The 118,918-nt window shown below is 36.3% G+C and overlaps 3 protein-coding genes across 9 annotated transcripts in view; 2 read left to right on the top strand and 1 right to left on the bottom strand.

Moving 5' to 3' along the window:
- Positions 1 to 9,358: 9,358 nt before the first annotated feature.
- Positions 9,359 to 78,510, top strand: LOC110026799 (zinc finger CCHC domain-containing protein 8-like). Of its 4 annotated transcripts, none has more exons than XM_020727939.1 (10): positions 9,359 to 9,578; positions 10,149 to 10,234; positions 18,327 to 18,758; positions 19,019 to 19,091; positions 33,156 to 33,231; positions 44,279 to 44,362; positions 63,285 to 63,421; positions 72,528 to 72,774; positions 77,625 to 77,688; positions 77,832 to 78,510. In XM_020727939.1, the coding sequence occupies exons 3-10, from the start codon at positions 18,350 to 18,352 to the stop codon at positions 78,455 to 78,457; spliced, it is 1,716 nt and encodes a 571-aa protein (XP_020583598.1). In that variant the 5' UTR covers positions 9,359 to 9,578; positions 10,149 to 10,234; positions 18,327 to 18,349; the 3' UTR covers positions 78,458 to 78,510. The 4 variants fall into 4 exon arrangements, with proteins under 4 accessions (XP_020583598.1, XP_020583597.1, XP_020583595.1 ...); XM_020727938.1 differs by having other exon boundaries at positions 19,010 to 19,091; XM_020727936.1 differs by having other exon boundaries at positions 19,004 to 19,091.
- Positions 78,511 to 92,219: 13,709 nt separating this feature from the next.
- On the bottom strand, positions 92,220 to 93,720 carry LOC110026858. Of its 2 annotated transcripts, none has more exons than XM_020728042.1 (4): positions 93,234 to 93,720; positions 92,892 to 93,010; positions 92,566 to 92,691; positions 92,220 to 92,477 (listed from the first exon to the last, which is right to left on the bottom strand). In XM_020728042.1, the coding sequence occupies exons 1-4, from the start codon at positions 93,447 to 93,449 to the stop codon at positions 92,399 to 92,401; spliced, it is 540 nt and encodes a 179-aa protein (XP_020583701.1). In that variant the 5' UTR covers positions 93,450 to 93,720; the 3' UTR covers positions 92,220 to 92,398. The 2 variants fall into 2 exon arrangements, with proteins under 2 accessions (XP_020583701.1, XP_020583700.1); XM_020728041.1 differs by having other exon boundaries at positions 92,220 to 92,480; positions 93,234 to 93,717.
- An 11,957-nt stretch (positions 93,721 to 105,677) lies between these two features.
- The window catches only part of LOC110026828 (mitogen-activated protein kinase 9-like), a 74,560-nt gene continuing 61,319 nt past the window's right edge, over positions 105,678 to 118,918 (top strand). For all 3 annotated transcript variants that reach the window (XR_002294251.1, XR_002294250.1, XM_020727986.1), the window contains exons 1-4: positions 105,678 to 106,115; positions 106,424 to 106,832; positions 106,949 to 107,076; positions 107,336 to 107,395. Coding sequence is in view for 1 of the 3 variants with exons in the window: in XM_020727986.1 (XP_020583645.1) it covers positions 105,876 to 106,115; positions 106,424 to 106,832; positions 106,949 to 107,076; positions 107,336 to 107,395 (837 nt within the window). In the remaining 2 variants the exon portion in view is untranslated. The remainder of the gene's footprint in view (positions 106,116 to 106,423; positions 106,833 to 106,948; positions 107,077 to 107,335; positions 107,396 to 118,918) is intronic.

The following is a 118,918-nucleotide window of genomic DNA, read 5'->3' as shown; positions in this document are numbered from 1 at the left end:
GTAAAACTCAACATATTTTAACAAATCAATTGGCCAGATTGAAAGTAAATTAAGATCGAAATGAAAAGATCACAATTTCTTAAACATTTTCATGACTTCACCAATTCAAATCATCATTTCACAAATCTCAAGACAAGGAGAAAGAGAAAACTACTCAGATCTCATGAGGAAAACGCAACAAAACTCAGAATTCATATATAAAATCAAAGTCAAACAAAAAACAACAAGTAAATAACTTATCTGTAATTTTTCCCCAAGAATACTCCTCGAAGTTCCTCTGAATTTCTTCCTTTCTTTACAACACACAGAATTCTTCTTCGAAACAGTAAGGAGGAAAAAATCTCTCACTTTTCCTCCACTCTTACAATCTATCGAAGAATTCCTCACAATTTTTACACACTATTGAGACATTTCTAACCTCCAGGAACTCTCTTCAGGACTTCTTCTTTTTCTTCAATTTTTGGCCAAAACATTCTTTTAAAGTTGTGGATGAGCTTTCCCAATAGTTGCCTATGCATCCCTTCAAAATTTGGCCTTATCGAGGGCGCCGTTGGCGGACCTTTTTAATAAATTAACTATGGAGTCTCGGGAAAATCTCGCCGTCGGCAGGGTTGATGGCGCCGTCGATGCCCTATTTCAATTCTACATATTTTGGTCATTTTTGCTCCAAATTCGCTCATTTTTTCATCTTTTTGCTCCAATGACCATAATTCATCATTCTTACAACAAAACATCAAAAATACATTTCTTTAAAGTGCGATATCATCAAAAACAGTATAAAATAGGTATGAAAATCTCAACATATTTTCCTCTGGTCAGTAGTGAACTATACTTAATCAAAATTTTGTCTAGTGAGGTTTTAGAAAATAACTTAAAATTAATTTAAAATGTTTCAAAACACTACAAGCCCATCTTTAAAATAAAATTAATTAAATTCCTTAATTAAGTCAAGTTGCCCCCAAAAGGTCTTTATCTATATAATCTTTAAGTGAGATATCAAGTGATAATTACCTCACTTAAGAGATAATCAAAATATCATAATTCATTGACCATAAGGGTATTAACTGGATGAACTATATAGCAAACACAATAAGATCAAAACGAACTTAAGATAATTCCATGATAATTCTAGGGACCATGAAATGGCTAGGGTATTACCCGAGACTTCTTCATAATCATTTGGAAATCTTGAAGGGCATATGGACTTATTATGATTTGCTCAATGGAATCATCCTCAAAATTTGGATCCACTAGGTTATGACATACGATCTGGTAGACACACCTTAAATTTATATTTTCTACTTTCCTTATAAACATGCTTTAATTCCTGCAAGATTATATATATATATACTTTACAAGTACTGAATATATATATATATATATATATATGTCTTGCAAAAATACTAAAATTTCAGGTGGAGGAACGAGAAGGCTCGCTAGGTACAATTTTACAGTTTACAGTGTTTTATTTTCTCGTACTTTCCATGTTGTACTTTTATGCTTATAAACTTGCATGCTAAACAACGATGTCACCCTGCATGAAAACTAAAATTGTTAGGATAGCCACAAAACTGAAACCAAAACCAAAATTAAAATTGACCAAGATAAAACTCACCGCCACAACATTCAAAATATAAAACAACTCAAAATTTACTCACAAGCATTACAAAACAACAACTGCAACTAAATTAAGACATCTCTATCGGATGATCGGGAATCCCTCAGAGGAGGGAACCTACGGTTGCTAACGAGATTTCCCACTGTCTAAATGAAAAGTATGGAATTCATTAAATTGAGTTGGGTAAATTCATTTGGACTAAGTTCATTTGGACTAATGGACTAAGTGAATCCGAAAGAAAATATTGGTACCAGAATGAGGAAACCGTAGGATCCTAACCGGTGTTGCTCTAATCAACTTTAATATACCCCAATAATATTTAAGGAACATAACCATAGGGATATTTGATTTGACATCATAATTTAACATATTAGAAAACTTAAACTTGTCATGATCAGGAGCTTGGAGCTAGCACTGTGGGCAGCACGACCATCTTCAACAGCAAGAGGATCCACAACACATATCTTTCCTTATAATCAAATAACAATTCATAGGAATTCGAGGTTGTTTCGAGGTTGTTTGCTTACATTGTTTGCTTACACAACATAAATCCTCAATTTATCTTTAGGCATTTGTATAGCTCTACTATATAATTTAAGCCCTAACTTGCTTTAGGATTATGAGGTTATCGTCTATCACGACCTAATTCCTCACATCTTCTAGGCTATTTTTGTGATTGTTTCACACAAATATAAGCACTAATTAATAAAATTGGCAGGATGAAACACTTGAATATTTTTTTTCAAAATTGAAGTCAAGCCATAGGGTAGACTGGGAAGTCACCGAGGATCTCCTCTAGATCTGTGACATCCCCTAGTTCTCTATGATATCCCTCCGGATCTATGATATCCCTTAATTCTTCCTCCTTTGGACTCTACAACAAAATGTTCCAAATTTAAGGCTTTCCATTTTCTCGTCTCTTGTCTGATCTCGTTGAAAAGTCCTATCCTTTTGACATATTTGAAGATAATATTTCCTGATTTTTATCGACAGTTTTCTTAAGTGACTTTGGTTATGTAGAATGTAATTAACTATAGGGGTTTGCCCTTATAGGAAGCATTTCAGAATCCAACTTAATATAAATCTTATTTATTTATTCGTATTAAATAGGGGAAATTGTCGGCCAACATAAAATGATTTTCGCAGACCAACCGGATGTCATATATTTTTTAGATTTTTTTATCGAGCCTCACCCTCAAGTCTTGTGTTTAACTTATATATAAATTAAAACGTCCTTCCGAAGCAGACGACATGATTATGATTTCGGCGACCGACAACTTCCAAAGAGCAACTCCTTAACCAAAATAGTGCCGACAATTGATCGGATTGAAAAGTAAATGAAGATCAGAGTTCAAATCATCACAAATTTTTGACATTTAAAAACATATAAAAAATCAATTATTCACAAAACCATATCTCAAAGTAGGGAGAATAATAAAAAAGACTACTCAGAATTCGTGAGAAGAATACGACAAAACACGGATTTCATATGTAAAAACAAGTTTACAAAATAAAAAAATAAAAGACACAACTTATCTCACAATCCTTCCCAAACAAATCCCTAGATGTTCCCTTCAAGCACTTTTCATCTTTACAAACACTCTCAATTCCCTCTTGGAAGTATAATGAAGAAGAAATCTCTCACTTCCTCTCTCCTCTTACAACCCTTGAAGAAAATCTCTAAGTCATTTACTTTCTCTCTCTAACTTTCTCTCACTCTCACGCCACCACCGAATTTCTTCTCTACCGAAAATCTTTCTTTCAAACCCTTCAAACCCCCTCTTTCTTGCCCTAGACTTCATTCTCTTTTATTAGAGGCTGCCTCCCTAAAAAAAGAATTCAAGATTCCCTCTAAATTTCAATCCAAAAGTTAACCATTTTGAATTCCAAAATACATGTCTATTGATTTAAGAGACATATCCCTTCATCAAAGAACCTTTCAAAGTGTCTAAATGCATTGAATCACTCGATGGAGTGTTTGAAACACGTGGACCCCTTAAAATTTGAGCAAAATTTGTCCCGAACCGACTTAATTCATAAAAAGTCATCTCTAGTGCCTCAGGTGCTGGTTCTAGCGCTTCAGGTGCCAAGTTGCTTAAGTTCACACTGTTTTGGGTTATGGCGCTTCAAGCGCCAACTCTCTGTAAAATGACACTTTAGAAGCCAAATCTGGTGCTTTAGTTGCCGACTTTCTGTAGAGTATCGCTTCAGACACCAATGTGGTGCTTCAGGAGCCAGATTCACAAAATTCATTGTTTTGGCTCCAAATTTCGTTCTTTTTGCTACTTTTGTTCCAAATACATAAAATTGATATATTTGTAACAAAAACATGAAAATAAATTTCTTTAAGTGCAATATAATAAAAAATAAGCATAAAATGCATACTTAAAATAGCGCATTATTTTGGTGTATCACCTGGGTGCCGGGCTCTCAGGAAAAATGGTAAAAAATGGTCTGTTTTGGATGCCTAAGCGCCCGGTTTGGACGCCGGTGCGCCCAAGAAAATGTCTAAGTGCCAAAATGGTGTGTTAGACCTCCGAGGGCTCATATCAGATGGTCCGGAAAGGTATTTTGGGTTGCTGGGCCCCCGAGATGGCCCTGGGGCACCGGACTAGCCCGAAGCCCCGATTTTTTCGAGAATGCCCGACGAAGCCTCCTTTCGATCTAAAAGCTATGGGAAACTCTATTTTAGTCAATTGTGGTCCAATAAATTTAAAATGAAGCAATTAGGTTAGACATTCACCAAAGAAATCAGTGTCAACACCCGTCCTGAGCTGCGACGCAGGTACCGTGTCCTCAACTCTAATTTTTCAGTAGCGCGCGTAGGTGGACTCTGTGACTTCCTGAGGCCGTGGGAGGTCCCAGATGGACATGTTGTGACTTCTAATCATCGAATCAGGTACCAAAAATGTCTCACATCCTGGATGGGCCTCCCAGAAAGAAATTTCCCGGGCAAGGCAAAATTGTCACCAAACCTAGCCACGTGCTCCAAACAAGCGATAGATGAACCTGAGTGGGTGTCTAAACTACCAAATGTTACGAATGGGTCGTAGACCACCCCAAGTCATGTTGGTGAACACCCTACACTCGCGAAATCAAAAAATTGATGCCAATAGAGGATATTCATAGGGTCCAATTTTTTATTAAGAAACTTTTCTACTAAGAAAAAGTTAGAATATCAGAAATGTAAAGCCATAAAAGACTAAGAAAAATAAGAAAGAAACCAATGCATAGTCGTCCAAACTCCGAAGCAGATTACAATTTTTTAGAACATGTATAGTCATTTAGAGAATCAAAATTTGTTGATCCAACACCAGCTTTCATAACCATCACAAGTTCCCTTGAGATGAGATCTAAAAAGAGCATGCCGATGTTTCCTCCGTAGCCATCTTGTTTAGATCGACATCCAAATAACAGTTGAAGTTGCAGTGCTCCCCACATGACAACTTATCAACCCTTTCATTTCAGTAGGTTTTGAGTTCTCTACATAGCCATCATTTCTTTTGGAACCATATGAATCCTTATAACGTCCACCCCACCTCTCTTCAGCCTCCATTGAATAATCACAAGTAACTTCTCCTATGGGACATCCATCTCCTCATTGGAAATATTTCCCATTGTAACAAGGTAAAAGTGATGAAGAATTCTCAAGATCAAAGGGAAGGAGTGCAAAAACAAAGTTTTTAACTCACAGTGTTCCGCAAGGACAAACATGATGTGACTCTTAAATATTATATATATATATTTATATATATAAGAGTTTTTCATATTAAGACAAAATTCATTGATATAAAAGAGATGATACAAATGTTTTAACAAGTGGTTAAAAAGGACATACTCACAGGGATTACAACTGCACTTAATCCCCAAAAATATAGCAAAAAGAAAATAACTCCTAATCATGGTGGGTGTAGTCGGTGGATATACTACCTCCCCTTCCCCTTAATCTAGCGAGGGAATCCAACAACATACTGATATGTGGGCTTCCGCCAAAACTATGAGACATTCATCCTGAGAATTTCTGAGATCCATCATTTATTTTTTCTTCTTCCTAGATTTGTAACTTGCCAATCATCTGCCAAAGGTAGTCCCGTTTTAACAATAGGTGGATCTTCGATGGAGGTAAATTATTGATCTGGCTCAGCCTGCAGCACACAATGATCTTGACACTCCTCCAGAACTTGAGTACCCTCTTCTCTCACAATTGGTGGTTCCAAGATAATTTGGCTAGCATCCGCTACAACAAAATTCGTAGTATTTGTGATATGAGGAAGAGCTGTCTCGACAATAGTAGGTGGAAGCTGTTGATATGGTTGGTGAGGAGTAGCCTTATGATTCTCATTCAACATTTCTAGAAGATTAAAAATGTCTGCTATATTTTCCTCCACATGGATGATGTTGTTCGGACTTGTTGATCTCAAATGTGGGTGAAGCCTGAAGCATTTGACAAAGGTGTGCCCAAACAGTTTGCAATGATTGCAGTAGTAGGGTCTTTGTTCTGCAAGAATTGGTTGTCAATACCCATTGTGGGCAGTACCAAACCATATTTCGTCCACATTAAGGAGGGAGATATCCCTTTCAACAAGAATTCTTACAACCGAAGACCTAGTTAGATTGAAGGTGGGTGTGTCCAATTTCAAATGTCTCCCTAATGCAGCTCCAATAGAATAGAGGACTTGGTGATTAAAGTAATACAACTTTAGGCTAGGTAGTTTAAACCAGATTGGAATTATAGGCGGTTCTTGGCTAGGGTCAAATTCAGGAGACCACTTAAGTAGTTTCATATAAATTTCCATCTATTGTCATAAATTTTTTAGAAAATATTTTGGCACAGTCTTTCACTTTAGATAATTGTATCATCACATGTCTACCATCAAAGAAGTCAACCTTCCAAAGTCCCAATAGTTTGAGACCTTTAAAAACCTTTTGAACGATTTCCATTTTAGGATGTCTTGATTGGAACTTCCCAATGAGAGTGAGTTTGCACTTGTTAAACAGGTTGGAAACTTCAACATCAGAGAAGAATAGAGCTAGTTTGTCACTCTTCCAACACGTCTTCTTGATAAGATTGCAGCCCTCCTGACCTGTGAATGATTCATGGTAAACTTTAGGGAAAACCTGATCTGATCCCATAGAGCCAACCATATCAATAAAAGAAGTTTTCCCAAGGTTTAAAACTGAAGCAGTCGGTGATTGAGAAGGAGCAGTAGCCATGTAATAGGGAGTTGAACAACAACAAGCTACAGGGATTGAGTCTGGACTGCGAGCAGCTCACGTACGTGCTAGGAGGACGGGTGTGAGTGCAACAAAAGATGGAGCAGCATGAGACGGAGTCGCGGAATCATGACCGCAGAGACGCAACTGACAACGGAAGACGAAACAGAGGAACAAACGATGCGCGAACAGACGGTTCCATAAACATTATACAAAGAAGCCATAAACATCAGACTAAAAAGCCAACGCTGCACGACGCAGACAAAGCACGACGAAAAGGAGGATACACGACGAAGAGCAAATCGAAAAAGAGATACCAGGTTTCGCCATAATGGAGAAACCCTATCAAAGCGAAATCGGAACAAACTACACCATAAATAAATAAATAAATAAATAAATAAATATTATTTCAATTAACTTTAGCTTTGAATAACTTATCTTATCAATCCCTAAAACACTCACAAGTATCTTCATTCCCTTTGCGAGATCTACTTCTTCCTTGCTTGATCGACAACGTATGAGCTGGCTTTAATTCCTTTAACCCAACACCTCCCCTACGCGATGATCCTTTTAGGGCACGACCGAAGTCTTTTGCATGCAAGAAAGCTCCTTTGTTTTCTTCTTCGACTCGACTTGACACAGAAGTGCAAAATTGTTTTGCTCTTCTTCCCCGAGCATGAGGCTCGTTGCATCGTTTCTTCAGGTAACAAAGCCCGCAACACCCCTTCCCCTGCTCTCTGACTGCAATAATGAGAGATACCACCTCTCACATCAATTTATAGGGTGAGCCCCTTATTTGCTCTCCCTATATGTTTGGTTTCTATCTCCTCGTTTCTTCTCCCCTTCTACGATTGCCTGACTCGTCGCTTCTTCTCTCACTCTGTTCATCACTTTCAATTTCTCTCACGAGTAATAAAACATGACATTACAATTTTCCCTACTTATAAAATTTCATCCTTGAAATTTATGGATGGGCCTCAACTCAGTCAACATTAGCTATCATTGAAACTAAGAAAATTCATTAAGATGAAAATTAATCACAATAAAGGTAAAGATTTGATATAAGACGACTCAACTATACTTCAGATAACAATACAAAGTTACTGGAGCAAGGAGGTATGCTTGCAAATATGTCAAGCTCATCATACCTCATCATCTTTAACAGAAGTAGGTTCTTCAGACTCACTATGAGTAAGGGAATAAACTCGAGGTTTAACAAAGGTAGGAGCTGAAGCTATAAACTCTATTATTTTCTGTCCATCTGCAGTCTTCTGTGAAGAAGCTCCACCTGATTTCTAGTCTTCAGTGCCCTTCTTGTTAAGAGATGGAATTCATCTTGCTATATGACCGGACTGACGACACCAATATCAAGTGTTAGAGCCCATCAAGCATTCACTTTTACGTTTTCCATATTTGACACAAGCAACTACAATAGCTTGAGTCAAACCTCTGCTAACTCCGCCCAAATTACTCTTCAACTTCTTACCATTGGACCCCTCTGGTTGATCCACATGTTCTTTTTCTTCAACGTTCTTCCTTCTGTTCATCTCCTTACGTTTATGAATAAGTCGATAACCGATCTCCGCTGCTAATTCCATTAATATTAAATATTCATCAATCCCTAAAGGCAACAACGACTGTTTGATCAAAACCTTAAATCTAAAAGAAATTTGCAACACTTTTTATCTGTAGTAGTGATCAATTGTGGTGTATATATATACAGTGCAATGAATTATGCTTTGTATTACATAACTGTTTTCTCTTCTTGTGTCAACTTGATAAAACTGTTGCGTTCGGCTTCTCCATCCAACGCAAACGTCGTTAATGACACTCTTCTTTCATCCGGACATGCCATGCTATTCAATATCTTCTTTTTCTTCATTAGCCAATTCTTCGCTTCAATCATTCAATTCTCCTTAACAATGGTGGACACAAATATTGAAATATATTCAGGTACTTATCTACAGTGATCGTATCGCTTTCGATAAGCTGTGATCTGAATTTTTGTTTCAGCTGAGTCATCGTTGCCATCATAATAGGCTACACTTCTTCATTTTCTTTCAGGCCTTCTTATTCTATAATTGTAAGTGCATCACTATGCCCGAATTGATATTATTGTTAATTTGAGTTAACTTAATTTTTTTTATTATTAAATTTTTCTTATGATTATCTTATTGATTCTTCCATCAAGATTATTTAAATTAACTCTAAACATTTGATAACACTCTTATAACGACTCGCCCTGAGATGTAACACCAAACTTTTAAGGAATTAAATAAAGTTAGACACAATTGAAAAACACCCCAAAATTATAATCTCTCAGAATTTCTTCGAATTAAATTTATTGAATTGTATGTATGAAATAGTTCAAATAGATATAAAGAACTATATATAAATTGTAAATGGAATGAGAGTTATAAAATATTGAAAGTATTAATTTTATTAAATTAATAAATACTTAATAATTCCTAAGCCTTCTCCCTAATCCCAACACTAACCTAGTTGCGCCATTTTATTTCCTTTCGATCGGTCGAATAGGGCACCGAACTTCGCAATTTCCTGAGTCCTAATTTTTCTGCGTCTTTCTTTCTCCTATCTCTCTACCAGTTCATCTCACGCGCGGCAGAAGCAGAAGGAGACGCGACCCTTCGTATAGTGCAAGGGCGCGGGTAGTCGCGGCTTGCAGGGTAGCCGAGCGGCCACCTGAGTGCCGCAGCTCGCAATTCGAAGCTCCGGAGCGATTTCGGTAAGCACGAATCCCTCTCTTTCGTTGTTTTAGGCTTTCATTTCCTTACTCACCTTTCCTTTCTGACTTGTCTCAATTTTCACCCTTTTCTCTTCTCGGGTAGCCTTTCGAGGCACCGATTTTGTCCGGAAGTATCGTAATCATTTTGCAAGGTTTTAGCATGAGTTTAGCGAAGGAGAAGTTAAGTTGGGTTTCAAGCCTAATCTTTATGAACAGTTTATATTACATTTGGGGCAGTATGAAGACCCACTATGAAAGAATATGAAAATAGTTGCACTATATACTTAAACAAGTGACATTATTATGATATAACCTCTGTAAAATGAATGAACATGTTTATACTTATAATTTTATGTTTGTGATCTGTATGATACACTACAATTGATTTTTATATTATTTGTACCCCACTTTTTTATGTTATCTATTATGCCAGCATATTATGATTGTATGTCAACATGATTAATTTCATTTGAACATGCACGTCACTTTCTTTTCATGTTTAAAATTCTATTTTTATTCCTGATTATTTTGCTGAGTTAGTTTTGCTCACTTTACGTTGTCGTCTTCTAGGTAGGGGCAACGGGCACTGAGGAGAGTAGCCAGGTGACTTGTATAGTTTTTTGCTCCATAATTGGGTGCCTGTACAGTCTTTCTGGGTATGCATTTTTATTATTATGTATTTTACAACTCTGTATAATTTTCATGTTTTAGATGATTAATTTTCGTGGTTTCGAATATGTAATTGAAATGCAATGTATCACATGTGTTGCGGCGATCAAGTTAGACTAATTCATTACCCACTAATTTCAGATTATAAAAGTCACGATGAGTGTTGATGAAAAGTTAGATTAAAAAATAACAAGCATAACAAGCCAATGAATACTTATACTTCCAAACTACAATAATGCATGCCAATTAAACTTTTTAATAAATCAATATGAACTTTTAACATACTAATAAATGATTCTTACAGTATCAATAACATACCAATAACGTTTTATATATTATAACAGTCACAAGAGCACCGTCTAAAATTTATGTCAACTAAGATACATCAATATCAAAATTTTTTTCCATATACATGCACGGATAACGTTCTCCTGCTGGTACTATAAAGATGTGACTTCATTATATTCAGTCATGCATATACAATCAATTTATGCAGATCATATTATTCATAATTATATATCACTCAAGATGTAATATTATAATGCATTAAATATTTTATAATATAAAATTATAAACATTCACTTCAAAATGATCGATAAAATTTAATAATAAAAAAATAATTAGATTAATCAAATATAAATAACAATACATAAAATTATTTTAGAAGAGATGCCAAAATGATACTATAATTTAAGAATGGTACTCATCTTGGTGATGATTAATTTGTGTTTGAATTTGGATTAAAAATCTAATATAAATATGATATTTAATTACTTTATTATTTTAATAAATGATTAACTTTTATTAGTTAAGTATTAGTTTTGCTTTATATAATCCTTCTTAATATCTCTTTAATATATATATTTATATATATTGAAAGCTCAAAAAGACTAATATATTAACTAGAAAGAAAGATACATATATAATGTGTGGGAGGGCCTAAACATGGTACCCTGCCCACACAAAAAAACCATAAATGATTGTAAAACTAGAAACTACAGAAAGTACATTAGAAACTTAAAAAAAAAACCTAAGTGTCGAAATACAAAATATCAGGTGGCTAAAGAGCGATCCAATTTGATCTCGCCTCTTCCTCTAGTTATAGGGAAGGAGCAAGCTAATAAGTTGGTAAGATGATTGCCAATGCCAGTAATAACCAATGTATCATCCAATATGTTACCGAGCTAGAGTCGGCCTCCATTCTTCTTCTTCCTCCTGGAGTAGACCTGTCGTTTCTCATCCGAAGATTGACTCACCTGATCTTGGTCTAAAGTGTGCTGGAGATGTGCAGATTGTTGAATATTAGAAGCAATTACATGTTGTGCCGGCTGATCTGTTATTGAATCAAAGGAGCACTCTCGTGTGTCTGGACATGTAAGCGAGTATTCTTCAATAACAGTGGGTGATATAAACACAACTGAATCTATAACTGTAGTATGGTGTTCTTTGTCAGGAACTGCGGTGTTGGAAAGAGGATCGGGTTGCATCTTCTCAACAAGGATGATAGGTGACTGATCTTTAACGATATCCGGCTTTAGATGGGGATGCAAACGATAACAAATAGTAGAGTTGTGGCCAAACATACTGCAATGAGAGTAAAAAAGGTGGGTGTGGCTCTATTTCAACCTTTTGCCAATACCCGTTGCGAGTAGTTCCAATCCATATATCATCCGGAGCTGGTTGAATGATATCCCTCTCAACTAACACACAAGTCACAGAGGGTCTGGTGACAACAAACGTAGGATAGGACTATCAACCTTAGGACTATCAACCTTGAGAGACTTACCGTAAACAATTGCTAAGGAGTAGAGAATTTCCAAGTTGAACAGATGTAATTTTAACCCCGAAAACTTTTTTCAAACTGGAATGATAGGAGACTCCACTTTTGGATCAAAACCAATAGTCCACCTCAGAATTTTCATAAAAACGGTTGCCGATCTTGATAACTTCCGAGAAAAATGCGAGTGTAATCGACATCGTGAGACAACTGAACCAGTATGTGTCGACCGTCAAGTAAACCAATATTCCAACTTTCCAATAGCTTCATAGCATCAAATCTTTTTCGAATGATCTTAAGTTTTGGGTGACCATAAACAAAATTTTTCACTAGAGCAAAACACCAAGAGGATGCAAGAGTACTGATTTCAACCTCTGTTGAGAATAAGAGTATACTTTCCATTTTTTTTTTCCAGTTTTTTAATAAAGGTGTGATCGTCCCCACTTTCAAGAGCCTCGTGAAATGATTGCAGGACATTGCGGGATTTACCTATACAAAAATCAGTTTCTGAATCTAAAAGAGAAGCACGAGTAGGAATAAGAAAGTCGTCGGCAAGTGCAGTGGTATAAGAACGGAATGTCGATGCCATCTCCATTGCAGCTAGGCGAGCCGCTGGAGATAGACGAGCAAACTTCGGAGGCAGTACCGCTGCGAGCCGTTGAATGCGGGTGAGAGACGCGAGCGTCAAAAGCGTTTAATTGCGGGTGAGAGATGCGAGCCATCGACTGCGGGGTCGTCGAGTACGAGAGCTGTGAGCGTGGTCGAGGGCAGGTGAGACGTCGTCGAGTACAGAGACGAGCGTCATCAACATGAGGACGTTTGCGAGAGCGTGAAAGCGTTGTCTAGGGAGGCGACAAAGAGAAAGTGAGAAATCGAGGAATCACCGCCGGGACTTGCCATCGTGCGAAACCTTAGCGAAGCCCACTGCGGCTGTCGACGACGCCATTTATATATATATATATATATTATTTAAGTTTAGCTTTAAATAACTTACCTCGTCGATCCTTAAACCATACACAAACTTTTTCCTCCCTTTTGCAAGATACACGCCGTCCTCGCCTGTTCGACATTGTACGAGTTGGCTTTGACTCTCTCAACCCGACGCCTCCTCCTCCTTAGCGTGATGCTCCTTTTAGGGCACGATTGAAGCCTTACACATACAAGGAAGCTCCTCCATCTTCCTTTTTTGACTCGACACAACAACACAAAGCTGTGATCCTCTTCTTCCCTCAAGCACGAGGTCTGCTGCGTCGTCTCCTCGGGTAAGAAAGCATGCAAAACTCCTTCCACTGCTCTCTGACTTCACAAACTAGGGATCCTGCTTCTCACATCAATTTATACAACAAAATCGTCCGTCGACTTCTGATTCCCTCGTTTCCTATCCCTTTATGTTTGGTTTTTGTCTTCTCATTTCTTCTCCCCCTCTACGAGTGTTCGAGTCGTTACTTTATCTCCAACTATGTTCGACACTTTCAATTCTTCTCTCAGGTAATAAAACAAGACGTTACATCTATTCTCTTTTAAAAGTTGTATTTTGTTTTTATGTTGGTTTGTTGTATTCGTTATCTTGTTGTGAGTGATTAGTTTTCATTATTTATGTGTATCCAATTTTGGGTAGGGGTTAGAGCTATTATAAATGGAATTAATTGTAATTGAGAGAGAGTTTTTGATGAATGAAATTCTACTTGGGTTCTCTGTAATTTGGAGTAAATTTGGAGTATATTTTTTGTTGTTATAATGGAGCTTTCTACATTTTCAAGATTGATTCCGACTCATTGCTATTGTGGAGTTTTCTAACTTTTCCAAAATTAACTTTCCAAGTGTCTATTTGTGATAACTTTCTGCCTATTTTGTGTTTCAAGCCGCCATCACAGTTCTGTTCGGGGAACTTTTTACTTCTTGTTTATCAAAATTTTCTGCGGTGGGAAGCTCTTTTTTCAACTTGATCGGTTAAGTGTAGTGATTGTAAGGAGCCCTAGGCAAATTTATTGAAGAGAAAATAGTACATATGACAAATTTATTGAAGAGAAAATAGTACATATGACAAATTTATTGAAGAGAAAATAGTACATATGACAAATTTATTGAAGAGAAAATAGTACATATGACAAATTTATTGAAGAGAAAATAGTACAGATAGGTTGTATGAGTGGACCTAAATAGACACCCAACCCATACGGTACAACACACACAAAAGAAAAGAAAAGAAACTTAAAACCCAAAAGTAGATGGTGCATGTAAGATCAACCATGTCGACCCACTTTAGTTCTGCCTCTGCCTCTAATTCTCGGAAAGGAACCAACTAACAGATTGGTGAGATGTGTACCATTGCCCAAAGTAACCAGAGTATCATCCATAGATTCCTTAGCTCAAGTAGATCTCCATTCTTCTTCTTCCTCCTGGAAGTGTAGACTTGCCATTCCTCATCCGAAGATTGTTTTTCATTCGGATGAGGTGGTAGTGCTGCAGTAGAAAAATTGCCAACAGTTGTGCCCACAAGTGTATGTGAGTTAAGAGTTGTCGTCTCTACCCCTGATACTTCCTGAAGATGGAGAACTGCAAGGTTCTTCTGATTATCAGTCCGTGTAGGTAGGGGCCCTTCATTATTATTTTCAATAGGGTTTGAAAGTGTAGATTACTCCTCAGGCCATCCAACTTCTTATCGATCGCATAAACATTATTTTCAGGGGGAGGGCCACAAGAGCAATAGAATCAGACACCAAATCTTGTCCTGTTATAGTTTTCTCTCCAGGTGGAACAAATATATACTTAGATTCATCTTTATTCTTTTGATCTTTAGATTTCAAATTAGAATAAAACTTATGACATTTATCAAGGTTATACCCGAATATCTTACAATGAAAACAATAAGGAGGTCAATGCTCCATGATGATTTGTTGCTAATATTTATTATGCGTTGTGTCCAACTAGACTTCAATAACATCAGACAAAGTAATATCTCTTTCCAGAAGTGTTCTGGCCACAGAAGGTCTGGTAAGATTGAAGGTGGGTAGATCTAGCTTCATAGGGTCCCCAAGTATGACGCTAATAGAGTAAAGAACCTGATGATGAAAAAAGTGCAGTTTGGGACCAGGTATACTAAATCATGTCAGTACAGTAGGAGATTCATGATTGGGGTCAAAACCAAAAGACCACTTGAGTAGCTTCATTGGTTTGCCAGCAATGTTAAGATATTTTTTGGAGAAAATCCGAGTGTAGTCTTCAGGCACGGTTAACTGGATCAAAAGATGTCTCCATTCATGAACCCCACTTTCTACTTCCTGTTAGTTTGAGATCATCAAAATTTTTCTTGATAACTTCCATAGGTGGGTATCCCCACTGAAATTTCTCAATAAGAGCAAACTTGAATTTGTTAGTCAGGGTTGAAATTTTTGACTCAGAGAATAAAAATGCCGCCTTCTCACTTTTCCTATTTGTATTCTTAATAAAGGGGCAGACACCTGTACCGTCATGATTCTTCTTATAACTTGAGGGAAAAACAACGCAGTCTCCCCCTGAAGATTACCCACCACATTGACAAATGAGGTTTTATCGGATTCAACCGAAGAAGAAGGAAATTCCATCACAGCAAGGAGAAGCCCTGCAAGTCGGGCAAAGGGCCAAAAAGATAAGCCGAAGAGGTCGGAGCGAAGCTACACAAAAGACATGAAACCGCAATGGCCAATGTGCAGAGATGAAGTCGCAACTCGACAAACAAACCGTAGCTTGACGAGGCAGAGGCGAAACCGCAACAGGAAGACAAAACCACAACAATCCTATTAACCACAGCTCGACAGACACGAAACCGCAGCAGGAAGACACCAAAACCCTTCGTTGTTGGGCGCGAAAGAGAAGAGGACGATTCTGAAGGAGATTGACGAGCGCAAAGTCCTTCGTAGTTGTCGTCGAATACGAGAATTTCGTTGTCGAGCACGAGAGGGTGGATTGAAGACCGGGTGGGATTGAAGCCCGAATCAAACCAGGGTTTCGCCATCGGGCGAAACCCTAACAGAGCAGATCGCCACCAACGCCATATATATATATTTCCTTCTTTTCTTTTATTCTCTTTGTAGGGTTTAATTTTGTGGTGAGGTCATCCTCATATATATATATATATATATATATATATTATAACTGCTATCACAGATTTCTAAGAAGTTGTTTAGTCGACCACAGCTTTAGAACCATCTTTATGAAAAACTGCAGCTACCACAAAGAGACCCTAAGCTCATTTTTTATAATTTTAGATATATTTATTTTTGGTTAACCGCTGTGTCACTTGATATAGCTTAAATCCTGCCAAAGCTTTTATTTTGATGCATCTATCTCCTTTTGGATCTTTAATTGGGATATATTATGACTTCTCACGTGGGAATCATATTTAATTAGTCGTAGCTTTTTTATTTTCCTCTCTCTTCGTATGTAGATGTTTGCAGTGGATGAAGTAGTTATAAATTCTTGGAAAGGTTATTCACTAGTGGCTGCCATGGTGGCTTTTTCTGCTTGATGGAGGGTCTCATAAGTGTTAGTGTCATCAATAGAGGGATGGTTAGAGGAACTGTTGATGACTTGCTCTAAGGAGGGGTGGTTGGTGATTTTATAGAAAAATCCTGAGTGTAAAATTTCCCCTTGCTATAAATTCATATTTATATAACGTTTTCAGCTTGGTAGCGTGTTCAACTTCTATTCAACTAAGGCTTGAATAAGGAATATTGTTTGATGATGTGCCAATGCACCATAGCCTTCAAATGATCTCAAATTCTTTCCAAGGATCATAGTAAATCTTGGTTAACCTGGAGGGCTATAACGTTTGGTCAAGGATAGCATCTTATTAGAATGCCTTCTCAACAACTAAATTATTATAACATCCCAAGTTTGGTAATTTACATATTTTAATGTTGTCTCGATTGGTCAAGCATGTAGGCTAAGGAACTAAAATTTGTTTTCTTTCATTTGATCTGGAAGTCTTGGTGATTTATTGCCTTCAATGCTTGTTAAATAGTGCACTTCATCAAAAGCCAAATCCAGACAACTTAATTAATCAAACAGCCTTCCTATAGGGCGAGATCTCATGATCTACTGTTGGGCCAATTTCAATTGTATTGTTGTAAGTCCCATATGCGGGCATAATGAAAGTAAAGATTGTAAATCCTCCATAATTATTTTCTGTCGATAGAAAGCCAATAAACCTGTTAAGCCAAATCTTGAGCATTCTAATGGATGTAAGTCTCAACTAAAACATAGGTCAACTTATTTAGTGAAAAATGTACTGATTTAAATCAAAACCACCAATTAAAACCACAATCACAAATCAAATCCCTCATGTGTCGTGGGCATACTTTGACTTAAACCAAAACTTGTGCACAATTGATGCGCATTTCATGCCTCTCTTCTCCTGTCGATAATGTACAATACCTCTGAGCCACAAGAGGCCATATTTTCTGCCTTTGAGCTTTTTTGTGAAACTAGTATGACCAATGTTTTACCATTAAACATTAATATCGATCTCGAAAGCATATTTCACTACAAAATTCTCTGGTTCAACTTAGGATATGTGAGATGCGACGAAGAAACCCATGGTTGCTAATTTTTTATACTTTACAACCCTCTAATATTGTACATTGGTATATCCTAGATGATCGTACTATTGGATCTTGATCGGGTTTTTCTCTATTCTTGTAACCATTTCCCTTGAATTAAGTTCAAAATTAAAATTAAAATTTTAAATTTAACTCTATAAGTAGGCAATCCTATGAATTATTTTTAATTGAGAGCGCTCTTTTTCTTTTGAGAGGGGTGATTAACTATGGGGATGTGTGCCCATAGATAGTTCTGACTCTATACCTAAACAAACTCTGACACAACAATAGGGAAACTTTGTTTAAAATAAACTATTTTTCTATTAAGAAAATTACTCTGGAGCGCCGTTTACACTTTGAGGTGGTTCACAGAAAACGGGTTAACTTTATCAAGCAATCAGGTTTCTTCTCACAAAAATTAATGCAATTAATTGTTTACCCATTGCAAACTTTACATCCTTATAAAGTTTGTATGTCTTGAATTCTTCATAGTAAAATATTCTTTTCTATATATATATATATTAATTTATCAATCTGCCCCATGTATGGAAAGCATGAGTTGTTACACTAAATATATTTCATACTTATTTTTTAAACAGCCGTCTACCAATTATCATCTTCCTGGTAGATTTTACCAGCCTCTGTGTCATTTAGAGTCAATTACATACCAGAAACCTTTGAAATGCATTTGGTTACCTTACTCGATGTTTGAATTGGTTGCAGTTTTTATTGTTTCTATCTTCCAAATGGGGTCCGACGATTTTATTAAACTGGATTCACCTAGTAATTCTGACGATCAAGCTCATGGGAATGGTTGCCACGAACCAGAGACACAAGAAAGCAGTTTTTCTATTTTTAAGGAGAAGGTTGATGATGTTAATCATATTGAGACAGAAGGTTTTACTGATGGTAGCAATATTGAGGCACATATTATGAATGTTGAAGAGGAAGGCTGTCAGCTTGTACTCGACATGGACCTTGAAGACGATGATGTTTTGTCGAAGCGAGCAATTCTACAAGAAAATGTTCAGTTTAGTGATTCTTTTAGCACATTGGAAAGGGTGGATGTATCTGAATCTAAATTTTCTACTAATATTATTTCCACAAGTTCAGTCAGCCATACCACAATGACCAAGTTGGTGGTTGATGAAAGCCGTATCCTATTCTCACGAGTTTTTCAAATTTTATTCATTTGGAGTTATTCTTGAATAACTTCATTTACTTAACTTTATTCTTGCCAGGCTTGCTTTCAGGTGTGTAATGCCTGACCTGCAAACAGGTGGATGGAAGAAAGTAGTACACATGTTTTATTATATCGCATTCTTCGCCAATCATCTTGTTATGCTCATAGTCGTGGTGCTCTAACTAGCAATACTTTTCTGTTCTTCCATAATCCAGAGTGATAGCTGTAGCAGGTTTTAAAAGAGCCCGGACAACTTGTGATGATCAACATCCATCTGTACGTGTAGTTTATAACTGCTTGACAAGGTTGGGCTTAAAAAACAACCTTCTCTTTAAATAATTTACATTCGTAATATATCCTTATTCTCATTTATTGTAGGTTTTATGCATAAAGTCTCTGTAAACGTGTATTATTTGGCATGAATCTGTTAATTTCCATGCATGTTTATGCTGCATACTAAAATTTTTGTCTCACATGCTTGTGTATGTGCATACTGCGTATGGAAGTTCTTGATTGAGTTTATGTATTTGCTTGTATAACGTGCATATGTATTTGTCTGTATCTTGATATATTTATGGGTGCATGTCACGGAAATGAGAAATCTTTATCAGTGTAAATTTTGAATCCTCCATGTGGGAACTCTGAAATTTGGATGCATCCAGTGAATTATGTAATTAGCTTTCCAGCCTAGCAATATTTGGAATGCATGACTATATGTTTTTTTTCATTTTTTGGTAGCTGCAAATCTGGAATATCGAGATTTGATTAGGATTAATTGAAGGATTGAAGTCTTCCTTCTATTGCTTCATCCATGTGATACCAGATTATTGTAGTTGACCATAATTCAAGATATTATAGAGATGAAAAGTCCTTTTTCCTTCACATGTTATCAGAGTAGGCTTGGAACTACATTCAGGAACGATTCTCTCTTGCTGTTGATTATAGAGAGAACATTTATTCCTCCTGCTGTTTTCCACTTTATTTTCTTTTGATTCTGATCATCAAACTTAATCACCGGTGTTTTATAACTTTTTTTTCTGACTTCAGTTCAAAAGTTTTTTCTCATTTGCTGATCCTGATTTCTGCTTTCATTTTTTATCCTTATTCCAAAATTTTTCTTTGTCATGCTCTTAGGGCCTGTTTGGGACAATTGCAACTTTATGAAGAAGTAACTGTGAACCTGCTGAAAAATAAGTTGTTGTTCAAAAAGCTACGGTGGCTATTACCATTTTTTTTTTTTGAAAAAGTCAAACCATAACTTTTTAGTAGCCACCGCAGATAGTTAGGTCTTGTGGAAAATCAGAGCTTTTAGTTACAACTTTTTGAGAACACGGGTAAAATACAATTTTGCCAAACAGGAAAAATTGCGGTGCGATACAACACTGCCACTCCAAACGCCTCCTTAAGGGCCACGTGTCCAACCTTTGCTAAAATTTATCCTTTGTTTCTTGCTTTTCTCATCCATTACAATGTTGCTTGCATCTGAAAATCAGTTGGATAGTTATGGACTCACCAGAGAGCTTGTTTAGAATCCATAAACTGAGGAACTCAATAATCTTATTCCTCCTTATAGACCACAATGCTGACAATTTATGAACACGTTTCTATAAAGGAGAGGGAAGCAAAGGGTATGTTTAGGATTTATTTTTTTGTTTTAATTTTTAGAAACCGGTGAAACAATATATTAAAATAATTTTAGTAAGTTGTTTTTGTTTTTGAAAATAACTTGAGTTGTAAAAAATTAGAGAACACATTTAAGGTGTTTTGTATTTTTTCAAAATGGGTTGTTGGAATATAGGAAACATGTTTTGAACTAGGGCCAATTTTGAAACAAATAAAGTATTTGACACTAGAACGAATGATGAATAACAAAATTTTGAGGCAATGAATTTATACATTCTAAGGCAAATAAAAAGGAATATTATCTTAGGAATCAATTTTTTATTTCAATAATTTCATTCGAAGTATTGTAGTCATCCACTTATATGAATAATCATAATAATAAAATATATTAAATATAATGCATATAACATTATCAGATTTATTAAAACCAATAATTGCCATTATATATGTATATATATAATATTTTTGATGTGTAAAAATTGTAATAATAAATAACTAGTCAAGATTGAAACCAAACTTCAAAATTATTTATGATGAATAACGCATTTTTTTATTTTTATATATTTTTTTAGATTTTGAAAATCTTAAGTACATGATGGAATTCATTCCTTTTTTTTGATCTTAAGTAATAACATAAATAAAATGAAACAAATTGAAAGCAAATAAATTAAAATAAACATTAAAAATAGAAAATAAATGCTAGCTCAAATGAATCCTAAGTCATCTAATTAGAATTGGGTTAGGTTCATAAGATTCAAAATTCAATACTTAGATCAGGATAGCCTGGAAAATCAATATGCAAACTTATTCCGAGATGTAAGATGTTGCCTTGATCTATCAACAAACAAAGCAATGTATCCACTCTAGTATGATACTATTAATTTTGTGAATAGTTTATGATTTGAACTAGATCACTATCAAAATGTCATGATGAAGTGCAATGATGATGCTATGGTGCTTGAGAAGTTTTTAGAAAGGGCGAGAACCTTTGAAATCATAGTCAATCTCAATGCTGAATTTGATTTGAGTACAAGCATCAGGAAAGAGACACTATTGTCTCTTATGGAACTCTTACTTTAATTCATGTTGAGGAGCGGAGAAATGTGACGCTTGACTCTCAAATTGTAGAAGGCTCTATCAATTTCGACAAAACTAAAAGATGATGAAGGTAAAGAAAAAATTGATACAAAACATTAAACATATGAACACCAAATTACTAAAATGAGGCTTGTGTACTTAGTGCAAAAAGATACATCATATTAGGGAGAAATGCTTTAAATTTCATGATAAAGCTAATGCTAAGACCCACTAGGCGGATAACTTAAGTAGGCTGAAATTATTAAACTTAGAGAAATCATTAACTATTTTATCATATTTTTTGTGTCATGCTTATCAGTTAAAGTTGGCTTTCCTATCAGTTAAATTTGGTTAACCTATTATCTTATGCTTTTAGTACTTTAGATTCTTTCTTTAGCAACTTCCAAACCATAGATTTAGGAATTACTAATCTTATGATGCATGTTCCAATTAGATTTATATTTTATACCAATTCTTTGGTAATAGAAAAATCATAATTGTGGATGGTTCATCTATGGCTATTGCTAGCCAATGAACAAAAATTCTTCATCCATCTTTTCCTATAAAGAATTATTTATATTTATCAAATGCATCCTCTGATCCAAAATAGCCTTCTTTTTTACATATAGTTTCTTTAGGATAAGGTTGCGGTTATGGGTAGGATGATTGGATATGCTGAGGAGAAATACAGGCTTTGATTATTTTGTTTGACTTGTATTGTATCTAGTTTTCATGTTCAATTGGAATCTATTATAATCTGATGTAAAAAAATATCTTGTTGCATGAAGAATTAGAGGAAAAGGTGTTCATGGTACCCCCTCAGCGATTTAACAAAATTCTTAGTAGCTCTAAAATTTGTAGGTTGAAGAAAGCAATATACGGATTAAAGGGTCAGCAGCATTGGTAGGGCACTTCATTTAATTCCTCTGCATGTTAATGTTCTTCTTAACATTTTTGATTTGAAGCAACAGAAATGCAAAATAAAATTTTGAGGGTTTTGAAATACCCAAAAACCTGTATTTTTTTTTGCATTTAAAGATTGCTTGAATTCCACAATTTTAAACATCTACATTCCATCTGCTTATGATTCTTGACCGTAACTTTTTGCTTTCGCCCGCCCTCGCTTATTCTCGTTATCTACACCCTCTCTTATCATCGTCACTAGCCCTCATCCTTATTTAACTGCATTGAGATGTATTATAACAATGACAAAAAAAAAAATTCAATGTATTTGATCTGCATCTAACCAAACAGAAAGCCAATCTTGTTACTTCTCATTTTTAAAATAGCTGCATTCTAATTAGTTTTCATTTACGAAATCCATGCATTTTAAAAGCATTTTAACCATATAGCCGCTAAAGCAATCTTTTAGAGCATTATTTGGTAGATTCTTAGAAAATAATGTACCTATGGGCACAAGCAAGTCAAATTATCACTCTCTTTGTAGAGCATTTGTTGATAGAGGAATTGCTCTTATTAGTATACATGGATGAGTCATTTAATTACAAAGTTACATAATTGAGAAAGTATCTCTTAGGTGAAGTTTTGCTAATGGGTTTGAGATCAATGAAATTGGAAGGCTCGAGTATTTTAAATGGATGAAAGTGGATTGCTCTAAGGAATGTACATTTATTATCAACAAAAAAATTGTTGCAGTTCTTGAAAGAATTATGTATTGTTGGTAGCAGGGTAGTTGGAATGCCTGTTGAACTAGATCATAAATTGGATGAGAAAAATAATGATATGCAATAGAAAGAGGAATGTACCAACAATTGGTTGGAAAATTAATTTAGTCATCCCCGATAAGGTTCAATGAAGCCACAAAGAGATTGTAAAGTATCAATACTAATGTATTTCAATTCTCAAACGACAACCAAAAGATAAGAACAACCCTCAGTCCAAAGAAAATACGGTACATGAACAGCCGAAAGCAATATTCAGCACAAGAGTAGCAATAATTAAATTACACTTTTTTTGCAGATAATGTGTAATGATTCATCGTTCTCAGTTTCACTTCCAACACTAGTAGGTGGTGTTGGAGATGCTTTGATCCCATTTCTTGCCCGTGAAAATGTAGCCAGATCCCGTGGAATCCACTCGGTTACAGATGACAGCGATGGTAATTTGAAATTCAGGCAACGAATGTGCCTCCAGCACCTTGCAATCTAAGAAACAATAAGACAACAGTTAAATGCTCAAAGGAAGATTAATTAAAGAAGTTATGCACATTTAAAGAACAGAGAATCTGATGTGTGAATTAATTCTTGTATCAAGAATCAGGGTTTCTTTTGTGGCTGATTTCAAGTTGATTTAAGGCCATGTAGCCTGAATTAAATTGCCGCCAAAGTTCCCTGCATTGGACAGTGACAAGAAACTAGTTTCTTGTATAAACTGTAATGAGAATTTGGTCTCGTGGATATAATTGGCTATTGATCACGCTCTCTCTGTTATTCCCTGGTAATTTTCCACCTAAACTCAGCTACAGTCAGCCTGCAGCGTAACCTGAATATCTGGATTCAGTGGAGAACAGTCTCCTAGGAACCTGGCTTGTACAAATGGCCCTCATTTGAAGACAGGACTTCAATCATTGTCAACTACCATAGCCAGCTGGATGCAGATGTTGCCATGTAGGAAGTTTGGGGATCCTTCAAATCTATGGGTCCTAATGGATCTCCTGGCCTTGGTGGGATAACTTCATTATTTTTCAAGAACTTTTGGTCCTTTGTCGGGATGGATGTCTTTGCTGCTATTTAGGATTACTTTGTGAATGGTATTATGTCCCCAAGATTGAGGGAAGCCCTCATCCTCCTCCCAAAGAGCAAGATTGCTGATGCCCCTCTAAATATAGGTCTATTAGTATTTTTCAATCTATATATAAGATTGTGGCCAAAGTTATTGCCAATAGATTTGAAGGAATCCTCCCTTTGATTATATCCAAAGAGCAAGGAACCTTCATTCCAAGTCATTTAATCTCCTATCTTTGCCTTCTAACCGAAGAGATGATAAACAAGTTCTAACAATCCACAGTAACTTCCGGCCTCATGGCCCTCAAGATATGGAGCAGGCTTATGAGCTGAGTAACCCACCAAGGAGTTCTTAGCACATGAACTTCTCTGTCAGATCTTCTGACTGGGTTCTCCAAAGCATTATGCTGCCTAAGTTCTATCTTCTTCTCAAAAAACTAGCTGGTTTGAAGCTGAGTGTGGTTTCAGGCAAGGCTACCCACTTTCTCCTTATTTTTTTATTCTTAAGTCTGAACTCTTCTCCTTTGCTTTATAACAAAAGGAAAGTCACTTAGGTTTTAACATTGCTAAAGAAGGAAGAGGTCAATCCCATTTACTCTATGCTGATGATATCCTCTTCTCAAAAGCTTCCATGACCGCTGCCAAGGATTTCTCCAAGATTCTGGAAGAGTACTGCCTTTGGGCTGGCTAAAGTATCAACAAGGCTAAGTCCTCCATATTGTTTAGCTTTGCCTCTAAGGGTTGGAAGAACAATTGAATTACCTCTGCTTTGAAGTTCCACATGGTGGAGGAGTTTGAATACATTGGGTATTCAACTTGCCATGAGAAAACTTCTTAAGGATGATTTTGTTAGACTCATTCAAAGAGACACTAGCAAACTATATGCCTGGGGAAACCGACACTTGTTCTTGGCCTGGAGGGTGACATTGATCAATTCCTCCCTCGCTTTCCAGCTTACCTGCTAACCAACTGAATTTCCCTGCACTGGTTTTTGCTGGAGGTGGAAAGAAAATGTCGAGACTTTGGAACAAAGGCTTGAACCAAAAGGAGTTTCACTATGTGAGCTGGAATGATATTCGCCAACCGAGGCTGGGGGGCTCGGATTCCATAATTCCAGAAAAAAAAGAGGTCCTTTCAGAGCCAGGTTTGCATGGGACAACTTAAAGAACCAAAACTCATTGCTCAAATGTGCACCACAATCAGGTATGGCAACAAGCCGTGGAATAGAGCTGCTATGAGGGGAATCGGATCACCTGGAAGGTGCTTACTGATGGCGCGGCAAATCTCCAGCATATTATACAGTGGAGGATCTCCGATGGTAGATCAATTTCTGTCCTAAACCATGTCTGGATATATGATACTTATTATCTTGGTGGCCAATCTTTTGTGGACAGCAGCCTGCTTGAAGAGTTGACAGTTGTGGATCTGCACCATGATGGATACTGGGATTGGGAGCAGCGTGGAAGGTATGTTTGGAATGATGCACAGACTTATCGAAATTCTGAAATGATGATCTGGATGAAAACCAATCGGAATCGCCCCCTTGGAGTCACCCTCTTGGAATTCGGGAAGAACTGTCACTTCCCTATCTTATGAAGCCCACTTTGGTAAAGAAGAAGATACGAATAGCTGGCCATGCAAGCTGAAACTGCACCCTAAGAGGTTTCGGTGGAGATTCCTCAAGAATGTTTTGCCTACTAATGTTTGGCTTCACAAGAGAGGTCTTGTGGATTGCATGGACTGCCCATGGGGCTGTGCTCCACCTGAAAACACATCTCATATCAGTACCAATGGCAAAGTCCTAACTGAAGTCATTGGAATGTTCAGAAAATAGGTAATTTCCAACTCCTTGTGTGGTAATTGGGAAGAAGCGTACCAAAGGTTGTCTGCCAAACTTTGTCTTCAACATCTTCTACCAGATTTATTCAAATTCGTATCTATTGTAGTGCTGTTCACTTATGTTGGAGGGCCAAAATGCCAAAATTCATGATAGAGCATGTGGGACCCTGAAGGTTTTGGCGGCAACTGTTTTTGAAGCCTTCAAACAGACTCACCTTTTTCCAATGCAAGAGCACTGGGATACTAACTAGTCATTTGGCCTGTTTCACAGCCCTTCTTGGTGCCCCCTTCTTTGGGAGTGCTGATTGGGGATGAAACTGGTGCGTGTATTACTGAGGCTGGCAAGAAATTGGAACATTGAGACAGAGCCCCGATTGAGTTGGCTGCTATCCTTTCTATCAAAGACATTCTTGAGCCTTGGATGATAGAAATGAAGGGAATTGTTATTGAGAGTGAAGAACAAAATGACTGATTTCCTTATACAAAGCTTGTAAGAGGATGGATGGAGCATCCAACCACAAACCAGCCCAGATTTGGCATTTCTTACACAGTTCAAATTGGTTTTAATTTCATTTTGTACCTTGAATGATCAAGTGGTTTGCTCATTTTTGTGCACAACAGATCTTGCTTAGTAATTTTTTGATGGAACATATATGTGAATACTTGTTCTTTTTTCTCTTATAAGGAAGGATAGATCTCACATGGCGCATGCTTGATAGCACTAATTTGTATTTTTTTGGTAACCCTATTGTCTTATTAATGCAATATTAAATATTTTAAGGAACTTAACATTTCTGGGCAAACAATGGGCAATCAAGGATATTGAGAAACAAAAAGCCAATCTTGGAAAGGGCCTAGTCCCCCCTTATCTCTCGTTCCTCTCCCTTGCAATAATTTTAGGTGAAATCAACCCCCAAAAAGGGGAAAACCCTATCTTCTCAATTAGGTTCCTAAAAATAAATGTTCTCTAAAAAAGATCCATCCTAATGAAATAGAAGAAAAAAAGGCCTTCCAAGTATTTTTTTTTATAATAGACAACTCTCATATCACTAACTATGTTATTCTTTGTGGCTTGCGGGAGACTCGTCCTTGTTGTAGAATTTTGCATGAAATGATTACCCTACTAAAAAATTCTTATTCTAACAAAAGAGAATTTTAATTAATGAAATATTAGAATTTCAGATCCCCAAGGACTGACATCAGCAATAGGAAAAAAAATCATTGATTTGTTACGCCACATGATGTAATCCTGTCTGTCACATTTGTAGGATCACAAGAATTTCAAAATCTCGTGGATCTTGTGCAGACAGGATCACGAGATAGTTCCTGCTTTTGTTTCCTTCTCTTGTGTTCGAGTTTTAAGCATGTAGCAACATCTTGCATCATTCTCCCTTGTTAGGAAAGAATTCATTTCTTAAATGAAAACTTCTGGAGTTGATTTGTCACCACAATAACAAAATTATTGCTTTGCTTTATTTGAGGCCATCTCACAATAAAATTTATGCTCATGTTCATCCCAGACAATTCTAAAACGCACACCATTCTAAATTCTATTATGATAGAAAGAATTGCACATAGATGAGTATTATGACTAGGCAAGTTATAAGCTATTAAGTATGTGATTTGTTTCTCTCACTTGTACTCGACTGGTCACATCAGATAAAAAGTTTATTTGGAGGAACGAAACATTGTAATGAAATCTATGGCATGTTGGACCCCTTTTAGTAATACCCACCGAAGAGGTAAATTGTCAGTTGGTACGTACGCCAACTCCCTCGACAAAAGTTGTCACTTTTCTTGTATTAGCTCCACAGACTCACTACCTTATAGGACAATCAATGCTAGCCACGTTGGCATCTTTCTCATGGGCTCAGTTTGATGGATCTGTTTAATCACTGACATCTCTCTCGTTGGCTGGAAGCTGATACTCCTCTATGTCATCTTCATTCTCTCTTTTGCTTTCTTCAATTACTCTCAACTTATTTAAAGGGATCATTATTTTAATTGGACAATCGGACGTAGTGTGCCCAAAATCATGGCACTTGAAATACTTCCTGATTGGGATGAATTTTAGGGTGCTAGTGGTCTTTACATTTTCTCCACTTTAGATTGATTTTTCCTCGGAAGTGGCCGGCTTAGGTCCTCTAATGGGTGTACTCTTGCTGCTTGATCTCGTGGTTGAATCTTGTTTGATGGGTGATGTGGATCTGATACTGCCGTGTTATCTATCCGTCTTAAGAGTTGAGGTGTAGACATCATATAACATCTTGTAACTGTACCAAGTTGCCAGTGGACGGTCTCAATCCCTCCAAATATTTAGCTATGGTGTTCTCTCAGGGCTTCACTAGTTTACACTTCAACTTAAATTGCTCAAACTCAATAGTGTACTCCTTTTGTTATGATATCTTGCTACTGTAAGTGAAGTCTCAAGGATAAGTACTATTTGTAATGTGCCAGTAGGTATTTGCGCAACATCTCAATTTTCATCTTGGACCAGGTAATGATTTTGCTTTTTCTCTCACACTAGCATAGGCACTTCAAATTTTTTCACCATAGAGGCGCATTCTTTCTTAACTTAATGACTGCTAATTTTACCCTTCTGCTAGTACTCAATGATCGGTTCTATTGTCTGGAGTTACTTTATGAACTCATCCGAGTCCATGCAATCCCCAAAATCCAGTAAATTCATATTTACTCCAAAATTCTCTCTTCTCCTTTGATATTACATGTGGAATCATTGGTGTATTAGTTCTTTTTCATTTGAAACTTCATGGTGGAAGTAGTTCACTTTCTCCTCGATTTGGTGATTCATCATTGTGGCTATTAGTGGCATCTCTGGGTTGTCTCTCCTAAAGGCGATAAGCTTGTGTTACGGTTAAAGGATTTCCCCCAGCATATCGTCCATAGTGATACCTTGAATATCTCGCTGAGGGTTTCGTCTTGGTGGCTTTATGTCTTTTTTTGCTTGATCAACATTTCGATAGATGTTGGATTGCAAATGAATAGTTGGACGTGAGATTAAGTTTTGGTGGTAGGCGTCGGTGTAAATTTTTGTTAGAGATAGAAATGCTAATTTTTAAAAATTTAGGATTAGAGCTAGCAATTACGGTTGAAATGATTTAGAGTATGGTGGATTTTTTTTTTTGGTGATATTATGTTAGCTTATTTGAAATTCTGATTTGGGGCAACAAAGACAAATCCCTAGAAATTTAGGGTTTACCGGGCTCTAATACTAGATGACATCATTCTAGGGCTCCCAGAAGGTGTTTATGAAGTGGTTTTAGCGGGGGTAAGGGAAGGGAAATGTGGGTTGATAACATTTGGAAGAGGATAATTGATGTTCGGAGACTATCCTGACTGAAACAACAGAGGGAATCACGAAACGACAGTATATGGACGGAGAGGAGATTGACTACATGTTCCTACACAAGCTATAAACACACAACTTGCAAAAGAAAGATGATAAATCACTATTGAGAGTAGAAATCAGAGAGTATAATCTCCAAAAGGCACACAACAAATTTAAAGTCCAAAAAAAAAAAAAAAGAAATAACAAAATATAAATTGTGCGCTCTCAAAATAACTATTTTTAATTAAAGAAATATTATAAATTTAGGTCTCCAAAGTACGGGTAGCAACAATAAGAAAAAAAATCCCCAATTCGCCGCAGAACAAGACATAATCTCTTTTGTCACACTCGCAAGATTGCGGGAATTATAAAATACTACATATCCCTTTAGGCGGAATCGCGACAGCGCATGATCCCATGGGGGACAGTTCTAACATTCACTTCCTTCACCCGCGTTCTAGTTGCAAGCTCATCATAGTGCCCGTGTCATTTTTTTTCTATCATTAGAGTTAATTTGTAATATCGGATAACATCCAATATTATTGTAATTATACAACATTTGAAATAACATGACTCAATCCTCCTATGAATCAAGCAACGGTATGCTCTTTAGGTTCAATTATATCACATTTTAGCATTAATTGTTCAAATTCAGCTTTGTATTCTTCTATAGATAGATTTCTTCGCAAAAAGTTATGTAGTTTTATAAATATGTCTTATTTGAAATTAGATGGTAAGTCTATTCTTTATAATTCTTTCTTCATTTTATCCACGTGACGAGTTTTTTTGTTTTTCTAGAACTAGTTTTCTTTTGATTCTTCCATCAAATAGAAGTTGTTTTCTTCAATTTATTGATCACTAATTTGACTCGTATCTTTTTTAATTAAATTCATGCTCGAAGGTGTGAAGCCAATATCTATAATGTTATAGGGATTTAAGACTACCCTTAAATCCTGAATATCAATTTTAACCTCATAACAATGATGTCGTCTAATGGGTTCTCTCTTTTGATAAGAGTCGTTTTCATAGCATAATTCTTGAAAAGCTCAATGGAATGGGTTTTCCATTTCACGGTCTAAATGTTGATCAACCAAATGAATCAAACATAATTCCTTTTCCCGAGTTTTGTATGCCGCTAATCTAGTTTGTAATTGTTTGATTTTCCTACGTATTTCTTTCTTGGCTAGTTCTTGGTTTTGGTTTGGTTGGTTTTTTTTCAGAGGCATTCTATCTTAGGCTCTGATATCAGAGTGACACTGAAGTACCGTTTAAAAATTAAAAGTAACTGTACAGTTATACTTAATAGTACAAAAGAACAAATTTTCTAATAAACAAAGGATATGCAAGATATAAGACTTCTAAACCCAGACCAAAGAAAATATTAGACAATGAATTTCATCAATTAATCTGGTTTCAACTGGCCTCCACTTCCTAATGGTATTCTAGACCCTTTGTTTGGTTGTTGTAAAAATCCCTTTACCCAAGAAGCTGCAGTTTATCTTATATCCAGAGAGCTTCCAGGGGTTAACTTTATAGAAATCAGCTGAATGATCTTTCTAAATAGCTGGATAGCAGTGGAATGGCTGCTTCCCAAATCCCAACCACCTAATAGCGTGTATAGTTTTTGATGCAAGAATCTGAGAATCTTAGGTTTAGCGTTACCAATCTTTAGATTATTTAGAGATCCCAAAACCCACCCTCCTATGAAATGAGGTAGAAAAAAAAAAGGTAGATTACTGAATTCAAAATCACCAATTAAGATTAAATCAGAAACAGAGAACTTGACTTGGCTTGTTCCTGAACCACTAAATTTCGGATTGGCTGGTGCTAGGAAGGCAAAAGATGCCTTTACTGGGAAGGACTGGCCCTGGAGCAGTGGCGAATTCTACGTAGAGAGTCCCATCCAATCCACGTACTAACCAGAAGTCCACCAAGGGTTTTAATACCTTGGAACCTGTAGTGTATTCAAGTGAGCAGGACGTTAGATTACTGGAAATTCTTGGATTCACTAATGATCAAATGAATGATTGCTGCCTCAAATAGCATCAACTACAATTTGTTCGATCCAATTCTTGGGGCTTGGATGTCTAGAAGTCCACCATTGTCTATTTTTTGGAGGGATTCTTGAATTTGTTTCACTGTAGGAATCCAAGACCCTCGTTGCCATATGCTGGGATTCTGAACTAGATTTCTGGGTTTTAGGCAACACTTCCCCTGTCTGGGACGTTGAGAAGACACTGGATTGACAGATTACTGAATTTTGAACTTACTGGAAAACAGAAAACTGCGGGCAAGAACTGGGTTGATTCCAGATCCAGGAGGCTTGGATAGTGTTAGGTTTGAAGGAGAAGACCTAGGACTAGGTAAACCAATCTTGTCAAGGCTGGACCCCACTATGGCCTCCTTCACCTGACCTTCTCCTAAATTTAAGGAAAATCCACCTCAAGAAAGGGGAAAACCAATCCTCTCACAGGTCTAATCTGAAGACAAAAGATCACAAAATAAGTACGTTTAAGCATTTATTTTTTTTAATCGAAGTAACTCTCCTATCACTAACTATATCGTTAAATGTTAGCTATGTTAGAGTAAGTCAATTCATAAAAGATTCTAAGGAGAAGCACTAACAAGTTTATAAGATTTTTCACTACCTAAAGACCTCACTAAGAAGAGTGATCTTGTTCTAAGGAAATAAAAATGATTCAGTTTGAAAGTTTATACAGGTGCCAACTATGTTTGTTTATTTATGGATAAAAGTTCTACATTTGGTTACTGTACATTTCCTCTAGGCAGTCTTATACCATTGAAGAAGCGGCACTTAATGTTTGCAAGATCAAGTGTTGAAGTTAAGTCAAAAGCTGTGCCTAGAGATATCTATGAAATTCTATGATTTAAAATAATATTTGATGATCTGAAAATTAATTATGCTGGATTTATGAAGTTACAATACCAAACTTACAATTAACATTACCGGTACCACGTGACTAGATAGAACTCATTTAAGCTAACAAACACTACATAAAAAATGGGCAGCAGTTTATTCAGCAACCCTTATATTCCTTGAAGTGATTAACTGGCAGATGTCATAACCAGGGATTGACTACCTCAAAATTTGAAGGTTTTACTTGTAAGCTGTTAATTAAAGCCATCAATTCATTAGCTTGAGTGAGACTGGGAGAGTATTGAATTTAAAAATTTTCATATATTGAAAATTTGAAATCTGTACATGTTGAAAATCTGAAAGGTTCAAGCTGTGTGAGTAGAAACCTTCTATTCATCAGCTTAAGGGAGACTGGGAGAGTATTGAAATTGAAAGTTTCTAATGCTGGAAATTTGAAATCTCTACACGTGAAAAATCTGAAATCTCCAAATGCAAAAGAAATTTGAGATCTGTTTGTTTTCTAGAAGTGCGTAATCAACTTTCCTTTATTTTCTCTTTTCTTTGTTGGTGGCTACAAATTTGCTATATTTAGATTTGATTACGAGAAATTGACACTCTGGATCTTTCCTCCTATAGCTTCCCTTATGCATAAATACTAGGTAGTTGTGACTGTCAACAATACAAGAAATTATAGAGGTGAAGCATCGTGTTTCCTCCATATATAACATTTAAGCTTTTTGTGTTCATATATGTGTGCTTATATCTATTTTTTATTTTCCTTATATTTTTTCTTTATTTTCTTACTTCGTCTTTTACTTCTACAACAACTAACTTTAAATACATGTTGAACTTTTGCCAGAGAAAGCAAAAAAAAACTTATGGAACTTATGCAGCAGTGGTCCCAATGGCAGACAAAACACCAGTCATCCTGCAATGTACAATAACTACTTATTTTTGTGTTTGAATATGATTTTTTTTAGTTCTGCTTTTTTTTATTTAGGACTTTATTTTTTTTGCTGAATAGTTCATGTTTATAGCCATGATGCCATATTGTTATGTCAATGACTTTGCATATTCTGGACAGAAAAAAAGATTGTTTTATGGACAACATTTTGTTCAGTACTTGAATTTAAAATTTATTTTATAGACAACTTTTTTGTTCAAAACTAGAATGCAAACTAGCAGTTCATTCCCTGCTGAGTTAGTTCAAGAGAAAGTAGAAGGAATTCTTTGTTTTACTGGGAACAATTGAACTAGATGAACTAGTTGTAAGGTGCACATCTGACAATTTTTATAAAATTCTAGTAGTAGGATGAGATTGATTGGCATCAAACTAACCTCAGATTTTTAACATTTGGATATTTAATTTCTCAAGTGCTAGGTAAGTTTGTCATCTTATGATCTCGATATGTTTTGCTATTTTTATTGCTTTTTACTCGTTCTCCATAAGCAAATGTTTTACCTTGAGGTTTCTTTACTTTAATACAACACGTAATATGTTCTAATAATTCATAGATTGAAAGGCATTGGCAGTTGTTTAACTCATTGCCATTTTAGAGATTTTTGGGGATACTGTGTAACTTTGTCAAAAACTTAGGGTCTGTTTGGGGCAAATGCAGTTTATTATAAAGCTGCTGCTGTTGACCTCACTTTTGGCGGAGGTCTAGTCTCTCCTTTTTGATAGCCTAGGGTCTAGACGTAGCAAACTAGCAAAGGAGCCCTCCCCACCGCTTTTCTCGAACCCGTGGGCCTCAGCCCTAGCTCTGTTCGTTCGCTCGCCTGACCCGCGTCCTTCCTGTGCCGTTGGACCTTCACTCTCGCGCTCGCCTCTTGCACGCGAGACCATCTCGAGGACGACCCATCCCCTTATCATTGCCGTGGATCTTATCCCCTGCGAGGATCTCATCCTCACTCGGGCCGCTCGTATGGGGCGTCTGCTCTGCTCGTTTCCTCGAGCCGTTTACGATCTTTCGATCGCTCCGTCTCCTTCTCCCGTCTATATTAAGCTCTATTTAGAGCATTTCAGTGGGCAGAAAAATCTCTTAGGGGAGAGAAAATTCTGATATTTTCTTTTCTCACTTGCTTCTTTAACTTTTTTTGTACTTGGGTTGGCTTCCTCTTACTGTTGGAGGAAGGATTGAAGTTGAGGAGTGCTTTTAAAATTTCTGTGTTGCTTTTTGATGCAAAGAGGTACCTTCTTCCCCCCTCATGTGTCTTGCTTCTTTTCGTTTTTCCCTCTGCCGAGCCTTTGAGCTTGGTGTTGTGGATGGGATAGCATGCTAGGGGGATATTACACTTATTTTTGAAATATTTGTTACTCAAGCATATAGAAATGGAAATGTGAGCATGTTCTAGGAGTTGGAATTGATTACTTGCTTAAAGTGGTGAAGCTATGGCATGTTTCTATTTATTGTAGCATATTTCTATTGGAAACAATTAGCAGGGTTGAAACATGGCTTTGAGACAATGTTAACTTCTCTTGCAAGCATGTTAGGATATGTATCATGAAGCTTTTCATTTATTCGTATCTAGCATGAGACATTGGAAGATTTATTTGGTCTTTCACGCATGTGGAAGACTCGTTTTTAGCATCTTAAATTCCTTTTTGGCTTAAAAATGCATGCTATGAAGAAATTCATCTTGATTTGGGAAAGTTCTACAACTGTTCTTGTTCGAAACACGTGGTGGCCCTATGTTTTGATGTTTTGATGTTTTGAAGGCATGAGGATGTTTTCTAGCTTTTGTTGTGGCCGGGTTCTGAGCTTTACTGTGGCTCGATTTGGCTCCTTGTAGCTTTTCCTTACTTGAAATACATGTTGTGAGAAAATCTATTTCACTTGGAAATGTCTTATATCCTGCTTTGATAGTTTGGTTTGGCTCCTCGAAGGGGAAGGGAACATCTTTCATGCTTAGAACAATTATATTGATAGCTTAAAATATTTTTCATGCTACTGTTACAGTTTAAAACATATTTTGGCTCCATATTTTGACGTTTCAAGGGCATATGGGTATTCTTTAACTCTTGGATGGCATGGGTTTTGATCCTTTACTATGGTTGGGTTTTGACCTCTATTGGTGCTCAGTTTCATTATGAGGTGGCTTTGTTATTATGGTTTCTTTATGGTTTCATTTGTTGGCCTTCAAAGGTTGGGTTTGGTCTCTATTGGAGCTCGGTTTTCACTTTGGAAGGGTTGGAGGTTGAGCTTTGTTGAGACTTGGCTTTTGGTTTTGGTTAAGGCTTTGTTCTAATTGTTTGAACTTCATTTATGGACCTTGAGGGGTTTGTTTTGGCTTTGTTTGGGGGCTCAGTTTGCTGGTTTAGCTCCTACTCGAGAGCCTATGTTTAGGCTTTATACTTGTCCCTACTTGAAAGTCTTGGTGGCTGCCCTGTGCTTGCTTTTGTCTCTACCCGAGGGCTGGCTGGGGGCTCGGTTTGGCTTGTCTTAGGCCCTTACCCGAGGGTCTAACTTGTGTTTTTTTGTGTTGTTTCTATTTGTGAGCCTTGGTGGCTATCCTGAGCTGTTTCCTACTCTTACCCGTGAGACATATCGAGGGTTGTTTAATTTGATTTGGTTCTTCTTCTTGGGCTCGAATTACTTGGATGATTGTCAGCGGATCAAATTTGTCATTTCAAAATTATGATTATATTTTGTACTTTCTTATGTATATCAAAGAGCCTCATGGAATTGATTCGGGTTGTCTTGGCCGCGAGCCTTTCTTGTGCTTGGGCTGATTTTCCTTACTTTGGCCGTGAGCCTTGTTCAGTGGGCACTGGCCTTGTGGCCTTCGGTTTTGCCCTCTAACCGTGAGATCAATAGGCATAGGTCTGCTTCCTTTTTGTCCCCCACCCGTAGATTTGTGTTGTGTTGGGTTCCCGCTTGCCATCTGTGGCCGTGAGCTTCCTATATGAATTTGGTTTGGTTTGTTCTGGCTCCTATCCGTGAGCTAGTTTGGAACTCGGTTGTGCTTTTGTTGGCCTTACCCGTGACCCTCTACCCTCTTTTGGCCCTGTTTCTTGCCTTGACTGTGAGCCTTTCCTGTGCCTTGGGTTGCCTTGGCCGTGAGCCTCTTTTGACCCTGTTTCTTGCCTTAGCCGTGAGTGCCTTATTCAGTTGGTGGACTTAGTCGTGAGCCTTGGTGGCTGCTTCCTCTTCTCTATTGACCCTGGTCGTGAGCGTTTATGTGGCTTTATTGGAAGTCTCTATGTTTATTTGATATCTGAGGCTATTGATTAATTTGGGAGTTGGAAAATTTTAATTGTGGCATAAGTTTGGGAAGTGCAAGTGGTGGCTTTCCCTGGTTCACTTTTCTTTTGTTCGATTTGTGGAGTTTGGAAGATTTCCAAGTTTTTTTTTTATTATTTTGGGAGAGCATTTAGCTGATATGAATTGATTTCATAAGAAGATATTTTTGGGGTTTGGACACCGGCGTTAGGAGGTCATTTGTGGGTGACCGTCGTATTAGTTCGGGCTTGTTCCGATTTGTTCGAAACAAGAATTGGAAGGGACACCCTCCTCGGGTCGATCCAGTTCTAAAAGAACGAGCAAATGGTATCCTTTCGGGTTGATTCAAGGACCCTGGGCCCTACCTTTTCAGGTCTTTTCATTCCGAGTTTTGAGGGCTGATTCATTCTCCGTCTTTTCGGTGCTTTAGGTGGATCAGTGCCTCCTCTCTCTCACCCCATTTTTGTTTTTTTTCCTTGTTTCTTGATTTGATTTTTGGTGCTTATGTTCGATACCTATGTGCGATACCTAAGTGTCCATGTATAGCCTTTTGCTATACGTGAAACTATCAAACAAGATCGCAAGTAGGTCAGTTTTGTTTTGGGGCCTAGGGCGGTGATGACAAAGGCACAGAGGTGGTAGAGCGAAATGATATTCCATCCTACGACATCGGGACACCCCCACGGACCCGCTGAAACGTAGGATGTAATATCATTCACCGACATAAGACTAGCGGGAGTTGACCCGTATCTTCTTAGGTTGTTGGTAGTTCTATGCCCGACAGTGTGATCGACTCGTGGACAACTACACTTTTTCAAAACTAATAAAAACAAATTTGATAAGAACGGATACACCTTTTTCAAACAAATATATATATATTTTTTGCTACAAACAAAATTGATACAACCCACTTTTGTATGCTTGAAATCTATGTGCATACTAAAAATATAAATTTTAAATATATTTTAAATATTGGTTGTCCACCTGTTGATTACCTGTTTGGGCTAAGGAGTACCCTCCTAAGTTAAGTTCGATAGGACACCCTTCTAGTTGAGTGGCGGGTTTTATACATCCGGGTGACCGAGTAGCCTTCGACGACCCTCGAGTACAAACATATATTTGAGCCTAGCCCTGACCCGAATGCTTGCGATCCCATCTTTTCAGACTTTTTCATATGTTTTATTGAAATTTTTCGACAGAGCACTTGTGGTCTTTTCTCCGGGATTTTCCCGAGATTTTTTGATGATTTTATTTGAATTGTTACCCGTCGATTTTCTCGAGCTTTTCTTCATGGATTATTCGTTAATTTTTCCCGAGTTTTTCATCGTGGGTCGTTTACCGTCTTTTCTCAAGTTTTCTGGGTGACGTTTCTTTTCTTCCTTGCTCTCGTTTATATATTGCATTTCAGCTTGTTTCCTCAATTTTTTCAATTTTTTTCCTCAATTTTTGTTATTTGTACCTGTTGCATCAGCTACATCTAAGGAACAACGGATCCCCCATGTATGCAGGTTTGATTTATGTTTACAGCATGTTACTTTCTTGAAATCACTTTCCTGCTATACCATCAACTTTTTCTTTACACCGCATGATGTACTGTTCTCTTTACTGCATACTCTACTGCTTGTCTTGTGCTACATACTCTATTGCCATTTTATACACTGTACAATTTCAACATGTTCCCCTAGAATGTTTAAAGAACTATAACCATAGGGCCGCTTGATTTGACATCATAACCTGACACCCTAGAAAATTTGGAACTAGCGCGGTGGACAACACAACCATCTTCAACAGCAGAACATGTCTTCCCCAGCTAAATCATTCCATAGAATTAAACAACAATTCATAGGATTTCGAGGTTGTTTGTCTAGTGCAACATAAATCCTCAACTTTTCGTTATACATTTGTACAGTTCTACTGTGCAATCTAAGCCCTAACTCGTTTTAGGATTTCGAGGTTGTCGTTCGTCACGACCTAAATCCTTGTATCTTTCAGGCTGTTTGTGTGATTGTTTCATACGAATGTAAGCCCTAATTAAATAAATTTGGCAGAATGAAACACTTGAATAATTTCTCCTCAAAACTGAAGCCAAACCATAGGGTAGACTGGGAAGCACCGAGGTTCTCCTCCGGATCTGTGACATCTCTTAGTTCTTTCTCCTTTATATTCTACAATAAATGTTCCAAATTTGAACCATTCTCCTTGGCACACATCTTTATCCGATTTCGTTGAAAAGTCTTATTCTTTTGACCTTTTTGAAGATAATATTTTCTGATTTTTATTGAAAATATTCTCAGGTGACTACGATTGTTTAAGATGTAATTAACTATAAGAGCTTGCCCTTATAGGAAGCTTTTCCGAATTTCCGAACCCAGCCTAAAATAAACCCTATTTAATTTTTCATATTAAATAAGAGAATTTGTCGGCAAACAAAACAGTTTCGCAAACCAAACGGATGTCATATCCTTCTTAGTTTATTTGATCGAGCCTCACACTCAAGTCTTGTGTTTATCCTTCGGGATAGATACAGGATTTGAGGTAAAACGCTCTTTCATTTAAACTATGAAAAATATAAGGCCAGTTTGATTTTCATATTTTTCTAAATTTAAATCTATATGTAAATTAAACGTCATTCCGAAACGGGCGACGTGATTTCGATTCCGGTGACCGACAGCTTCCTACGGGCAACTCCCCCAACTTTCTTTTAGTGCCGGCAACTGCGCAGCAGTTGTGCCAAGAAACTGTTGCGTAGAAGTTGCTATGGAGAAGTTGGTTATCTATTTGTTGTTTTTGCAGTTTTGCTGCAGCTGTCCTGCAGTTATTTCTGAAAAAATGACCTTTATGCCCCTGTACTATTGTGTTGTTTATAAAAGAACCAATCCCTCTAGCACATTTCATACGTAAAAACAAATATCCAGTTTAAATGTTACAAAAATAAAATAGTAAGCAACACAACGATCAAAATAAAAAAAAAGACTTTTAAAATAACAATTAATAATAGGATAATATTATTTAAAAAATTGCAGTTGCTTAATGTCTCGAGATAATCTTTTCTCAGAAGAAACTCTGCACGTCTGATCACTATCGGCTGTGAAATCATTGAACCGATTTGACCACCTAAATAAGTTAAAGTTTTATGTCATTTTTCTTGGACATCTGTAAAATTATCTTCCATTGCCATGTAGCGGTCGCAAAGTAAGCATGAAATGTTGTAGTCTACAATAACAGTACAATACTATGGAGGTATCGGAAGTCCTCGAGCTTTAAGTAAATAAAAAATAACTGTGAGGTATAAGGTTCTTTTGGATAAGAAATTCGACCTTATGAAGACAATAAAACCACAAAGTACAAAACCTTAGCTGCAACATTAGTAATAAAGAATAGTAAAAATACTTAACTCAACTCAAGTTTTATGAAATTGTGAGGTTCCAAAGAATAGAGTATAAATCAACGAATCTGTCACTACAAGAAGACAATAAACCTTGAAAAATATGGGTTATTGGTTGCCTTTAAACCATATAATACCATGCTTGTATTTGTCAGATATTCATATCACCCAAAAAATTCATCCAAATGAACCTTATAGGGACTGAAAAGGAGAGGAACTTGGTTGCCTTAATTAGGATTTCACACGTGTCAAGAACCAATGACAACATATAGGCCATTTAAAAGAACTCATAAGGTCGAATTTCGTATCATAGATCTCCAAAACAAAAATAAAACATGCAATAAAAATTTACCATACATATTATACCAGTTGTCTCATCAGCTATCCAAGTGGGAAAAAATTCATGGAAAATAACTGAAAATAAAAGGTCCCTAAGATTGAGATTCAAAATGCACATTTCTTAAATAATCATTATGATTAACAAAAATTGTTTTCAAAACACATTGGAAATAAACTAATAATAAAGAAATAAACTAATAAAGAAACATACAACATTTTTTCAACCACTAACAATGACATCTGTGATTCGCTTTCTCATTTCTCTCATTTTCTCTGGACCCTCCCCATCCTTCGTACAAGACACAGGCAAATCACTTTTTGTTTATGATATAGCTTGTCCGAGGCGATATTTATATGTTTGAACAGGGACATGTGAATGATCTTCATCTGCCCTATTGAAGTCAATGTTACTGCTTGAAGGTTGCCGTCGAATATATTTGTAGAGAACCGTTGTATCGACCACAATCTGCACTTGTTTGCTAAATGGATGACAAAAGTGAAGCACATGTTAAAGTCACATACAACCACATCATTTCGTATTTGTGTATCACATCACCCGATGAATGCGATCATTATGCTATTCGACACACCTGCATTCACATGTGATTCATCAATCGCTTCAATGCAATTCTAAAGCACTTAACAAAAGCACTTGAATTGCTTTGCTCAATTAAGTTCACGTAAGTATGAAAATATTGATTTACCTTAAAATATGACGTAGAACATAACATGTCTTATGAGATTTGTATGGGGGTTCTTTTAAATGTTGGGTCCTCGGGTTTGATGATTTCTAATGATAAACTGACCTGAGCATTCAACCCAATTGAAAAATGTCTGTTGAACGTTTCAGATGAGTACTAAAATTGCTCCATGATTCCTCTCATAGATTCATTCCGTGATAAATTTTAGAGGTTTATTGCTAACACATCTCTGGAAGTAATCCTGGAGGAGTCATGAAGTTCATGATTTTGATACAGTTTTTCCAATAGATCGTTGAATACGGGCCGAGTCATTCAGACATTTTGCTAAATCTTGTTGGGTGATCTGCAAGTAACTCCCCAACTCACTTATCACCAATGTATTGAGATGTCGTGCAAGGAGAGCGAGCAATATATGAATTGTAGTACTCATACATTAAGCATAACACAACTGAAATTCTTCTTCTACATCTTTCTCTATTCATGCATTCATTGTTTATGCAGCTACCACGTATAAATAACTCCAAATTAGTTAGAGCATATTGAAGCAAAAATGTATCCAACAAATAAAATTAAAGCATATAACATGTCCCCTCCAGAAAAAAAATAAAGTGTTCAACAAATAAAATTAAATTCATGCATTTCGGTTGTCATGGAAATAACACAAGTAATTGAGCCTACTATCAGGGGTCATCGACATAAAGAACTCTCTCTTTATCGGGTCTTCAAGCAACTTCATAGAGAACAAGTAATAGGTCATGTTTTACTGAATTGAAGTTGCTTGTGATGTGTTAGGGCCATTGGTGCATGAAACAACTAACCCTCTCTCGCTTGGGGTCTATGCATGATTTCCCATGGCCATGACTCAACCATACATATGATCCAACTTTTCTTCAAGCTCAGGGTCAATGCCGTTAAATTTAATTTTTTTGACATTTGACACGACCACAAATTAATGAATAATTGATATGTTGATGTAACTGTAAGAAATATAAATGGTGATTGACATGATGTTTCATAAATTCTCATCTCCAATCTCTTAGCCCATCATTTCTTCGAAGCATCGATGATTCGCTTTATCGGATCTCAGCCCAAGTCCGTGGTTCCTCGCTTCTAACTCTTTCTATATTTTCCAGTTCTTTTTTAATTGATCTTACTTTTTTTTTCAATTGCATTCTATCATATTCCCTTCTTATGCTTTACTTGACTTTGTTATTATATTCTGCCAGCCCTCGTTGTTAAAATAGATGATTGGTCTATTTCCCAAATCCATTTCTTTAAGGTAGAGATCACAAAATATTAACTTAATCTCGTGACAGACGAACCAATTTCTTTTTTCTTAACCATCATGATACTAGCATGATTAGAGATAAGAAATATAAATTTGTGACATTCAGTAAATTTTTTTTTCATGAAACAGAGAAAGTAAAGTTTTAAAAACCCACATTTGAAAAGGTAACATAATAAAATAGATAATTCAACACCGCTCCAACACCACCAACAACACTATCACCACACTAACAATACACCACCGCCACCACTCTCATCTACACACGCACCACCACAACAACACTACCACAACCACCACAACCAACCCAACACGCTATCACCACTACTCCCATCTACACACATAACATCACCACCACAACCACCACCACAACCACCACAACCAACCCAACTCACCATCACCACCACACCATCTACACACTTCCACAACCACTACAACCAACCCAACACACTTCCACCACTCCCACTACACACACCACACCATCAACACACTTCCACCACTCCCATCTACACATACCACACCATCAACACAAAGCCACCCCTTCATCATCAACACCAACGCATCACCACCCCCACATCATTAACACCAAGCCACTTCCACCACACCATGAACACACCACCACCACTCCCATCTACACACACCAACACCACCACAACAACACTACTACAACCACTACAACCAACCCAACACACCACCATCACCTCTCACATCTACACACACCAACACCACCACAACAACACTACCACAACCCACCCAACACACCATCACCACCACCACCACCACCACCACAACCACAACCACAACCACAACCAACCTTCCCACAACAACCATAACCAACCCAAAACACCACCACACCACACCACACCAACAAGCCCCAACCACCACACCATCAACACTACCACAACCACCACTCCCATCTACATATTACCACAAGCACCACGCCAACAAACCAAACCACCACATAGCAACCCACATAGGCCACAAACCACTAATAGCAACCCATCAAAGAGAATGGCCGCAAAACACCAATAGTCACTCACATAGACATTGGCCGCCAAACACCAATAGCCACCCACATACTTCAATTCCTCCACAAAGTAAAGCCAAAAACAGCAGACATCATCACCAGAATAATGTAAACTTTAATTCCTCCATAGAGAAAAGCCATAAACCGCAAACATCATCACCAGAAAGTTGAATGCTTCAATTCCTTCATAGAGAAAAGCTACAAACCACAAACATATTCACAAACAATCAAAATTAAATAGAGCATTACCAAAACAACAAAGATCAAAGGGCCAAAATTTCAAAGAGCTAAGGGCCAAAACCAAAGGGCCAAAACAACAACGATCACAAAGAACCAAAATTCACAAAAAGGAAAAAATGCAACCGGACATTACCCCCATTTGAAAGCACATATTCATAATTTTCCATAGAGCATAACCACAACTTAAAAACAACTAGCTCGAAGTTACAAACTGCAAAAAACAATATGCATAATAACAAAAGAGATGGTAGAAGTTACCAGAGGGCAACAGAGAATTAGGGGAACCAACCAAGAAAGCAGTGAAGCCGTTTTCCCACCAGGAGAGAGGATGAGCAAGTACCCAGAGAAGAGGCATGAGAGAGGAGTAAGGAGAGCTACGCAGAGGAGATGAATTTCCCAGGGTAGAGGTGCGAGAGAGGAGAAAGGGGAGTAGGAGAGGAGTTACCTAGGGCCAGCGTCGCGATTTGGGTGAGGAGTTAGGGTAGAGACGCGAGAGAGGAGGAAAATACCACATAGTTTTGTAATAAGCCAACCGAAGAAACACGGGCCTCAGTCTGCGTTTCATGAAATTATTGAAATAAACTGCCGCACCGCGAGCGTTTTCAAAATGCGTTTTCGAAAAGCACTATATATCTGCTCCACAAACTAGTATCATTGCATTTTTTGTGAGTATAGCTTGTTTGCCACACCAGCGAGAAGGGAAACTTGAGTGCACTAAGGGAAACTTGAGTGCACTGGTCTTGTAATTGTATGTCTGATCTTCCATTTTGTTTTCTTAATAGGTGCCTGAAAATGTTGCATTGGAATCCGGAGAAGATACATACTATGCAGCATTGAATGTCGGTTCAGGGAGGACTAATGCAGTGGTAACTTTATTCCTGGAAACATGCACTTATTTTACTATCAATGCTTTTAACCTTGTAATTTGTTAATCATTTTTTTAAAATTTGCCAATTATATTGGGTTTTTAGATGCGAGCATAGGCCCTGATGTGAATTTTGCAAAAAATCGTGAATTGAATGCAAATTTTGAATTTTACTAGTCCCAAGTCTCCAAGTGATGGAGGACATCTTTGGTTCCCGTTTTTATGATGCATAAGAAAACACAAAAAAGTCAAAATTTGAAGTTCACCAACTCTTAGGTACGTAAAAGCTTTCTCTTTTAATGGAAATCAGAATATATATAAAACTCCTTCCAAATGATTATTTAATGATCTTACAAAATTAGAATTTTGCAAAAATCTGAGATCAAGCAAACAATGTGATGATTAAGATTCACACCACTTGAAAGAAACTTGATTATAACATACTTGACCAATTCTCATTCACATACTAATTCAATTACGAATTGGTTAGATGAAAAAGAACGAGTATAACAACCATCCATTTCTTTCTATGCTAAAGGCGAAAGCTTTTGTTCAAAAGTTATTATTAGATTTGTATTGCATTTTGAATACTTCACATCAAACTAGCACATGCAATTTTGAGAAAAAAATTGGAATTTTATTACCATTGAATGATTTTTATATGATTAGAGAAGATTCTTATTTATAATCAAAATTAGATCTGTAATTTGTTGTCCTAAAAAATCTCAAAATTTTAAGATAAGGAAATTTTGAATTTACAAGGAGTCACTAGCCCGATTTCCCACTATAGTTGCAAGTATATATTTCATCAATCAGTAGTTTTCTGAACCTCGTTACAATATACAAATCACATATGGAAGGAAGCCAACTTGCATCTGATACAGTATAGGGCGGACATATCGCAGCATATCTAACAACAACCTATAAGAAAAATAAAACACTGGAGAACCACAGGCAGTAAATCAGTACCAATAACAAAAGTGAAATTGTCACAATTTAAATGTTGTAAAACATCATATAAGTCGAAACCAATCAGCAAAGGATAAATATAAGACGCATTCAACAATTATGAAACAAGCAATCAATGACTATCTAGTAAGTGACCATTGGCTGTTAGCGGGGATTTGACTACAACATTTATGCCTGCTCACCAATTTTGTGACAACTGAGACATAGCCTAGAGGTAGTAACCTTCCAGATTACTGACTAGATTGAAGACCTTGATGTGCTCCATAGGGAATGATAAATAATCGAACAAGGAATGCAATTCAATGTATACTTCTAAATTTGCATCATTTTTTCAGTTTGTAAAAATTTGGCTTTAACAAATCAAGAAAATCATGGCTTAGTTGTGTTGTAAGTATGCCCATCATTGTAATGCACAATATACTTGAGTACCTCTAATAAGTCCTATCAACAATGAAAACATCTTTCTCTTTTAGAATTGCTTTCGGAACAAAATGAATGGATATTTTACTAAAGTGCTTGGTGTGAATTTATAACGAGGAAATAGAAAGAGATCAATCTAAATTATTTTTAAACAATTCATGAAATGAAGTCAAGTTAAATATATACAAGACTTGATTAATATCACAATTTGTCAAAATTTTTAATTTATAAGTATCTGAAGTCATTCCTGTCTTGCATTTAATCTCTTAAAAGCTACTTTAGGAAACCTCATGGGATTCAGATGTACCATTGTCTTTTCATTTGGTTTGCATTTCACGTATTTTGTTCGCATCAGTTGTAGACTTATTTTTATTGCAATCAACAATCAAATATTGTGAATATCTTTTGTTAATCATGTAGATCAAGCTAATGACTAGTATTATATGGGGTAAGATATGAAAATGATACTTTCTATGCATCAGAAGTGATGATGATTGAAATATATGATCAAGTCCAGAAAGCTGAGATGATAAAGAAAAATCAAAAGCAACCAAATGACGTAGATTTTCTATACTAATATAGATGGATAATCCTTTTCAAAATTCAACCAAAACGGTTTTAAAGTTAGTAGTGATGAATTATAAATTCTTATTTTCATCTGGATAGTTGCAGTTTTAAATTGTAGTTTTCTTTTAAATCATTAATTGTAAAAAAAACCATTGAACTATTGGCATAGTTTTACTCTCTTCCCATGGTTTTTGCATAATCAAGTCCAGAAAGGTGAGTTGATAAAGAAAATCAAGCAACCAAATGACGTAGATTTGCTATACTAATATAGATGGACAATCCTTTTCAAAATTCCACCAAAACGGCTTTAATGTTAGTAATGATGAATTATAAATTCTTATTTTCATCTGGATAGTTGCAGTTTTAAATTATAGTTTTCTTTTAAATCATTAATTGTAAAAAAAAACATTGAACTATGGGCATAGTTTTACTCTCTCCCCATGGTTTTTTTTATGAATATAAGTCAAGAAATCAAGAAATAAAATAAAACAGTTCCTTCACATGAAGTATCAAACTTCCTCTCATTATTATTATTATTATTATTATTTATTATGGTTAGAGGAGTTGGATAAGGGAAACTATGGGCAGCCCATTGGTTTGTATTCCATGTAAAAAAATAAATAAATATTTTCTATTCATGCATTTATGATAGCATTGCATGTAAATTCTTTCTTGAAAAAATTCCCGTCTTTTTTGCATTTCTAATTTTAGTTCATCTTATGCCTGGGTGAATTTTTGAACTGTTCTTGTCCATTTTAGACATTTTAAACCCATTGGCCTTGGTTGTTTTCTTTGGAAAATAGCTGGTAGTTGAGTACATTTTGTTACGGTTATGGTTTGTCAAATTGATTGTTTGTAATGTTCCATGTGCTATCCGTCATTGTTATTGTGTTTGATCAAGTTGAATGCCATTACTTTGTGGCACATTTGTGTTGGTCAATACTGTTTTTCTTAGAAAATGTCGTTTGTTATAGACTCAAAGTTCATTTAAAAAGTGCTCATGATCAAGAATAGAACATGTACTAGGTTAATAAGATCAATAAGGCTTTTTAGGATACATAGCATAGACATGCAAAATTCTTTTGTTAGTATTGTGGCTCATATAATTATTATATGCAAATTTTTTAATAGGAAGTTATGTATCTCATTTTTAAGTGAGATTGTTTTTCTAGCTGGATTTCCTTGCAAACTCAAGTATATTGCTTGAAGAGCTAAAATACTCTAGCTTAATATAGATGAAGTTTTATCGCAAAACACAATCGAACTTTCATGAATCGATATTGTCGCAGATGTGAGATTCACACTGTGAATTTGGCTGTTGTTTCCGCTCTTTCCATTAAATCCATTTGATCTTGCTGCATGCCTTTGATATCCTAGCTTGATTTGATCTTGAAGGATTTTGGCCTGGGTTATAATTAGGGGCTTTTGTGGCTTTGTAAAACAGATATGGGGGCTTCTTTTTTTAATTTTTATTTGTGTAGGTTGGTGGGTGTATTTTGTGGGTAAGTATTTAGAAATGGGGTTGGATTGATTTTTTTTTGTGTAAGATGGGAATATAATATGTAAGGATGATGAATTTGTGATAGGGTTTATTGATTTTGTCTTTGATATCAAATCATGTTGATTATAAATAATTAAAGTGTATTTTTTGGGAGGGAAAAATAATTATTCCTCTTCACTTTCTTAGAAAATGATTATAAGATAATTAGAGCAGGTTGACTCTAACATTAGGAAAGTAGTAAGATTAACCACAACTCAACATAGTAATAGAAGGAAACGAGAGTTATGACATACCCATAATTCTAACCTCTAAAACTAGAAAGTACTAATAATTTAAAATACTAAAACTAAAAACTTCCTAAAAATCCCGCCCCCCCTCCCCCTCGCCCTCACTCCGCTCAAATTGGAGCATAGATATCTATCATGCCCAACTTGCCTGTATAGTCCTTTGGTGGTGAAGGTATCTGCTATTTGTTGAGTAGTTGGGATAAATGTTATACAAATAGCTCTGCAATCAATTTTTCTTTTGTAAAGTCTCTACCAATCTTTACATGCTTTGCACGAGCATGCTGCACTGTTTATAATTGCTTTATTGTCACAATATAACTTCATTGACATTCTTATCGGGATCTGCAACACTTCACGATTTCATTTCAACCATAACATCTCACATACTTTATTAGCTATAGATTTATATTTTCGTCAGCACTACTCTTGCAACCACATTCTGTTTCTTCACCATGTAACTAAGTTTCTTCACACTTAGTTGCAATATCTAGAAGTTAATCTCCTGCCAATAACTGAGCTTGTCCAATCTACATCAGTATATGCCTCTATACTCTTTTATGTTTTCTTCAGAAAAAATTAATTTTTTGTTGGTGTACCTTTTAAATATCTAAAAATTCTATTAACTGCTTCAAGCTATTTTTCATAGGGTGAATACATAAATTGACTTATCAACCTCGCAACAAAGTAACATCTGCCCGTGTATGTATAAGTATATCAACTTTCTTACCAATTTTTGATACCTAACTGTATTCACTAGATCACCTTCCTTCCCATCTCCTATTTTTTATTTGAGATCAATTGGAGTGTTTGCAGGTCTATACCACTTGTCCCAATTTCCTTGATAAGATTAAGAACATATTTTGTTGGGAGAAATTAATTACTTTCTTTGATTGAGCAACCTTCATGCCAAGGAAATACCTCAAAGATCCTAAGTCCTTGGTTTGAAATGGTTTATCTCATATGCATCATTTCCATGAATTATGCTTTTGCGTTAAAAACAAAAAAGATACAAAACTATGCATGTATGCATCCATGATTTGCAAAAGTGACCCCTATCATTAACAGGTTTTGAGGAGTGTTCTCTTTCACTATCTACATGCAACAAAATAAACGAACCACTAAGAGCACGCTCTGCACAAAAATGAGCGGCCCTATAGTTTAACTTGATGTATGCAAAAATAAAACTTGTCTAAAGTTCAACCAAAAGGCTAAGTCTAGCATCTTGTGGTTGGTGTTTCCAAGACTTTGCATTGCTGAGCTCCAAAACTTGATGATCTTAGCGTATTCGCTTTCAATAATAATACCCTTATTTTTGAACATCAGTGGCTCACATAAATTCTGCAAAGCTTGGATAGCATGTAACTTCACATGGGAGCCATCCCAATCGTCGAACCAAGTACCAGCCGCACAAATCCCAATGCCCCACTCATCACCAAAAACCACACCCGTGTAGTAACCCCAAAGGAAAGGAGGGTCCTATCGACGTCGACTTTCAGTTGGGGGGGGGGGGGGGGGGGGGGCGGTAGAAAGCTGAATGAACTGACACAGAGGATCAGCCAGCAACACAGCGCTCCTGGAATGGAAAGGTACGGTATTGTGAGAGCTTCCAAAATGGCGGATGTGAGAATTGTAGGTGTACCATGTGCCGGACCATGAGTTTTGGCACTGTGGGCTCTCCAGCATTGGTGAACAATGTAGAAAACATCGTGCTTGCCCCAAATTCCGGGTATTGGTGGTGTGAAGGAACCACATGACAAGTTTGTACATTTTGGTATTGTGATACCACCCCATCCGCCCATGAGTTCTTTAATCCTGCAAAACATTAAGCAGTTAGTTGAAATATGATTTATGTCTTCAGTCTCCTGGCAGCCCCAGGGACACTCCATCTCATTGGTGATGCCCCTCCTAGCTAGCCAAGCCCGGGTCAGGATGGCATCGTGAGTTGGCCTCCACCAGAAAAAAGAAACACTCCCTTGGGTGCAAACCCAGCTTCCCAATTCACTCCAGCGTGCTTTCAGGTTGCGTGAAAGTAGCAGCATGAGCAAGCACGGTTATGGTTCTCCCAGAGAATCTCCGATTGAGCTCCATGGTGTCATCCGTATTTTCATTGTAAATTCTGGTTTGGAGGATTTTGTTCACCAAGTCTATATTGAAAACTTCACAAAGACCCTGATTGTTCCATTTGCCTTTCGTTATCTGTGCGGAGACTTTCATACCTTAAAGCTTATCAATGTAAACTGGGCATGGCCATTTATGGATGGGTGTATCTGTGATCCACGCATGGTTGCTAGCATCAATACTGGACCCATTCGCAAATTGCCATCTTTTAATTGGCCGGAGGAAATTGGTCTGCTCGCATAAAATCTTTCACATAATTGAGATACTCCATTTATATTCCATGATATCCAAGTGCTGCCCATACTTAATTTCCAGACATTTGTAGAGCAAGGAACCCTTGTCATGTAAATAAATCCAGGCCAGCCGTGCACAAAGTGGGCCACACCAAGATTTCCAATCCCCCGAGCTGCTGGGATAAGCAAAAGAGTGTTCCGTGCAATATAATGAATGCCTTGCTGATTTTGAATTTTTCTCCAAAGGAATTGCCTGCATTGCTTTTCAATTTCATTTAAGACACTGCTTGGCACTTCAGTATCTGTGTAGAGGTACATCGGCGTAGCTAATAAAAACGAGTTGATCCAAGTAGCCCTTCCTGCAAGGGAAAGATGTCTATTCCCCCAAGCGTTAATGGTAGCAGCTGTTTTTTGGAGAAGATGTGAGAAATTTGCTTTGTGAAGCTTCCTCAGAGCTAATTTGATACCGAGATATTCAATCTAATCTGCTTTATTAAATTTCAACCATCGCAAAATCTTCCGCTTTTTCCAAGCAGATGTGGCTTTACTAAAAGGAATAACCGACTTAGCCGTATTATTTTTTTTTTTTAACCGGTCGAATCGCGATATTCTCACAAAATATCCATAAGGTTCTTGGCATCACTCAAGTTATCCTCCGAGAATCATCAATGTACAGTAAATGAGAGACCAAGGGGGATCCACTAGTAAGGGAAATGCCAATATGATGTACCCTTTGAGATAGATAATGGGCATCCTTGCCTGAAACCGCATTTGGCATTGATCCAAGGAGTCAACCTCACATTGACAAGTAAAGAGAATTTCAGGTGTTCCACACAACACAAAGCCCATTTAGTGAAGATCTCCGGGCATCTCCAAGCCTCTAACAACCCAACGAGTGGTCCAGCTCATCTTTCCATAAGCCTGCTCCATATCAATTTTAATGGTCACAAGACCCATCTTGGCAGTTGAATGCATAACCAACAAACACATTTTTTGTCTCAGGATTCAAATTTTCCTTAATTTTTAATGCGAACAAAAACAAGACACCAAAATATCTTTAGTGTCAGAGAAGATGAGAGCCGTTACTTTGAAATAAATTTTTTGAAAAACATTAAAAAAAATTTCAAAATTTAAAACCTTATTAAGTATTCTATTTTTGAGAAATGTAACAGTACGAATGACTTCACCTCAAAGATATTTTGATACCTGATTGGTAAATATCAATGCTAGAGCTACATCCAATAAGTGTTTTTAATTTCAGTCGCGCTATTTTGTTGTGGTGTGTAGACAGTAGAGGTTTGATGAATTATTTCATTTACATGATAGATTTGACCCAAAGTATTTTTGAAATACTCTTGGCCATTGTCACTTTGTAATATTTGAATGCTTTTGTAAAATTGTGTGTACCATGGTGTAAATTTTTTTTAAAATTTTATTCATTTTAGATTTTTCTTTCATTAAATAAACTTAACTTCACATATTGTAATTATCAGTGAAAGTCAAACCATTTTTCCCTAGAATGTTCAAAGTTTTTACAAGGATCCCAAATATTGTTATGAATCAGAGTAAATTATGTAGTTACTTTGTCTATTTACGGAGAAAATTATGAACGATGTTATTTAACAAACTAACAATTTTCACATTGAAACAAAAATAGATTTTTATTCCAAAATAATTTGGGAAACAAGATTTTTGTTATCGAAAACTATTATGACTTAATCTACAACGTCATAGCAAAATTTTGTTGTCTTTAATAACATAAAAAAAACCCAATTTTTTACATAGTTAAATTAAGTTGATACCATTGTTAAAATAATATAGTTCATCTTTTTCTTTGCATTGCCAATCATACTCTTCATGGTCAATTCCTGAAATTTACAGCAAGAAGAATAAAAGTTAGCTTGACATTGATGATCAACAATAATTTTACTAATGAATAACAAGTTACACAATGTATTAAGAACATGGAGAACATCACAAAGGATTAAGCAGGAGAGTTTGACAGTTCCTACCTTGACAATTATTGAAAGAAACCATCAACAATTTTGAGCTTTTTTTGCCTGCACAATGTCTGATGAAAACTAATTTAGAGCAACTGGTCATGTGATCGGTAGAGCTAGATTCAGTTATTAATCATGTGAAAAGTTATGAATAACACCTAACAAAGCGACAACGACCAATGATTTTCAAGTTTATGGATTTCCGAAATTGAGTTTTCAAATCAAAAATTTGCGAAGGATTCTTCAAGTTTGAACAAAGATCTCGAAATGCCTCCCTTATATGTCGAGTAATGGAGTAGATGAGACTTTCCTATGGTAGGTTCCATGAATTTGATGAGCCATGCAATCATTAGAGAATTTTCAGACTGTCATTTTTTTAGATTCGGATCACTAGCTTCAGAGTTTGAAATTTCTTCAGTTAAATATCCAATATTGCCTCTCTCTTCGATAGCCAATTTTATAGATTGAGTCCACTCGAGGTAGTTGTGTCCATTAAGTTTTATAATTGTGAGAGTTTTTAGTAGGGGTGTAAACAAATCGAGCTCAAGCGAGCTTAGGCTCAGCTTGTGTTCGACTCGTTATAAAATATCACTGTTTGTGTTCGACTAATCTGTATATCGAGCCCAAAAAATTTGTTAATGTTCGACTCATTTGCTTAGCGAGCCGAACATGAGCTGTTTGCGAACTAGTTGTTGTGACAACCTTAGTCACGTAGTCGTATGATGTTAAGGGTAGGGGCGAGATTCAAATATTATTATTTAATAATAAAATATCCATTTAAATAAAGTTTAATATCTTTTATTCTATTTTTTTGAATAATAATTTTAATTGATTCTAAATCTTTTTTGTCTTGTTGTCAAATAAATTATTTAAAATAATAGTTATTATATATATATATATATATATATATATATTAAAAGCCCAATCTCTAATATATTAAAGAGAAAAAGATACAGATAGGTTGTATGAGTGGGCCCAAAAGAAAACACTCAACCCACACGGTATAACACACAAAATGCAAAAAAAAAGAAAAAGAAAAGATACATATATGATAAAAAAATCAAAACTATCAAAGCACGCAAAAAGCTAGGGACGACCCAATTTAGTTGTGCCTCTGCCTCTTTTTCTCGGAAGGGAGTCAGCTAACAAATTGGTGAAGTGCGTACCATTACTCGAAGTAAACAAAGTATTATCCATTAGATTCCGGAGCTCAAGTAGGTCTCCGTTCTTCTTCTTTCTCCTGGATGTGTAAAACTTTCATTCTTCATCCGAGTATTGACTCATCTGATTAGTGAATTGGTCCAAAGGTGGTCAGACAAGTGTAGGCTGTTGCACCGCTTGTGTCTGAGTAACGTTAAAATCTTGCTCGACGTGATGAGGCGGTAGAAAAACAATAGAAATATTGTCATCCATTACATTAGTGATAGGTTCTAGGGCAGGTGAAACTTCCGCCGAACCTACATCGTGAGCATTGTGTGAAGGTTGAATGATTGACATATTACCTGTGAGGATAGTGACATCTTTAGGGTATCCTTTTGATAATCAATAGTGTCAATAATTTGGAGTAGATCAGGAGGGGGAATCACTTCCTCTGGCATATCACTTTGCTTCTTTGGTCGGAAATGGAGGTATAGATGATGACATTGAGAACTGGAGTGACTGAACATACGACAGTTCAAACTGTACGAAGGGAAAAACTCAATCACAACCTTTTGCAAATATATATAATGTTGTGTGCCTAACTAAATTTTCTCAGAAGCGATTAAAGTAATGTCAATTTGAACAAGTACTTTGGCTTCAGATGAACGAGAAAGATTAAAATTAGAAATGTTCATTTTGAGTGGCTTACCATAGGCTAAGGTAATAGAGTACAACACTTTTTGAGCAAAATAGTGAAATTTCAGGCCATGGAGGCGAATCCAGACCAGAATTATTGGTGGTTACGTTTGTGGGTTAAAAATCCACCGTCCATTTCAAGATATTCATTGCTCTATTATCAATCCATGTTACTCTTATACCAAATAAACACGTATAATTCTTTTCATTTTTAAGTTGAATAGGACGTGACTTCCATCTAAAAGTCCAATTTTTCACTCCCCTGCAAGATGCATAAGCTCAAATTCCTTACGAATTAGTTCTAATTTGGGATGACCATAAAAAAATTTTCTAACTAAATTCAGACGACAAGAGGAAGTAAGTTGATTGCATTCAGCTTCTGTAAAAAGATGACAGACTTCCCATTCTTCATTCTAGGTTTTCTGATGTCCTCCGCCAACTCTAGCGAAGGAGGTAAAAACACGATTTAGGAGTACCTGATGTGTGGTCACCTACAAGGGCAGTAGCATACGATCTGTCCGAAGCCATCACCAAAAGAGGGAGGCGCGGCGAAAGAACAACGAAATTGCAGTGGACGGAAGAGTGAAATCCGAAAGGGGATCAACTGCAATCCCTTCAAGTCGAGCAGAGGGCGGATGTGCGAAGTGCAGAGCTTTCTGCTCAAGCCCTAGGAAATAGCCTGAGCACAGGAGACGTCCTTCAATGCGGCGCGGACGACGAAGGAAATAATCCTTTCAAACGGGGATGAAAGACTGCGGCGAGGAAAGAGGACCTTCCAATCGACGACAAGGAAAGACTGCGGATAAACAAACCTTTCAAACGGGACGACGACGAAGGAATACGGGCAGCACAACAGGACAAACCCGAGGAAAGGATGCCGTAACAGTCGCTAGGGTTCGCCTAGCAGAGCCAAGCTTGGGAGAAGACTCCATCGAGATATTCTGCCATATATATATATATATAATTATTTCGATCCAAAATGAGTTGGACACGAACAAACAATGCTTTGTTTGTGTTCGACTTGTTTATATATGGAGCGAAAAAAATTGTTCGTGTTTGGTTTGTTTTCTTAACAAATGAATTAAACGAGAGCTACTTAATAAGCTGAACATGAGTTGCCCATGAACAATGAGCCATTTTGACAGCCCTAATTATAGGGTAAGGTGAGGTGAGGTGGTTTTAGATTTCTCGAACCGATCGATGTGGTAGAATTTATTTGAATTCTTGTCTTAATTGCTGTTTTGTATGACATACTTAGAATCGTAGAAGAGCAACACACATATAATGACTGTCGCGAGAGAAAAGAGAAACACACCCTAATTCAAATATAAGTTTGGTTTGTGAGGCTTCGACGCCACTGTATGACAATAAACTTCGTGTGAAGTTGGGTCTCTTAAGACGATGATCCAGTCGGTTACTTCCCATCAGACTCTGATCATGACTGTATCACGAGGGGTTTATGAATGCCACGATCCAGGCATTGCCTTACCAGCGGGATCTAATTAGAAATGTAAGGAAAGCAGTCACAAAGATCATGGTATTGGTGAACCCGAGAGGGGCAGGAGCTACACAACAGCTATGAACGATTTCAATGGATTGGGTCGCCGTTTCGAAGGCAAAGATGGTCTCTGATACAATGTATTTTTTGGGAGGGGAAACAAATTATTCCTCTTCAATTTCTTAAAAAACAACCACGAGATAAATAGAGGGTGATGACTCCTAAATTAGGAAAGTTATCAGATTAACCATAACTCCCCATAATCGAAGGAAATAATAATTATGACATATTAATAATTCTAGCGTATAGAAATAGAAAATACCATTAATAGAATATACTAAAAATAAAGACTTCCTACAAATCCAACACAATAATAGTAATAAATGAGTCTCTCAATTTCATGTGGTTTTGTGAAGGAATTACAGGGTGGAGGCTCTCATATATCTTAAGAGTAGAATGAGAAGCTATGTGAGGAAGACGAACCTTGGTTGCTATTTTCCACCAAAGAGCTGATTTGAAACTTGACACACAGAAAGGTACTAAATTCAATCTTGTGAGATGTAACAAAAAGAGAGAGGATCTAACATGATGCATCTCCTGGTCTGAAACGAACAAAAATTCTTGGAGGCTGAACCGGTTAAGCTTGGAGGGGGAAAGGGTCGACCAATCCTAGGGAATAGGGTTTCCACTCAAATAGGAGTGGGACCCTCTCTCTTAGTTACCCAATAGTATTTATAAGCTATTTTGTATGTTTAGGGTAGTATTTTTGATATGTTTTCTGCTGGGATAGCTGTTGGCTTTTCCAATTCTCTCTTTTAGGACTGTATCCAAAGATGAGAAGTTACTCTAGTTGTAACTCATCCTGAGGTGTTTATTTACCGTTTTCTGTAGCCCACAACCTTCCCTTTTTTGCGCTGTGTTTGCTGCAGCTACCCCACCTCAAACCTTGCTGCTAATCTCTTCCAGCCATCTTCCTTGCTGCCGTGAACCTCCCCAACCCTTTCAACACTCTGCTAGCTTCCTCTCTGCTTCAGCTACCTTACCGCACCCGCCCGTTGCCCACCTTCCAGCTAGTCGACAACCAATCATTACCTTTCATTCTTTCCTTCTGACCATCCAACCCTCTATACTTGCTATTTCTCTTAAACCGTAACACCACCACCGTTGACCTAAGCCCTAGTTGAGTTTGTGTTGTATCTTTTGCTATTTTCTAGTTTCAAGCAACTTTTGTTGTATTCTCTATCTGATTTTCATAATAAATGTTGCATTTTCGTTATTGTTTGGGGTTAATTCCCGTGTCATTTTTTATCAAAGCTAGCCTAGTTCTAGTCCTAGTCCTATTTTAGGGTTTCTAGCATCCACTCATACTTAACCTTTCTCCACCCAAAATTTTTCTTTCCCACCCTACATCACGCTTACACACCCTTTCACCTCTTCTATCCTAAATCTTAATTATGTCGCCAAGGATGCAATTGCCAGAATTCGATTAGGAGTTTATCATGGACGAGATGCAGCGAGAATTCCACCGTGATACGACGACTCACTGAACTTGAAGAAAGGACCCAGAAGAGATCACCGACAAGCATGGTAGCAAGATCTAATGAGAAAAGAGAAGAATACATAAATCTCTTTCGTAGGCATTATTCTAACGAAGAAGAAAACAGACCACAACACTTTGAGATACAATATCAGAGGAGATGGAGGGATGAATTGCCTGTTGGATGATACAGAGATGAAGTGCATGTTATTGGATATAAAAATGGAGTGTATTTTGGAAAATATATAGGTGAATTGTTTGTTAGAGGATATAGAGATGGAGTGTCTGTTGGACGATACAAAGACTTATCAATAAAAGTGGATAAATCATATTTCAAAGGGAGGATGAATTCTGATGGCTTCATAGAGTGGTTGCAGACTGTTAGGAGGGTCTTTGAATACAATGAGGTGACATATGATCGAAAAGTGAAACTAGATGTTGTCAAGCTAGAGCATGCCTTGTTGTGGTGGGAATGCTTGAAGAGGAAGAGAAATAGAGAATGATGGAACAATATTACTATCTCAGAGAAGATGAAGAGAGAACTACAGTGATAGTACCAACCCCCACACTATATCTGGATCTTTTTTTGAGGTTCCACTAACTACAACATATTGTCCTTTCATTAGAGTACAAAACAAAATTTATGTAACTTAAGCTAAAATCTGTTTTGACGTAGTCAAAGGAGCACACGATGGTTTAGTAATTGGGAGGCCTTAAGCACTCCATCATTAATGTGGTTCAACTATAACCTTATTAAGTCTTTTAGTTACGTTCAAACATTAACACTGAAGGTGGAGAGACAACGGGAGCAGAGCCACCGCCATTGAGACAACCACCCATAGTTGGAGACATCTAAGGCAGTTGAGAAGTCTGGTCAGGAGGATGATAAAGCTGCCTAGAGTGAGAAGGAGTCTGAGAATAGCAACACCCCAATACAATCCTAGCTAAGGAAAACTTCAGATGCTACTGTTTTGAACACATTGCATCCAATTACCGATGATGCCAGTGATGTTTCTCACCGAGAAGTGTGCTTTGGAGGAAGTTAGCGATGAAGGACAGTTAAAGAAAATGATGAGAAGTATCACGTTCTACTAGATGAGAATGAGATGCTCGTGGTTCGACGGGTCTTATGGCTGAGGCTACAAGCGATCGACAGTGAATTTGCCAGAACATATTCTTCACCTGTTGTACTGTATATGATAAGATATGCAGTCTCATTATCGATGGAGGGAGCAACAAGAATGTGGCGCCTACACAGATAGTGGACAAGTTGAGCTTCACGGTTTAGAGACACTCTCAATCATATTCTCTGACGTGGTTGAGGGAGTAGAACATAGTTAGCATTGACAGACACCCACGACATTCAGATAGCCATCCACAGTTGGAAGATGAGTAGCAGTTCATCTAAGGTAGTTGAGAAGTCTGGTCAGAAGATGGTAAAGTCGAGAGCGGTATCCTAATGCAATCCCAGTCAGGAAATGCTTTAGATGCTATGATTTTGGACACATTGCTTCCAATTGCCCGACGAACCGAGTTGTGTCCTTCATCGAGCATGGTATCATGGAAGAAGTTAGCGATGAAGAGACAGTTGAATAAATTAATGAGTACCACCACCTTCCACCAGAGGAGGGTGAGATTCTTATGGTTCGACAAGTCTTACAGATTGAGGCTACAAGGGATCAACAGTAGCTTTACCACATTATAATTCTACACCCAATTCACCATAAAAGATAATGTCTGCAGTCTCATCATTGTTGAAGGGAGAAACAAGAATGCGGTGTTTATACAAATGGTGGATAAGTTGGGCCTCACGTTTCATAGACACTCCCAACCATACTCCCTGACATGGTTGAGGATGGACAAAGTCAGTATTGACAGGAGGTATCTCGTGGAGTTTTTGATTGGGAGTCAGCTGCATGATCAAGTTTGGTGCGACGTGGTGCACATTGATGCTTGACACCTATTGTGGGGGAGACCATAAGAGCTTGATTGTTGGACTAAACATGACAGGCTTAGGAGTACTTACTCTACCAATGATGGCAGGATGATAGTTTTTCTACCTTCTGTGGAGTCTAAGATTACATGTGCCTTTGTCAGTAGGAAGTATTAGTGGGATTTGTTTTGGTGATGATAGAGGATAACATGACTGAGGTGCCGAGTCCAGACATGGGGCAATCACTACAGAGAGTATTTCGAGACATCATGATTGATGCCTCATCGTCATGGACATCATTGTTAGAGGGAGTGCAGTTTGTCGGTGCATCAGACAAGGATGAACTAACCTTGGGCTTTCTAGAAGACTTTGTAGGTCACATTTGGCATGAAGTCTCAGTTCAATTTAGTAGAACAATATTCTCTTATTTAGTTGGACCAATATGGATATATGCTCGCAAGTGGAGACAACTCCTGAGGTGTTTTGGGGGATAGTGTAATCGACAGTGGGATCCAGGTGCTTCTAGATTCACAGTTGAAGAATCTTCAGCCCCACGAGGTTACTACAGCTGCATTAGCTTCAATATGCAAACAAAAGCTTCGATGAATAAGGTCGAAGCTTCCACAGCCTTGGTAAACTAACATGGTACTGTCCTTGCATGAATCTGATGAAAATTTTGGAGACTGAACCGATTAAAAAGGGTCGACCGACCTTACGGAATAATGTTGTCACCAAAATAGGAGTGGTTCCCTTCCCCCTCTTAGTTACCTTGTAGTATTTATATGTTGTTTGTGTTTATGGCAATATTTTTGATCGGTACAGCCGTCAACATCTCTAATTCTCCCTTCTAGGGCTATATCCAAAAGCGAGAAGGTTCTCCGGCTGTAACTCGTCTTGCTGTGGTGTTTATCTTTTGTTTCTTACATCCCACTGCCTTTCCTCTGTTGACGCCGTTGCCTGTTTGCTTCAGCCACCAGGAAAACAACCCCTTTGCTGTTTTCTGCAACTGTCTACCATCAGCCACTCCCTCCCAATGTGCTGCTATTCACCATGCCGCTGCAGCCACCTCACCATATGTCACGACCTCACCTAGGGCTTGGAGTTAACCAAGACGGGTACAGACGGTCAGATGGTGGGGACTAAGTTTTGTATATTCATTTACCATTTAACAAATGAAGGAGCAACTTATTAAATTAAATTAAAATATTATATTTAAATTTATATTGTTATTGGTTGTCCGCGTCTTCTATTAAATATTTTTCTTTTTTAGCTCATTTTTTAATCACTTAATTAACCTGAAAATTTAGTTTAAAATAACAATGAGCCATACAAGTCAGTGAATACTCACACTCCTAAATTACAGTAATACAGTGCAAAAAAATAATAATATGTTTTCCATTTTAACTTTTTAATAAATATCAATTAATCTTTCTATATCAATAACATACCAATATTATTCTATATATATACAACTGTCACAGGAGCATCGTCTAAAAATTATATTACTTAAGATATTTCAATATCATTATCAATTTTCATTTACGTGCACATACAAGTATACAATAAAAACATTAAAATTATTGGATCAATTAAAAAAATTTCATTTTCATTTGCATAACAATCAATATTCTTGATAAGATTCAAAATCTACGATAATTTTAATAAAGCTGAGCGCACAGGTCATTCTTGTGATACGAACAAAATTCAAAAGAACCGTAGATGATAGACTTGCAATGCTATAACAATAAATGTATTTGGTGAAGAAGAAAAAAAATATTATTATAACAAAAGAATACGAGCACTCACCTTGATCATTGATGATTATAAACGTTCTCTTCACTTATCTCCAATAACATACCTAAAGTCAAATGCATAAAGAATTATTATTTATTTATTATATGCTAATTTTATTTAGAAGATAGTTTGCCTTTATTTGACCTTTTGATGTATCATATAATATTAATTATTTTATTATTATCCTAATTGTTATCTTCATTTAACGGTTTAAGATTAATTAAATATTAAAAATAAAGTTAGATATCCTAATTTAACTTCTTAGTTACTTTATGTGCATTATATTATTTTTTTATTAGGCTTATAATTATACATACATTTATATTACATAACAATTTATTATTAATTAAAACTTGGGGCGATTACATACAAAGCACCCAAAACATTGCTATTTTCAAATCAAGCGCCCTCTTTTATCCATTTTTCAAATTCTCACACAAATATCAAAGGTCATGATAAAACCCCAACACTTCTTTTTCATTTTTTTCAAATTCACAATAGTTTGATCGTGACACGCGTAAATGCATCAATTTCATAGTTCAAAAAATCACCTAGGTGTTTGACTTGTAAATAACAATGTTTCTTGTGCTCTATACTTAATTATCCCGTAAAAAATTAAATAAATCAAAACCTAACCATTCTTACTATGAAACTTAACTTAAAATCTGATTTAATTAAAAATTACAATTAAGAATTAGTAATTTATAATATAAACGTGTATTATAAAATTTCTTACCTTATGGTTCGGCCTCCTTCTCGCACACACTCCTCCCTTTATTCTCCTTCGGCTCGGTCGATTGCCTCAACTTGATTCTTCATCTCTTTTTCGTACAGACGCTTGCGCCCCTCTTCCGTCGATTATCTGTAATGAATACTTTGGCCATGGTCGTGGTCATTTGCACTGAAAGCTTAGTGCATGACTGACTTCTCTCTTCCTCTTCGATCGACTCTTCCTGCCTGCTCGAAGCTCTCAACATCGACCCCCCCTACTTCCTCCTTCGTATGGCTGCAGCACACACGAACCCTTAGCACACGGGAGAGCTCCTCCTTCGATCGAGGTTCGTTATCGAGGTCGTCTCCTTTGTTTGTCACCAACATCATCTCCTCTGCTCCGCTTGAGCCTCCCACGCAGGTGAGTCGTAGCCTTCCTATCCCCCTCTCCTTTCTCTTCCTTTCTCCTTTATTCTTCTTTTGGACTTGCCTTGTCTTCCTCCTACGCATTGTTTTATAGAACGCAAGTGAACTCTGAGTTCCCAACATTTCGATTCCTCTCCCTCTTTTGACCGCACAACTCCTTTCTGTTAATTTGCTCTCCTTTGTTCACCTCTTCTTCTTCGGTTCTTCGTTTTGTCTCCTCCAAACTGAAACATGTCGTCACACAAAACACTGTTGTCGTCCACCTTCAAGCCCCTCCTTCCATACTTACTGTTTGTCCTTAAACCGCAACACCACCACCCGCGACCTAAGCCCTAGCTGTGTTTGTGTTGTATCTTTGGCCATTTCCTTATTTCAAGCGTCTTTGGTTGAAATGTCTATTTGATTTCCGTAATAAAAGTTACATTTTCGTTGTCATTTGGGGACTTTAGACTGGTTAAGAAAGTATGGAGAAATTAAAAATTAAGCATATTTTCTTATTAAAAATTAAAAATAAATCCATTCTAATTTGAAATATTATCTTAACAGGAAGTCAAAATTTAAACCCAAGATTACATAAGGAGTTAATGCCTTCCTATTTAAACATAATGACCTAATAAAATAAAAACTAATTAATTTCATGGACTGGTCTAGTTGAACTTAGAGCTAGCCATGATTCTTAATTTAAGTGCACTTGCTGCTTCAGAAAATGGTAGAAGTTGTGCAAAATTTTAGTACAGTAAATTTAACACTCCATGCAACAATCACCTTCGATGAATATGAGGATATTATAATGCCAACCCCAAAGAGTTGGGATAAGGTAATGATAAATGATTATGAGTTCCAAAGAGCACAAGACTTTAAGTGCTTCTCAGACTTCATTTCCTTGCTGTCCTTTCTGTCAATCGTATTGTGCTCTTTGGTAAATTAGGATTCAGAAGAGTTTATATTCATATAATATTCTCATTCATGCGTAAGAGCCAATCATATTTCTTTTAATATCTTTGAAAATCCCGTGACATTTTCTTGTAGCTCACTGAAGTCATAGTTATTTTAGCTGGAAACTTACGTTCGTCATTTTCTTTTATATTTTTAGTCATTTTGGCTTGATAGCCAAGGTATAAAGGAAAATATTGGCGATCCTGTGAAATTGGACGGTGATATGGTGCCTTTATATGACCGGGGATTTTCATTGGGCTTGACTACACTTGATGGATCTACCATCACTGAAAGGTAAATAACTTACTGATCATGAACAAGGAACCTTGTAGTTATTTTCTTTGTGATGATTAAAGTTCTAGTAGTCTTACTTCCTTTTATTTACTGTGATGATCTTTGGTGAATTGGTGGAAAATTCTTGGAGTGCCATAAAGATCCAATATGCCATGTTTATTTGTTCCCCTGAATTATAATTTTGTTACTTTTCTATTTATTTATGAAAAAAAGCCATGCATTCTCTTCTCTTAATTCTCTACCTAACTCACCCACTGGTTGATATTGCTGTCTATGCTTGGTCGGAGCATCTTACCTTATTACTGGCACAGTTAGATATGTTAAACATATTGAGGTCAGAATAATTATAGGTATTACGCTAAACAGGTTAGATTATCTTTTGTCAACTAGGTAGTATTGCTCGAAATTATGCTGACCAACATGAATTGCTATATCGTCCTGCAAACCTCGTTTAAATTCTTTAACCTACATGATAGAAGTCAGAATTTTGAGTTTAACTAGTATGGTGATGCTTCTAGAATATGTTTATCCCTTCACTAAATTTCCAACATCTGGAAGACATAAGACTGATAAATTTAGAACTTAAAAGTATCTATTTGAGCTACTGGTGTTTGGGAGAGCATAAAGAGTGATAAGAAGGATTCATCTGATATTTGGGATCGGAGCAAGAATAGGTATATAAAATTATATTAATTTGGGGATGAGATCTAGTTGTTAATCTATGATCGCAATTTGGTCAAATTGTAGAAATATCTAACGATTCTTGTTTGCTGAATTATTAGTGGTCTAATTTCTTGACGGAGACTGCTAATGGGCGCAATTCTTAGATAAAATCAATTTGACTATAGTCCATAGGAATGATTAAATCAACAATCAGATGTCATGCAAGGGAGATAGAGCTCTCAATTTAACGGATCATTTAAAATTTGGATTATAGATGGGTATTGAGTAGCTTGAAGTTCTAAACTACTAGATATATAACAGTAATCCGTAACTGTTTTTACTTATCATTAACTTTTATTCCCTCGTTATATATTTCCTATTTCTTTTATTCTATTTTATTTCTTTCTTTTGTTGTGTCTATTGTAATTCAGTTTAAATACCCCTCTTTCTATCAATAATATTTATGTTGCTTTATTCCAAATCCTGGTTCTATTCTAAAATGGTATCAAAGCCATGGGTCCGACCTAGCAGCTGCCGAACCCTCCCTTGTCGTTGGCTGTTCCAGGTGCTACTTCTCACTCCGCCGACCAGAGCTTTTATTCTAGGCGCTGAACCTCTCTTGCCAGCCGAATGTTCTGGTAGAACTCTTGTCCAGGCTGATAGGGCTTCTCCCAGCCAACCGAAACTCCTCCAAGATGTAAATCCTGCCGGCCATAATTTTGTACAGCCGGCTAGTCTTCCGTCCAGGCCGCTGGTCCTGTCCAAACCTGCTCCCCAACTGCCAAATATCCTCTAGGCACTGTATCCTGCAGACCAGAATTTCTGTCCATCCAGCTAGTTTTTCTATCCAATCGCTTGACTTTTCTTTCCTTCCTGCAGTCGGAGTCTTTTGATGTCACAACAACCCAACATCACCTTTGGCTCAGTCGGAATCATGGTGGACTCCTCCATTACTGAGTCACTTCTAGAAGGCGTTCTTAATTCCATCAGAGGATCGACTCCAGCTCTATAGATCAGAGGACTGGAAACCAACTTGAACTTAATCACAAACTATAAAATGAACGACAATAACTTTGTCCAGTGGTCCCAAGTGGTGTCTTTGTTCATCAAAAGACGAGGGAAATTCGGTTACATCACATGTATGATTCGTGAGCTTCCAAAGACTGACCCAACATATGGAGCTTGGGAAGTGGAGAACTCCATGGTCATTTCGTGGCTGATTAACTCCATGGAGACTTTGATTTATCATTCATATATGTTCCTCCCTTCAGCTAGTGCCACCTGGACGACAGTCTGTGACACCTACTTGGATGTAGGAAACTCCAGCTAATTCTATGAGGTGTCTAAGAAAACCCGAGAGGCAAAACAGGGGTCAAGGACCGTGACCTATGGATGGAATGTGACCGGTACTACGACTACACTTGAGATTCTCAGGCCAACCTTTTTCTCTTTCAGAAGTTTGTAGAAAAGGTTCACATGTTCCAAATCTTGGCTGGCTTTAACAAAGACCTTAACGAAGTTTGGGGCTGTATTCTTGGTCAGGACCCTCTTCCTTCTGCCCGCACTACTTTCACCGAGAATTGTCGGGAAGAGAGCCGGAGAATTGTCATCCTCGACACTTCTACTCCTTCAGCTGAATCGTTCGCCTTGGTCTCGAATAATGCTCAACCCTTGTCTATGCCACTTCGGATTGACCATCTTACTTGTGATTATTGTCACAAACCCATCCACACTCGAGACAAGTGTTGGAAACTTCACGGTAAACCTTCATTCATATCTTCAACCAAATCCTCTACTACCAAAGGTCTCCCGACGACGTCCGAATCTACGAGCTTAACCCAACCCTACCCGGAACATTCTAGAATCTCTGAATCCCTGAAAAATCAGATGGAACAATTGATCAGGTTACTTGGAGTCAATCAATTCTTTGTGGGTCTGTCGACCTCCCACGTTCGACATGGTACTCTTCCTATGACCCTTGTGTGGTTTTTTATCTCTAGTCCGTGGATTATTGATTCAGGTGCCACGAATCACATGACTGGTTGCTTGCAAGCTTTTTCGACTTACTATCCGGGCTCTGGGAAAGATACTATCAAAATTGCTGACAGCTCGTGCAGTTCCTTTGCTGGTAAAGAACTGGTTGTACTAACGATTGATCGAACTCTGAAGTCTAGTTTACATGTTCCCTTTTTACAATGTAACTTGCTATTTGTCAGTAAGTTGACAAATGATATTATTTGTGTGGCTAATTTCTCTTATGATGATTGTGTATTTCAGGATCGTTGCTCGGGGAGGCTGATTGAAATGGCTAAGAGTGTATCTCGACTCTACTAATTCCAAGAGAAGCACAGAGAGTGAGGACACACTACTCAAGAGTTATAGTTTATCTTGAGTCAACCTAGTTTCCAATATTTAAAAAAATTGTATCCTTAGATGATTTCTAATAAAAATCTTTCTAATTTCAATTGTGAGACATGTTAGTTAGCCAAACATCTTTGGGTTCATTACTCACCTCACACTTACACACCTTCTGCCCCTTTCTCTCTCATTCACAGTGACATATAAGGACCCTCTCGCACTTTCAACTACACCAATAAAAGGGTGGTTGCTGGCTTTGATTGATGACTACACTCGAACGACGCGTGTCTACATTTTAAAAGACAAACTTGAGGTTGCTGCCATCTTTCAAAACTTCTACGCATTTGTTTTAACTCAATTCAAAACTCTAATTCAGGTTATTCAAACCGACAATGATCGTGAATTTTTCAACTCGATTTTGGTTGAATTTTTGGTGGGAAAGGGCATCCTCTACCATAGCTCGTGTACGAACATTCCTTAATAAAATGAGGTAGCTGAGAGAAAAAATAGTCACCTCCTCGATGTTGTTCGCTCCATATGTTTCAATCAAATGTCTTGAAACAGTTTTGGAACAATGTCATTATGACTGCTACCTTTCTTATAAATAGAATCCCCTTTAAAATTCATAAGTTCCGAACCCTCTTAGTCATCCTGATGGCATGCTTCCCTGCCAATCGAGTCTTCTCCGCATTTAATCCCAAGATTTTTGGGTGCACTGTCTTTGTTTGGAACACTGCCCCAACTCGGAGTCGGATTCATAAAATGTATATTTCTAGGGTATTCCGCCACTCAAAAGGGGTATAGGTGTCTTGATCCTACCACAAAAAAATTTATGTGAGTGCTGATGTCTTCTTCTTTGAAAGTATTTCCTATTTTCCTAGCTCGGTCTCAAGTGTGGGTGGGCTTGAGTTCTCCCCTTTGTTCTTGCCACTGAGGAGTCCTCTGTTTCGTTGAGTGCAACACCTCCTCCTTCCATTGCCTATGTCTACACTCGGCGCACCCGTCCTAATGCTTCTTCTTTGAAGTCCACTACCTCCTTACAGAACCTTGATTCCATTCCGGGCGACAACCTCAGCAACCCTCCTCTGAATGAAGTGAAGAGTTCTCTGAGTAAGGTACGCAATCAGACATGCTCCCTCCATTCTATGATAAAATATGTCTATTTCTGCAGTTTATCGCCGACTTACAGAGCATTTTTTACTGCCATACTAAACGATCAGATCCTAGCTACTATTGTGGTTGCTCTTGCTAATATAGCCTGGGAAAACATTAATGGAGGAAATAAATGCCCATCAACGGAACCATACGTAGGACGTCGTTGATCTTGCTCGAGGTAAGAAAGCTGTGGGGTGCCAATATATTTTTAGCATTAAGTTCAACTCTGATGGATCTTTTGAACACAACATGGTATGATTGGTCGTCAAAGAATTGTCACAGACCTACGGAGTTGTCTATGAGGATACATGTGCTCCAGGGGCTAAATTAAACCCTATTTGGGTCCTGTTGTCTCTCATGGTGAATCTGGATTGACCTTTATTCTAGCTAGATGTTCAAGAATAAATTCTTGAATGAGGAGCTTACAAAAGAGGTGTACATGTCTCTCTCTTCTGCCTTTGACTCTACTGCCTCCAAAGGGCAAATGTGCAAGTTGCGAAAGTCCTTTCTATGGGTTAAAATAGTCTTAAAGGGACTAGTTTGACAAGTTTACCACGGTGGTCGTGGGTCTTTGTTTTGATCAGGCTCAATCAGATTACACTGTTTTTCTGACATTCCTCTAATGGCCAGGTAGCTATCCTTATTGTCTATTTTGACGATATTGTTCTTACAGGTAACGATCTTCCATGATTGGAGTCCTTGAAAGACGTTCTTGCTAAGTCCTTTGAAACGAGGGACTTGAGATCTCTCTGATACTTCTTAGGCGTGGAAGTGACTCGGTCATCTTAGGGCCTTTGCCTTTCGCAACCCAAATATGTTGTTGATCTCTTGATAGAGAACAACCTTCTTCTGTGCAAACCAGTGGCTGTTCCTATGAATCCGAATGAAAAACTATCTAACATTTTCAACCCGGTGTCTGTCAACAAGACTCATTACCAGCACCTTGTGGGGAAACTCATCTACCTCTCCCATACTTTCCCTAACATATGTCATGCATTTGATATATTAAGTCAATTCATGCATGACCCCTTTGAGCACTGTCCAAGCTATCCACCAAATTCTCCACTATTTAAAAGGTACACCGTGCTTAGGTTTGTTTTTCTCTCATCATTCCTCTCGGTCTATTGCTGCTTATACATATGCTGATTGGGCCGGGTCAGTTCATGATTGACATTCCACATCGGGGTATTTGTTTGTGGCAATCTTGTCACATGGAAAAGCTAAAAACAATATGTGATTATCTGGAGAAGTGCTGAAACTAAGTTCCAGTCCATGTCCTCGGGGATCTGTGAAGATTTCTGGTTACGCATCATTCTCTGCGAACTTTGTTTGCCAACTTCCATCCCGCTACAACTATTCTGTGATAATAAGACCATCATCAACATTACTCACAATTCCGTCCAACATGCTTGCACCAAACATAATGAAGATTAATGGACAATTCATTAAGGAAAAGATTGAGGGTATGTTAATAAGTTGATCTGTTGTTCAAAATGCTACGATGACTATTATGATTTTTTTTTTTTGGAAAAGTCATACCGCAGCTAGAAAGCTGCCACCGCACCTAGCCATGAACGATTTGAGAACGTAGCTTTTTAAATAAGCTGCCAAAACGTAGTTTACCCAAACGGTCATGGGTGCGTTTTCAAAATGCATCGCACCAAATAAGCTGTCCCAAATGGGGCATGAGTCCAAAAAAAGATGTGTTTCTTTTGTGCCCTTCAGTGATCAACTAATGGGTATACTGATCAAGAATGTTCCTCGTCCTTTGTTCGATAACTTCAAATTCAAGTTGAACATGATTAACAATTACGCTTCAACTTGAAGGGGCAATATTAGATTTATAACGACAATCTCTAGCTGTTATTACTTATCATTAGGTTTTATTCCCTCATTATGTATTTTCTATTTATTTTGTTCTGTTTTATTTCTTTTTTTTTGTTGTCTACATTGTAATTGAGTTTAAATACCCCTCATTCTATCAATAACATTATAATGTTTTATTCCAAATCCTGGTTCTATTCTAACATAAACATATTTGAATAAACTTAATTTTGATTTTTAAAGATTATGTAAATGTAATTGGATATATGTTGTAACTTTAACTTATTTAGTTTTTTGTTTGTGGATAGGTTTTTTCTTTTTGTGGAGTTTGTTCTGGTGTGGATAGGGACTTTATCCCTGCTGTAATTGCCTAGAAACATGCTTAATTCTCTGCAATGAATTTAAATTGAAAGTTACCTATTTCTTTTCTTTTTTCTTTTTTTTTATAATTTTCTTATCTGTTTGAAATGGTTGGATCATTCCCATGACAAAAGAATCGCCAGCCTGCTGCTACTCTGTCATAGCTCCTGTTGCTGTTTAAAATCTGCTGCTGCTGTCACTTCTTGCTTTGACGCCTCTTGAGTTCACTTGGTGTTGTTGTTTTGCTCTATGTTGGTAACATAACTTTAATCCTTGATGAATTGCATGAACAAAAAGCAGTCATATATGTAAAGAAGAGGTGCTTGTTTTAAAGTTGCATCGTAAGCTAAGAAAAAGATGAGCAAGGAGAAGAGAGAGAGAGAAAGTTAAAGGTTAACAATGATTCTAATTAAAATCTACTTGACGATTTTGCTATATGAACAACACAACAATCATGGTGGATTGTATGAGTATGCAAATAACTACGACCGTGATTAGTGGGCAGTTCATATTTTGCTCCATTTATTTATTATTGCTAGATGCAAACTTGGCTGGAGTGGATGAAAACGAAACATGACTATCACTCTTGAAAGAATGATGCAACCATTCAAAGTAGGAGCAAAAGTCGAGATCCTTACATAAGCTCAATAATGTTGGAGTTGACCCAAATCACAATAGAGAAAGCAAGTATTATTACTAAAAAAAGTAAATAGGATTACAATCAAAGATAATACACAATACGACTCAACTAGGACTGAGGGCGAAGACGAAGGTGCTGCGGTTTAAGCAGTAGGACTAAAAATGGGCTGGAGGCGTCTGGAAGGAGGGCTGCAATAGTTGGGAGGTTTGTGGGAAAGGTGACAATAAGTAGGGAAGTGATGGGAAGGGATGGCGGCGGGTTCGGGGGGCTGGGAAAGGGGCGGCAGCTAGTAGGAGGGTTAGCTGGACTGGTTGGCAGCAATCGGTAGGTGGTTTGGAAGGCTGGCAGCGAGGTGGAGTGGCTGGAAAAGGGGCGGCAGCAAGCAGGAGGGGTGGGGGGGTGTGTTGCTGGTCAGCAGCAAACTGATGGCGGTTTGGAAGGCTGGCTGCAAGGTGGAGGGTTTGAGAGTGCTGGTCTGCTGCAGGGAAACAGCTGAGAGGCGGTTTTTGAGGGACGACAACGGCCACGGGGCGACACCGGCCACAGCGATAGCGGCAGCGGAGGAGAGGCTCTTGGGAATGAGCTGTAGCCAGAGCATCACACAAACCTTAGAAGAAGATCACCACCTTCGGACAAACCACCCTCCCTTGGATACTACTCTAGAAAGGATAAACCGGGACGCAGGTGGTTTTCCTGAATAGAAACTTGAAAAAGTTGTCCTAGAAACGATGAAAAAAACATATATACACCTAGGGCACCAAAGAATTGGCCCCCACGTCAATTGGGCGGCAAATCCTATGAGGGGATGTTTGCTTGAGCTGGACGTCCAGTCCAGATGAAGGGAAGAGCCTGTCAGTCCAAAATTCCTGCAGCAGAGGGCCCAATGATCTGGTTCGGGACTCCCACAGCAGTACGCCCATGTGTACGATATCCATTTGACCCATCATGCATCGTGTTAGACACTGCTAAAAAATTACTGCATCTTTGAGTTATTAATTTATAGTTATTATTTGCTAGCAATTTGCTTACTCTTTTATATTAATCTAGTGCTTGTACCTTTTGTTATGAATGGATTTGTGATGCCATAAAAAATATGAAAGGCATAAATGTATGACCCCCTTCTCTTATATAGGATGGTTTAAGATTTAGTTTTTCTAATGCACCTAGAATAATGCAATAGATGTTGATTACCAAAAGTAAATTATGATTCATAAATCAAACACCACTAAATATACAAAAACTCATTGTAGATGCGAACAAAAAAAATGAGAATTAGAATTCAAATGCATTTATGAAATAAATTTAAAGAGACCAAAGAGAAATTAAAGAAAACAGAGATGGTTTAGAATTAGAAAAGCTAGTCTTTGATTACTGAAAACTTCTTGCAAGACTGTACAATTGCAAAGAAATGAATACTTCCTTAGAATTACTTTCCAAACCGCTCAGCTTGTTAGTTGACATATTCATGGCTAACCTTCTCTAGTTGATTGTTTATTGAATATTAAATTGTGAAAGTTTCCTTTTGAAGGAGAACAAGAAAGAAAGATATGTACCTCTTTGGAATATAAGCATGCAGCTACCAGCATATTTGGAAGAGCGAGCATATGTTTGTCAAAGTTAATGCCACGAGTTGTGAATGTTCAATTTGCGATCAGTACTTGCTGCTGTGAAATCATTTCTAGATAAATACTGACTTTTGGGGCTATTTGTGTTCCTGAAGCATGGATGTCAATTTGTCGGCACTTTCCTTTAACTGCAATGAGTATCGTAGATATTTCGTTTATGTTTTGAATTTTACTTTGGCAATGTGGTGCATTCAGCAACTCTAGATTTAAGATTCCTTTCATTCATTTTTATTTTCTTTATATATTTCATGGATGTTCCTGAAGCGTGGATGCAAAATTCTCGGCGCCCTCCTGTAACTGCAATGAGTATCATAGATATTTCATTGATGTTTTGACTTTTACTTTGCCAATGTGGTGGTGCTTTCAACAACTCTAGATTTAAGATTCTCTTCATTCATTTTTATTTTGCTTCTATATTCTGTGAAGTTATATCTTGAAGGTTCAAAATTTAATGACACGCTTAATTTTTTTTAATTAATAGTGGAGTGCAGGCATTAGATGCTTCTCGTTGCTTCAATTGTGGCTCTTATAGTCATTCAGTGAAGGAGTGCCCAAAGCCACGTGATAATGTTGCCATCAGTAATGCTCGCAAACAGCATGGTTCAAAGCGCAACCAAAATGCTAGCTCTCGCAGCCAAAACCGATATTACCAGAAAACTTCTGGGAAGTTTGATGATTTAAAAGCTGGAGTGCTGGGGCCTGAAACAAGGGAATGCTTGGGTATTGGGGTAATTATTTTTTCTGTCAATTGCATTCTGTATCGAGTAAATAGGATCTCTTGCAGCATATATAATTTTTCATTTCACGTGTCATCATGTTGTTCTGGCCCCACCATGTAGAGCTCTATTGGAGTCTCGTGTGGGTGCCAATTTTTAACTTGCTAACTAAATTTACAAATGTTCATGAACATGCTTCAAGTAACCTGGTTATTTCTGGAATCATTTTTATTTTAGGCTGTTATTCTCATTTTCTAATATTACTTTTTTGTCCTCATCTTTTTGATATAACACGAGTTCATTTGTTTTTCGTCAATTTGATCATAACTATGAATTGAACTTCTGATGCGAATGCTACCAATTTTTGTCATTAAATGTATGCATGCTTGTCTTACGAGCTGTCTTAAGTTTTTGCTTATTTTTGAAGTCACCTCATCAATGTCGTGTTGTTTCCCATGCCATTTATCCTTATCCATGCTTTATAGAATTCTGGTAATGTGAAGAGGATAATGATAGTCAGCTCTGGAATTGTAAAATAATTTTATATCACTCAAAACCTACATAATGTTTACTCATATGCTCACCTTGATATTTTTTTTGGTATATTTATTAAGTGTAGGTTGGGCTGCTAGATTTGGGCTTCTTTGTGGCTAATGTTGACCTAGGGTGCATTTGGGGCAGCTTGTGCTTATCCAGATAAGCAGCTTATCCTGAAACGCGACTCGCGGTCTGTGTTTAGTGTAAAAACCGAACCACGTTTTCGGATAAGCTGCCAAAATGTGTTTTCCAAATGGTGAGGCGACGTTTTCCGCACTTATAAGCTGCCCCAAACGGGCCCCTATTCTATCCCACAAGTTAAATATTGTTTGGTATTTCACCAAGGGTCTGTTTGGGGTAGTTGTAGCTTATCCAACTTATCCAGATAAGCTGCTTATCCTGATAAACAACTGATCCAAATAAACTATTTGAAACAACTGATTCTGGATAAATGATCATTCTCCCCTTAACCCTGTGTCATGCCATTTATGAGAAATCTACAAAGAAAAGTCCAAAAACTTTTTATGGAGGAAGTACGACGGGAAATCATTCAACTGCCATAGAGGTTTACAACCTTCTAGAGGAGGCAATTTTGAAGGTTCATTCGTAGCCACAATGGTGACTTGCTAGATTGAAATAATGCAATAAATTCATTTCACCAGACATATTCTAGAGATGAACTACTACCCTGAAGGCATGAATTAACAGCGAGACCATGATATTGAAGTAAAGGTAAAATTGTTACATTTTGACGGCCACTTGGATCTAGACGAGTTCATAGAGTATTCTTTGAGTACTAGGACGTCTTACCAGACATAATGATGAAACTAGTCGTCAACAAGTTAAAGAAGAGTCCATCTCTGTGGTGAGAGAACTTGAATATTCTTTGACATCGAGAAGGGAAGAGTAAATTTATTACTTGGTCTAAAATGAAAACTGAGATGCATCTTAAGTACCTACCAGTTTATTACAGACATGACATGTTTGCAAGACTTTATCACTGCAGCAATAAGGTCTCTCACTAGAGTACAAAGTTGAGTTAAAGCAACTTATATTGAAATGTGGTCTGGTGGGGCTCGAGAAGACTTCCATAGCTTGATATTTGAGGGAATTGAGATCATGTGCTAGCTAAGTAATGCAATTGCAGGCTTATCGGACATTTGAGGGATGTTCAGGCTTTAGCTTCAAGGGTTGAGAGACAATATTTTCAGACGACTGTCACATCTTACAGACAGAGTTCAACTCAAGATCAAAGAGTAAGAGTACACCCAACGAAACGTCCTAGCCGACTTACCCTGAGGAGAAACTTGTTCAAAATGGAGACCAGGTGAAGCCAACCAACACTGCTAACTTTGTCCCAGCCAGAGAGCGTGTCAAGTGCCACGATTTTGGGCACAATGCATCAGATTGCCAAACAAAATTACAATATATTTTACTGAACATGTAGCAGCGGGATCAATGGAAAATGACACCTCAGACACTAAAGAAATTGAAGACACAAAAGAGGAGTGTCTGCTATTAACTGATGAGAGAGAGATGCATGTAATTCGTGCTAAGCCTATGAGAGATACGACAACAGAGTTAACAAGTCTGAGATAATGGGCCTTCATGCAAAGTATGAGGTTGTGGTGCTTCAAACTACTTTTTTGCAGGCATTGAGAGGAGCATTAACATGGCTGATATTAGATGTTTCAAAGATTCATTAGTTTGGGAAGTCGATACTAAATTCATGGCAACCTCAGATAAAAGAATTTCAGAATTTTCAGATATATAGCCTTCCTCTTGAGTTGCCACTTTTGAAGGAGGTCCAACATATCAAGGATGGGAAGCTTTTGAGCCACTTATGGAAGAACATATAGAGCCATTGGGGTATCAATTCAGTCCAACAGTGCACCCATTGATAGCTAGACATGAGAGTTGAACCATAACGTTGGGAATTGGTTTAGGATTTTTGGGGGTAGAACATCCTACAATGGGATTTAGGTTCTTTTAACAGAGTAAGAATAGGCTGCTCTTTGAGTGTTTATAATTCAATATGATCCAACCTACTATAGATTTCATTTTAGAGTTGATTTTTCTTAACGGATTTGTTTATCCTATACATTCAACTGAGTATGAGAAGTGGGAAAGGTAGATTATAAATATAATTGCTCTAGATTTGACTCGTGGGAATATAAGTCTATATGCAGTTCCAGCTCTGGTTGTGTCAAAAGAGGATGGATATTTATTTTATCAGAATGTGCTTTAGAATGATAACACCTATAAGGTGTACTTACCGAAAAATTACAGTAACTCCGTCACCTTCAAAATGGTTGATCTGACACTATATCATGAGAAGTCAGAGCTTCGATGGATGAGGCCGAAGCTCTTGCAACCCCGAGAGACTATGGGGGCGTTACACGCAGAAGCAAAATTGCTTCTTGCATGCGGGACTCCCGTGATTTAAGCGTCGCATTTTAGCATGAGGACCGAATTGGTCTAAATTTTTGCATTTATGGAGTCGGCCGATCTTCTTGGGTAACTTCTGGATCTTCTTGGGTAACTTCTGACTATCCTATTATTATATATTTGCTTTTTTTGATGTTTTAGATTTATTTTTTTGTGAGTTTTGCTCGGGACAACCTTCGACTTCTCTGTTGTTCCTTCAAGGGTTGTATCCACTGGTCGAGAGTGCTCCGGTTGTATCTCACTCTCAAAATGGTGTTTATCTTTCCCCTACCCCTCCACATCCCTCCCGCTTTGCTGATACACATCCCGCTTTTGCTGCACTCGCTAGAAATAGCTTTTCGCGGTTGTTTTTCTGCAGAGTTGTCTTGTGCCCCCGCCATCGCCTTTCCTTTCCTCTTCACTGCTGCTGCTGTTCCCAACCTTCTGCTTTGCTTCCATCGCTGTCCCAGCCCTCTAACTTCACCGTTGCAGCCGCCCTGCAATTCCTCCCCTTTCTTGTTTTACTACTGTCCAGTAGTTCAACATCGCTACCGCAGCCCTGCAACTTCTTTCCCTTTGATGGTTTACCACTGTCCAGCCATCTTACATCGTTGTTGTAGCCCTGCTACTCCCCTTCCCTTTGATGATTACATCTGTTCCAGTCGACCACAAGCCCTACCGCCCCTCATCCATCTCCTAGAAATCAAAACCGCTGTAACCGTTGCCCTCCAACATCCCGTCCTACCATTCCATCCACCTACCTCCAGTTACACCTAAGCCGACCTCTATCAACCCTGGATCAACCTCTCGTTGAGTTCGTGCATTTAGTCTGTTGTTATCTCCCGTTATAAAGTATTGGTTGTAATCTCCTATCTGATTTTAATAATAATATGTGATTTTCTTATCGTTGTTTGGGTTAGCTTCAGTGTCAAGTTATACTTTAGAAATGATTTGGTTAAGGGGTTGTTTGGATTGTTGACATCTATTATGTATTGAGAAAAGTGTCAAAATAGCCCCTTACTTTTTTGTAGGTCATTTTAGCCCCAAATTATATAAAAATGTCTATTTAGTCTCCAAATTCTTTTAATATGGGCTGAAATAGTCCACAGAGAGGACTCTTTCAGCCCAAATTAAAAAAAATCTGGAGATTAATTTGGTGCTTTTATAGACTCTGGAACTAAAATGGTCTCATGTAAACAATCAGGGGATTTTTGGCACATTACTCATATGTTGTTTTTTCTTTTCCTTGTAAGTTGTTTGTTGTCATTTTTAAATAATTTGTACATGAGATCCGGATGTAGCCAATCTGTACATCTAAATGTCAGGCTATTTGTTCACCAAAACAAACCAATGACAGGCTATTTATACTCAAACCAACCAAGTCTTAACAGCTAACATTGATCCAAGCACAGAATTTTTGACAGATTAGAATGCTAGTGTTATTTCCAATGGAACTACCGTTAAAGATATGCTGATATTTAAGTAAAACTAGTTTCCTAAACTATTATTGATTTCAAAATACAACTTCAATTCAGAATTAATGGTGAAAAGGGTTCTATAATAGTGCACTAAATAGCCAGGATATGGTGAAAAATCAATGAAAGCAATTTCTGATTGCATGATTCTGCATGATTTCCATGTGATTATTCTTTATAATTTTTTTCTGCCTCAGTCTCTTTAGAAAATACTGTACCGTGTACATTGTGAGGAAATTTATACGCATCTTGATTTTTTCATATTATGGTTGATCTATTGTCTTATTTAAAATTCTTTCTAAATTCATAATGAGTGACATGTTACTATGTATAACATGATATTTCATGGAGTTTCTTATTTGACAAATGGCTGGTAGATGCTCATAATTTCTAAAAATTGTTTTTAATGCTTTTGGTTGGTAGGAACTTGATCCGCCGCCATGGTTGCACCGTATGCGTCAGTTGGGGTATCCACCTGGATATCTTGGTAACTAGACTCTTTTGACATTCATTTTTACTTAATTGTTTTTATCATTTACTGATTTGTACTTGTAGATTTTGTATTCATATATCATGCTATATAAAGTGCATTTTTAAAACTAAATACTAATGATTCTTATAATTTCACAGATGAAGTTGAGGAAGATCGGCCTTCTGGAATCGTAATTTTCGCTGACGAGGAGGTAGATGCAGAATGCGAGGAAGGAGAACTTCCTGATAGGGCTGATCCAACGCCATCAAAAAAGAGGATGACAGTGGAATTCCCGGGGATTAATGCCCCCATTCCTGAGAATGCAGATAACTGGGTTTGGGCCACTTCACGCAGCTCGCATAACCAAAACTCTCATACCGACTCGAACCAAAGCCACCGAGGTAGCCATCGTGATCGGATCGAATCCACAGATTGGCGAGACGACGGGCCACCCGGTTCGGCGCACGGGCTTGCTGCTTTCTCGAGGGCTGCCTACTCGCCCAGGTTCAGCTCTCGGGACCATAATTCTACTCCGAGCCCGCATTTGGGAAGGTCTCTCTCTGACCGAAGTTGGCCCAGCCCGACGCTCTATGGAAACTCCCCAATTCATAGCCCTCACAGCTCAAATCCTTACTCGAGTCATAACTGGCAGTCGCCTCAACATCATGGCCTAGCTACCTATATGGACCACCGGAGCTACGAAAATTTGCATCGGTCAAACTATGATGCGAGGGAACGAGATCAACACAGGCACGAGCACCACCGGCATCATCCAAGGAGGTAAAGTGTGATGTGCTATTTTAGTTCTAGTAATGGAAACTTTGTGTTTGTGCTCTACTGAATTATCTCTTCTTTGATATGGATGTGCATAGACCATTTATTTATGCCTTTAGATAGCACTATCCATGTGTTGTAATATGGAATGTAGATACACTATTTCTTTAGTTCAACTTGCTTAACCTGATTTGTAAATCTTAAGGTGAGTTGTACCATCTGGTTGTTCTATTAGACTATTTTTAGGAAATAAAAAGGTTCAGAATATTTGATCATTTTTTATAAATTTTAGGAAGATTAATTAAGAACATAAATATATCACTATGTGACTTAAGATTTACATGCATAGCACTCAATTCTTATGTGTGTGCATATCTAGCATCTAAACTTTGAATTTTATATATATGCCACCTTACATATAAATGAAAAGGTGTAGGCATTGTTTTTGTGATATGAAAGCTTTTAGAATTGAAGGGTTTAATGTCTAAATTTAACTTTACTTCTTAGAGAATCAAGCCTAAGTTTATTAAGTTTAAATATGATGTATCTGCATGGATTAATGGGGCTGAAGTTAATTTTGAACTTAACTATTAAAATTGCTTTAGTTCATATGGAATATTAGAATCGAATTTAAGTATGATATAAACTGAGTTTTAATACTTGAAAATTTTGCTTGCTAAGTCATAGATTCAATGAGAAGTTTAAAGGGATTAGAGGTTGGATTTTCTGAAAATTTTAAAATCTTGTCATATTTTCAGTTGTAAGACTTTAGAATTTATAGAAGTTTAGAAATTTGACTAGAAGTACTTTTAAATCCAAGTCATTAAATTTTGGTTTGGTAAGAAGTTGTAAAGTTTGATGTTGATAAAACTTGTTCTACGACGATAAACACATTATTCAACAGAAGAAATATGGTCTGAGGAACATGAGCATATTATTAATATAAAAAAAAAAATTAAATTCAGTACTAAAGATAAATATAGGAATCTTTATTAGTCGAGCTGCCAAAAAATATTGTTAAATCTTAGATTGTCTTGCCAAACATGCCTCGGGAGATGGAACATGAAAAAAAAAAAAATAAAGGGATCACGAGTCCATGAGCGTGTAATCCTTTTTTAATCAAAATACCCATATTTATAATTAGAAGTGGCAAGTTTATAATTACATTATTATCCCTTTTTATCTTGTTGGTTAGATGATGCACAAATGAGAATAACACTCTCTTTGGGTGCAGCTGCAGTTTATCTAGCTTATCCAGATAAGCAACTTATCCTGATAAGCTGCTGATCATGATCTTATCAGGATAAGTTGGCTGAATGTTTGAGACAGTTGTTTGAAAACAGTTGATTTGCAGTTGTTTGTGGATAAATAATCTTCTGCCCCATTTGATTTAGAAAAAAACTTATGATAATGTTCCAAGAGAAGTTCTCTGGAGAGTTTTTGAAAAGAAAGGTGTTAATATGATTTATATTGAAGTCATTAAAGATATGTATAATTCTCTTTTATGTCCTGTAAATTGTTTTCTGTATAAATTTTTTTGCTATGACATTCATATTATAAGGGTCATAAATTGAAAACAGGCAATGAGCTTGGAGTCTTCTTTTTCTTTCCAATAGTCTCTGGCACAGAGATTGTACTGCCATATGCCTTCATTTTTGTTCTACTCCTCTGCATTGGCTCTATTTCTCTATTGTGATTCTCGTCAAGCATTTCATACGAGAACGAACTTGAGAAATTGTAAGCTCGGTGCTCGAGAGCTTTTGAGGATGGCGAGTCGTCGGAGAAGATGATGGAGAGAATTATAACAAAGAAGTTGCTGGAAGTGCTTTTGATGGTTTGCATGAAAGCAAAGGTTATTACAAAACTGATCTTTCTGTTTGGTCGGCTCTCTTTATCTGGTCGACTCACTCTTGTTTGCAGACACGAAAGAGTCTGAAGGAAAGGAAGCACCACCAACTATTGCTGCTGCTTCGACGACGGTGGAGCGAGATAGTAGCAAATGAGAGCTTGAGCTGGAGAAGGTCAAACAGAGGAGTAAGCCGGTAATAATCTGATTGAAGACGCGAGTCGCAGTGTCGATCTTGCGGGCCGTATCTAATAAACGAATCAGAACTGCGAGCATAATACACAGATCGAACGCACAAAAAAAATTGCGCATGTGCGGTTTCACAATGCCAAATGCATGAATAAGTTACCCCAAACGGGTCCTAAGTTTGATTGCATTGAGTACGAGACACCTTAAAGAGGAATTACACCTCACTTGAGAGACACTCAAATGAGCTCATGTAAGTGACAAGCACAATCAATCATGACATGGTCATGGCAAATGACACACACGACAAACTATAAATGATGTCATGAATGTTAGGTAGTATGACTTGTGCTAGGTGAGAGTAATACACTGAAGTGAACACACATTACGCACTAGATGGGTTCAGGGGCTAGGTAGCATGACTCAGACTAAGTAACGCAACATGACATACCTAAGACACTCCGAGGTGGTGTCGTAGGAAATGAGGTAGCATAAATCTCGTTAAGGAGAATTTCACAACGAATAGGCTTTATATGTCAGCCACCCACTCATAAGATACACAAGTATCTAATGTGCACATACAATGACGCATGTGCATGGAGATACTGCGAAAGCAGGTGCTCATAAATACACCTCAAGTGTATGTCAAATGCCAGAAATGCACATTCGATAAAATAAAATTTTTCATAAATGATTTTTAGCGAGTCAAGCATCAAGCCAAAAAAGAAAATTACATGCACATGAAGACACAAGCATTAAGCTAATCAAAATTTCGTATACAAACAATGCAAAAAAAAAAAAAAAACTATCATTCAATTGAGATCGATCGATCGGGACGACCGAAGATGACTGACCGATCAAACGTGGTTGAATGATCAAGTGGGCTAAAATGCGGCAGACCGGTCAAAAGTGACTGGTTGATCAAAGGTGGCTGACCAGTCAAGCTGGCCAAAGATGGTTGATCTAGCCAATCAATGGTAGGCAACCGATCAAATGCACATTGGAAAAATTATTTTAATGTGAATTTCAAAATCATGAAAAGCACACGAAAATGATTGTGATCATATGCAAAATGATACTGAATTGCACTTGATGGCAAATTGAGCTCGTCCTAACGATCTCTCATGGATTTAAGTGTTGTTGATGATGAGGTGTACAAGTCGGTTGTCGCACGAGGTGATGAACGACCCACCTTCATTTGCTTGGGCATAAAACGAAGGGATTTCACGGGAAAAACCTTCATAGCCTAGAGAATGGAAAGATTGCAAGGATCTTTGTTCCATAGGCCCATAAAGATTTAGTCTTTCCATCAAAGAACGGAATCTCCGATACAAATGCGTGATTACTACAATCCTGTATATCTAGAATTTTGGAGCTAAGGTTGAGGTTAAATCGCTCCTGAAAACGTAGGGACACAATGAAAAAAGCTTCCTAACATATGGGGGCTTCTCTAACATCACCCTAAGCTTAATATCTCTAACACAATACCTAAGGGATTGGGTAGAGAAGAAGAAAAATCGAGTTCTTAGAAATTTTCACCTTCTTGATGGTTGAAGGAGCGTGCTTTTTGCTTGTTCATGCCTCCTTCCCTTTGATTAATGACACTGATTTAGGCTAAATCTTGCCATGCAATAAGTTTGGACAAAATAAAGCAGCAGATATGGGACGGGCTATTTGTGTGAAAACAAGGATATGAGGTTACCTTCCCCCATTTGCTTCCATGGTTTCAGGTAGAAGCAATGCGGAAGGAGAAGAAAGATAAGAGTTTGAAGTCTCTGTGTGTTTTGATCTCATCATTATCTTCCCAGCTAGATCCCAATTGCAGCTCTACCACCATGGTTCGGTGTCAAGGGTGATGGTTTTGGGTGAAAACCGGGAGATGGTTTCAGGATGAGAGCGAAGGGAGCCAAGCTTCACGTGAGGTGTCGATAGGGGAAAATAATTTTTTCCGGACTTCGGACGTAGTTCTATGTGCGAACTCCCAGTAATATGTAGTCAACTGTTCTAAATTGGGCCCACCTAAAAAAATATTAAAGTGAAACCACAAAGATTATTGAAGTGGAACCGCGAGGATATTAGAGTGGAACCGCGGATGTTATTTGGAGGGTTATTGGGGGTTTATTGGGGGGGGTATTGGGGTATTAACTCCAATAATGCCGCAATAACCCCCCAATAACCTCTGTGGTTCCACTCTAATAACCCCCAAATAACCTCTACGATTTCACTTCAATAACTCCCTGCAATAACGTCCGCAATAACCCCACAATAACCTCCACGGTTCCACTTAAATAACCCCTTGCATTAACCCCCATAATAACCTCTTAATAATCTCCAATAACTCCCTAATAACCTTTGTGGTTCCACTCCAACGACGCCCTGCAATAACACCCACAATAACTCCCCAATAACCACCTAATAACCTTCACGGTTTCACTTCAATAACTCTTTGCAGTAACCCCCGCAATAAACCCAATAACCTTCGCAGTTTCACTTCAATAACTCCCTGCAATAACCCCCGCAATAAATCCACGATAACCCCCCAATAACCTCCATGGTTCAACTTCAATAACCCACTGCATTAACTTATGCAATAACCACCTAATAACCCACAATAACCTACGTGGTTTCACTTCAATAACCCCCCAATATTTTCCGCGATGTAACACACGTGGTGACATATAACTGGAGTCCGCACGTAGAGCTACATCCGGAGTTCAGACAGAAAATTTTCCGCCAATAGGAGGTGAAATCGACGACGGTTTCGACAGAAAAGGTATAAGCCCACTTTTTTAGTGTAAATATTACTTTTTTAGTGTAAATATTATATATAATATTTATATTAATATTAACATTAATATTAACATTAATATTAATATTAGTATATTTTTCATCACGTTATCTTTTACGAGCCTCAATTTACATGTCATCTCAAATTTTATGTTGATAGGTTATGTGCGAGATCAAATTAATATTGGTGTCTTCTTTAGGTAAAGTCGATGTTTCATACACGCTCACACAATTCATTTTATAATCAGAGGTCGTTCAAAGGAAATCTATCCTTCAGTCGAAGACATCTGACAGACAAATATCGAACGATCTTCATTTAAGCGAAAGCCAGAGTCCAAAAAAAAAGACCTTGGCCACATGCCCTTCAATACACACTGGAGGGTTTCAAATGGATGTCTCGCACTACAGGAATTAACACATGCATCAAACATGATTTCATAGTGTTTACATGAGCATCACACATGTGATATCAAAAAAACATTATGTCAACAGAGATAAAATACAGTGTAATTAAAATATATTGATCTCTTACAGATGACACAAATGCTTCCATAAAATATCTACCTCAAACATCAAATATCTTAACTTTTAAAATATAATTTAAAGATATTTCATCTACTAAAAATATTACCCACCCTCCTTAAAAATGGCAGACCAATACAATCCTAATTGCAAGATCTAAAAAGGAATTCTAAAACCTTCAAAATGTCATTCAAATTCAAAGTCATGACACTGTCTAATAATACTTTCTACTTCTTTTTAAGGAAAACATATCTACTAACAAGGTGTTCCTTACAGTTTTTAATGAGATAGTTTTTGTCCTAAAAGTAAAATATGACATATGAAATAAAAATTTTCTTTGGATATATGATGAGTCATAAGGAATACTGCCACTAACAATACAATTGACCATGTTAGTATACCAAAGAATAGTTTGTTTAGCTATATCAATCAATTGTTCATCAGAAAAACTGTCACTAGTATCATGTTAATTCTTTTATGTTTTTGTGCGCAGTCTAGAAAAATTACCTACTACTTCATTATCAGTACACTTTATATTGCAAATCTCTATGTCAATTTCTTGTAACAAAAATAAGCATCTAATTAAACAAGTTTTAGCAGTCTTCTTCAACACAAGATAATTGATAGGACAATGATATGTATAAACTTTAAATTTATTACTAATCAAGTAAGATCTAAATTTGTCAAATACAAAAATTATAGTTAGTAACTTTTTTTAGTAGTAATGTAATTAATCTATGTATCATTAAGAGTATACTGCATAATATATCACATGAAAGATCTTGTTAATTGTTTGGTCTCGAACAACTTTTAAAACATAATCACTAGCCTCACACATAAGTTCAAATGATTATTACTAATCATGTGTTACTATAATAGGTGTTGTGATTAATTTTTTCTTAAAAAGGCTAAAAGTCGCTAGGAAATCATTATGAAATTCAAAAGATAAATCAAAAGGTAATCTCCCAAAAGCAAAAGTTTCATAGAGACTTGTGAAAGTGGTCTTGTCATGATCCTCAGATGTTATAAAAACTCGGTGATATCCTGAATATTTATCAATGAAGCAAAAATAAGGGTGTCTTGCCAACCTATCTAACATCTGATTAAAGAAAGGTAAGAGCAAATTTTCCTTCCTAGTAGCCATTTTCAATCTCATATAATCTATATAAATCCTTCAACTAGTGACATTTCTTGTTGGTATGAGCTTATTCATATAATTTTTAACTACAATCAATTCTCCTTTCTTAGAGACATAATGGATTGGGCTCACCCATGCACTATCAGAAATATGGCAAATGATACATGCATCTAGTCATTTAAGAATTTTTTTTTTCATTATCTCTTTCATTACGAGATTGAGCCTTCTCTGTGGGCTAGTATTTAGTTGATGATCATTTTTCATTAAAATTCTATGCATGTATAATGAAATGCCTTATTTGTTTAATATCAATTATGCTCCAAATTTTTTTTTTAATTTCTCAAAGTTCTCATTTTTTTTATCTCTTGTGAATCACTCAATTTGGAAAAAAATAATTATAAACAAGTTGAGAATCTTAAGTTCTAGCTTACGTGCCTAAGTTATGTAAGGAAATAAAGTTTTAGCTTAAGTTGATGTGTCTAGATGTTCAAACAAATCACTAATCGCTCTAGGAATATGTTTATAATAAAAAAGAAGATTTTTCCTTAGGATTTTCATAATTGTTGTCAATTAAAATTTACTCTATTTGGTCCATTTCTAAAATTTCATTGACATGACTTCTAAAGTACCCATCCACAAAGTCTACTATGCAACATTTATCATTACTAAGGTAATGGGAAAATTTTATTAATTCAATAAATTAAGTCACTTCCTAATCATTAACCCTTATATTAATCTCCCCTTTCTGAACATCTTTTGATGTCATTTCAGTGGTTAAGATTTGCCTATTATGATAGAGATCCTTCTATCTTCCACCATGTTTAAAATAATGAAGTTTGCGGAAAAGATAAATTTATCTATATTCACAAGGACATCATCAATAATTCTCATAAGATATGTCAAAAAATTATCAGCTAATTGAAGGGTCACAGTGGTAAGTTGAACCTCTTCTAATCCTAATCTCCTAGAAATGGAGTGACATGAGATTAGTGCTCGCTCTTAAATCACACAATGCTTTGCTAAAGAACTTATCTCTTATAGTACAAGGGATTGTGAAACTACCAAGATCCTTATATTTTTGTGGAAATTTTTTTTGTAGGATAACACAATATTCTTCAGTCAGGGCAACAGTCTTATAATTACCTAGCTTGTGTTTCTTATTAAGGATTTTTTTCATGAATTTTACATAACTAGGTCTCCGTTCTGAAGCTTTGAGAGATAGAATATTTATTATTAGTTTTTTAAATAACTCTAAGAATAAAGAAAAATTGTTGGTAAAACTTATATTTTTGAAGTCTATGAGAAAAGAGTGGTTGTCTGTCAAGTTCTTTCCAAGAATGTGGGACTATTTTTCCTAAATTCAGTACAGATTTTTCACTCTCTCAGTTTCAAGCTCATTTATGCTAGTCTTCTTCATAATTATCCCATCTAAGCTCATTCCCACTTATAAGCTTATTGGTTTTCCATTGTTATTTCTCCTTCTCTTTTGGATTCATTTCAGTGTTATTTGGTAAAGTCTCTTAGGGTCTAATATTTAATGAATTTGCTAACTACCTCAAATAGTTTTCTATATTTCTAACTGTTGCAGCTTGACTTTATAACTGTTTCTCATTTGTAACACTAATTCATTCAATAAATTTTTTCTCTCTTTGAATTGTGAATTGGAAATGAATCAAAGTGGGTGGACAAGTGAGCCTCGGGTTTACAAAATATTTCTCTGATTATTTTAGTTTCCTAAAGAATTTTATTAGTTGCTACCCCATTAATGATTTCCTATATTTTGGCTATTATTTTAGTTAAGTTTGGGTGATTTTTCAAACGAGGATTGTAGGTATTGGAATAGGGATTGTTGGTCATATTATTAATGACATTTATTTACTCAACACATGTAATATTAGGATCTCACAGTTGTTTATATATTTTTATCATTAGTCATTAGTGATCATTATATTGAATTCAATCCTAATTTATCTATCTTCTTAGATATGACAGCCACCTAGTAAGTCAAAATAGATAGCACGTCATGTTCATGCATACTAGCCACTTTCCTAAGGTGAACTTTTTTAGAAGAACATTGAAAATTTTTTATTTTCATTTCTTCAATAAGTGCATATGCCTCCTCAAATGATTTTGACATTAAATACATCGATGTTGCAACATCTATTATAAATCTCAATAATCTCAACAGCTCATCATACAAAATTTGAATAACTAGTCAATCTAGTACGACGTGGTGTGGGCATTTCTTATGTAGGTCCTAAAATCTCTTATATTTTGTATATCGACTTACTATCTATATGGGTGAAGGAAATAACATTTTTTCTAAGCTTGTTCTTTTAGATGGATGGAAACATGTAGCTGAGAATTTATGTGCAAATTCATTCCAAGTTATGGCAGACTCTGGCTATAAAGAATTTAGCCACACATATTTATCTCTTAAGGGGAAAAGGAAACAACCTAAGCTCAATAGTATCGGCAGAAACATTGTTATATGAAAATGTCGCACATAACTCTAAAAAGCTTGGTATATGTAAATTTGGGTCTTTTATAGGAATTAGGGTCTTTTATAGGCAATCCTCCAAAATGAGTATTTTGAAGCATTTGAATAATTTTAGGTTTGAGTTAAAAAGTATGGGCTTGATTGATAGGATTGTTGATACTATGATGTATTTCATTTACCATAGTGTCAACAATATCCCTAAGCAGGCTAAGCTAGTTGTTTTCTTTCAATGAGTTTGTCATTTTCTCTAAGTGTTATTTATTATTTATTTTTATTTTTATTTTTTTAGTGATTCTTTAAATTTTAGATTGAAACAAATAAGTTCACAAGATTGAGCCCTACCCATACAATCTAAGACTAACTAGTGACCCTAAACTAATAATCAACATAATGATCACAAAGTTATAAAATAATAAATACACAACAATAAGCTCAATTAAACAACACAAAAGACAAGTAGGAAATATTCACAAAATTTTGAATTTTCAATAAAGAACTATTGCAGTACCTAACAATTTGAAACAACAAAATATATTAACAATTGCTAACAAATCAAAGCAAATACAATATAAATAACGCTATAACTTTTTAACTTAAACTTAAAATTCTCATTTAGTATTAACATAAATTGAAAAATTAATTTAGTTCCCTAACAACAATGTCAAAAACTTGATATGCAATATAGTGATGCTTTTATTAATCACACAAGTATATTTATCGATCAAATAGTGTGCAGATCTCAGAGTTTGAGCTATCCATCTCACGATGAACTTTGTATATTTCATATTAGTTTAATTACTAGTATATTAATTCTTAGTTTATTTCAAAGGCTTATGATTTTGGTTTTGAAAGGTGTCTAAAAATCCTAATCTTAAAGTAAAAATCTAAATGCAAGGTAATTGAGTTTATAATGATTTCAAATCTTATTTGAATTGGTTTGATCAAAGCCTAAGTACTTATACTAGATTCTCCTGTTGTGATTGAGAATTGGGGACTGGTACTTTTTATTTTCTTCTAAGATATAAGAAGCGTTACAGTTTCATAGTATGGTTAAATTTTCTTAACCTTACAAAAGCTATCATGAATCTGAATCCCTTATGAGATGTAAACATTCAATGACAACATTTTCATTCCACTAAAAGCATGTGCTTTAATGTAATTTTGCTTCTAGTCTTCTTCTGATTGCCCTAGATTATGATATGTATTAACAATTCAAATGTCAGGTTTGAAATGTAAATTACGAATTAAGGTTAAAACATCAACTTATTCATTTCACATTTCAATAATCTAAAATGGATCAACTTTGAACTTTAAAGCCAATCAAAAGAAGAAAAATATCTAAGTACTACTCATGAGTGAAAAAAAAAAAGAAACAAACATGAAATTAATTATAATCAAAACTATGTTTACAAATAAAAGGAGATACAAAAGTCAAGAATTGAATCCTTGCTCCCCAGTGTATGCTTCTCCCAACTTGATCTTCTCACGTGCTTAATTCACACTCACACTAACACCCATACATACCACAAAGAAATGAAACCCTGGCCTAGGAAACAAGAAAAAACAAGTGTCCCCCCCCCCACTGTTCTCCCAACACTCTTCTTTTTAATACAAAATTTGGCCAAAGCCTCGTTGAACCACCTAAAAAGTAGGTCGAACACAACCATCAGGGCACTACAAGGTAGTGTTGTGACGCTCAATTGAGGTGATAGGGCACTGCTCACTGGCGCTGCCTTTCTTTTCTCTTGAATTTGAAGTTAGAATTATGGCATTGTGGTGTTGCATTCTGGCACTGGTGCACTAGGCGTCGGGGCACCTAATTCCAGTGACACAGTAACTTGTTCTTGTGATTTTGACTCCCATTTGTCCCTTATGGGTGTCAAGGCGTTACTTCACTTGCGTTACATCACTATCGAGCTGGCAACATGGTGCTATGTATTAGGCGTTGGGACGCCAGGTCATATTTTTACAATTGTCCTCCAAAAGATGTCTTTTACATGTATACTATACACTTAGAAAACATATACCATTGAAAAGCATAAAAAAGAGACAAAAATGTAAGAAAATAAAAAAAATATATATATATATATATATATATATCAATATATATATATATAACAATATCACATTTCATACCTATCAGAGACACAAAAAGGGCAAATTGAGGTTCCATGCTCTTGATTACATCATAAAAGAGGACTCTACATTCAAAATTTTCTAGGTTTGTCAAACATTTTATGATAAAGGTCAATTTAGTAATTTTATCAAACTATAAGTCTACCCATAAATAATTTAGAAGTTTCGCACTCTTTTATAGACTGGAAAAAGCGACTCCTTTTATAGTTAAACTTTTACGACTTTTTAAAGCAATAAATGAATCTTGAAGTTCTATCTTAATTTGTGTATATTGTGCCAAGCATGTGTTGCACATGGCAGGGGATCCATGAGAGCCGAAAACAAAACAAATGCTCCATATTAAGGCTGTGGTCGCAAGATTGCACTGCCACTTTTTATTCTTTTTTTTTAATCATTATTCAGTATATTTTAATATAAAAAAATTAGAGGCATAAAATTATTATTTTATTCAATAAATACTTCATTATGTAACTTGTGTTTTATTTATTTTTTTAATTAAAATAAGCAGATTTGTGTATCATGTTTAGCTTGCTATTTTTTATTTAATCTATTCCAAATAAGAAAATCATGTAATTTATTTTTAATTTTTATTAATTTTAATTCTAATAATGTTTAAATTGATTTAATCCTTCTTTAATCTTTCCAGTTCAAGATTTAATCCTCAGTAGGGCTGTCAATTTGGCTCGTTGTTCGTGTGCGTGAACGGCTCGTTTTCGGCTCGTTCGTTAAGCCTAACTAGCCGAACACGAACAAATTTTTAAGCTCGAAATGTAAACGAGTTATTCGTTATTATTGTTCGTGTTCGGCTCGAAATGACTCGAAAAAAAAATTATATAACTTTTTATTTAACAATATATTACATATATTATTTATATAATAATATATTACATATATTTATGTTTAAGTTTAAATCATAACACCTTATGTGTCAATGTGGTTAGTGTCTTCTTCTGTATATATTTGATACAGGTTCAAATCCCACACTTTACATCTATTTTTCTCAATTTTAGTTTAACGAGTCAATTTCGAGCCGAACACGAGCCGGACACAACACGAAAATTTAAATCGAGCCGAACACGAACACACTGTTTACGAGCCAATTTCGAACACGAGCTATTTCGAACGAGCCGAACACGAGTCAAGCCTGAGCTCGCTCATGCTCAGCTCGTTTACAGCCCTAATCCTCAGTTGTAATTTCTTTAGCAATGATTGGTCCGACCATCCAATCATTAAGAATATCATCTAAAAAATTGATATATGTGCCCCTATAGGTCCTAAAGCCTTCGTGCATTATTTGAAATAATGGGGCAGTCACATCCATCAGATTTTGATCTAATGGCCACGATTAAATTCGTTAGATAAGAGTTTAATTTGGTTGTGAGGCAAATCAATCTCAACCACTCGATGATAATCAGATGGATAGGAGTTCATCTTCTTCATCAAGTTAGGGCATCCCTCATCCTTCTCAGATTAGGCGTGCGTATTGAAAGGGAGGGACACAACAACAGCACGAATAATTTTTTAATGGACATCGACTTGATTTATCTACAAACATGACATATCACACAATTTTTATGAATTTACATATCAAATAGCTAAACTTTGTTTTTAACATTTCTAACACTCCATTTTTTCATATCACAACAAAAATGCCATTATTAATAGTTTTTTAGAGGTGAAATACAAATTTTCATGCAGAAGTATTAATGTAAATATCAAAGTTAACATTATGTAAATACATAGAAATTGTGTGACAGGTATGTAAATCTTCCTAAACTAGGGGCATGTACATACTTACCAGTCAATTCTTATTCATATCACATCAAAACCATCCTTTTAACTTTTAAAATGAGAAATACATCTTTTTCATGCAAAAGTGGAGCGGTATGTATGTAAAAATTGAAGTTTAGGTTTTAGATATGTAAATACATTGCAATTGAGCCTTCCTAAATAAATTACAACAGAAATTTAACACCCCAGTTGTATCCTAACTTGATATTAACAATCAGCACTTCAAAGAAGGTGAAGTTTAAATTCTAAGTTTTTTCTCAATACAACAACCAACTTAGGGGATGTTTGGTAGCCGGATTTCAGGCTGAATTTACGAATGTTTAATGTAAATCCAGCCAAATAAGAAAAATGGGATGCAAGTTCCCCTAATTCTAAGTTTTTTCTCTATACAACAAACAACTTAGGGGATGTTTGGTAGCCGGATTTCAGGCTGAATTTACGCGTATTTAATGTAAATCCAGCCAAATAAGAAAAAATGGGATGTAAGTTCAACACCCCCTAAATCTAAATTTTTGAACTTTGTAATGTTAATTCCGGATTTAGTAAATCCGATAGAGAAATGTTTTTAAGGAATTTAAGGAGGTACCTCGATCTTCGTTTCTCGAATTCGCCAAACATACTAGAAGAATTTAACGAGATTTAGCGATAACTGAACCAAACATGATTATAGATTTAATACCTTACTAGATCCTATTTAACTTAAATCCAAATTGGAGCTTAGAACAACAGGAATTAAGCTTGTTGGACTCTCTGAATTCACACTAGTTAGATAAGAGATTCTATGAGAGGAGAAAGAAATAGAAAGGGAGAAGGATAATCGTATAGTGAAAGATCATTTCTTCTACTTAATCAAACGAAAGTGTCGAGAAAGCATAGAATAAATTATTAAAATTTATTATATCATGTACAAAAATGAGTGAATAAAACATCTGTAATGAAATTGGTAAATGCAATTTACCGAACTGTGGCATTTCTGTTTGTTTTATCTGCAGATTCAATTCCTGTTCACTGTTAAAAAACAATCAAAACCTCCTTTTTTGATCCTCTAATTACTTCTGGATCTCTTCAACATCCTTCCGAGAGGAGAAAGGAAGATTAGAAAACAAGTTTTCGGCTGTGGCATGCTGCTGATCACCACTTCTTTAAATCAGTACAGAATTAAAACTGGTTTGATTCAAGTAGCTCTTGAGTTGCTAGATAGTGACGACTTACCGAAGCCTTGTGATCTCAATCTGAGAGAATTCGGTATTTACTAATCCATAGTGAGTTGACGAGTGCTGCTTAATCGCAAGAATTCTACAGTTGAGAATTCTCGTGCCGAGGTTTGGAATGTTTCTTCTGAAAAAGAAGAGAGCGATTTAATCGAGAAAAAAATTGGTAGGTCAACGACATCATTCTGCAGGCTTTATGTACCATCCAAGAGAGAAAAGAAAAGCTAACAGAAAACAGGGAGTGGTCAAATGACTGTAACTAACCCAATTCTGCTTTTGAAGATAGGAAAATGAAGACGGAGCAACAGAAAAAACTTCAATCCTTACTTGTAAAGAAAGCTTTGATTATGGAGCCCAACGATAAGAGTGGATGCACCGATCTTGCTCACGAACGAAACCACGGCCGCGCCCTTATCTCCTTCCATCACTATGATCTCCACCTTAGCCTGTTATATAAATTAACTCTGAAATCGACTAAGAGAAATAGGAGCGGAGAACTACTCATCTCCATGGATGTCAATCAAGAAAGGACCGGATCATGATCAAATCACTAAATACAATGTAAAATCATCAATCCATAGATTGTTTGTGTTTTCTGTGCCATGTTTGAAAGATCAAGTGCCGATTATCAAAACAAAGAAGAACCAACAAGAACATTCGGAAGCAAACCTCGGCGATCCCATTGCAGAGATCCTTAAAGGATAGGGCGAGCTGGAATCCCCTAAGGCGGAGCCGGCGCCGCTTCACTCTGGACTTTGTGGCGGGGTAGACATGAAGAAGGGTTAGCGAATCGACCGACCTGATAAAGTTCCGGACCGCCCATTCGAGAGCGGTGCGAGCTGCATCAGCCTCCTCTACCACCACCACGACCCTTTGGCTCTCCATCCCAGGTTCCTGCACCTCCAACCCCTACTCCAGCAGAAGATTATTCGTTCGCATTCCCTTGGTCTTTAGTGAATTTTTTAATGGCGGAGTTGGAATGCGTGAGCTCTGCCGGGAGGGACGACCTAATCGCATGGGAAAAAAACAAAAGCGGGGAAGAAGATTGCGCGTCGGTATTTAAAGTCGGTTGCGGTCAATTCTGATGCCAAGAAAATAAATTGTCAGATAAAAGCCTTCGCCGCATCCCGAGTGGAGGGCATGTAAACGGTCTGAAATTGTTGAAGCCTTGAGAAAATTAATCAAAATTTAAAATATTTCTTTTGCTGGATTTCAGATGAGACGGAGAATGAGACGATAATCGGACAAGATATAATTGATTAAAAAAGTGATGTTGAGAAAAGACAAGATGTAACTAGCCTTTCAAATGATTGTAACGATGATATTGAGATATAATTACTTAAAATATATAACTAATTATTAAATGTGTTACTTGTAATTATATCTTTAGTTTTAAAAATTTGTTGAACAAATGCACTTATCTTACGACATATTGGTTTAGTATTGTGGTTTGAATCATACATATTGCCATTAGACATATCATAAATTTCACCGTACCCCGACTCAACACAAATCTTTACCATATGCTCGACACATATCAAACCACACACACCACATAAATCACATTACAATCTCAATAGCGGGCAAATCACATGAATATACAAAGAATGCATAATATAATCTCGAAAACATAACATAACACAAAAAATATAAATACAAGAGACTCATAGTCCAAACAAATCGCAACATAACATATCCATAAAGCATGATAACTCATGCATCTTCTTCATCATCATCCTCCTCAATGGTCTCGATCCCATCATCAAACAACTCAAGGTGTCGTTGGGAATTGCATAGGATCCATGCCAGTGTTCCTTTGCTTCCGCTGGAATAGTTCCTACTGGGCCACAAGTGCTGGTGTATGAAGAGATATTGTTGTTGGTGTTGAAACACATAAAAATAGGTCCTCTCATGCAAGTCATGTAGCTCCCACTACATAATGACCTAGTCCCCTGCCAGGGCTTCCAGGAATTCGAACATGGCATATATCAATATGGTGGGTGTTGGTTGGGATGGGGTAGGTCTAGAGGAACCCTCTCCTCTCTCGCAAGTGAATGTTCTCTCATAACATAAAATGATGGCTTTAGTAATGGGTTTCACAGGGTTTAACTGTTTCTCCCACTTCTCCACAAAAACCTTCACCTTCCCACAAAGAGGAATAATAAGGCTAGGGTAGCCCGATCCTACAGTGGTATGCCTGTCATTAATTTGTGAAGAGAAAAATGGATGATTGTGCCCACATAAATGGTTTTATCCCTTTGACTATAGTAATTGAGGACGGATCACTCATTAGTGATATTAGGCAGAATAGTGGTGGGCATGAGTCGCTCCATTGATGTGGGCATGATCATTAATAGCTTTCAACTCCTTATTCATGACAATGCTAGGAAAATTGACAATCTTATCCTCCCCGACTTTCCACTGAGCAGTGGAGTTAGTGAGAATTTTGATAATTTCTTGATATTCAGGAGTCAAAAAATTAAAATACTTACAATATGGGATGTTGACAAGTTCAAGGATTGAATTTATGGTTTGAGGATCAAAAGTTGCCCATTTTTTCTCTCTCAAATATCTTTCGTCCATTGGTTTATTTGCATTGACAAAGAATTCGCAAATGATAAGGACAACTACAGGTGGAGAGGTGTAGCGGACCCTTTCCCAACCTCTGTTGATAATCAATCATTCCACTTAACATGTCTAAAATATGTTAATTTTATTTGCACATTTAATGCCCATTTTTAAGGTTATTGTATTTTAATAAAATGTATTTTTGATGTTTTTGGTTGTAAGTACATTTATTGGAGCAAGTAGAGCAAATGGAATGAAAATAGATCAATTTGGAGTCAAAGGAAGCAAGAAAAGGCCAAAGTTGACCAGGCGACTAGGCCCCAGGATCTGGAGCCTAGGTGCCATACAACAGAGAGATTGGCGCCTAAGCTCAGATTGGCCCCTAAACGATAGAATTTGGCGCCTAGGCGCCAGAAATAGTTTTTTTAGAATGTTCAATGAATGTGGAAGAATTTTAAAGGGGTGCTTGAAGTGACACTTGGTGATTTTGAGAGCTCTATTTAAAGTGACTTCTAGAGAGTCTAAGAGAGAGTCATTTGGAGAAGGAGTTTTGGAAGAGAGAGAGAAGGGCTTGGAAATTCTTGGAGGCTTGAAGGATTTCCTTGGTGACTTGCATAGATTTGAAGGAGAAGAGGAGAAAAGAGGAGAAGTAGAAGAGGAGAAGTGGGAGATATCTTCTTCACTACAGTTCTAAGTGAGATTGGAGTGGAACTGTACGGAGAGTGAGTAATTTAAAGGAACTAGAATGATTGCTTGGAAAGGTGTTTTAGATAAATTGTGCATTTTTTTTGTTTTACTTAATCTTATTTATCTATAAATCCATGTGTTGTTGTGTCTTCCTCATGAGATCTGGGTAGTTTCCTTTGTCTTTCTCACAACAATAAGAAATAATTATGTGTAGGAATAAAGTTTAGAAGAAGTACTTTTAATTCCATAAATTGTGATGATTTAAACTCTATGGTTATTTTACTTATCGATATGGCCAATTGATTTGTTGAAATCTATTGTGAAACATAATAACACGAAAGGGCTATGCTTTTCTCAACATAATAAGAATTACATTTGGTCTCATGAATGAGAATGCAGTCTATGGGGTTAAGTGCAAATAAATAGGAAAAAAGATTTGATGGGCGTAAATTGGATATTTTAGAGTGACAGACTAAAATTTCCAATTTGATCGAGTTGTTTGGAACCTAAAACAAAATGTTAGCCTTTAGGTGAAGGGTACGTGGGAACTCTAGGTGACAACTAGTATCTTCCCAGCCTAACCACGGGTTTAGGTATTTAGCTTTGGATCAGCCAATGTTCTTTATACATCTGAGAGAGGGTAAAGAATATGTATGCTCCTATTTGACACAATACATTAATTATATTTAAAATTATTAGATTCCTACACTGATTATGAACTCATTGCAAGGGAAAGGATGTTTTATACAATTTGAACTCTTCCATACACTGTTAGATTAGAATTGGTTAGTGGTAATTTTACATATAAATTAGTTTGTTAGATTGTTTAGTATTCTACATTTTCTTAGCGTGCTTAGCATTCCTTTTAAATTTTATAGGATTAGTTAATACATAAAAAAGTTTTTATCATTTTCTAATTAAGTTAACAGTAATTTAAAGATGATTTTACTAAAGTCAATCTATAAGTTTTGCATATCCCTATAGGATCGATACTTAGGACTTTATTATAGTCATATATTACTTAAAATGATATGTATACTTGCGTAGTATCCCTGGTGTATAAGTCATTCTATTAACTTTACATAAAATTTTATTTTGCACACTAACCCCTTAATATAAATTGGGTAAAGCTTTTGGTCATCTTTCAGGACTTAAATAATTGTGTAATTATGGGTCGGGTCAAGTTTTTGACATCATTGCTAGGGATAGCAACGAGACCTTTTGACTTAAGAAAATTTTTATTTGAACTGCATAATTATTATAAAAAAAACTGTAGTGTCGTTTATTTATGTGTATATATATATATATACTATTTTAATTTGTGTGTTTTGCTTGTTCTTGTTATTTATCTTGAATAGTTTATGCGTAGTACAAGATTAGGATTAGTGCCTTACTATTTTGACTTGGAGTGAACTATTAGAAAAATTAGAAAACTAAAAGAACTTCACAATTTCCAAGAAATGGAAAATACTTTACATGATAATTTAGAAAATCAAATTAATGATAATGTACAAAAACCATTAAGAGATTATGCTAACCCTACGATAGATGATTCATCTTAGTATACAAACTCCTATCGTAGAAGTCAACACACCCTCTATCATTTTGACGGTACAAAATAATCAGTTTGGGGGAACTCCATCTGAAAATCCCAACTTAAATCTTGTAAGTTTTTTAGAACTTTGTGCCACATTTTAGTATAATGGTGTTGCTAACGATGCTGCTAGACTTAGGTTTTTTTCTTTTTCCTTAAGAGATAAAGCTAAAATGTGGTTGAACTCATTAGGACCTAGATCTATTAGAACTTGGAGTGAACTAGCACAAAAATTCTTGACTATATATTTTCCACCTTCAAAGACTGATAAGCTTAGAAATGATATTACAACTTTTTGTCAGTTTAAAGGGGAATCAATATACGAGGCTCGGAAACGCTTTAAATAACTTCTTATGAATTTCCCACATCACTTTTTGCCCGATTGATTAATAATTTAAACATTTTATAATGGGCTAATAGGACCTCTTAGATTTATTATTGATGTTGCAGCTAATGGTTCATTAATGTCAAAACCTTTTGATGAAACATATTCTTTAATTGAAGAAATGACTACTAATAATTTTCAATAGTCTTCAAAAAGGGTAAATATAAAAATAACAACCAGTGTTCATGATTCTGATGTTATTTCTATGTTAGTATCTCAAGTAGCTACAATAACAAGAAAGATAAATCAATTTGGAATAAATTAATCTCAAACACTTCCAATGATTGAAGATAATTCATCAGGAAAAATGGTTAATTCTAATAGTCCTCAAAGGAGACTAAACCTAATAATGAAAGAAGTTATAAATAAAGAAATTATAAAGTGCTTAGATGCCGGAATTATTTATCCTATCTTGAACAGTGCTTGGGTTAGTTATATCCACTGTGTTCCTAAGAAAGGAGGAGTGATTGCATCTATTAATGAAATGAATGAATTGATTCTGACTCGACAAGTCACTGGGTTGTGAATTTGCATTAATTATAGAAAATTAAATCTCGCCACATGGAAAGATCAGTTTACTTTACCTTTTTTTGGATCAAATGTTAGACAGGCTAGCGGGGCACATATATTTCTATTTTTTATGGATATACCGGTTATCACCAAATTCCTATAGCTCTTGAGGATCAAAAAATGGCCACATTCACTAGTCCTAACGTGACTTTTGCTTTTAGACAGATGTCATTTGGATTATGCAATGCACTTGCAACTTTTCAAATGTGCATGATGTCCATTTTCTGTGACTTAATTGAGAAAAGAATTAAAGTTTTTATGAACGACTTTTTCAGTGTTTGGTCATCATTTGATTCATGTTTAAATCATTTAGAAAAAGTACTAAAATACTGCGAAGAAATAAATTTAGTTCTTAATTGAGAGAAATGTCAATTTATGGTTGCATAAGGAATTGTACTTCGATATAAAATTTCAAAAAATTGTATGAAAGTAGATCCAGTAAAAATTCAAATTATTGTTAAATTACCTCCTCCTTTTATAATGAGAGGAGTTACGAGTTTGTTAGGACATGTTGGTTTCTATAGACGATACATTAGAGATTTTTCAAAAATCACTAAGCCTCTGTGCCAACTTTTAGAAAAAGATGCTTTATTTGATTTTAATAAGAAGTGGCTAAATGCCTTTAAATTTTTAAAAGAAAAATTAATCACCGCTCCTATTATTGTTTCTCCCAATTGGGGGAAACCATTTTAGTTGATGTGTGGCACGAGTGACTACACTATTAGGATTGTTTTAGGGCAAAAATATGATAAAATTTTTAAAGCAATATACTATGCTAGTAAGACTGTTAATGAAGCTCAAATTAATTATACTATTACTGAAAAAAAGTTTTTAGCAATAGTATATGTCTTTGATAAATTTAGGTCTTTTCTTATTGGAACTAAATATATTGTGCATACAAACCACTCTCATATTAAATATATGATGCTGACGAAGGATGCAAAATCAAGGTTAATCAGATGGGTCCTTTTGATGCGAGAATTTGATTTTGAAGTGGTAGATAGAAAGATAAATCATAATCAAATAGTTGATCATTTATCTAGACTTGAACATGAAAATTCAGTTAATCTTGAAAATGAAATAAAAGAATATTTTTCCAATGAAAAATTATATACTGTAATTGAATGTTGTATTTCGTGGTATGCCGACATAGTTAATTTCATAGTTAGTAATATTTTACGCTATGGTTTAACATACCCACAACAGAAGAAATTTATGCATGATGTAAAATCTTACTTCTATGATGACCCATATTTATATAAACAATGTAACGAACAAATTATTCAGAGATGTGTACCTATGGAAGAAACTAAGTAAATTATTAAAAATGTCATGATTCAGATTTTGGGGGATATTTTGGAATTAATAGAACTGCATATAAAATTTTACAATCTGGATTTTATTGGCCTATAATGTTTGGAGATGTTAATACTTATGTGAAAATATATGATCGTTGTAGCCTTATTTCAAGATAACTTTGATTTATAGGTTTATTCAAATAAAGTTGAGTCATTATGTAAGTATTATCATTTCAATTTGTTTATATAATAATTTTTTTATTAATTTTTATTTTTTGATTAATCATTTCTATTTAGATTTACTGTGTTATAACTAGTGGATTAAAATTTGATATGTCAAGGCTATTATGTTGCTCTTTAATGTGATTTATCTATTGGATTGCTCTCTATTATAGTGTAGCTATTTGATTGAATTGTACTGTATTATAGGTGCTTGCTCATACTATGCTATCTCTCACTTATAATATGTTTTTGTATAACTATTGTGATAGCTTTTGGCTATGTTATAAATACCATATCATATTAATTGCAACTGTAAGTACAACTTAGTGAGTAATTATAATTTAATATGCATTAAATTTTTATGATATACTACGCATGAATGACAAATGAAAATACAGTTCATTTCATTAAAACTTCTAAAATTTTTCTTTCTAGTTTCACATTAAATATTTACCAATTTAACATTTTTAATACTTATCATAGGATTACCGTCATATCTAAAGGTATTCTCAAAAATATGTCTGAAAACATCCTCAAAATGTGTCTGAAATCACCCTAAAAAATATACTCGAATGTACCCTCAAATTGTACCCGAAGGTGCACATTTATTATTTCCTTTAACGTGCACGAGTATATTGCATCCCCTGTCAGTTCCATCTCGGGGTAATCCTGTATAACTTAAACATTTAACTTTCATTTTATTTCATTTAAATTACATTTTTTAAATATATAAATCATTCCTTTCCCCTTCTCCTTTCATTTTCCTTCATTCCTAAGCTGCAACATGCATACAAATATAATTTTCTAAATCATTAAAAAATTTTTTATTAAATAAACTTAATAAATTTAATACATATAAGAAAACAATTACTCACATTGACTTAAAAAACCCTGAAAATCCTTATTCCTTCGCTTCACTTCCCCTAGCACTTTGACTTCTCTATCGACCTATAATTTAAAGGCTTGATAAATTAAAATCACTTGATATAAAATTAATACCACCTTTACTTCAACTAATCTATATATAACTCATAAAATTTATAAATCTTTACCTTGCTCTTCTTTGAAAACCTTGATTTCACCTCTTTCTCAATTCCCGAAAATTCATCAAGCCTTTGTTTCCTAATTCAATTAAACCACTATTAATACTTAATAACACACACACACACACACCATATAATATTTGGATAATTTGTTTAATTTAACTATAATGATTTACCTTATAAGTTGTTCGGATTGATCCTCCATCACAAAGGAAATTTCAAGATATATATGTTGGCTTTGAGTTGATGGATCCGGACCTTCATCAAGTGATAAAAGCAAATGATGATCTTACGCCACAACACACACACACACACAAGCCATAATTTAGTTTCATAAAGTTCAAATGCATTGCAATATGAATCAGTAGTTAGAGCACAAAAGGGCCATAATTTACTATGTTCAAACCTGAATGTATATACTTCAGTGCTCGAAGAAGCTGATATAAGAAGAACTGGTAATGTTGTGGTTTAACTACTGATGCCGAAGACCGCCACCCATCATCTGCCGCTAATTGGACGCTGACAAACTAAATTTATTATATGTGTTGAACTGTCTTGGCGCAATATTCGTAATTTTTCCTCTTCATTTATTTAATGTTATTAGTTGATACGCTTACATTGGTCAATTTTTTCCTCCAATATAGATCGGGATGAAATCATCGATTACCGTCAACTCTCCATCGAAGCATGCTAGTAAACGAGACATCTTGCTGCTCATATTGTTACAGAAACCGTAATATTATATTTGACTTTAGAACCTGTTTCAACTAAATTTAATAATAAAATGCACTCTTTATTTAAAAATGAAAAACTAACTACGCAATCAGTGGCGTGAAATTTCATTAACTTCAACAAATGCGCAATACAAAATTGGGAAAAATTACATACATAACACCCAATTCTTATGGATTTACCTGTCTCACACCTAATCTTTCATGTTTACACACATAGCACTTTATCTATGGATGAAAATATGGATTTGACTCATAAAAAGTGACGGTGAGCGCTACTTTTCATATTATATTTGTAATTATGAAAGTTTAGGTGTGAGATAGGTAAATATGAAAGTTTTAGGTGCAATCTATGTAAAAGCCCTGCACTTTCTTAAGAAAGTGCTATAATTTGAATATATTAAAAAGATTCGCAGTTAGCTACTTAGTTTTCTTAAGATGTTCTTAAGATGTTCTCTGAAAACCTCGTGCACAATTTAAAAGTTATTAGTCTCACACAGGTGTTTCCAACCTCATCAGTGGAGTAATAATCACTGTTTTCTAACATGTGATTATATGTCCCCTGATGAAGTTGGGTAATACTTTCATATAATATGTTAGATTTTGAGAATTGTGAATGATATATTCAAATAATAAAATTTTAAAAATAAGAAGATAAACGATTAAGTATATGGTAGCTAATCACCGCCCCTCTCCCCCCAATATCACTGTTATCATTGTCGTCGTTGCTTTTAAACGTTTCTCCGCTCGATACGATTTTGATGTGACACTCAATAAGTTCATCTAATTATTGTTCAATGTGGCTCATTAGATCCGTCAAGAAGTCCATCCGTCGACCAACCGCAACAACCTTATTTTGCAAGACTTGGATCATGTAATAAAGGAGGTGAGGGGGACAGAATACGGAAGGTGAATCAAGGGATACAACTTCAGGGGAGCACGGCCTCCTATATCTTTTAACATGAACACTAAAAACATGATGATCATTATAAATCGGTCTTATCAGCCTCGCACGCTGACGCTGACGAGGAGTCATTTGTATGGAGAGTAGGGAGAGAGTGGGTGAGAAGCTGTTGCAGTTAGAGATAGATAAAGAGGGATTCGGGACAAAAAAAATGTGAGGTAGCCGTGAGAGAGTAAGGAGATGCAATGAGAAAAAGGTAAAACACAAGAAAGCTTGCATTTAACGTGAAACACAAGCCGAGCTTTAGAGTCTGTTTGAATCAGCTTGTGCGTTTCAGAATAAACAACTTATCCTAAAACACGACCCGCAGGTCGACCGCGAGGGTCGACCTGCGACCTGCGACCTGCTTTTAGTGTAAAAAACTCAAACACGTCAAACAACACTTTTAAAAACGCGCAAACCAAACAGTTAGACATTGTTTTTAAAAACGCCGCCGCACTTATAAGCTGCCCCAGATGGCCCCTTAAAAGCAAAAGGTTCATACGTTTTTGCTGATACTAATTAACTTTTTGGCTAGCTTCTAATACACATTTAGGTTACATTTAAGCTCCGATTAAAAATTTTTCTTTGAAAAATATAAATAAAAATTTAATATATATATATTTATTTATTTTGAAGTTATTTGGTTTACCAATAAAAGTTAATATAAAGTAAAATGATTGCATGCTTTTTAAAAAAAAAGAGAAGTTTGTTTCGAATTTAAATGAAATGTAATGTAAAATTTTGAAATATTTCAAAATATGATAGGTATTTTCAATATATTTGAAACTCGCTAAAAAACGCCTAAATTCAGTGGATTTAGGGTCATTTGGGGGGCACTACAATGATGTTGCGCCACAACATCACAGTTTTGACTGTTTAGATAAACTACATTTTGATAGTTTTTTTAAAAGGTTGCCCGACGAAATCTATATTTTCCCACCAATTCTGGCTAAGTGTTATGACGACTTTTAACTTTTTAAACATCAAACTATTTTTCAATAGTTTCAGAGGTGTTTTCCAATGATAGCTGCTCCTAACAGGCCGTTAAAGTATACCGCAATAGAAACGATTTACCTCATGCCACTACCTTTATTACCGGCCAGCCCGGTGACATCCCCCCCATCACCTCCGCCATGGTCACTCTTATTGTGCTGGCCACTACGGTTTACATTGACATCAGTTAACTTATTAAATAAAATACAAGAAAATGAGCTACCGCATCTACCTAGCAACCAACTTAACAACTCCACATATTTGAAAAAACACAGCAGTTTATGTTGTATTACCTTTTACTTAAAATTTTTTTTGGCCAATTACATACAAACCACCCTAAACTTTGCTATTTACATATCAACCACTAACTTTCATCAAATTTTCAAATTCTTACTCAAATATAAAAATTTATTTTTCATTTTATCAAATTCTCAATAGTTTGATCGTGACACATATAAATACATCAGCTAAATGTTAATGTTTCGGATGATTTGTATGCAACTTTTTTTTTTCGGATTTTACATATCAATCATCCAAAACTTTAAATATAAATTATTGGCCACTCTAATTTAAAATATTATATTTAAACCACCTAAAAATCACCTAAAACTTTAAGGGTCTGTTTGGGGAAGCTGTAGCTTATTGAATAATCTGCTGATAAACTAGTTGTAATGACTATTATAAATTTTTTTTTTTTTGAAAAGCCAGACTGCTATCAGAAAGCTGCCACTGAACCTATATCGGTGAGTTCTAAAAACACTGCTTTCAACGTTCTCAAAACACATAAACTGCCAAAATGCAGTTTACCCAAACAAGATAAGTGCGTTTTCAAAACGCCACTACATTAAATAAGCCGCCCCAAACATACCCTAAATATAATGAAGTAATACTCTTGTTTCAAAGGAAAATAAAGTTTAAGTGGTTGAAATGTAAATATTGAATTTAAGTGATCAAAATATTATATTTAAAAATTTGAATGACTAATATGTAAAAGCCACTCTTCTTCAAACAACTGTAGCTAGCTGTCTAAAATAAACCCTCATATATATATACTTATCCCTATATATATATATATATATATATATATATATATAATAGTTTATTTATAATTTATAATTGTAATGAATTTTTTTGATTTATAATTATATATATGAAATTTAATTATGTATTAATACATTAATTAATAATTAATTAATTAATTAGCTTAATTTATCAAATTATAAATTTAATTATTTTAAACAATTATGAAATAGTTTTACATAATATTTAGATATTTAAAATAAATAGATAATTAATTATTTAGATGGGAAAAAAAATCATAAAAATACTTTCAAGTGATCTAACTAACTATTCTAAGCAAGCTGTGTTTCAACTTTTTATGGCTATACTTTTCTGGCAATCTTACATCCTTTAAATTATTGTTGTTTCTGCTAAAATGTACAACAATTTGATAGGAATTAAAATGAAGATCCTAAGTTATTGAGTTCACGCGTTCTCATTACTATCATTCGAGCAAATTGATCTAAAATCTTGATGATGAATTATGTGCTATGCAGTGTAAGCGCTCGAACTTGGTACGCTGGGATCTTCTTTTTAATTCAGATCAATTTGCTATACATTTGAGCATAAATAACAATAATTCTAAAGAATGTAAAACAATCAGAAAAATATAGTCATAAAACAATTAGTTAGATCACTTGAAAGTATTTTTATGATTTTTTTCTCCCATCTAATTAATTAATTAATTATATAAATATTATGTAATATTTTTTCATAATTGTATAAAATAATAAAATTTATAATTTGATAAATTCAGCTAATTAATACATGAGTTAATCAATTAATTATTAATTAAACTGTTAATACTCAATTAAAATTCAATATATCTCATTATAAATATTCTGTAATTTAATTATAAATCAATAAAAATAATAAAACTATAAATTAAAATTAATATATATATATATATATGTTAATTTTTAATTGAGAAAATAAAAAGTGCCCCCAATGGGGTGTTTTTATTTTTTTCAATTAATAGTTAATTAATAAAAACGGCCAACCACTGCATCACTTTCTTTCTCGTTCCAAGCTGATTATTTTTCTTCCTTAGACTGCAATTCCTCCATTTCTACAGTATTTTTTCTTTGAATAGTCGATGATCGTAACCCTCTCTCTGATCTACTCCAAAGCTTGCTAATTTGCGAGATAAGTAGACATAAACAAGGGCAATGCCCCGCCGCAGCAGAACTTAGCGGCGGTAATCACGTTCTTTATATGGGCTCCGGTAATCTCGTCGGCGGCTTACGCCGCTGGTTTAATCGCCGCTCGGCTAGCAGCTCCGCTTCCTCCTCGTCTGCCGCTCTAACCAATGACCTAATCCCGCCGTTGGGAACGACAGTTGAGGAAACAGACCGGGACGCCTCCTTCAACGACTCCGATGACTTCGATCTCACTGCCCTCCGATTGATCCGCGTCCCAAAGCGCATATTGACCCCCATCGATTCCAATAAAAAGGTATCTCTCTCTATTTTCTTGGTGCCACGATCATTAACCATTCGTACTGTCGGTACTGCCATTTTGGTCGATCTGCTGTTTGATGCTCTCGAGATTGTGACTTTTGTTGGTTCTTTGTCATGGCTAGGTGAATTTTGTTGTTCTTGCACACTGGATTTCTTGAAAAAGCCAGAAGTAAATTGCAATCACATGTTAAGGGAACCACGAGGCGTTTTTTTTACCCTTATTTAATTCTATTGATCGCTCATATTTGTGATCTTTCAGACAGGTGACTAATATTTTGGTTTTGTTCTTCTGAGATAATCCAGAGCACGCTTGATTCTGAATTCTTCACCGAATATGGCGAAGCTAGCAGATATCAAATTCAAGAGGTCATCGGGAAGGGAAGCTATGGGGTGGTTGGTTCTGCGATCGACACGCACACGGGAGAGAGGGTGGCAATTAAAAAGATTAATGATGTCTTCGAACATGTCTCGGATGCGACGCGGATTCTGAGAGAGATTAAGTTGTTGAGACTGCTTGAGCATCCTGATATTGTTGAAATAAAGCACATAATGCTTCCTCCATCACGAAGGGAATTTCGAGATATATATGTTGTCTTTGAGTTGATGGAATCGGACCTTCATCAAGTGATAAAAGCAAATGATGATCTTACGCCACAACATTACCAGTTTTTCTTATATCAGCTTCTTCGAGCACTGAAGTATATACATTCAGGTTTGAAAATAGTAAATTATGGCCCTTTTGTGCCCTAACTACCAATTCATATTGCAATGCATTTGAACTTTATAAAACTAAATTATGGCTTGTTATTTAAATGTGACTTTTCGTAGCTAATGTGTTTCATCGGGACTTGAAGCCTAAAAATATACTTGCTAATGCTGACTGCAAATTGAAAATTTGCGACTTCGGGCTTGCTCGTGCATCATTCAATGATACTCCTTCAACTATCTTTTGGACTGTATGTAACTCATTTGGATCTCAAATTACTTCTGTCCTTTTACTCTTACTGTGGCTGTTGGCCGAGCTGGATATCTGTTATGTTTCTTGTACTCATTAATGTCTCTTCTGTGGTGGAGATATTTGCCAGCATAGAAGGCATTTCACCTTTCATTCTTAAGTGGAGAGATTCAAATCTCCTCATAAAATACAAGATATTTGCAGTTTCTTCGCTTGGTCACTTTATTTATTTTTCTTTTTATTCTTCTTCCTTAATCTAGGATTATGTGGCAACTAGGTGGTACCGAGCTCCTGAATTATGTGGTTCTTTCTTCTCCAAAGTAAGACTCTCAGTTACTTATGACTTGTTTCCAAAATTACGAATTGTATTCTATTGCTCTATTGAAACATTTTGTCCATTCAAAACCTTCTGTGAAAAAGTTCATAGTTAAGTGTTTCAATCATATCCATGCTAAAGTGTGGTTAATTAATTTCACATATGTTGCATTTTTTGTCGGCATCAAAATAGGTCCTAGATGTTTTTGTTTTGGAAAATTTACATGCATACCACACGATTCTTACATGTTTACATTTCTAACAATTGAAGTTTGATATTTATGTTTATGACATTTTGGTGTTATAAACCTATACAAGAAATGCGTATGTCACTTTTATAAAGTTACGAAGAGTGCTATTTTTTATGTGATGTTAAAGATTTGAGTGTTATGCATATAGAAAAATATTAGATTTATTAGCCTAATTATTAGGCTAATTACTGTTGGTGCTATTAGTAGTCTTTATTTGCTTCCTTTTTTCTCGTTTCTTTATTCATGTATTTCCTTCTTAGTCTATTTCTGACTTTATACCTTTTCTTTTATTTAGGACTTGTAATATGTATTTATACCCTCCTTTTTATCAATAAAATTATCCTGCTCTTTTTTCAAACCTAACATTGTATCAGAGTCAAGTATCTCTTTTTCCTGCGTTCCTTTTTCTCTAGTGATTCTCGTCCAGCTGCCTTAAATCTCGACTCCCGTGAGATCTCCAGTTGCCGTAAAATCTCTTCCGCAATATCTCCATCAATTCTGCTGTAAATTCTGTCTACCGTGAACCTGTCTGTCGTGAATCCATCTCCCGTGAAATTTGTCTCCATGCCAGCTGTCTCCTGTGAAATCTATCTCCTTGGTAATATGCAAGGAAAAATATCAATGTAAATGATGTTGCTTCTTGGTTCATTTCTTCTGGTCAGGCAAACTATAGTGCTGCAAAAGTAGGGGTCATTGGTTTAACCAAATCTGTGCTCTGTGCTCGTGTGCTCTGCAGCGGTGATGCAGGGCCAAAGGAAGAAGGGGGAGGAAAAGCTTTTTGCGGTTGAGCTCCTGTGGACTAGGGCAGATGTCGAAGTTTATATTAGTTATGTTTAATATTTTTATTAGTTAATTAATATGTTAGTATATAGGTAAAGTTTATGTGTGTGTGTGTGTGTGTGTGTGTTTGTGAGGGTGTTTAATTATAATTTTAATGGAAATTTTATTAAAATAAGGACTAATAATTAGTTAGAAGAGTGTGTGAGTTAAGGGAAGGGCGATTCGAACAACTTATAAGGTAAATCTTCATAGTTAAATTAAACAAAATATCCAAATATTATATATATATGTGTGTGTGTGTGCGTGTTATTAAGTATTAATAGTGGTTTAATTGAATTAGGAAAGAAAGGCTTGATAAATTTTTGGGAATTGAGAACGAGGTGAAATCAAGGTTTTCAAAGAAGAGCAACGTAAAAATTTATAAATTTTATGAGTTATATATAGATTAGTTGAAGTAAAGGTGGTATTAATTTTATATCAAGTGATTTTAATTTATCAAGCCTTTAAATTATAGGTCGATAGAGAAGTCAAAGTGCTAGGAGAAGTGAAGTGAAGGAATAAGCATTTTAGAGGTTTTTTAATTTAAGGTGAGTACTTATTTTTTTATAGGTATTAAATTTAAAGTTTATTTAATAAAGAATTTTTTTAATGTTTTAGACAATTATATTTTTATGCATGTTGTAGCTTAAGAATGAAGGAAAATAAAAGGAGAAAGGGAAAATAATGATTAATATATTTAAAAAATATAATTTAAATGAAATGAATGAAAGTTAAATGTTTAAGTCATACAATATTACTCCCAGATGGTGCTGGCAGGGGATGCAATATACCCATGCATGTTAAAAGAAATAATAAATATGCATCTTCGGGTACAATTTGAGGGTAAATTCAAGTATAATTTTTAGGATGTTTTCAGACACATTTTGAGGATGGATTCAGGCATATTTTTTAGAATACCTTCGGATATGACGATAATCCTGTGATAATTATTAAAAAGGTTAAATTGGTAAATACTTAATATGAAATGAGAAAGAAAATTTTAAAAGTTTTAATGAAATGAATTGTATTTTTTGTTTGTCATCTATGCATAGCATATCATAAAAAATTTAATGCATATTAGATTATAATTACTCACGAAGTTGTACTTACAGCTGCAATTAATGTGGAGAAAAAAAGTTTTAGATGTTATGTCTAGTAGAAAAGATTTGATTTATTGGAGGGAGACCACTACTACTGATAGGGTATTAGTTTAGGATATGACGTTAGTTTCTTTTATTGTTTGCTTCTGTATTTAGTCACTTTATGTGTTGGTCTAAGATATTTTTTGATTTTGATGTTTCTGGATAGTTAAATTTTTATTTCACTTTGTGAATTAGTGACTCTTTTACATATATTGAAAGTTTTTTATTTTTTTTAAAAAAATGAAATGTTAATTTTGTCCGGTGGCAGTTCCCGCCTTAGTTAATTCTAAGCACTGACGTTTGATCATGATCTAAAAAAGCTATTAGAATGATTATGTTGACATTAATTTATTATCTTACAAGTGTGGAGTGTCCACATGCATGACTCGAGATAGTCGATGGTTTGTTTGTAGCATCTCGTAGCTCAAGACACCCCACCCGGGACTCTCTAGCATTTGCACAGGGCACAGAGTTAGAATTATGGTGATTTAGCCTCATCCGGGAAAACCTGCCATTTTAAGGGTTTATTCAAGACACGAGACATGCTCGATGCTTATTCTGGTGTTTAGAAGTCATCACATGTCCTTCTGGAGCCTCTCGTGGCCAAGGGAAACAATGAGGTCCTCTTACGCTCTCTACAAGAAAGTTAGGGTTCAAGACGCCTTACCTATGCCGTGGCTGAGGGCGACCGTTGGCGACGTTTTTTTGGCAAATGACCGATCAAAATACTCAATTCTAAAGTTATGAGACCACATTTCACTCATATAGAGTCGCTTGTAGGTTATTGAGAGAGAAAATCCCCCGTCGAGCACTCACAATAAAAATTAGGGTTTTGGGGCTAGACCGGAGCATATGAGCCAATCTCGTGTGCCTGTGCACCCAAAATACCTTTCTGGATGTTTAAAATCAAGCCTTTGGAAGTCTGGCTCCAGAATGGGCGCCTGGATGTGTAAAAATTAGGGAAACATCAAAAAGTGGTTTTTTCCCAAGGGTTGGGAAAGTAGGCGCTAGGATGTGGCGCTTAGGAGCAGTCCCTTTCCAGGTCACAAAAAGACTGTTTTTGGCACCTGATTTGACCCTTGAGGCAACATAACTTGCAAGTGTGTAATCATGAGCCTTGGGGATGGAAAAGAGGGTAGATAATAACTCTTTTAACCCTCCTTTAGAAGCTTCCTAAGGGTTCTAGTGAGGTCATTTTGGCACTTGGAGAGGGTGAGTTGAGCTTAACCTAGGGAAGCCTCACCCTCCAAAGGGAACCATCAGTCTGATTTCCATTGGTGGGCTGAAGGAGAGATTGAAGAGCTTTTGGGTAGAGCTTGAAGAGCATTTGGAGAGAGCTTGCAGGTCCATTGAAGAGGCTTCTTAGGAGAGCAAGAGATGGAGATCTTCATCGTCCTCAAGAGGAGAAAGTTAAGGGAGTTTATATCCCTCATTCTTTTCCCCTTTTCCAACTTTTCTTCCTCATCTCCTTCATCTTCCTCCACCACAAGTCCTGAGTGTGTGAGAGCATCATCCTAGCTCGGAGAAGCATTGTCGGAGCACAGCCGGAACGTGGGCTTCTCTTCTAATGTTAGGAGAGCTTCATCCGGAACACGAACGTGGGACTTAGATCAATCATCACGATGGTATAATATCCTTAGTACTTGCATTTTCCTTCTTAGCTAGCCCTAAGAATAATTTAGGATAGGCGTTGTAGGTCTGATCGCCCACACAGGCCGACCAATGGTAGTCGGCGCGACCACAACCCTTTGGAGTGGCAGTTGATTTCATAAAGGAAGCTATCGGTTAGGAATCCCATGCGTGGCCAAATTTTATCGGAGTAGAGCGATCTCTTTCTGTGAACCTTATACCTAAATCCTAGCAGTTGGAAACCCGATTTTCCCCTTGCATTTGTTTTCCCTAACTTTTCTTGAAGGGGTTGAGATGTTTGGATTTTGCAATGTGAGAAGAACTTTGTAGCTAGCCCACTTTGCATAATCATGACGAGTTATGAGATGGGAAAAGCTTTATAGCTAGTCAATTTCACAATATCGTAGAGTTTCTCTTTTGGAGACTTAGAGGTGAGACTCTCCACACACCTCGCCAAAGCAGGAGGCGGATAAGCTGCATATCTAAGTGAGGACGTTAGCTCGAGTATGACTTGTCATCGATCGCGATCACTTGCATCAGGTTGGGTTTGTATTACATCCCGCACTTACCTGTTGCATCACACTTTGGTTAGACCGCCCGCCCCGAATTTTACTGGGATGTCACGAAAGTTACAATTTAGGCTCTCTAGGACCTTAAAATTGTAAATTTATATATATTAGAATCATAATAAAAGATTCAAGATAAATTAAAATTTAGGATTAAAAGATTCAGAATTTTTAAAATTCATCTTTTACTTTTCTGCATGGCTTTCGGATTGGGTTTAAAACGGGCTACATTGCATGGACATAACCCAAGTCATATAATAGGACATCCACAATATCTAAGGACCACTCTTGAATTTTTAAAATTTGTCTTTTATTTTTCTACATGGCTTTCAGGTCAGGTTTAAAATGGGCTTCAACGCATGGGCATAACCCAAGTCATATAATAGGGCATTCACAATATCTAAGGACCACTCTAGATGATTGCATCATTTGCATATTCCGAGAAGTCCTTGTGATTTTCTATTCCAACCAGCTCAACTTAACTTTCTATGTAGGAGGTTGTCTAACACGCTTAGGTTATTGGAAAGTTCCTCGACTCAGACGAGGTGTAAGTCATTTTGTTGGGAGCTTTTTCAACTTTATAGCTGAATATCTCTCTCCTCTTTTTTGGTGACATCCTTGTCATTTTGACAAAAATGAGTCCCACATTTTGGAGCTCCACCTAATAGTCATAGGATAGAGTTTGGTTCTTCTGACCGTAAGGCTACTGAGGTCCCCCATAGACGACTCAATTCACGGATTGCTGACTGGGGTGGTTCTCTCGACGTATTGGGTTGACTACCTTCACGACTAGGTAGACTTAGGATCTTAGTGGTTTGGGATGACGGGTCCGTGGTACCCTGACTCGACAGCTACCTCTATCTTCTAGGGACTACTCCCTTGCTTGGATTACTCTTGTCGAACCCCGTCGCTCCTGTTGCCTTTGTTGATATCGTCTCGATGGCTTGACTGTCGATGAGCTGCAACCCGTTTGGAATACAACAATTGTTCTTTTCTCTTATGACTCTGATATATTTTGACATATCAGGATTCCCTGATGAGATGATTCAGTTATTTTGCAGGCTTCGTATGTCGATGAGTCAGTTACCCATGTAGGGACCGTGAGATATTCACTCTCTGTTATATGGTTTAGCAGGAACTTTGAAAGCACAGAGCATTCCACTACGAGATAATCATCCTTTGATAGCCATGTGCTAGTCGTCACCACTAATGTAAACAAAACTCCTTGGATCAAGAATTTTTTTGGGCAACCCCCAGGATGTAATTAACCAAGTGGGATATGTCCCATTGAGATTACTCTAGACCTCAGAACAGGCAAACGGATTTGAATATCTGGTTTTGGGTAATCTATGTATGCATTCTTTTGTGGATGCTTGTCCAAGTTGCTTTCGCCCGATCTTGTTTTTCAGACTTACTTGACTTATATTTGCGAGGTTCATCGCACGTAGGCTTTCCACCTTTTTTTTTTGTCATCTTTGTCGTATGTCAGCCTTTTTTCGGTTCCTCTCTGCTCCTGATTATTCATATGATTCAAAAGAAAGACATTCAGAAAAGAGAAGTAAATGATGGAAGACAAACCGACGACTACTTTAAAAATTAAAAGAGAAGAACATAAACAAATTACTTTAATTCTTAAGTAATGTTGATAAAAATTCAGTTGTATCTAATTATAATCTCTGTTATGCTATTCCATAAATATGAAAATCGGGGGGAAGGAGCTAAAGATGATACTGCAGAAGCAGTTGCACCCCCGCATATTAGTGTAAATGCATATGCATAGACTGAAATGACGATTGTAGTAGCACAATTGATTAAGAATTCTCAGACTCCGACTGATTCCCATGGAAGAGGTCATTTGGATAATTACCTAAAATTATTTCAGGATATGAGACCACTTGTCTTTTGTGGAGCAGGTCTGGTAGATGTTGAAAACTAGCTGTTGAGAGTGGAGAAGATTATGGATGTATTTTCTTGTCCTCTAGAGAGGATGGTTACACTAGCTACTTTTGCATTAGAGGGAGAAACAACAAGATGGTGGCGTGAATAGTTGCAGGAGAAATTTGGAGGTAGAGCCAATCACATGATTCAGTGGGGTGAGTTTGTAAATACCTTTTGAAATTGGTTCATACCACAGTCCGTCAGGAGACAAATGAAGGATAAGTTTATCAGGTTGATGCAAGGTGATTGCTCAATTTTGCAGTATGTAGCTGAATTCGTATGCACCTTAGTTGATCCTTAGTGCCGAGGAGTGCCACCGATTTTTGTTTGGGCTCAGGGATGTGATTAGACAGCCATTGATTCCTCTTGAAATCGATGATTACTTTGCTCTGGTGGAGATCTAGGAGGATTGAGCTGGAATTGGAGGCTAATCGGAGGAGGGACATTTAAAAGAGAATAAATTTAGAGGGATCCTAGTTTCCTCAGGGCTCTTAGAGGTTGTCCTTCCAGTCAAGTAGTATAGGTGCTAAGAAGGCTAGATCCGACAGCGTGGGCACTCAGTTTGAAGTTAATAAGTGTCATAATTGTGGAACGTCTCACAACGGTGATTGCTATCTTGATCCAATATTTGTTTTTGGTGCCATCAGCCATGACATATGACGAAGAGTTTCTCAAACATGGGTTAGAGGGCTCCAACAGATTCCAGAAGCAGCGTTGCACCAGCTCAGAGGAGCTATTGTAAACCAATGACACTTGAATCTTCAGGGTTAGTGCCAAATACATGTCAGATTTGACAAAATGTTCAACCCAGAGTATATGCATTATCACAACAAGAATCTAAGGACTCCCCTGACATCATCAGAGGTATGTTTTCCTTTTAACAATTTAAATCAGTACACTTTAAGCATTTTAGGATTCATATCATGTCACCCTTAAAATTAGGTTTTAAATACATTAATAAGTTAACTCTAAATGTTTAATGTGATGATTTTAATAATAGGTATCATATATCCCAGAGTAGATCGAGAAGAGTACTATTTGATTCGAGAACATCACATTCTTTCATAGCTGATGAACTGGCTAAAGAGATGCAATTGAATATTATTTCTATGCCTGTGATACTATCGGTTAGAATTCCAAATGACAATTTTTAGGAAGTTGATCAATCTTGTGAGGTAAAGCTTATGATTGGTGGAAAGAGTTTTAATGCCCAACTTGTTGTGTTGCCCTTGGTGGGATTTGATGTGATTTCAAGCATGGATTAGATGTTTGAAAATTTTGCCATTATTAATTGCAATAGAAAGATTGTTAAAAAAAATGTACTAAGGGAGGCGGAAGTTAAATTTTTTGGTGACAGAGAGCTGACAGCTATGATAATTACTTGCATGAAAACTTTTAAATTGTTGAATGATGGAAGTCAAAGTTTTTTTGCTCTGATATCACATACTTCTAAGAAGTGAAATCTTTGGATGATATTCCAGTGGTAAGAGAATATCTATAGGTATTTTTGGATGATGTACCAGGGCTACCGCCAATATGAGAGATTGATTTCACTATTGAGCTCTTACAACGTTCTGAGCCTGTATCCAAGGCACCTTACAGACTGGCAGTTAAGGAGTTATAGGAGCTGAAGAGGCAACTACTGGAGTTACTTAATAATGGCTTATTAGACCTAGTACCTCACCTTGGTGAGCTCCAGTGTTATTTGTGAAGAAAAAGGAAGGGAGCTTCAGGATATGTATTAACTATAGGGAGTTGAATAAGCTTATTGTTAAAAGTAAATATCCACTGCCAAAGATTGATGACTTGTTTGATCAGTTGAAAGTGGCTTTAGTATTTTAAAGATTGATCTGAGATCAGGTTATCACCAATTGAGGATGAAAAAAGAATACATAGCCGAGATTTCTTTCAGAACCAGATACGAGCACTATGAATTTGTGGTGATGCCGTTTGGACTGACAAATGCTTCAGCAGGTTTTCATGAATCTGATAAACAAGGTCTTCAGACAGTTTATGGATACTTTTGCGATCATTTTTATAAATAATATTCTGGTGTATTCGAGGGATAAAGTCAGTCATGCAGATCATTTACATGTGCTACAAGTTTTGAAGGAGAATATACTTTATGCCAAAATTTTTAAATGTGAATTTTAGCTTAAAAGTGTGACTTTTATTGGGCACATTATCAGTGGAGACGACATATCTGTGGATCGGAACAAGGTGAAGGCGATTGCAGATTGGCCAAGAACTAATGTTGTTACTGAGGTAAAGAGTTTTCTAGGTCTGGCTGGTTATTACAGGAGATTTGTTGTAGGGTTTTCACAGATTACTATGCCACTATCAAGGTTGATTTTGAAGGCGGTGAAGTTTGACTAGTTTGATTATTGTGAGGATGCTTTCCAGAAGCTGAAGGCTTACTTAAGTATTAGTTATTCCTTCAAATTCTGATAGATTTCAAATTTTCAGTGATGCATCTTTGAGGGGTTTGGGTTGTATACTTATGCAGCATGATAGGGTCATTGCATATGCATCACGACAATTGAAGAATCATGAAAGGAATTATCCTTCGCATGACTTGGAGCTTATTTCAATTCTTTTTGCACCAAGATCTAAAGGCATTATCTATGGAGTTACATGTGAAGTTTTCACTGACCACCAGAGTTTGAAATATATTTTCACTCAGAAAGAGTTGAATTTGAAACAGTGGAGATGACTAAAATTTATTAAAAATTATGATCTAGATACTCAATATTATCCAAGAAAGATAAATATGGTGGAAGTTGCGTTGAGTAGAAAGCTTTATGTAATTTGAATTATTTATTTACTCAATAAGAGCGGCTAGTTGCGGTTAGTTAAATATTTGGAGATGTTGAAGCTATCTATAGATGGTGATGATGGTATGACTCATTTTTATTAGTTGACGGTGCAACCAACTCTAAAGGGCAGAATTATAGATTCTTTAGCCAGAGATAACAGTATTCAGAATGTTATGGAGCAGATTCAGGCAGGCAATTTGGAGAGATTTGTGATAGATCATGATGGTTTATTGAGGTGTAAATGCAGGGTTTATGTTTTAGATGTTGATGATCCGAGGAAGGAAATTTTGGAGGAAGCATATTTATCTAGTTTTACTGTTCACCTAGGGAGTAAAAAAATGTATCAGGATCTTGAAGAAGCATTTTGGTTGCCAGAATTGCAGAGAAGTGTGACAGAATTTGTGGCCAAGTGTCATTCATGTCATCTAGTGAAGGCAGAGCATCATCGTTCTGAAGGTCAGCTGCAACTTTACCAAGTCCAGAGTGGAAATGGGAGAAGATTGCCATGGATTTTGTTATTGATTTGTCGATATCACATCAGGGTCATGACACTATTTGGGTAATTTTCGATAGACTGACTAATTCCGCTCATTTCTTACCTATTATACAGACAAATCGAAGCTAGCCAAATTATATGTGAATCAAATTGTGAGGTTGCATGGAGCGTCGAATTTTATTGTCTTCGATAGAGATGACAGGTTTACTTCCAGATTGTGGAAGATGATTCAAGAAGCTTTGGGCACTAAACTGGTTTTCAGTACAACATTTCACTTTCTAACAGATGGTCAATCAGAGAGGACTATTTAGATCTTGAAGGATCTACTAAGGTTATGTGTTCTTGACTTTGGTGGACGTTGGGAATCACATATGCTTTTAGTAGATTTTGCTTATAATAATAATTACCAGACTATCATTGGAGTGGGTCCATATGAAGCATTGTATGGAAGAAAGTGCATAACACCTTTATGTTTGGCTGAAACAGGTGAAAGAAAGATCATTAGTGTTGATTTGGTTGATGAAAGAAGGTTAGACTGATCAGAGACAGACTGAGGGCAGTATAAGACAGTCAGAGGAAATACTATGGTGACAAGCATATACCTGTTGAATTTGAAGTTAGAGAGTTTGTTTTCATCAAGGTCAATTTATTGAAGGGTGTGCAACATTTTGGGAAAACAAAAAAATTAAGTCCCAAATTTGTCGGTTCTTTTGAGATCGTAGAGAAGATTGGGAATGTGGCTTATAGATTGGTTTTATCAGCACATATGCAGAGAGTGCGTAATGCTTTTCACATTTCTTCGTTGAGAAATATATTGCAGATGAAGCTAGTAGGGTAATAGTAGAGTCAGTTGATATTCAGACTGATCTGTCGTTTATTGAGAAGCTTGAAATGATATTGGATTATCAAGCGAAAAAGCTGCGGAATAAAGAGGTCCATTTTTTGAAGATCTTATGGAAGCATGGATCGGAGAAGGATGCCACTTGAGAGAAGGTCTCTGAGATACAAGAAAGATATCCACATTTTTATTTGAGGTATGTTATTTTCATGTTTAATTTTAAATTTCAAGAATGAAATTTTTATAAGGAAAGGAGATTGTAATAATTGATATTAAATAAATAAATAAATAAAATAAAATAAGTGTTGATTAGGAAGGTTGCACCCTATCACAGAACTCTTAACTCACGCTCCTTCCACACTTCCCATCATTTGAAACTGAAGAATAAACGATAGGGAGAGTAGGAAGATCTAGAAAATAGGTTGTGCCTTAGCCCAGTAAGGAAGAAGAAATAGTAGAAGAAGGGAAGCAATTTTAGTGAGGAGAAAGGAGGAGGAAGAAGAAACCTTCTACGGGAAGGAGGAAACTTTTTGCGGGAAGGAGGTGGCTTCGACTCTGTAGAGGCGCAATCAAAAGAGTAAAGGAGGAAGAAGAACGAGTGATTCTGTTAAAAGCGAAAGAAGCTCTCGCGATATTGTGCGAGAGAGAAGGAGAAGTCGGAGGAGGTGAAGTTAGGGTTATCGAGCCGTGCGAGAGAGGAAAAGTCAAAGGGGGTGAAGTTAGGGTGGCCTGCGTCTAGTCGAGACCAAGGGTAGGAGAGAGAGCTTGTGTGCTTTATAGCGGTGAGACGGGCTGAAGGAAGAAGGGGGAGGAACTACTCCTTACGGTTGTGCTCACGTGGACTAGGGCAAGGCCGAAGATTATATAAGGTATGTTTAATATTTTTATAAGTTACTTAATATGTTAATATATAAGTAAAATTTGTGTGTGTGTGTGTGTGTTTGTGAGGGTGTTTAATAATATATTAATGAAAATTTTATTAAAATGAGGACTAATAATTAGTGATTGAAACTTTGAAGGAGAAATTGGAAGA

Source organism: Phalaenopsis equestris, unplaced genomic scaffold (assembly GCF_001263595.1).
Source record: "Phalaenopsis equestris unplaced genomic scaffold, ASM126359v1 Scaffold000402, whole genome shotgun sequence".
In the NCBI taxonomy this organism is placed as follows: Eukaryota; Viridiplantae; Streptophyta; class Magnoliopsida; order Asparagales; family Orchidaceae; genus Phalaenopsis; species Phalaenopsis equestris.
This window is presented reverse-complemented; position numbering and strand designations above follow the sequence as displayed.

Excerpts from the sequence above, each read along its gene's own strand:
- LOC110026858 (XM_020728041.1), bottom strand. The coding sequence starts at position 93,449 with ATGGAGAGCCAAAGGGTCGTGGTGGTGGTAGAGGAGGCTGATGCAGCT. Across the intron at positions 93,011-93,233 it reads TCTGCAATGGGATCGCCGAG|GCTAAGGTGGAGATCATAGT; the intron begins GTTTGCTTCCGA and ends TTTATATAACAG. Across the intron at positions 92,481-92,565 it reads ATTGAGATCACAAGGCTTCG|CAGCATGCCACAGCCGAAAA; the intron begins GTAAGTCGTCAC and ends AGTGGTGATCAG.
- LOC110026799 (XM_020727937.1), top strand. The coding sequence starts at position 18,350 with ATGGGGTCCGACGATTTTATTAAACTGGATTCACCTAGTAATTCTGAC. Across the intron at positions 19,092-33,155 it reads GTTTATAACTGCTTGACAAG|AGAAAGCAAAAAAAAACTTA; the intron begins GTTGGGCTTAAA and ends AACTTTTGCCAG. Across the intron at positions 77,689-77,831 it reads GTATCCACCTGGATATCTTG|ATGAAGTTGAGGAAGATCGG; the intron begins GTAACTAGACTC and ends ATAATTTCACAG.